Here is a 144179-nt window from a genome sequence, read left to right as displayed (position 1 = left end):
AACTCGTTCCAGGGTAAACTGGATTGATGTAGTGCTTTATGTAAACCGTGAGGCCAAAGAACAGAAAAATATGAAAGATCCCACACTGGGTTAGATCAAATTTCAGGGCAGCCTGAGGTTCCGAATTTGACAGTGGTACCCAGGGACATGTGGTTAAAAAATACATTGGTTGCTGTTAACCTCAAAAGGACAGGGACGAGCCCCGAGCGAACAAACATGCCTATCTTGTGGGCAGATCTTTTATAGATGTTTTGCTCCATCTCTAGAGTGCAGTAAAAACAGCCTAGACTTCAGGATCTGACTTACCCTGTCACACACACAAAAAAAGAGATTTTCACAAGTGACTTGATCTTCTCTGAGAGTCATCTGTAAAATGTACAAAGTAAAACCTACCATGGAGCATGGCTGAGAAAATGTATGTGCAGGACTGAACACAGTGACTAGCATATAGCAGGTGCTTACTAAATTATAGCAAGTAATAGGATGGTGATTCTGTTTAAAAATCTCTTAAGACTCTACATGTTCTCTCAATTCCTGGTGCATTAGTACAGGTGTATAGAAGATTCAAGCCGTCATTATAATTACATTCCTCTAATGAGTGATTTCCCGTCTAACAGAGATACCTGCTTCCTTCCTAGTTAGAAGGGAATATTGATGTTTTGCTAAAAGTGCCCCAACTCCAGACTGCAAAGAAAACCCTACTCTGTTCATTCTTGGTCCCTAGGGTGGTCTTTATAGCTCAGACTTCCTTTCTCAACCCCTTCCTGGCTCCTAAGGGAGTAACCTATTCCCTACCTTCCAGATGCTATGAGTTAACCTTCCCCTTTTATGGGTTTACCTAAACAAACATAACACTCTCTAACATCTGCCATTTAAATAAGAGGAGATGTATTACTTACTGCAATGAAAATGTTACAAGAATCAAGAAGAAATCAAGCTTGTGGTTGCCTGGGCAGTTTGTAGGGATTTGCCAGGCAACTTCTTTTCTTGCCATGGTCGTGGTGTTCACAGACCTGGCATGTAGCTTTAAGAATGCACCTAACTTAACAAATTAGGAGACTGCTCTGATGAGGACAAGGTCTATGGCTCTATTGTTCCTAACCAATAAGCTTCTCTGTTTCTGCCAGTTTTATAGCTGCTGCAGAATTGGAAAGGAGGCCTTTGAGATGGCCATGGGCCATTTACTCGGGGATCAGCCCAAGTCTATGATACAGCTGTTCCTCGATTCACTGGTAATCGCTCATCTGGGATGGGGGTTCCTGCCAACACAAATGTCCTGGCGTCACAGGTAAATATGGAAAACAGGGAGTAAAGACTACAGGGAATAAAATCAGGGCCACAGAAAAACAGTAAGGCCCTGTTGCTTTTATCTGGCCATCCCAGAGTCATTTCTCTCACCACAGAGACCCAGGCTTCCTAGGGAAAAAACTCGGGGAGCTATTTCACTGGAGGTCAGGGGTTCAGTAATGGAGGGGTGCTCATCCCCCTTTCTCCATCTACACTGCACTGATTTGCCCCAAAATTCAAGTGCCTGAACTCCCACAACAGCATTAGGTTTCTATACTGGAAGCCCTTACGAGTATCCCGAGGTATTTGTATACTAGTTAGAGTTTGGAATACAAATGACAGATACAAACGCTGGCTAACTTAAGCAGAAAAGTAATTGACTGCACAAGTATTGGGTACCTTACAGAACTGGCAAGAAGACGTTACAAAGGGGCTTGGCAGGAAACAAGGGAAATCAGCCAAGGTCCTGCCTAGAATGCCACCAGTGACCTTCAGCCACCAGCTTCTCGCTATAATGACACTGGACTTACGACTCTGCTACAGTCTCCATGAATAATTTTTAACAGGCCATGCTCCTTGCATCATTCCCTCAACATTCAAAGTTTAATGCTGGGGAATCTGGTTGGCCACATATGGGTCACCCGATGATGCCCTAGCTACTAGATGGCTGGGCTAGGGATAGAATGGCCTACTCCATTCAGTTTCTGTACAGAGAATAACCTCCCGCCTATTTTAGGACCAAAATACAAAGGACATTTCTAGATTGTGGGCAGCCAAAATGGCTACCATTCTTCATAGTCCACCACTTGGGCTAATATCCCCTCAGATCCTTCTTCTCTTCTTAACATTCCCCAAAATGTTGCTCCTACTATAATGAAACCCTCCCCAGGACAGCCCAAAACTCACCATCTCCCGAATGGGAGACAAAGCAAATTGTCATCTGTTACTGTAGCCAGCTCCAGATATGACATCTATCTTCTTTTCTGATATTTTACTGCTTAAACCAAATGAAAAGTCATCCCCCAACAACAGATGATATGTACATGCATATTAACATGGATTAGAGCAAGATAGCAGAAAATGATAGAAAGTATACACACACACACTACGTCAAGAAAAGAAATATGGTTTGAGGCTATACTTCTCATTTTTGTAACTGAGATGAGACTATAACTGGTGTGTCAGGTTAGATTCTTTGGGAAACGACTCTGAGGAGGCATTTAGCTAGCAGGATATTTATTTAGGCAAGCTCTTGGCATTAACACCTGTGGAAAGGTGGGGAAGGATGCAGAGTAGGCAAAGGGAAGAGTGAAGCTATAATGCTGGCCCACAGCCTTAGTCAGTGCCACAGGGACCTTGAAAGCTAGAATGACCACTCAGAATTTCCCCACCTTGGGCTGAGATGACCAGGTCTTTAAATCCCCACATTGATCTATTATTCAATGTGGGCCACTCCCAGAAGGGGAATGAACTTGGGTGGGGCAGCTATCCACTGCTGAGCCAATCTATGAAGGGTTAGAAAACTTAAGGATCTCTGCAGACAGTCTCTCATCAACTGGGGCAACAATTCTTTCAATGAAAGGTAATCGGGTAATGTATTATAGTGTTCTTTACAGCTGGTATTTATGATTTTCTTCTTCTTCCTGTTCTATATCACCTCTACCTTGAACATACACTTCAGATAATTTGTACTTTTTTACCTATTGATGTAACCCAAACTTTTATTCCTCAGAATGCTAAAGTCCAAACACACACTTTATTCTTTCCTTTCTACAGCCATAGCTGAGACTTCGTAGTAAGATCCACTGTTCCATAAGGACGATTGTTTTGAAGAAGTAAGATACGGCCAGTAAAATACCTAGAGAATCAGTTCATTCTCTAATATTTTTATAATGTGTAAGTTCCTTGATCAGAAGCAATATTGTTGGAAATACCCTAACACTGTATAAGGCATTCATAGGTTTGTAAGTGGTAGCTCTGGCACAATCCAGCCAGGACAAATCATGTTCTGTCTATGAAGGGGGTTCCAATTTAATAGACCTGCCATCAGACTTCGAGTTGGTTGCTGACACCAGCAAATTTGTTAATCAATAGTGATTACCAACTCACCAATGGTAGAGTGGCAGATCATGTCTGTCAAGCCTATGTGTAGAGTCCATCCCCAGCCCTAACCCTAATCCTCAGCCCCAGAGGTATCATAGGCTCTTGTTCATGTGTCAGTAAACAAGCATCAAAACTGATTAGGAAAGAGAATCTCTGGCATCTCGAGTTCTGGAATAAAGGCCGTCTCCATAAAGGAAGACTTACATTGATAATTCACAATGAATACAACTATTTTTAGATACACTATATCAACTTTTAAATTAGCAGCTTTTATTTTTTTACAATGGTTATAGGTTCACAGCAAAATTGAATAGAAAATACAGAGAGTTCTCACATACCCCTCACTGTCTCAATTTTAAGATGTGAAATAATAAATTTCTTCTTTAATCTTTCTAAGAGGCCATATAGTACAAGGGCTAAGAGCTGGCCTTTGATGCCAGACGACCTGGGTTTGAATTCTTGCTTTATTGTTTACTAGCAAATGTGACTTTTGAGCTAGTTACTTATCATTTTGTGCCTCAGACTCTCATCGTTAATGATAGCACCTATCTCGATAATTCTAAGAGACAGTATCAGTTCATGGTCCCTCTAGAAAGAATAAAAATGCTTCCAAATAAATGTGCCATCAATCATAGATAAAATGTGATTTCAGAAGTATTTAAATGTGAAAAAAATGTTATCTAGAATCACTGAGTTTCAGTACATGTTTAGTGCTCTTGTTAACTCCCAAATTTATAGCTGAATATATCAGATAACAATCAATTCATGATGTCACCTGGTATCCCCTACTGAAACTTACAGGCAATTCAAGGGCTTTCCTCAACAGTTACTTGCTCAAGAGGGCATAATTTGTGTTAAAATCCTAGGAATATTCACTGTGTTATTTTTTACAAAGCCTTATCATAATTATAGACTACATTGAATATCTAGAGCTACCTCAGACACTTTGAGCACCACTGAAGCTGGGTTACTTATTCATTCAACAAACATTTATTTGCATGCCCGACTCTGGAGAGTCATTGGTAAACAAGATAGAGATGAAGTCTCTATCACCTTCATGGAGTTCACATTCTAATGCATTGAGTAATAGAGTTGCTTGTCCTATATTCTGGACCAGCTGGAAAGACTTTGCACCCTACATCAACCTGTTAGCCTTTCAAGTCACCTAGCAAATAAAATGGAGCAGCATAACCAGATGCAATGTAGATTTCTTACAAATGCAAGTACCTAGGGATCCCTACATCAGCAGATCCCTATATACTTCAGTACAGTGAAGTAATCCTGTATATTCCTGGGATTTATCACCATCCGCTGACACAGGTAAGTCTCACTAAACACCAGCTACATGGATACCTTCTTCTGCTTCTCAGGTCTTATCAGCATCATGTTCTCAATGTCCCAGACCAGCAAAATGTCTTGATGTGGTCATGGTCCATGCAATCTAAATTATAGCACAGAGACAAAAATTTGATATAATCTTATGATGATTCCTTTGTAAGAAGGCAAACTGCACATGGGACTTTCTGTTTATTGGGATAGAAGGAAAAGCATGATTAGATCAATAGCTTCTTAACAGGTATCAGAAGATATGCTAATTTCCACAATACGGAGACCACATTGTACAAAGCAGTCACCTGAGACACTCTCTTCCCAAGTCATCTTTCTTCAGCATCTGCCAAACTGCAGAAATAAGTGGGAATTTTATAGTAATCGCCACCCCTTTTCATTCTAGTCATTGGCGGTGATACCAATCTCTTCAGTTCCCTTAGGAAGCTATTTCTCTTTTCCATTCCAGTAGAAAGGCTGAATTCCAATATTTTATACTTTAATACCCCTTATTCTGTGAGTCAGAAAGACATTGTGAGGATTTTTCATATGTTTGAAGATATTTATTCCTATTCTGTCAGAAAATTGGTATAACAAAAAAATAAGAAGACATGATAATAGTTCAAAGTCTAGTACTCCACTATAAAATGGTCTTATCAAAGCTCCATTTATCCCCTGACTTGCAAAAGCACCACCCTGGTATTCTGGTTCCCCAAGAATTAGTGTCATGTAGCAGCCAGAATCTTGCATGCCACAAATAATCTAAACACAGAGTGACCTTAGTAAATGATTAAGGACCCTTCAGGGAAAGCTAGAAGGAAAATGCAGATCCTATGTTCTTGGGTTGTTATTTTAGAGTCTACTCTCAGGGTCTCTTCTCCTTCCCTTCCACCAAGGAGCTGTGGGACTCTTAAGGGACTCCAGTGTGGAAATTGGGTGAGAGGCCAGTACTATATTTTAGTAGCTCAAGTTCAGTCTCCATTTAGCAGTTTTTTAACTATCCATAGCAAGTAGGACCTTGGCCAACAGACTCTATGATCAATCAGAGCCCACAAAATGTGACCGTGCCAGTCTTATAGCCTATTTGGGTAACAACAACCTTGCTGAGCGACACTGTTTAGTTTCTGCGACCCCAAAAGTCCCCCATCTGTAGAAAAATTTTTTGTTGTTGTTGTTTGTTTTTGTTTTTGTTTTGTTTGAGACAGAGTCTCGCTCTTTTGCCCGGGCTAGAGTGCCGTGGCGTCAGCCTAGCTCACAGCAACCTCAAACTCCTGGGCTCAAGTGATCCTTCTGCCTCAGCCTCCCGAGTAGCTGGAACTATAGGCATGTGCCACCATGCCCGGCTAATTTTTTATATATATATATATATATATATATTTTTTTTTTTTTTTAGCTGTCCAAATAATTTCTTTCTATTTTTAGTAGAGACGGGGTCTCACTCCTGCTCAGGCTGGTCTCAAACTCCTGACCTCGAGCAATCCTCCCACCTTGGCCTCCCAGAGTGCTAGGATTACAGGCGTGAGCCACTGCGCCTGGCCTTGTAGAAAAATTTGGAAGCTTATTTCCATGCATCTTTATGAAGATGCACATCAGCATTATAATCTTAAAGAGAACACCCACTAGAGAATTTTTAAAGGTGCTCCCACTGCCTTTGCTAATATATATCACAAGTAAAATGCTTTCTGAGTCCTTTGGGAGACCACGATCAGGCAATGGATGGGCAAGTCATACATGACTAATTCATCTCAACCTTTATGTCTCTGAAAGTCTTTGGATTTCATCATCACTACAATGAAATTGGCATTTCCTTTCATGTAGGTCCATATTTCAGTCAACGAAGTAAACAATTAGAACCATTCCCAGTTGTGCAGTCTTGTGCATTTAACCCAAAATAACCAGAAAATGAACAAGTATCAATAAATTTGGCCTGAAATAAATGAGCTTCCATTTTTAATGCAACACTCTCAAAATGCCTTCCTGCACACATCTTAGATTTTTGTCCACATAAATTATTAGTTAAGCTTTGGAATACTTTTGGGTATAAGATTTATCCTCTCAGATATAGGAGCAAACTTCATAAATCTAGAGTCAATGATGTTGGTGCGAAGAGGACAAAAGGCGAATTGACTTTCCCTTGAAAGAGTTAGAGTATTCGTGATAGAATCTTCTAGCAAGGTTGTAATATTTTATTAGAAATGGAACAGCTATTTGAAGTGGCTACAGAAGCTCAATGGGTTTATGAGTTCAGACACTGAATTTCCCACATATCCCTATTCTAATCCATAAAGTCTTATCCTACTTCACTGCCTTAAGTTTAGGAAAAGGCTAATAAAGTGACTCTGAATTCAACTGATATTGTAATTTGGCAAACCACAGAATTAAACTATTTGTTTGTTTTTTGGCTACTTTAGTACTAAGCCTCCAAGAGATAAGATATTCTTTTTCTGTAGTCAGAGAAAATACCTCTCTTTCAGGCTGTTCCTTGAGCCAAGAATGCAAGAATTTGAGTTGGTGGATCTCTTTAAAGCTATCTAGCATCATTAGAAGCAGCCACCCTGTGATGGATAGTTCATTTGCACATCCTGATCTGGACTCTGCTCCTTTCCACCTTGTTCTTTGCCCCAGAAGGCTGACCTCCATGCACTGCATCAACCAGGTGACTTTAACCTTCCAGTTTCATGCTGAGTCCAAACAGTGGGATGTACTAGGAGGAGATGTGAGGGGAAAAGATAAGAAGGAATTTACTTCCTGGCCCCTCCCCGCCAGGCCATGAGTCAGCAGTGGCTGGTTACCAAAGTCCACAGCTCCTACGATAAAACCCTCTTCCAGGGGTTTGTTGGACTGAAAAAAAAAAACCCCACACAATAAAACCCACAAAAACCCTGTTCCGTAGCCACAGCGCCAGCAACAGCTTCCTCTCGGTCCTGGTAACTGCTCCTTCTCTTTGCTCTTTCAGGAACAGAGGGCAGAAAGGGATCTTTTAGTTCAAATCCCTAAAATACTTCACCATCTCTTGTTAATTTTCCTTAACCTTGCCCACAATATTATAAATAGGCTTTTTGTTAAACTCTCCTCAAATACCCCATTTGAATGTATCATCTGTTCCCTGCTGAGACTAACAATACAGGCTTCAACCCATAGTTCTCTAATTCCTGGGACTCTTTATTCAATTCTAAGGCATTAAGCACTCGGGCTACCTAAAACCTTGCCTTTAATGCACATTTCATTCCAGGTTACCACGGATGATAGTTTAAATAGCAGTTCTCAACTATGTACCTTGAACTTCTGGATTCCCATTGCTGAAAGAAGACAAAACATAATCAGAACACAACCAAAACTACCACTGATGCCATTGTCATAGAATACTCACTGTCATCTGTGATGACACCAGTACCACTGAACTTGAACCCCTCTGCCACTGGCTACTCAACTCAACTGCAGTTATCCCAAATAAACTCTAACTTCATGGCAATTTTCTTTCTAGTTCATTGGCCCCAACATTTTCACATCAGTCATAGACCAATTCTGGAATGAGTATCAACATGCAGCTCAGGCTCCTTATTGTTCTTGGACTCAAAACTCTGTTGCTTTTCCTGTCCTTCTTTCCCATCCAATGTCCCCCCTTTTCGGCATTCTAACATAAGACAATTAATTCTGTTCCCTTTCTTTGACAACAGAGTGAAATGTATCTTGATTGGGGGTTTATGAGTCAGATGTTTATAAAAATAAGTTCATTATTCCTGCATAATTTTTAGACTTCTTTCTTAAATCCATGCAATATTCAAATGCCAGGACAAAGGTCTTCTCTTATACAGAAGGCTTGTCCAAACATTTGAGTCACACTAAGGCTTTTAACGTTTTCAATCGTCTGGGACACTGCTATAACAAGTTGCCTAGATGGGAAATATATTATGTTGTTCTTAGTTTTGCTAAGATGTAAAAATCTTAAGGACATATCCTCTCGACTTCTTGATTCCAGGAAGAATTATTTAAAATGTCTCTTTTATATATGTAAAGGTAAGGCACATAGACATTAATTGCAATTATTTGGGGGCATTTGCCAAAAGCTACCCTTCCTGATGTTCTTTGTTGTACCACAAATGTTGTAATTAGATGGGAAAGTTTGCATACAGGTGAAGAAACTGTTGAGTACCTAGTTGGTAGAGGCTGCAACGGCTTCCATTCTGATATTCAACATTAGATCGTCTTTAATAGATTAGAATGGTCAACTTAAATCCACCAAAGGCCTTCAACAGAGGGGGCCACAATGAATAAAGGTTGAACAGGGATGAAAGACCTAGGTTCAAAGCCAAGATCTAATGCTTATAGGAAGGGGACTGATGCATGGCACTGATGTGGAAGTTCTTTCTGGTCATCCAGCCACTGTGGACACTTTGAGAATAAATGTCTTCGCATAGGGGTAAATCAAAAGACTATAAAAATGGAAGGTCACCCATGGAGCACTGTTGGCCCCAGACAACAATGAAGAAGTTCAATTACTCTCCCTTGAAAAATCATTGTAGCAGATGCAGGAATCTGGACCAGTAATGTCATCCTGCTAAAGCAACTTGGGATGCAATCAATTTGAATATCAAAAACATTAAAGATGGAGCTTTATTTGTACCATTAAGCTGGTAAGACAGATCATCTTAGTTAAACAGATCTTATAACCATAAAAGATTTCCATTACAGTGAACTTTTATTCTTTAAAAAGACCCTGTGTAATTCTTGGGAGGAGATTCTTGGTATATGTATGATGGGGTGACACACATTTGGGCTAGTGAATCGGTAAGCCTGCCATTGTGTGGACAGAAAGGTACACCTAAGTTCAAGTTTTGAAGAACAAAGCCATTGAATTTAGTACCTTTTCTATCTTCATTATGCTGCCTAAATCCATGGTATGGACATTATTTGCTATTTAATACAAAGACTGAATTGTCATGTATTCAATAAGTATATTTAAAAGTTTCACCAGTAAGACCTCATGATTAAGTAAAATGAGTGCTAGACTGGGAATGGGTAGACCAAGTTGATTCCTGGACCTATAAAACACTTAATTATCTGTGCAACTATGGACAAACAAGTTACTCTCTTTAAACCTAGTCCTCATCTGTAAAATTCATAAAATGGAAAAAGAAAGGCCATTCTTGACTACAGTGAGGGGCTGTCAATTTGACATCAAATTGGATAATACATGTGACATTGCATTGCAAATTGGATTAAACTGTATAAATATGAGAGATGACCTAATTCATCTTCAAATTTTAACTGGTGAGTTTGGAATTGGCAAGTACTCATTTGAAATAACATTTCTCCGAGGAGTTCAGGGCCTCTCAATCATCAGTTCCCAAAGGCTTTTAAAGAGAGTCACAAGGCTAAACCTCCATTGCCACATTCAGAGTATGAAAAGCCCATTTAGCTGTCATCCCTTGCTCTTGGCAGTCTCTCAGGGAATGCCAGCAAAACGTCTGAAATTGGAACGGCAACCCACCAAGTACATCCAAATCTTTCATCAAACTGTGCCTAGTTTAGAAGCAATATTATGTTAACATTACCCCCAACCATGGATTATTTCTAATGAAACCAATCTGCCAAGGTGAAATGAGAGCATGTGTCACAGAGAGAGGCGTAATTGAGTTGACCTGAAAACTAAGTTTAAAAGTAAATATCCTTTCAATTAAAGATGAGCAAAAAGATTCCAGAAAATGTCAAGACTCTTGATTCCTTTAAATCTGTGGCCTACCCCTTAGACCAAAACATAACCAAATCTTTTAAAAGTTTCTGAATGTAATTAGAATAGAAATTTGTAATTCTGTTTATTGGGTCAGATTCTTCTGATGGATAAACTCTCTTAATTGTAGGCTAGCAAACTTCAAAGGCAGAATCCAGTCTTTCAAGCTACCATGGCACCATCCAGGATGTGGAAGATACCAAAGCAGCCTTTAACTTTGACCTACAAATTGTCACAATTTCCTTTCTTTGCATTATTGCTTCATAATTTTACTTCCACCTCCCTCTGTAGCCACTTCCTGCTAGACTCCAGCTTTTTATGGTCTCTCTATTTTCTAGACACCATATCAGGCTCTGGGAATATAAAGATGAGTAAGAAATGAGCCTTTGCATTGAATATTCTGCTTTTATTACAACCACCTCCTTTGTGCATTCTTTCAGCCTCAGGTCAAATATCTCCTCTGTGGTGCTTATCTTTACTTGCCCAGGAAGACTTAAAATTCCTTCTCTATGATTTAACTACCCTTTGAACATATGTTCATTCTAATATTTATGTTGGGTTGGATTTATTATAATTATTAGCTTACATTTCCTTGAGATCAGTGATCAAGGCTTTTTGTATTCGTACCCTAAAACCCTGCATAGTATCTTGTACAAAATAAGTGTTAAAAATATTTGTTGAATAAATGATTCTCCCATGGAGTTATTCCACAGTCACCAAATACTTTCACTTCTACTCCCATGGGGGTTCTTCTCTCTCAGTCCCTTTCCTACACTACTTTTAGTGCCCAACTTTGGCCCTCCATTGCCTTTTATCATGTCTGTTTCAAATAAGTTTCTCATATACTATTCATAAGCCTCTCAGATCTATTTTCTTCTGTTCCTACCAGAGTTATTGAGAGTATGTTTTGAACTATCTTATTTCTTTCATCAAATATTCTTTCCTAGGTAGATAGTAATTTACCTTCCCAAACCTATTTTTACCATCTCCAGCCAAGTCCCCTAAATCATTTATGCACTTTTGATATCTCTGTGACCTTGCTCGTGTGTTCCTTAAGCTTAGAGGGCCCTTCTACCTACGTCTGTCTGCCTATCGAAAACTTACCTACCTTTAATGTTATAGCATAAAGACCTCACAAAAATCACAAAACACAAAGCACTAATAAGAACCTAGCCTTTCAAATTTTCTGAAGTAACTTGCCACAATCAAATCTAAAGGCAAAGCTAGAACTAAAACCTAAAGCTCCTAATTCTAGATCTTTTTACCTTGGCCCTAATGTTGCATCTATAATAGACAGGATGGCTACATCATGCATGGCCCAAGATAGAATGCTTTTGAGAGTTAAAGAGGTCACTGTTAAGAATTACGCCTGGACAATGTGTAAATCAAGACATCTGGCCAATCTACCAAATTTTATTGCCCTGAAAGCCATTGTAAAATTACATGAGTCCTGTTCAACAAAGAGCTGTACGTCATCTAGGTCTTTTTCTTAATGACAGCCATGGAATAATGAAGATGATTTGAGATTTTAACAAGTTATTTTATATGCTGGTTCCCTATTTTACAAGAACAGCATAATAAACACACAGACCTACAGGTACACACAAAGAGCACTGTAACTAGAGTTCTTTCTCTAATAACTACTTACGTTGTTATAGTACCAGGTATTGCTTGGGTTCTGGAGTCAGAGGCACTTTTGTTAGCAAATCCACCACTTATTATTATCTATGCCTTAGTCTCTTCATCTATAAAACAAGGACATTGGGGCCTCTCTAACAAGACTTTTGACTGATTCATTCAACAAGTATTTGTTGAGTGTTTACCAAATGTGAGATTTTGTACTGAATACTATGGATACACTGCTGGGAAAATCACTGCTCTACATTGCAATCTAGTCAGGGATGCAGATATTAAGCCTAAGTGCATGTGCTATCCCAAACAAGGATGAGTGCTGTGATCCTGTACAACCACACAACAACAGAACCTGACCAACATTGTGAGGCAATGAAATGCTTGAGGATATGATGCTCACCTTAAGGCCTTAAGAATAACTAGGCAGAAGAGGGAAGAAAGCTCATTCTGGGAATAGAAACAGCATGTGCAAAAGCCTGGAGTCCATATGGAGCCTGGTCTAATCAAGAAACACAAAAACAGGCCTTTGTGACAGGAGTTTATAGAGCGAAGGAGAAAATGGTGGAGATTAGGCAGGAGAGGAGGCAGGAACCAGGACAAGAAACAACCCTCTATTTTTTGTTTGTTTGTTTTATTTGTTTGGTTTTTTGTTTTTTGTTGTTTTGGCAAAGAACAATGAAATTTTAAAGACTTTTAAGGAAATGGTTGATGGGAGCAGGAAGCCGGGAGAATATTGGTACCATAATTAGATTTTCATTTGGAAAGACCATTCTTGTTGTAGAACAAAGAGTGGGCTAGAGGAGAACCAGGACAGACACAAGGAGACCAGGTAGAAGGTTCTTAGGTTGGTTCAGGTGAAAAACAAGGGTGGTTTGAACTAGGGTGGAGGAAGGCAAGGAGTGAGAAAGTAAAAGAAAGACTTGAAATTGACACATTGACTGACAGTAGAGTGAAGAGATTATGGCAAAAATGACTCCTAAATTTCTGTCTGGATGGTGGTGCCATTCATTGAAATAGAGAATTTTAAAAGAAAAGTGGTTTATAGGAAGTTTACACAATGTCTTGCATACATGGAAAACCATGCAAGTGGTGGTACTGAGTAGGAACATGGCCATTCAGGTGTGAGGCCCTGTGTCGGATCTGGGCTAGAGCCTGAGTGGGAGGTTAGCCCTGACTAGGTGCCAATGCAGCCATGCACATGAATGGGACTCCTGAGAGAAGACAGAGAGAGGAAAGAAAGGAGAAGAAGATGGTCCAAGACCAACCCTTGAGCACCTTTAATATCTCATGGCAGGTTAAAGAAGAACAATGCTGCAAAGAGACAGGCGCTTCAGCCAAAGACGGAGGAGGAGACCTAAAACAAAGGCTGTCATTGGGGGTGTCTAGTACTGCTGAGAGGTTGAGAAAATGTAAACTAGAAATTTCCCATTGGGTTAGGTGTCATGAAGGTCATTGGTGACCTAAGAGGGCAACGTTTGAGGAACAATAGGGCAGAAGCCAGAAAAAGATGGAATGAGGAGTGGGTGGGAAATGAGGGGATGGAGGCTCCCAGTGTAGAGAGTGCTTTTGAGAAGTTTGGTTGTAAAAATTAGAAAATATTAGGAGGCTGTTGGGAGAAGAATGGTTAGAGGAAGCTGTAAGAGAAAGGTATAATATGAGGGGAACTTTTGCAGATCAAAGAGAGTTAAGTGTGTGTAAGTATTTATGGAAAAATCTGGTTGAGGGGATGCACTGACAGTGTAGGATCCCTGTGAAGACAGAAGAGTGAAGAATCTAAAGCACATGGGGAGGTATTGGCTGTAGGAGGAGGACACCCCAAAAATGCCTCTGGCAGGTAAAGACTTGCTAGTCTGAGTTTGTAGAGGTTTTAATCTTTAATTGTCTCTGAAAGTAGAAGGCCAAAGCTCAGAGCAAAAGGGCCTGAGGCATGGTCAGGGGTTGGGACAGAGTCACAGTGGTCACTGTGGAGGGGGTTGGAGGGCTGACAGGCCATACAGGGGACGTGATCATGAACTTCCTGTTATACCACCATGCCCCATTGGGTGGCTTTCTCCAGCATCACCACATTGCTCAGATACAGACCTAGAAAAGTAGAAAATAAGTTAAGATTTTGCCATGTCAATGTGAGAAAAAGGCAAACAAGAAAAGCTGCAAGGAGAGAAGAGCTGGTCTAAGGACTGCCACCGATGCTCTCTCTTCACACAGAAACGTGACAGGCTACCGCATGGCCTTTTTCCTGGCATCTTAGAATTGCAGCTAAGGCCAAAAGCTGAGGACCAAGTTGCTGTGTACAAGTCACATTCTAAAGGGAGCCTCCAACACTGACTGCCAACCCCTGGGGCCAGACTCTTTCCTCCTTCCCTTCCCCTTCTGCTACCAAGACCTACTGGAAAGAGGTGGGACAGGCCCCACAACCATGGGACTTTTTTCCCAAACCCCTGTCTTGGCCACCAGACATACACAAGCATCTACACACACCCCATCATCATTTTTAAAAAGAAAAAAAACTTGGACAGGAGAGTTGTAGACTTCCTTGAGGATGCAGACATGGCCAGAAAGTTATGATCTTTGCTCAAGAAGTCTGTAAGGAACAGGGAAAAAGGGAAATAGCCATAGTATGTGTCTCAACCTCAATGTGTTGTCTTCATGTTAACACATCAGTTACATTAGCTACACACATGACCTACATATGACTTTATGTGAAGTCAGTGCTCCATAAGAAGCTGTGGGGTTTTTTTGCTGAATGGTCTCGTTCCATTGTTGTTTTCTCCCCTGTTGTGCCTTTGTTTCTCTCTCATGCTTCTGAGTCAATAATGGTGTTTCCTCTCTTCCCAAGCTCAGCAAGTAGAGCAGAGATAAGGACCTGGGGTGGAAAAGTCTGGCAAGATTCTCTCTTACAGCTGCTTTTCTTCTGTAGCTCCTATTTGCCCAGGGTAACCAAGCAACAGATCCTCTCCCTGCTTCACTTTTGCCAACACTGTGGTACAGAAAGCAAGGTTGTCTCCTCTGTGTCCTAAGGGAATTGAGGTTTCACTTCACCGCTACAGCTCCCGGGGCCTTGGAGACACAGGAAGTATTACCACTGGAAGGCTCGGGCTAAATGTTTTCTGACTGCAAGTGCGTCACCCTGCCCCTGGGATCTGGGGGACATGGCACCTCTCCCAGGCTCAGAAAGGAGCAAAGGATTACTGCCAACATTTCAGTTCTGGTAAGATAAGATCTTACCTTAGCACAAATTCATCACTGAGCTCCAAAGCAGTGACTTCCTTTCCCTTTTCCAAAACTAACACTCGACTATTTGATGAGTCATTGGTTCCCTGACATTTGTAGAATACACTTGAAATGTTCCCAGAGGGAGGAAAATTATACTGTAATCAAACCACTCTTTCTCCCCTTTGCCCTCCCCTTTTTCTCCAGCTTCTGAGAGTAAGAACCATACAAGCTTACAAGTGGGCTCCTCTGGAGCAATGGCCCTTTCTCATCTAATTCTGCTGAATGAGCAGCTTCTTGGGATTCCAAAAAAGAAATGAACCCGGTCTCCCTCAGCCTCACATGGGATCAGGATACTCATGTTTATCCTTATAACTGAGAAAGCTAGGGAGAAGTAAGATGGGACCAGTTGCTAGGTTAGCATTGGTTATCTATTTGCTCACGGCAGCACTAGTGGGGTGCTTGTGGCAAGGCCAGAGTCAGCCAAGGGCCCATGGGCATTAACGAGGGAGCACGGCACTAGGAGAGAGCTAGTGAGGGGATTGCAGGGGCCTGGGGGTGGGCAAGTTTGTAACCAAGGCAGGACATAGAGGAGATGAATTAGCAGAGGGGGTTGTGTGGCAAAAAGTTAGAAGCTGAAGCAAGAGAGTTGAAACAGAGCACATGAGGATGGCAGGAATAGAAGCAGTGTATGTGGTTAAGATTGTTTTATGAGTCTTAGATTGATTCGTGCACCTTAACCAGCTCCTATGTGTGTTAGGACTCTTTCAGCTGTGTGTCAAAACCCAGTTCAAACTAATTAAGCAAAAAAGACATTTGTTGGTCTGTGTTATCGAAGCTTAGTGGGGGTACCTAGCTACAGGCTTGGCTTAGGCAGGGAACCCAGGCTCTTTCTCCTTACCTAGCTCTATGTCATGTCCAATGCAGTGACATAGAGCTATCTGGTATATTTTTTCCTCCTGAGTAAAAGAACATCACAGTCTAGTATTACAACCTCCTGGGCTCAAATCTAGTGAGAATGAGCATCTTCCCCTTTCTCGAGGTTCCAGCCAAAGTCCCACTGTGTCTCCTTGGTCCTGATCAGCTGAAATGCCACTGAGACCCACCCACTGTGCCCAGGGAAGACCTGAATATCATGTCCATTGAACTGGAGTGGATCCACATCACTCAAATTGCATGAATTGAGAGAAGGTAAATAAAGATGATCTCTTAAAAGGAAAGTGGAGCGCCACTACCAAAAGGGGGCACACAGTTAACCAGTTCTGAGTGCTTGCATTCCTCCAAAATCCATATGTGGAAATCTAATCCCCAATGCAATAATATCAAGAAGTGGGGCCTTTACCAGGTGATTAGGTCCAGAGGGTGGAGCCCTCATGAATGAGATTAGTGCCCTTATGAAAGAGGTCCCAGGGAGCTTGTTCACCCTTTCCACCACAGGAGGGCGCACCAAGAGGGCACCATCTTTGAAGCAGAGCGTGAGCCCTCACCAGACACCAAATCTGCTGACATCTTGATCTTGTACTTTCCAGCCTCCCGGACTGAAGGCAATAAATTTCTATTGTTTATAAATTATCCAGTCTAAGTTGGTTTATTATAGCAGCTGAATGGACTAAGACATCGGGTCTGGTGATTATTTCTGATAGCTTTAAAGATCAACACAATTAGAGTAAATTAAACAGTCTGATTTGTGTGACAGTGTGCATTTTTCTGCAAACACATTGCTAATTTTTATGCCAAGCACTTACCTGAGTTATTAATATCTTATTTAATTCTCACAATGATCCTATGAGTTAGGTACTTTATTAACCTCATTTTACAGATAGAAAAGTGAAGCTCAGTGAAGTTAAGTGACTATTGCAAGTTTTTATTGCTAATAAGTGGACAAGTCACTATGCACAATCAGGCAGACTTAAATCAGAGATCTTGCTTTAAAGTTTCAAAGAATCATAAAATATGGCCCAGTGTTTTCATATAGAAGTTTAAAAAAAAACCCCAAGGTACAAAATATCTTCCCCATAGTCAGACAGGGAAGATGATTATAACAATCTATGTAATTTGAAGTCACCTAGGAGAGCTATGGTGCTCAGCTCACTTCTAAGAATTCCTTTAATTTATTTTCCTTCAAAGTTAAATACAAGCAAAGTCTTGGTAACAGAGGCAAAATGTCACTAAAGTCTAGAATTCAATCCATCTGACTGGGTTATTTAAGTCTCTCTAAGCAGCCAAGTAGGGAAGAAGAACTACAAAAGGAGTTGATGTTGAGAAGGAAGTGAGAGGAGAGATGGATTTTGAAACACCCAGCCATTGGCAAAGGCCCTGGGCAGCATAAATCCAAAATCAATTTGTATTACATTTGGTTAAATAAAGTAATTCTGTGGCTCTTCCCTTTCCATGAGAAGCATTTACAACACCTTGTCCTTATGAACATCTTGTTCATCCATTCCTCAGACAATTATCAAGTTCTTGTAGACACTGATGCATAACAGAGATTGAGTTAAATAGTTTATAATTCAGCCAGGGAGGAACCAGTGGCAAAGAAGTAATTTAAGAATAAAGAGATAAATGTTATCTCTTACTTGGATAGATTGTAATGGGAACACAAAGATGGGAGTAAATAATTGTGACTTTGGAACAAGCTGTTGGTGAAGGTTACATGAAGAACTCTGCATTGGAATTGAGTAGACCTGTGGTCCCCAATCTCCAGGGCCACACACCAGTGCTGGCCACCGGTCTATGGCCTGTTAGGCCAAGAACAGGAATGAACAATCTTCACCTCCCCAGGAGAAATCTCCATCCCATCCCCCTAAAAAATCTCAAGAAGACTAGAAGAGAAAAAAAAAAAGCCAACATGGAGAAAAAGATGACTTTTTTCTTGACTTAAACAAAATACTGGCTCGTGTTTCCTAGATAGAAATCTTCTCATTTAGAGGTTGGCCATTATTTATTTTAACATGTGAAACATAGTATTATAGCTAAGGCATTAGAAAAAACAGAAACTGTCTTGAGTCCGCCTCGCATGCTGTCTCTGTCAGCTTCTGGTCACCCCAAGTGGAAAGCAACCTTGGGTAAGAGGGTGAGGAATACTGTTGCACCCTAATTTGTGAAAGCCAAGATTTAATAAACTAAAGCAACCGGAATCCAGAAGCTCAACTTACGGAAGGAGGGAGAAATGGAACAAAAGAAATAGTTTCCCATTAACATACTCTAGAACATAGTTTTTAATATTTTAAAAGCAACATGTTGATATGACTGTTGATAAAGATAACAGAAGAAGTAGTGTGAAAGCAAGACTTAAAGACATCTAGAAAATATACTGAGCGGAAGCACCTCTTTAATGGAAGGGTTCTCAATACCAAAGCACAGGCCATAGTCACCCACCTGGTCACACCCCAAGCTCCAGCCCCCAGAAGACTTTGCTTCTTGGGGTCAGAAAAAAAAAAATCCCACCAGCTGTCCACTGCTCCTTGGGATGCTGCAGGTCTGTGGCGCTCTCCCCCGAAGCCACTCCCGTTTGGCCTATCTCAGGTACAACACACAAACGAAAGGGGCATTTCCATTAGGGAATCCCAAATATTACCTACCCATTAAGCAGCTCTATTCATGGGCCGACCTTTTCATTACTGAAAGCTACCTTTTCATTATTATCATCCTTTTTAATAAGAATTGCTTAGGAACAAAAATATTGTTAACTCTCTTCAGAAGGAAGTTCATTTTGCCCTCAAATACTTGTACTTTTGTCATTATGTAGGGATAGGTGCTATGTATACATGTTGTCAAAGCAAAACCAACACTTTTATATCCAGTAGAACCGTTTACATCTCTCTGGATAAAACTTTTGACTTGTAAATTCAAAGAAAAGATGCTTTTTTTATCCAGCTCCAGAGCATCAGAACCCCTTTTTATGTCAACAGACGAATATGCTATAGTTCTGTACAAACCACAGAGAGCTGTCTACGGCAACTTTGACAGGACTGAGCTTATCTTGTGCTTTTACTAAGAATGCAGGAAAAAAAGAAAGCAGACTCCACCTCCACCCTTCCCCTCACTCCCCACTCCTAGTTTAAAATACTTCCCCACCAGGAAAAAAAAATGTTTTCCTTCTGGCATTAAATAAAGGATAGAGGAGATTTTAAACTGCCCTCCTTTTCTTTTCCAATGCCTTACCCCGTCTCCCACACACGAGAAAACTCAGGCTGCTGTGAAACTCAGAGTTCTGCCAACTTCCCACTGGGAGGGAGGCTGTGGAATCGACAGCCCAACTCTCCCACATCCTTCCCAGCCAGAAGAGGGAAGAAAGGGCATCGGGTTCAAATGGGGAACTCCGGATCTGGCCTCATCCAGACGGGGCTTGGGATCACAGCTCTGTCTCAAACATATGATCTTGGGCAAGTGACTTCAACTCTCTAAACTTTCGCTTTCTCACCTATAAAATGGACCCACTAACACACTTCACTTATAGGTTTTATAAGTGAAGTCCCAATTTGCCTTGGACTACCCCAATGTCAAAACCAAAAGTCACGCATCCCAGGAACTCCCTCAGTCCCAGGACAGCAGGTCACCCTATGTTTTGTGAGGGTTAAATACAATAATGCCTATGAAGTGCTCCACAAAGAGTCTAGAACATGTTAAGCTCTCAAAATATTAATATGATTCGTCTATATCTCCGTTGCCAGACCCCTGGGTTTTCTTCTCCCTGAGGGTACCAAACGTGCCTTGGATCAGGTATAGTGCAGTTGCTTTATACTCATGATCTCTAATTTTCACAAACATTCAAAGCGGTAGATATGACCATCCCTATTTTTAAAATGAGCTGACCACAATCTGAGAAACATGCCCAAGAACTAATATGTGGCAGAGCCTGGACTTAAACAACCCATGTCTGATTTCAAAGTCCCAAGGTCTTTCCTTACGTTGCAGATTCAAGCTGTTTAAGTGAAGGGGACAGCAGAGGGACTGGATTCCTTTGCCCAAGTGGACAACTGAGTTTTAGCAGAGTTGGGGGAGCATATAAAAAAGCTTCCAGTCTCTGGCTGGAGTGTTGTCATGGCCCAGAGGGGGTGTCACCAGCACACAGAAGAGAGGCAGTCTCACTTCAGAGTGCCAGGAGTTGTGAGATGGGGACTTCTGGAGCACCATTCTGTCTTCATGCAGAGGTGGGGAACCTGCAGCCTCAAGGCCACACGTGGCACTCCAGATCCCCAAGTGTGGCCCCTTTATTAAAAGGATTTGTTCTGTAAAATTTGGATTCAGTCAAAATTCCAACAGCGTTTTCACCTGTAATGATATTAATCACCTGAAAGTGTGAAGAGAGAGTTAGGTTGATCAGTCACTTAACTACCACTAATGGAAATCAAATGTGTGCCAGGCACTATGCAAAGTTCTCTGAATATAATAATGAACAAGACAAGGTCCATCAGTTTTGAGGTGAGGTAGGCAAATATATTAAAGCATAACACTAATTGGAGTTAATTGCTGAGACAACAAACAAAGCCATAAGGAGGAAAGAGCTGAAAGATTATTAAATTAGTTAATTAAAATGACAGTGCTTTTTCGACAGCAAAGCACTAATAGACATGTACCATAATGTAAATATATGGGTAGGGTGACCCCTCATCCTAGTCACCCAAGCCTTTCCTGGTTTTAGTGCTGAAAATCTTCCAATCCAGGACAATTGGAGATACCTGGTCACCCTATATAATGGTCAAAATCAAATGCCAACATAGGCCAAATAAATTAATGAAGTTGGGTAAGTGTGAGAAAAATAAAAGCACAAACACAATAAAAATTGCAACTTGTATTCCACCTAGGGCAGAAAGGGGAACACTAGGATTGACAGTAATCTATAAGCAGCAATTACAACTATAACACACAGGTAAATCCAGCTGGCCACCTGTGTCAGTCTGGCCAACAAGCTAAGAATTGTTGTAACCTTTTTTAATGGTTGAAAAAAATGTTAAGAAGAACAATATTTCTCGATGCACGAAAATTATATGAAATTCAAATTTCAATGTCCACAAATAAACTCTGTTGGAACATAGCAAAGCCCATTCATTTACATATTGTCTATAGTTGCTTTTGAACTTGAACAGTGGGACTGAGTACTTACAGATGGTATGGCAAAACCTGAAATATTTACTATCCAGCCATTTACAGAAAGCATTTGCCAAACCCTGATCTACAGGGCAGCCAAATAGGCTCCCACCAATTGTTGACAGGAACAATAGCCTACAAGCAATTATTAAGTTAAAAGATTGTTTAACATTTTGAGAAAGTTCAAATATCTATGAAATTCATTGATTTTCAAATATTGGCATCTAATTCGATTTTTAAAATATTATGTGGACACAACAAAGCAATTTGTGGTCTGTATCCAGCTAGCTGGCCACCATTTTACAAAGTCTGAGGCATGTCTTATATTCTATAATAACACCTACCCCATGAGATAATTACATTAGTTCCTTAATTTGAAGGCAAATTTATTACAGCTGACTAATTTCTCCATCAATTGCTTTCCATTTCAAATTTGTTTATAATTCAATTGCTTTATCCATTAGTTTCTTTCAAGAATCTTCAAATCTCCTTCTCAACAGCCTATAAAAGCTTTTTTCAATCCTAAATAAAATCCTCCTTCAACTCTCCCTCCCGCAGTTATTGTCTACTTCTGTTTCCTTCCCAAATTTCTTGAAAGGGCAGTCTCCACTCATTACCTCCAGTGTGGTGTCTCATCCCAGTGGAGTCTGGCTGTTTTCCAGAATGCCTCATTGAATGTGCTTCCAAGAAGATCACTGATGACCACTTCTTTGCAAAATTCAATGGATACTTTCCAATTCCCATCTGACTTAACTTCCTTCTGCTACTTGACGTCACTGACCATTTCCCCCATTTTGAAAGTGTCTCTACCTTTGGATTTTACAATACTCACTATTTCTCGGTTCTCGCCCTACCTTTTAGCTTACTCCTTTTTTTTTTCCTGGCTCAATTTCATTTAGCTAATATTCAATGAATATCTGACACATAGCAAGCATGGTGCTAAACATTTTCCAATGTAGCTGGTATGTATCTCAGGCCACAAGAAATAAAATTGTCTTTATTTCCTTAAAATAAATTAGGAATCTAAGCAGCCAGCTTGTATGGCTTATGTGACGTTTTAATTCAGTCCTTATTGTGGTTCCAATCTCTCCTCCAGAGTCCGCTATAATCTGGTAAACAAAAAATGATGGAAGACGTGCATGAGGCATGCACGTCTTCCCTGTGCATGTTTCTAGATCCTTTGAGGTTTGCCAACCTTGTTTCCAAGCCATGGTAGGACCCCCAGAGCCTAGGGTTCTATCTCCCTAAAAAGATTACAGAGCATATCCTAGAATGAACCACCTGCTCAAATCTACAGACTTCTCCACTTCTGAATCCAGGGAAAGCTCCCTTTCTCTTGTGGCATTCTAAAAACTCTTTCTTTTCACCTCATCAGTAGATTTAGGCTTTCACAAAAGACAGGAAATCCATTAATTTCAGATAGCTTCTCTTCCCTATCTCTCCTCTGCAAAAAGCCCCTAAACTAAGGTGCAAAACATTAGATAGTAAGAAATGCACACCCACTGGCCAAGAGGACCTTAATATTCCTTCCCTTCAGATTTATTTAACTTTAGATAGGCTTTTTCCTGACTCCAGGCCCCTGATCTTTCTTTGCCTAGAGCATTTAATTCAGAAAGTTTGTAATTGTAAATTTTTTTCTTCCCCTTTGAGATGCAAAGCTTTTTAAAAAGCCTCTTAACAGTTTTACAACCGCAAATGCCTTTTCCAAGGACCTGGGGGCCATCCCTGTGAAATGTAATCATCAAGGGACTTAGTGCCCCAAGCTCTCAGTTTGTGTGGGAGAAGAGAAGCCTAACCTCACAGGGAGCCTTGCTCTATGCTCTAAAACTACTTCTTATCATGAAGATATGAGAAAGTTCACTTTTCCTTTGGGTAAAGCCAATTAGAAGCACAGGTGGCCTAAGATTCCCCCACTCCAGCTCTTAAAAACTGCCTTGCCTTTTATTTCAGTGTTGTTGAACTCAAACTGAGTTCTGGCCTCTCTCCCCTCTATCTTGAATAAAGTCTTTCTTGTACGTTAAAAAAAATAATAATAGCAACACATGCTGGAAGACAAGGGAGCAATATATTTGAGGCACTGAAAAAAAAATTGTCCACCTAGAATTCTTTATCCACTGAAAATATCTTTAAAAGTCAAAAGTAAAATAAAGACATTTCAGACATACAAAAGCTGACCTCAGTAAGTGAAAGATACATTTTGTTCATAGGTCAGGGAGCTCAACATTATTTAAAATATCAATTCTAAGTAAATTGATGTGTAGATTCAACAAAATTCTAATCAAAATCTAGTAGTCATTTTTCTAAAACCTGATAAGCTGATTCTAAAATTCATATGGAAATGCAAAGGATCTACAATACACAAAATTACTGAAAAAGAACAAAGTTAAAGGGCCAACAGTACCTGACTTTAAAATTTTTATAAAGTTGTAGTAATTAAAATGGTGGTATGTTGGTGTAAAATAAGGCAAATAGATCAATTGAATATAATTAAGAACCAAAAATAAACCCACACCTACCCACACAACTGATTTAAGACAAAGATGGGGAAAAAATACAGTGGAGAAAGAATGGCCTTTTCTTAAAATGGTGCTGAAAAAAATTAGATATTCTTATGCAAAAACAAAAAAAAAAGAGTTTGCATGTATACCTTGTACCACATACAAAATTAACACAAGATGAATCATAAACCTAAAGGTAAAACCTGAAAGTTTAAGACACCTAGAATAAAACAAAGGAGAGCAATTTTGTGACCTTGAGTTAGGCAAAGATTTCTTAGATACTGCACTGAATTTATAACCTGTAAAAGAACAAATTGGTATATTGGACTTCATCAAAATTGTTTAAAGCTCCAATCTTCAAAAACTACTGTAGAGAATGAAAAGACAAGTCTCAGACTGAAAGAAAATCTTTGCAAAATATCTTCGAGGGACTTGAATCTAGAATGAATATGTAAAGACCTCTTAAGACTCAATCATAAGGAAAAAAATAACTCAATTTTTTTAAGTGAGCAAAGTATTTGAACAGATACTTCATAAATAAAATATATGAGTGCCAAATAATCACAAGAAAAGATGATTAACATCAGTAGTCATTAGGAAAATGCAAATAAACATCACAGTAAGGTACCACTACTCATCTATCAGGATAGCTAAAATTGAGGCTACCATAGCAAGAGTTGACAAAGACCTAAAGGCAGTGGAATGCTCATGTGCCACTGGTGGGGCTGTAAAATACAAAGGCCACTTTGGAAAACAGTTTGGTAGCTACTGAAAAAGTGGAATATATACCTACCTACCATATGATCAGGCCACCCCACACCTAGGTATTTACCAAAGAGAAATGAAAGCATCTGTCCACACAAGAAAGCATATGTACACACATGTTCCTAGCAGCTTTGTGGTTGCAATGGCTAAAAACTGAAAATAACCCAAATATCCCTCAAGAGATAAATAAACAAACATTGGTATATCTATACAAGGTAATACTACCCAGCAATTAAAAAGGAATGAAGAACTGTTGATACATGCAACAATTTGAATGAGTCTCTGCATCATTACGCTGAGTGGAAGAAGCTAGACAAGAATTACATGCTGTAGTATTCCATTAGGATGAAACTCTATAAAATGCCAACTCAATCTACAGTGAAAGAAAGCAGATCGCAGATCATGGCTTGGGGATTAGGGGAGGGGGATGGTAGGGGGTGGGTATGAGAAAGAGGTGACTAAGGGACGTGCGGAGACTTTTGGGTGTAACGGATACGTTCATTATCTTGATTGTGGTGAATTGTGTCACGGGTGTTTATATATGTCAAAATTGATCAAATTGAATACTTTAAGTATGTGCAGTTTATATATGCTAGTTTTACCTCAATAAAGCTGTTTTTTTTAAAAAAGGAAGAAGCAGCAGCAGCCAAGGCTCATCTTTTCCACTTCTATTACATTCCAGCCAGACCTGGACACCCCTGCCAAGAGGGTTCAAGGGCATGCACTTCCTAGAAATGCAGCCCAAACAGGAACCACTACCACCCTAGGTTGGACCTCCAGCGATGCTCTCTTTACCCCAACCTACGAACTTGAACATCTAAACCCTCTTGCTCTTCACTGTCCCACACACTCCCTCTCCTCAAAGCCATGGGAGAATTCCCATTGCCTTTACCACTTCCCACCCACGCGGCAGCCTGGCCCTGACTCAGCAGGGAGACAGTGAGGGACAGCTGAAGCAAGAGGAACACAAACAGGAGAAATCATCTGGACCCATCTGCAGCCACCCTCTTCCCAGCCACCACAAGGAATCATGTGCACAGGAAGCTGGGAGCTGAGACCTTTGGGCAGAGTTACTCAAACCCAGTTGGCACCAAACACCGCTTTTGTTCAAAGATTTAAAAAAAAAAAATCAACCCTCTTATAAACAATTCAGAATTTTTTCACCCTTGGGAAACTGTGTGGCTGCTTTCCTGGTTTACCCCATTACAATGAGTTCATTTTGGAGAGGCAGTTTCTGAATCAATCCACTGGAACAGGACCACCGTGCTAGCAAGTGGTTTGCAACTTGCTCAATGAAAGCATGAATGGACCAAGGTCTCAATAAAAAAAAAATATATGTATATATATCCAGACTTAAAATAGTCTGCTAGACCTCATTTTAATAGAGTCCCTGTCCATTCAGGGACTTTTATAAATCACCCCACAACTAATGACATGTGTTTGTCGGCAAAGCCACTCACCTGAAGTTGATGTTCTCATCAAATTCATACACAGTGGTTGATGTTCTCTCTGGACATGGAGTTTATTTATAAGAAAGAAAGACTTGAGCTGAGTATAAAAATAGAGCACCAGTACTCAACTAAATTTGCAACTGGTCTCCGCAGGAGCCTTGGGTATACCTATTTGGAGAAGAGTTCAATCTGAGGTGATATAGAAATCTAGCAAGGAGCTTGCAACTACATTTTTTTAAAAAATAGCTTTAACCTTTCTCCCTTGTAATGCGACTGACTATTGGGAGACAATTATAGCACTTAGCAAACAGACCCTCTCTTATCAGATGTACTTTTATGTGGCATTATATCCACAGCATAGTGTGTAATTATTATATATCCAGGTAAATATACTGAAATCTTAAATCAGATCCTGTCACATCCCTGCTTGCAACTTCTCAACTATTTCCCATTGCACTTAGAATGGAATCGAAATGCCTCAGTGGGGCCTATTGGACCTCAATGGGACCTGACCTGGTCCCTACCTGCCTCACCACTGGGTCCAGGAACACCTGTATTCTTTCAGATCTTCACATATCCTAAAATCTTTTCTACCCCCAGTCCTTGGCCATGCAGGACTTCTTGTCCCTATTCCTCTCAGGGCCATCTCTTCTCATTCCCCAGGTCTTTACTGTAATGTCACCTATGAGGCCTTTCCCTCCCTCTTCCCCCTTGTCACTCTCCACCTGTTTAATGCTTTCACAGCACATATCATAACTGAGCTTTGGAGGTGTTTAAAAGGTTCTCTTTCTCTTCTTAAAGTGCAAATTCTATGACATCAGAAACTATGTTTATGTTATACACTGTTTTACCCTCAATGGCAAGTAGAGATTGAGTATCCCTTGCCCAAAATCCTTGGGACCAGAAGTGTTTCAGATTTCAGATTTTTTTCAATTTTGGAATATTTGTATTATACCTAGGTTGAACATTCCAAACCTAAAAATCTGCAATCTGAAATGCTCCAATGAGCATTTCCTTTGAGCATCATGTCTGTGCTCAAAAAGTTTTCGATTTTGGAGCAATTCAGATTTCAGATTTACAAATTTGGGATGCTTAACCTGTAAAGTACTGGCATTGAGTAGATGCTCAATAAATTATTATTGTATTTTAAATGAATAATGAGCCATTTTCTAATTCATTTATATCATACTTACACTCTACCCCAAATTCCCAATCCAAATTCAAACATTATTAAAAATGATTTTTGCAGGGTCTTCTGGTGTGGAGCAGTCATACTCGGAAGCAAATATCTGAATTATCGTCTCCTTCAAGTAAATAACTAGTGAATGCTAATACATGCCAAGTACCTTGTTGGGGCTGGGGCTTTAAAACCATGGTTTCCTAACTTGTGAGAGATACACAGTTGAATACAAAGTAATGACTCCCATACAAGAGACAAGTGTTCAGATAAAGCAGGTGTTTCTCAACCTTTGTTTTCATTATCACCACCCTAATGAGCATTTTTAGATATCTTTTTCCTAATCTCCCCCACACTAACATTTAATGTACTGTTTGTCTGTTTATGTGTTGTATGTATATCTGTGTTTTATAAATAAAAAGAATATTTTTTGTTAAAAAAAAAATTCAAGCATTCTTTCCCATTGATATCTCCATCTTCCCCCTTCCATAAAACCTTTCCTGGGCTTCCCAATTTTCAGCATTCAGACAAACCATATGAAGTGCCAGAGACATGCCTAGAACATAATAACGGCTCAATAAATGCAACTACCACTAGTATTATTCTGATCACTTTTTCAATGTATTCCTATAGCTGTATTTCCCAAACATCAGTTTTTCTCTTACCACCTTCATGATTTTTCATATATCCCTGGTACCATCTGTTCTACTTTTGATGTAAAGTATTTTTTATTTGACACAATATATTCCTTCTTAAATGAATGCATTTTAAAAGGAAAATTTATAGAAATTAAAAACCCATTTTACTGACTATAAAAGGAAATAACTGTAAAAGTTAGGATGAAAATAATATAATATGCTATTATCTTCTGTTTTCTCCTCCCCCTGCTTCCTGGGGAGGGGAGTGGCGGGATTAGCAACTGTTGGAGATACGACAACATTAATGTTAGTCTTTCTCCATGACATAACCAGGAGTGAAAATTTTTTAATGACTTCCTTACTCTATGCATCATTAGTATTTAAAGCCATAACTATGTCCATCTGTAATCACCCCACACACCATTAAGACCTTTCTGTCATATAGTATTATTAGTAAAACTTTTCAGTTGGCATTTATTATCCTTTTTTTTTTCAGCTTTTTGTCTATTCTTTTTCCTTTTTTTATTTTTTATTTTTTTTTATCTCAGCATATTACAGGGGTACAAATGTTTAGTTTATATATATTGCCTTTGACCCACCCGAGTCAGAGCTGCAAGTGTGTCCATCTATATCCTCTTATGTCTGTATCTCATCTCACTGTCTTATTTCTCTTTATATCCTCCACGGTTCTTAGATTGATACCTTGTACAGAATATATATGCTTAATGCACTTAAAGTTTAATTGAAGACTTAGAGTTTTGAAGCAACTTGATCAAGAGACTATTCTTCCAAACTTAAAAATATTTTTAAAACAGATGTGTTGGGAGAGTGCATTCTGGTCCTGCTTTCCCTTTGCCTTTTTTCCCACAGATATGTCCCTAAAACAGCTCGTCTAGGCCACTGGAGTTAAGTAGCATGAAAGCAACTAGCAAGAGGGCTCAGTACAAAAAAAAAAAAGGGGAGGGGTTCCTTACATGCATGAATACACCTGAAGCAAACCCTCTAATTTATAAGTGAAATAAAAGCCAAATAAAACCAGAAAAAAACTGAATGTGTGATTTATTATGTTTAAGATTGGTTTATAAGGCTTAAATATGTCTGTCATAGTTAACAGCAAATGAATGCAACTTTACAAAATCAGTGTTTCGATACAGTACAGGACTAAATGTGGCAACTGTGCATTGGAAAATTAATATTTCCTCAATGCAAATATCAAATCTGCAGCACCATTTAGAAGCTTCCACTAAAAACTCAAGCTGCAGTATTTATTACAAGCACTACTCAGAACATAAGACTACCTAAATCAAGCATTAGAGAAAAACAGTGGAGTCATTCAGGCATAATATGTCAGATTTGGTACAGGATTAAAATACTAACATTTTTTAATGTCCTGGTTTAATAAATACAAAAACAATATAAAAATATACACCAGTTGATAAGACTGAACTGAAGATGATCGGAAAGTTAAATCTCGCTCTCGTATGTATGCAGGTATGTCTTGAGTGTCAGAATTTCTGGATAGCTGCGGCTGGTCTTTCTGAAGAAATCCAGGCTGGTGAGATGTTCAATGTCCCGCACCCGAGCTGTGTGCATCTTCATGAGTTCTTCTACCCATTTCGACTCATCCTCGGAGCTCTGCAATGGAAATAGAACACAATCAGAGTCAGAATTTTCCAGAGGAGGTTCTCCAAATGATCAGTTTGCTCTAAGTCCACAAATGACTTCTACGCACTCCTGCACACAGAGCCAACGCATGTTGTTCCTTCCTGGCCTTTCTGCCTCTCTGCCGCATTCCTGTCGGTAATGCGCCACAAATACCTGGCCTTGGCTGTAAACATTTTCAACAGCAATTAGCTGTACCAAATAAACGAGACATGTGGTATGAGAGTGCATTTGACTCAATAGGTTCTCAGAACATAAATCAAAATTAGGAAAACCAAAGGCCCTGGAGAATTCAGTAATTTTTTTCTTTTCCCGGCTGTCAAATTGCAATGTTGAGCACAGAGCACAAGTAATTTGGAATACTCTTCTGCCTCCCAAAGAAAGTGAAGAACTTATGCCTGAGGCACAAAATTATGTGTGTGCATTCCTAGTTTTTGTTGTTGTTTTTTTTTTATATAACCCACTACATCATCTCTTAGAATGCAATGAATTGATATTTGAATAATGTGTTTAACTTAAAGCAGCCGAGCTGGTACACCTGGCAACTTGGAGCCCAAGATGCCCAAGATGCCTGAGCTGGAAATGTGGATCTAGTGTTTTTTGGCCGTGAGACCTTGATCAAACTACTTGACTTCTCGAGGCCTCAGTTTCTTCATTGGTTCACAAGGATAATAATGCTAATTTCTGCCATTCCCTGGGAGGAAGGAAGAAGGAGAAGGAAGGAAGAAAATGGAAAAAAGGGAAAGTAAGGAAACATCATGGAAGAAAGGAAGGAAATCTCTTTCTGTCTTAGCTGCTTGCCAAAAACTGCCTCATTGGCACAAGGTCCAGATGAAAGACCTTCGGATGTTCCACATCAAACAACTTATTTCATGTCTAACTTAAAACTAAAAGATAATTCAGGTGGAGCAGTTCTTTGCATCTCAAAAATATCTTCTTTCATTTTTCAGGGAAAGAATAAGTTCTGAGAGCCGTGAATTATGGAGAAGTGCCTACCTTCACTAGCACACACAGAGCAGGAAGGCCTTTGCAAATAATTTCATTCACGAATGTCCCAAGAATTGCAATGGCTCCCAAGAGCCTTTCTACAAGCTGAAGGGTGGGTGCATGTCCCAGGGCTGAGAATGTTCAGACAGGCCCTCACCCAATTCTTTACCACTAGTGGTCTCAGTGAACTAGCCACCAAAGCCCAATAATCTGCAATAGGTTTTCTCGGAAAGCTCCAACCCACGCAGACCTGGACAGGGGGATATAGCAGCTTGTGCCAGTGCTAAATATGTCCCACGAGGGTGTTGGTTCAGGAAACTGATTTCTGGCCTTCCAAGGCAAAATGAAGAAACGGGAAGAAATTGCTTTTCAGTCCAGGGAAGTAAGGATTTTAACCTTCCGTGCCCCACCCTCCTAACCCAACCTAACCAAGATCTCTGTGATTCACAGGAAAGACCTAAATATAACTCTACCCACAACGGTGCTGACCAGTCCTCAGTGTGACCATATAATTAACGAAGTAGGAGGTCTCCAGTCAGGTCAGGACCCCCTCAGAGTAAGCAGGGTAAGCATGAGGCTGTATTTTGGGAGAATTTTTATATTCAGCTCATTTGTTTGATTTTTCAATGGTCAGTCAGTCCAATTTTTCCTTTGCAAATGCAATCATCTGAATGTGTGGACAAGGGTAAAAAGGTTTTTCCTAATTTAAATAATGGTCAGCTGGGATTAGAAGAATTCTGAAAAAAAAAAAAATCTGTCTTTTGCTATTTCTTTCCTTGGGAAGTGATTTGCCAATTTCATTGGAGGGGCGTTCCCTTCTGGTTCTCACATGCTCAAATCTGGTCTCCAGTTCATAATTAGGACGTACTAGCTATTTTGTGTGAAGAAAATATCTTCTGCCTGGATGTAAGCTGGCAATCCGCACAAGTATTTGCTGATGAAGACTGCAGTGCAAGACACAAAACTAATAATTTTTTTAAAATTCATGTACACCAAGGTAGGAAGGAAAGGAAAAACTTTAAAAATAACTAACTTAGAATATTAATTCATGCAAACAAAAGCACACTCCGTGAACTCACTTATTATTGTTTTTCTTGCTATGGACATTTATTTTTCACCCGCCTTTTCTCCCTGACTTTCCCCCAAGCAGGGTCATGAATTCAAACCCCAACAGTTTTAAGGTAAACTTTCAAGCAAAGACAGGTAATTATGTGAACAGGGGCTTCTTCAATAAGAAGTATGCTGGCCATGAACTCTACAAGAAATACCTCCAAACTCTGTGCACGGTCAGAAACCAGCAGGGAGAGGTGAGAAAGACTTGTGGAGATGTCGGTAGATTTCCTTTTTCAGATGTCAAATTTGGGTTGGCAAGAGAACCTCTTTTGCACTGAGTTTGGAAGAGTGTTTTTCAAACTCTCCCATCACCAAATTCCGCTAATGACAGAACTTGAACACGTATTCCCCAGGAATCTAGGTGTACTTTAAATGGCCTACGATACATACAAAATGTCTTTGCAGTCTTTGCTTTATCTTAAAAGCGCATGGCAATTTTTAATTTCACTCCATAATATATGTGTTTAATTTTTTGCAAAAATTTTACCTCCCCACACAGAGAAAGTATTTCATATAATACAGGCAATATATGCCCCTGATACTCCATTAGCTACTTTTATGGTTATGAACGACCAAAATTGAGAAGGCCAAGCCAGTAAGTTAGTTGATGACAGCTCGTTTCTCACTTGCAGTTTCCTCACTGCTCCACCTCCCATTCAATCATTTATAAAACCCTACTGATCCTTTGGGCATAATATTGCTGCCTTCCATCCTCCTTTTCAAATTTCCAGGACCATAACATTAGTTCAAGTTCTTTCACCCTGACTCCTGTAAATCTTGCCAAAGGCATTTTGAGCACCACGCTCAGCCTCCTCCAATTCAAATTTTTGTCTCCCAAAAGCGGAGCCTAAAATGTTGCTCTTATTCTTCTCTGGGCTAGAATGTGCAGTGGCATGATCGCAACCTCAAACTGCTGGGCTCAAGTGTTCATCTAGGATCAGCCTCCTGAGTAGCTGGGACTACAGGTGTGTGCCATCACACCCGGGTGATTAGTTTGTGTAGAAAGGGGGTCTCGCTATTGCCAAGGCTGATCTTGAACTCCTTCTCACCTCAGCCTCCCAAAGTGCTAGGATGACTGGCGTGAGCCACGTACCCAGCCTAAAATGTTGCTTTTCTGATTAAACATTTCCTTGGCTAGCTAATGCCTGAGCAGTAAGAAAAGTTCCTAAAGTCCCAAGGTTCTATTATGGAAATCTGGTAAATTGGAAAGGAGACAGGATTTTGGAGTCAGAGGCCTTAAATCTAGAACTCTGCTCTCCTACTGACTAACCAAGTAACCATGCAATATACTTTCCCTTTATGAGCTATAGGTTTCTCAACAGTTAATAAAAGGGCCGGGGAGAGATCATATATATACATACCTGCCTCGTAGAGTGATTATACCATTAGAAATAACTTAAGTAAAAGGTTTGTACAGTGTCTGGATCAGAGCATGTACTCAATAAATGATAACAGCTATACTACTGCTACTATGACTCCTGTTACTACTACTGTTATTACCATTACTACTACTATGCTTTTAAATATTTGATTCCAAGCAACGCTGAAAATCTTATCTCCCATTACTGCTCTCATTTCCAATATTCTGGCCAAACTTAATAAGCTTTCTAGGCCATATTTCAAATTTCTAAATTTTTTTCTGCATCCTTTATTTTGCTTTGAATATTCATAGCCACAATCCTTACCCTTGATTGAAGCTGTCGGCCAAAAGCTACCCTGCCTGTGAAGCTGATTTTCTCCATTGAAGCTATTCTTACGGCCCTTAGCCTTTCAGTGCAGCAATTTCTATACCAATTTTATTCACTATCCCACCCTGTAGGCTGCCTAGAAGTAGTGACTATGTCTAACACACTATTGTTTCTCCTAGACTACCTTATACAATTTAGGAATTTGAGTAACACTTGTTGACTAAAAATTTTCTTCTGTAGACTATATTCCTTCACCTTCTTCTATAAAAAACAAAAGCACAGAGACTATTACTTCTAAAATCAACCTGAGAGCATACCCAATTCCATCACATTAAAAAGACTTGAAGATTTTATGTGATTTGTCCCTGAGTACCAAATTAGTACAGGGCCAGGAACATATATCAGGGCTCCTGTCTTCCTACCTAGGGGCTTTTCTATCACCCCATCCTGCCCTCCAGTTGTCTCCATGAAGAAATAGTGAATCACGAGTCATCTGTGCTATTTTAGAAAAGAGTGACTGTTATATCTCCCTTATAACTAGTAGCAAAAGAAAACTTGATTAGTAAAGTGTATATTCCTCTCTTGCTCACTCTCGTTCTCTGTGTGTGTATGTCTGTGTGCATTTAAAAGGCTTTTTTTTTTTTTTTTTTTTTTGAGACAGAGTCTCACTCTGTTGCCCAGGCTAGAGTGAGTGCCGTGGCGTCAGTCTAGCTCACAGCAACCTCAAACTCCTGGGCTTAAGCGATCCTACTGCCTCAGCCTCCCGAGTAGCTGGGACTACAGGCATGCACCACCATGCCCGGCTAATTTTTTGTATATATATATTTTAGTTGTCCATATAATTTCTTTCTATTTTTAGTAGAGACGGGGTCTCACTCTTGCTCAGGCTGGTCTCGAACTCCTGACCTTGAGCGATCCACCCGCCTCGGCCTCCCAGAGTGCTAGGATTACAGGCGTGAGCCACCACGCCCGGCCTAAAAGGCTTTTATTGTGGAAATTTTCAAACATCCATTTAAGAGAAGAAAATAATCTAATGAACTCCCATGACCTCTTACCTAGTTTCAACAATTATCAAAATTTTGCTATTTTCCTCTTTCTTTTTACAAAATATGTGTGCCTTTTGCAAAACTAAAAACATTCGGTAGTTCTACTTTTAGCTCTTGAGGTATCTCCCTATTACCTTCCACAGACACTGTACTAGTCTGCAGTCCCACCAGCAGTGTATGCGTGTTCCTGTCTCTCCGCATCCATACCAACATTTATTGTTTTGGGACTTTTTGATAAAAGCCATTCTCACTGCAGTTAAGTGATACCTCACTGTGGTTTTGATTTGCATTTCCTTGATGACTAGAGATGTTGAGCATTTTTTCATATGTTTTTTGGCCATTAGTCTGTCTTCTTTTGAAAAGTTTCTGTTCATATCCTTTGCCCACTTTTTAATGGGGTTGTTTGAATTTTTTCTTGCTGATTTTCCTGAGTTCTATGATCCAGAAATCCCCTTACTACCCAAAGGAAGACATTCTATAAAAAAGACATATGCACTAGGATGTTTATAGCAGCACAATTCACAATTGCAAAGATGTGGAAATAACCTAAATGCCCATCAATATATGAGTGGATTAATAAAATGTGGTATATGTATATCATGGAGTTCTACTTAGCCAGAAAAAAACAATGGTGATATAGCACCTCTTGTATTCTCCTAGATAGAGCTGGAGCCCATTCTACTAAGTATCACAAGAATGGAAAAACAAGCACCACATGTATTCACCATCAAATTGGTATTAACTGATCAACACTTATGTGCACATACAGTAATAGCATTCATCGGGTGTCAGGCAGGTGGGAGGGGAAGGAGGAGATGGGTATATTCACACCTAATGGGTGTGGTGCGTAACATCTGGGGGATGGACATGCTTGAATCTCTGACTCGGGTGGGGCAAAGGCAATATATGTAACCTAAACATTTGTACCCCCATAATAAGCTGAAATTAAAAAAAAGTCAAAACAGAAAAAATAAAATAAATAAATAAATAAAAACATTCAGGCACTTTTATCATTTGTCAAACCTGAACACATAAAATCATATCAAATGCACACACACATTGTAAAACAAAAAGTCATTAGAGGCCGGGTGAGGTGGCTCACGCCTGTAATCCTAGCACTCTGGGAGGCCGAAGCGGGTGGATCGCTCAAGGTCAGGAGTTCAAGACCAGCCTGAGCAAGAGCGAGACCCCGTCTCTACTAAAAATAGAAAGAAATTATCTGGCCAACTAAAATATATATAGAAAAAATTAGCCAGGTATGGTGGCGCATGCCTGTAGTCCCAGCTACGTGGGAGGCTGAGGCAGGAGGATCGCTTGAGCCCAGGAGTTTGAGGTTGCTGTGAGCTAGGCAGATGCCACGGCACTCACTCTAGCCAGGGCAACAAAGTGACACTCTGTCTCAAAAAAAAAAACAAAAAAAAAGTCATTAGAATACCAAGTTCCTACTTGTTAGGCAAAGTTCTGTTTAGGTCCTCTCTTCTTTCTACTTTGCTGTACAGTACACCGCTTTATAATAAGTGTATTCCACCTCCACGATGGAAATATAAATTAAGAAACACAGGTTAACTATGAAAGGAAATCCTAAAGGACTCTCTCCGTGAACTCACATTGCAGCTCTCGTCATTGTCGGGCCGGTGAGGGAGGATGAGGGAGGACACAGAGAGAGGGCCGTCACACTTGTCAGCAGGCTGAGTGAAATCCAGGCAGCTGGTGATGATGCTGTAATAGTGTGTCGGAACGGGAATGGAGCTGCCCTCTACGTACCTGAAACAGGAAGGTAAAATAAAGTCACAATTGATGTAGAATCATTCTCTTTTAAATGATGACCAATCAATATTGCTAATGTCACTGAAATTAATTCCCATTCATTTGAGTCATTTGCCCCCTTTGAACATGATGTTTTTCTCTGCCTGGAATCTCCTCACTCCCTCAAACCTGGCAGAGTGAGAAAGATATTCCAGGCAAAAAAAAAAAATCACTTGGTCCAAGACTTGGAGGCAGGTAATGATGAATAGATCAATGTAGTAGAAATGATAGGCTGGAAGAGTCAATAAAAGCCAAATTATGGTGGGTTCTGAGTGCCAGGGTGTGGTGTTTGGGCATTATTGTTTAGGCAGTAATGCTCCATATTGAAGATTCTTGTGTGTCATTCATTATTATATCTACATTGCAGGAAGATAACTTTCATAGAGTTGTCTAAAATGGACCAGAGGCAGAAGACACTGGAGCTAGGAGAATTACAGCCTTTTCAAGCTATAATGAAATATTAAACTTGGTACAAAGAACTCATTTACCAAAAGAAGTACTAAGGCCTGAGTGCTAGTTAGGAGTCTAGAGGCATAAAAAATATTTTCCAATACAGCAATGTACAGAAATTCACAATTCCTTACCTGGTTTTCTATGATCTTAATTTTAACCATTTTCCAAATATTAAAATTATGATTAAGCTAATAACTTAATGTTAGCTAAAAAACTATAACAATGATCGGCAATAAAATAAATGTACAATTAAGATAAAATTTCTCTTATAAATGACTAGAAAAGCAGTAATATAGCTTCTATTTTATACATCTGTATTTTTAAAATAGCATTTTATTCTCTAAGTATCTGTAAATCACAACCAAACCCTCTCTAATATTCTGTTGCTCTCTTATTGTTTCATGCATGTATAAAATTAAATGACAACCGATTCTGAATTTGTTGGTGTGAGTATCTTCTCTTCTCCTCCACTAGACTGTGAGTTTCTCACAAGCCCAGAAAATCCCTCATTCTTTCACATGCCCAATAGCACCACGGAGAGAGACAGAGGCAACCAGATTCAGCCAAAATCTATATGCAATTTCCTGTTGAGAGGTACTAACTCAGAAAATCTCAGGGATTCCCAAAGTTCTCCCCACCCCCCAAAAGTAATGGAGCTGAGTGGAAATGATCATCTTTCCACTGAAGAGTTGTTGAACACATTTTAAAATCTTCGATATGTATTCTTTCAGGGAACAGAAAAGTGCATTTATTTACCACAAACCCCAAAATTCCATTCCAACCACCAATGTCACATTTAATCATAGGAACTGAAAAATTCAAAAGGAGATTCAAAGAGAAAAACATTTAAGGCGTATCAGCTTTTCTCTAGTACATGAATATTTGAAAAACAGCCTTGAGCGAGATCTTGGAATTTAAGAAATCACATGTTGAGTAGAAGTGAAACGCTTACTGCTTTATTTTGTCCTCTGTGTCATGTAAGCCATCGTAGTCATAGTCAAAAATTGGTCCACTTATCACATTAACTCCATTTCTTTCTGAGGCATATTTCTTCACCAATACCCTTTGGAAATAATTCCACACCCCTGTGCAAAGACAAAAATCAATTCTTCGCGAACAAAATTCATTGCTTTGGCCAAATGCTGTCCAGGGTGCATTCTACAAGCCAAATGTTATAAGCCAAGAGACAATAGAACTGTTGTGATTCATGAGAAGAATTCATCGTAAAGCATTATCAGTGTGTGTATTATTTACAAACCAGCAAAGGGAAATATATGGAAAATGAAACAATGATAGGGGAGTTTAACCTAGTATAAGAAGTGTGGGAAGGATTCCCAGACAAAGTGGTTACCAAGGGATGGATAAGTAGGGGGCATTTCCCAGATAAAGAAGTGGAGGCCAGGCAAGGGAACAGTATGTGCAAAAGAGGACATATGGCATTTCTGAGTAATCGAAAATAAGGCCTTACTCTACCTTCCCTTCCTTCATGATCTCATTAATATGCTAGTTCCCAAGTTTATGTCTCTAGCCCTGACCTTCCCACAGAGTTCCAGACATATCCACTGGAATACCTAATAGTCACAGCAAGCAAAATATTATCCAAACTCAATTTTGATGTTCCTTCCCAATCCTGCCCCAACTTTCACCTACTCGATCATGTCAATGCCCTGACACTTCTTAGACGTTCAGGCCAAAATCCCGAGAGTCATCCTTGCCTTTTCTCCTTACTTCATACACATGTGAATAAGTCCTGTCAGTGCTGTCACCAAAATACACCCCAACAACCCCAAATCTGACCACCTCTTACCTTTTTCACTGCATCTACCCTGGTCTAAGTTATTATCCTCTCTGAAGTGAACTGCCACAAAAGACTACTTCCTGAGCTCCTTGTGAGAAATGGACTTCCCTGGTAGCCCATTCTCCATATAGTAGCCGGATGGATCCTTCTACACCATAAATCAGATCATATCTCCCACAAGCCCCCCAACACCACCCATTTCTAACACTCCAGATAGTTTCCAAGTCCCCACCATGGCCTCTGCCTCCCTCCATGACTTCACTTCCTCCCCTTTCCCCCTCAGCTGCAAGGCTTTCCTTCTGTCCCCCAGCCTTGCCAAACTTGCTCCAGGCTAAGCAGTTGCATTTGCTCTTCTCCTTGCCTGAAAATCTCCTCTCCTGATCTGTGCTTATCTGGTTTCTCCTCTATTACTCATTTCTCACTTTAAATGTCACCCCCTGCAGAGGATTTCCTTGTCCACCCTGGCTGTAATGTCCATGATGACCAACCAAGGAGGCATGAGGGGCGCGGAATGGAGAAGGAGAAAGGCAAAAGAAAAGAATGACAGAAGAAGACACGAAGACAAGCAATGAGTTGGTTCTGAAACATTCTCTCCAACTCGCCTTGCTCTCTTCTACATAAGGGTTGTGAGGTTCCAGCTTTTATCTCTTCTTCCCTCCCCTTACTAAAAAGTACATGGCCATCTTTCTCAAAGCATGTCAACTGTCCTCTATCCCTTCTGATACTCTACTCTGGGTGAGATGACAGAGCAGCCTGCCAGAACCGAAATAAATACCTTAAATAATTATTTGCAGTAAAGAAAGAAGCTGGACAGTGAGAGAGAAGTTCAAATGTTAACTTGAGCAATCAAAAAAAAAAAAAAAAAAAAAAAAGGAGAGGGAGAGAGGAAAAGAAACAACAATGAGAACAGTCAAAAGGCCAAACCCGCAGAAATGTGGCATGTGAAAAAACCATTCCCCTAGTGAAGAAGAACAGCCAGCTCTCTGTGAAAGGCCCTTTCCATACCAGCCTCAGGGTGGTACCGTGTGTTTCCTTTATTACCATCTGGTCAAAAAACACATCAATAAAGAAATCCAGGAAACCCTGATTCGTGGAAATTAAATGAAGCTGCATTCCGTGTAATATTGTGACAAATGTATCTATGTGAGTTTCTGAAATGTTTCTCAGTTGGGTCTCAGAACAAACCAGGAAACCTTCTTTTAAAAGCAGACTTTAACTTTTCACTCATAAGCAATGGATTCTGCCTTTGAATAAACCTTCATTTACTAACTAGGACATCAAATAAACATTTTTTTCTCTAAACTGTGTGGGCCATTTCGCCAGTGTTAAGCTGGGGAGGGCTGCCACTGTAGATGACACTCCACAATCACTTGTTCCTATCTTGAGATTCTATTTCAGCCTTGAGATACTGTAACACAACCCAATTCCCCTCTGCCACATTGAATCAGGTACAGGTGTATCCTTTTCCTACTTTCCCATAAGCATTTAGGTCTGTTCACTGTAAAGGAACTAACAGGAAGTAAAAGCTACCCATTATGTTTTCTCTATCTTTGAATGCGTGGGTGGATGAAAGGATGAATGGATGGATGGATGGATGGAGAGATGAAAGAATTAATTCTTTGTTATCAGAAACAAAAAACGAATTGTTTTGGCCATTGGACAATTAAGTCGTAAATCCAAACGAGTCTTAGAGGTCATGCAATCAAATCTCTTAACTTCACAAATGAGAGGTTAAATGGCATTTCTATGATCACACAGCCAGTGGGCTCTCTGCGGGAACAAGAACTTGGTTTTGGGGGCCAAGCTTATTGTGCCTATACAATTCATAATTTCACTATCATCCACAAATATTTACGTCATGTACAAAGAAATTGTAAGTGTTCAAAGAAACTAAAACAATAATTTGCACAGTCCTAAAACCATCTGAAATTAATGCTCTGATGATTCAGAAGACACTTCAGGCTCTTACTGGGTTTCAGGGTCAACAATCAAAATATATCATAACTCCAAAGGAGACAGGTGCTAGTGGCTTTTATTGTAATGTTCAATAAATAAATATAGGTGCTGCTAAAGGTCAAGAAGCCTCAAAAATAAAACAAAGACCCTTTTAACCATCAATCTAATGAGCACTGAAATAAAAATAGCACCAGATTAAAAGAAAAACAGAAACTTGGTTTAGCTTCTACCATTCATGAGCTGGGCCACTTTTTGTGATGTCCATTTCTTAATTATAAACAAGGGATAAACTGCCAACCTCCCTCACAGATTCAAATTTTGGATCAACAATAGGGAATTTACATGAAAGATCCTCAAAAAATATACAGGCTATATACATATATATTATTAAAATTAATATATAGGTAGAAAAAGAAAGTGGTAAATTTAGAAATATTTGTATTCATAAATAACAGTGTATTAGGCAAATATTGGACTCACGTTTGAAAGCAGGATACATTGGAACCATATTGGTTACAAGGAATGCATCATATTTAGCCTCTGGCGAAGAGCTCAGATCTAAGCATTAGGGAAACAAATAGTGCACATTGCTTATCAAAATCTACATTAATCAAAAAAGCAATTTTCTAAAATGGTCCAAATAGCATGAAGTGAATGGATATACTCTTTTATTCCTACTCACTAACTCCTTTATACATTTCCTACTCTCCCACCCCCTACTCAGCCTCTCTTTTTCACTCACTAGCTCTCTCTCAAAAATCGTTTACAATGCTATTTTTTTTCCTACCTAGTTCTTGAGTCTACCAATCATTATGTAAAAGAATTCCTTGATTTCATTAGTGCAATTTAGACTTTAAAAAACTGTCATCAAGATAATAAGAGATAATTAAAGGGCTTCATGTATTCTAAAGAGAGCCCCTCTATAGTATTATTTAAAGGACTAATGTCTTAATTATTTACTATTTTGTTTTCAGATTCTCATTTAATGATGTGAGGGGGAATACAGAAGAGTCCCTGCACTTTAGAATTCTCCTGGAGAATGGGATTTTCAAAAGCTGGTCATTTTTTGGCCGATTTTGGGAGGATCCCATAGAAGTTTATCTCTACAATCTGTAGAGTGCTCCTCTTGAAGAAAACCCGTGCCACTGAAATCCTAAATACCAAGTTTCACACTCTAGAATGCACAGAATAACATCCCTCTTGAGGCTTCAGATCTTGAGACTCTACAACTTACAAGGAGGAAAGAGGAATCCGTAGGACATCTGTTTATCATTTTTGTAGGCCAAACAGTTCTGACTGAAACTCGGGGAAACACGGACGTCAGGCCGGACACAATTGGTCAGATGCTCGGGGATGCCAGAGACCTCAGCCTGCACGAGGAGTCAGGGACACTCAGTGACGCCATCACAGTGACAATGACAAACCGACAGGAAAATACTGACGCCAGGTTGCTCTGCTACAAACAGCCAAGATCGAAACCGCCCTACCTTTTACTATAGTTCATACCCTGATATTCTGACTCTTTTAAACAAAAGTCCCTACAATTACATACCATAAAAGTCAATAATTTTCAAACTCTTATTTTTTTTTTTTTTTTTTTTTTTTTTTTTTTTTTTTTTGAGACAGAGTCTCACTCTGTTGCCCAGGCTAGAGTGAGTGCCGTGGCGTCAGCCTAGCTCACAGCAACCTCAAACTCCTGAGCTCAAGCGATCCTCCTGTCTCAGCCTCCCGAGTAGCTAGGACTACAGGCATGCGCCACCATGCCCGGCTAATTTTTTCTATATATATTTTTAGCTGTCCATATAATTTCTTTCTATTTTTTTAGTAGAGGTGGGGTCTCGCTCTTGCTCAGGCTGGTCTCGAACTCCTGAGCTCAAAGGATCCGCCCACCTCGGCCTCCCAGAGTGCTAGGATTACAGGCGTGAGCCACCGCGCCCGGCCTCAAACTCTTATTTTTTAGCAGCAGAATTCTCTTACCGAAGTCTTCAGTAAAACACCAATATAAAGCAGAAATCCCACTGTTTAAATAATGAATAGGATTCATGAAAGATAACTTAAAAAATAACACTCTAAGAAATAATATAGATATATCTCCTAAAAAAAAAAAAAAGAACACACACACACACATAGTATGTACAGGAGCACACATATATGCACATAGTACAAATTAAAAGGAAGCTGTGTTTTGGGTAATAGGCGTGTTCTCTTCCTATGTATTCAGAAATGTAAAACAAAACTCAACTGCCAAATAAAATTTTCTTACTCCTGATATATACCTACCTATGTCATCTTCATCAAAACTGAAACCCCAATATAAAACTTTATTAAAAACAAACCGAATACTGACGGAGGGGGAGGCTGTGAGTGGGGGGAGGGGCAGAAGGTATATGGGAACTCTCCACTCTCCACTTGGTCTTGCTGGGAACTGAAAACTGCTCTAAAAAATAAAGTCTATTAAAACAAACAAACCAACTTTAGTGGCTTCTGTAACTAGTGGGCAATGACTTAAGTGAAGTACAACAAACTAAAAGAATTAGTATGCTCCCTTCAATGCTTCACATGGTGCCATGGAATTATTAGAACATTAAATTATGACTAGTTCAAAATATCTTGCAGTAGATCCAACAGAGAATTTCTTTCATCAGGAAAAATTAAAATATTTTCCAAGACAAGATTCTATTAAGCAAGCATTCATTGTATTCATGCAAGGAATGTAATAAAGTGAAGAACATAAAATCCAATTTTCTCAACAACCTGTTTGGAAACAGTATATGATGTCCAGAGGGGCATTAGGAATATTTCACTATAACCACTTTCAAAGTCAGTATGATATAAAATATCATATCTGGTCCGATAAAGCACTGCAGGTCGTCCATAGAGGAGGTGTCTCTCTAGGAAAGAAAAAAATAAAACTGTGTTAAACACATATCAAACTTTACCTCATTTAAAAAAATATTGGAAGAGAGTCGGATTGTCTAAAAATTTGCTTACTAATAACATAGCACCTTCTTCTTAATTTAATCAAGTTAGTTTTCCTAACACTTCTGTGGTTTATCTGATCAACTAAGCATGGGTCAAGGTTTGGAGATATCAAAACTATAATGTAAATGCCATATTTATGTTAATGCTTTCTTCAGTTGTAAAGAATTTACAATCTGAATAGGAAGGAAACTTTATATAGTAAATTTTGAAATTATTTGGCCGAAAAGAACACCAATAGGATTGGAATTTTGTAGAATTAATTTGACCCCTGAAGAGGCTTATCAGGTTAACCGATGATTTAATTAAGAGGAAGGCTCTCTTTGATCATTATTTGCAAACTGCAACTCAAATATGCATTTTCTTAGCATAAAAAGTGAGTAGTAATGAGCATTTAAAATAAGCAGCTTTGTCACATGGAAGAAAACTCTTCGGGTAAGTACTTAAAGGAACATGTATAGATAAAATAAGTGGGCATTCAAGAGGGTCCTTTAAATACATCAGTTATGGAAGAACTCGGCTAAGGCACCAGAATGCAGATTCAGACCCTTAGGGAAAGCGCTCCTGTTAGGGAGAAAAGGTCTGAAACTTTACTTTTCGAAGACGACATGGGAGTTCAGTATGCCAACCTTCACTCCACCCTCACTATAAATGCCTGGAGCTTAATCTGCCCACTTTGGATAGGCTAAAGTCAAAATTTCCGTAGATTCTTAGAAATTGAGGTCCCTACAGACCAAAAGATTTAGAGATTGAGGCTTAGACATTTTACCATTCCATAAGTGATAATTTAAAAAAAAAAAATTTACTTTTATTTTTATTAGAGAAAATAAGTTCTGGCAATCACTTATTAAATTATGTATACATGTTACTTTAAATAAAGTGTTACCATTCTATGCAAGTAATGGAGAAAACCCTTTGTAGAATACTTTGCAAGACCCTCCCAAGTAGAACTGCTGATTTGAGGCAAAGCGGCCCACGCTATTACAACACAAGCCTGTTCTGGGTAGTTTGGCTTCTTCAGCACTGCAGTAAATGCAGAAGCCTTGGTTAAGCTGCCAAATTTGGGGACCCACCCCGAAGAATTAGAACATAATATGACACTATTAAATAAATGAAATATAATAAACAAATAAAAAGCCAGCAAATCATAACAGTAGTACTTGAGGGCTGTTAACCAACTCAGACTTTCCTTCAAAACTCAAACCAAACCTTTTCTAGGTTCAAAATATCCATTAATGTTTTCCTTGTTTTCATTTTTGCTGCCTCTGAACTTCCTGGTTTCAGCTGGAAGCAGAAGTATCAAAATTCTTTGAGAAGCTATTCTCTTTTTATCATTCAAGTTTTAATGCATACCAAACACATTCCTCCAAACTCAAATTCAAGCTTAGGATCCAATCTATTGCATTAGGGGGCGGGCAGCAAAATACAGCATCCATGTTTTTACATGTAATACCCTTCCTCAGAGCAGCCACCAAACAAGAGACTTGGACAATCTGTAGTGTCCACCCACTCTGGTTCTTCCCTCAGTCCTGCTCATTTCTTCACATTCTCCCCACCCCCCCACCCTAATGCTCCATCCCGCAAAGGCAGATTTATTTGCAACACTGCTCGTGATCATTGTGAGCAACTCTATCAGACATGTTATTACATTTCCTTTCTCTGTACCAGGAATAACCTCCAGTCTTCTTCACCAGTGCTGTCACCTATCTTTTTCCAAATGTTTCTGTTAATGTATTCCCCATCATCAGACTCTGGGCACTTCCTTTGTGCCAGGCCCTGGGCTGTGGAATGGAGATGCTGGGTGGAGACGATTAACACAGAGCTCTCACCCTCAGAGAGCTCACAGTTCAGTGGGAGAGACAAACATGGCACGAATAACTGAGAGGCAATGTGCTCTGCACTGCATCAAAGACAGCTGCAGAGTGTGATGGGAACGCAGAGGACGAGGACTGCTTCCAACAGGGTCGAGGTGCGAGGTGGCATCTGTAAAGTCCTTGACAGAGCACAAGAAGTTAAACCAAGGTGACCCCATGTCCCAACTGATGCCTTCTGGCCTGGTGTAATTGTTAACAGTATCCCTTATCATACTCAAAAGTGCATGACAAATAATATGGTTACCTAGTTCAGCTCATGGAAGAGACATGAGGGGGCAAGGGAGAGGAAGTCCAAGAGGGGAAGAGACACTTTCTTAGATTCACTTTCTCCCGATAAGGTTTCCCAATTAAGCTTCTCCATCTCTATTCACTCTTCTGCTCTGCACAGAGAGACTCAACTTGCTTCAGAAATTTGGGCTTCATAGCTTGCAAGCTATTGTCACACACAGCTAAATACAGTTTTGGCACACAGCTAGAGCACAAATATATCATTATCTGACTGACTTTTTCTCAATTGTTACCGAGCATAAATGGCATAAAGAAAAAATATATATAGTGGCTTTGACAAAACCCAACCAACGTCCCCAATGACCCAAAAAAATCTACTTGAGTCTTCCTGTTTAATAGTTTCATCTAAAAAAGAAGTAAAATAATCTTTGCAGTAAGAATTTTAAGGTTCAGAATAAAAATTTAGATTTTATTTTATTTTTTTAGTTTTTCAAAGTACCAAAGAATCACAGGTTCTTGGTCATAGCCTGACTCAGCTAGTCTTTAGGACATCTTGGGTGAGCCACTCGTTGCTTTTCTGTTTAGAAGAAAGTCCCTATTCAGGCCACAAAACGTACTTGAACCTTGGTGTTTACACGTTAGGATCTTTATCTCAAGATCGACAACCATGGAGACTCGCCTGCAAGCCTCTGCTTTTGCAGCGTATGCCGGGGATTTCTTGATGTGGATCTAGCATAGCCCGTGTCTTCCCAGGCTGGGTTCTTGTCGTAGAATTCCCAGCAGAGCCTTCCTTCCCAGGCTGGGAATGCCTGCCGTTGAACTCCAGACAGAGCCGGCATTCCACACCCCAGGTCCCTGTTTACAATAGTGTCTCTGGCATTTTTGGTACATGCCAAGGTTCTCCCTCCAGATACCACATTTGGCAAAATATTGTGAGGCAAACCTTTTAAGTGGTGCGGACTTCCCCAGCACTCATTCTTTTTGTCTTCCAAAATTTGGTCATACAGACATGAGTTTGTGTTTCTTTTCCCTCCTCAGCTTCCTGATTCATATTCCCACAGATTAGCTGGCTGACTTGAGAACCACATGAAAATCTCTCCTTTTTTTTTAAATCTTTCACTCCCACAATAACGTGCTCTTAAATTTTACCACAAAATCCTACCCAAGGTCTTTCCTTTTACTGCGTCTCTTCTCCTCCTTTGCCTTACAAGTGCTTACTATCATTTGCTGCCATTTCAACCTCCTCTGAGATTTGATTCGAGTACCTCTTGGTGCTCTGTTCTTTGTTAACTCAACCCTTAAAACATTATGCTATAATTAATTCATCAACTGGCTAAATCTTGCAACAAAACAATAACTTTATGAGGACAGAGACTTTATCTGTTTCATGGTTGGAGACTGTATGCTCCATCTCCAACAATGCTAATCACATAATATCTACTTTGTAAATACTTAATGATAAATTCATGGTTTTTTTTTAAATATTGGCTTTCTACATAGGACCTGCCTAATATAATCCTGAGAGATGGACTGAGTAGATCAGCATGATCTCCATTGTACTGATGAAGGAACTGGAAGTTTAGGATTTGTACAAAATAATTCAGCTGCGTAGCAGCACCCAGAATCTAGATGTTCATCTTCCTGCTCCATCATTCTTCTCCTTAGCCTTTGGGGTGGTCTCCAGTTGGATGCTGACTGCTGGGTTATTCCAATGGAGGGAAAACTAGAATGAAGGTCCAAGTACTCCTGGGCATGAGCTCTGCACGAGTAATGCCTAGTGAGAAGCTAAGGAGGACAGCAGTTTGTATCACAGCATCTAGTATTTCAGAAATAACTTTCAAACACTAATATACATCAAAATTCTCTCTTGACATATTCTCTTTGTTCCAACTCTTAGAATAAGAAGCATTTTTAGAAGAAAGATACATAGGCTTTAACGTCATATGAAACAGGAGTCAAATCTCATTTTAGCTCTTTATAGCTCCGTAACTCTGTGACTTAACCTTTCAAAGCTTTATATCTCACTGGAATGCTGCACTGTTTAGGGACAAAATATGTAAAGCATCTAGTTCAGTCTTGACCCGAAGTAGTTGTAGTTGGAGTGTTTAGTAAAGGGTTTGTGCTCTACTTCAATATCAGCAAAGAATACTGGTAGGTAAAGGTTAATATTAATAAAATTCAATGTATCATCAGATTCACCTTGAATTCTACTATAAATCATAAACAAATATACTATGTATTGATTTCTTCCAGGTCTTTCACAAAACACAGACATATACACGCAGACACAAACACAAAGAAACATGAGTGTATCTCCTTCTTTCTTTAGTACAACCAGTATCTCCAAAGAAAAAACAAAAATGAGAAACATTTCAGAATTGTAAAGATCTTCAGAGGAGATTCCCTCTCTAGCCATACTCAGGACTCTGCTTTAAGGTTAACATGAATTACTAGTGTGTAAGTCATTTTTCTATCCAAACCAGCTTCTCATTGTGTATGATAAGAGGCCAAACACACATAGGTGTTAAAATTATTTTAAATTCCTTTTTCACAAAAATGATAGTGAGTGCTAACCTAAGGAAATATAAAACATTTTTATTTCAATGTAAATAGAGAAAACACTAAAGTTAAAATAAATGGTGCAATTATTATTACAGTGAAAATTATACTTGGCTATGTGCCAGCATTGCTTGCTATGAAAGATTTGAATTTTTTCTTTTCTTTCATTCATTCACTATTAATCTGAAGTCACAAGGAAATGAGTTTCCATTGCATGGCAAGTCTGCCAAGATGTAAGGTACATGTGATCCAGAAATAACAACAATCATGCAATCAAGATCCAGAATCTACCACATATCTAAAAATATTAAAGCTTTAGCAAGTAGTTTAGATCACTGCTTTTCAAGATTATATTTTTCTTCCTCTTCATTTTAATAAAGGGCATGATTCTATAACAGTTTAAATATTTATAGAAAAATATTGTCCAATATTAATTTAATATAGTTCTCCCTTTTTTAACCTGGTTGTTTCACCAGGGGATGAAACGTGTTTTATGTAGCTTTTATACATGTATTTTGTATAGATGTATGATTGATTTTATAGCGTATGACACTAAAACAGCATATGAATGTTACAAGTGAAGTGTGTATAGCATAAGACATGCTAAAAAATATCAACTACTTACATCTGTGCTTAAAAAAACTAATAATAAATGTAGTAAAACTTCAAAATTGTATAGAACTTTAGGTTTACAAACTGTTTTAAAAGCCTCACTATGTATTTAAAAGGATCCAGAAAGGTTATATAATTACTCTGAACGTAACACACAAAGTGATCCACATTCACAAGGTTCTACTCGAGTGAAGCAGACATTAAATATTTTAAATGGGAGACTGAATTTATGATGCAAGAAATATCATAAAGCCCTGGAAGAACTCCAACCAAGAAAACATTGCTTTGCGGCTAATGAAACCACTGAAATAGAGCCCATAAGACAGAGACAAAGAGACAAAGAGACAGGGGGAGAGGGGCAGGAGAGAAAGTATTAGGTTGATACATATTCCAGAATCTAAACAAGGAAATGCTCTGTACATAGTAAGATGATGATAAATAATTATTTTTATTTCATGTTATACTTTTCAATTCTCTCTTGTATCATTAAAAGCTGGTCCCACTGGGCCACGGGCAGACCAAGGGCATGTACTACTATGATTCTCCCCTCATATTTTATGCCACCAGTTTGGAGCCATGGGTTCAGGTGCCAACAGTGGCACAGTTGTCTCAGACAAAACAGTGCCGGGCCAGGGTAAGTGCTTAACAAATGCTTGCTGAATAAATCCATGAGGATCCATTTCCATGAAAACACACAGACTTTAAGCTTCAGTGTTGTAAAAAGACACTTCAGTGATATGAATAAGACACTTACATTCAGCTCTGAGCTCCAGAGATGTGACATCACTTAACTAGCCTCCCAGCCTTCAGAGTTAGTGATTCACCAAGAAGATACCTCTTACTCTTACGTTTGGAGGTTTAAGATTACCACTTATGCTGAGTTTGTGGGACTGGTTTTGTCACATGAGCACTCGGCCACCAACAAACCAAACGTAGGAATTTTTTTTTTTCTCAGTCAGAAATGTGTTAGTACCATGAACAGCCAAAGTTTGAATCAATGAAAACATGGGAGTCCAGTGACAGCTAAAGTTATCATAATTAACAACTTCATGACCTTGAGAAGTGAAGCATCTGATTAATTTTCCTCTGCCTTGGTTATGGATTATTTGAAAAACTTAAATCATGAGATTCTGCACCCCTTGACTCCGGCAACATTTCAATTTTTCTAATTATAGTGACACTATAGTCCGCTGGAGGTTAGGTGTTGAACATTCGAAAACACTTGTAGAGTTTGTGAAGGATTTGTGTACCTTCCACCAATAAAGGCCTATCTTCAAAGCTAGGTTCCTCCAATGACATGCCTACAAGTCTGTGTGTTCTATGATCAAAGGGAGAAGGCGGTGGTGGTGATGTGGAAGAGGAAGAAGGAGGCAGATGAAGATCTTTATAAACAGGAAAAATAAATCAAGCATATAAAATGTCCTACTGGTTTCCTCAACTCTACTTAATCAGATTGGAAACAGTACATATGATAAACAGAACCATATGTAAGCTAATAACTCGGGTGACGCTCTCAGAAGAATTTGGCTGTGTGCATCTTTACTGCATGACTCGAGGATGCTGTGCTTGGGTTCTATCACTTTTTAAATATACTTTCAATGATTTCCTTGCTGTTGAACATGCTATCCCATCTACCACAGTAACCTGTCTAGGAACTTTTCTCTCCCCTTCTATTTTCTTCTGATTTTCTGGATTTTCAAAATCAGAAGCAAGAGCTTATGTGGGAGATTGTATTATTGTGTTTACTGGCCCTGCTCATTGCCATTTGACTTGCAAGATAGAGTCCTTGTGGAAAAAATAGACTTCCCCGCACCATTGTAGGAGGTGTCATGTGCACAGCTTGGGCCAGTGAACTGTGAGTGGAAGTGGCCTCATAAAAGCAGAAACATTGAGAGCCAGTACAAAGTTCTGTGGTTCCTCTGCTCCCTCTGCCATGAGCAGGGCATGTCCCCAACAGGGGTTCCTCCTTCAGCCTGGATTCCACAATAATGAGAGAGTGGAATGATAGACAAAAGACACTTGGAAAGATAAGCAGTGGGAAGAGAGTGGGTATGAGAAATTATTCAATGGGTACAAAGTATATAATTTGGATGATGATATCCTGAAAGCTGTGACTTGACCACTATGGTACCTACACATGTAAAATAATTGCCCTTGTACCCCATAAATTTATGCAAATTTTTAAAAAAGAGTACACATGGGGCAGAGCCTCCTTGGCCTTCAGTCAGCACACTAAAATGTGAGCAAGAAATGCATCTCTCTTGATGCCAATCATTGAGATTCTTTTTTTTTTTTTTTTGAAAACTTGCAAAAGTTCACTAATACATGCTTATTGTCATTGTACATAAAATAAGAGTTAGGGCTCAAGATGATCCTTTATGTGAAGATGGAGTTCTGATTTGATTCCCTCTGAGTATCTCCCCCCACCACAATATACACATGGACTTTCCAGGAAGGTGAGCTTCATGTAGGTACCAGCTGCTATTACTTATAACTGTGACTACCCTTTAGAAGAGGGCCCATAGCTCCTTAACTTATGACCTACCAAGTGCACAATGGATTGTCCATTTCTCAGAGGGCTTTAAAGCTATTGAAGAAAAAAAAAAGCTAATGGAATGTTTCTATTACACAACTGACATCTAGTACACATAGAATAAACCAATATCCTTTGCCAGATAGATGTAAAAATCATGTTGCAATACAAATTTGAATTTAAAAAAATATTGGGCTTACACTATAAAGTAAATAAGAATTCTCTTCAATTTTTGAAAACTAGAAAAAATTTATCTGATTGTTTTTTCCATAAACCTCTTACCTTCTGTAGACCCTTTTGTATGAAGGCGTTTGTTGAGTTCATCCAATTTGTTCTTCATTTGTGAAAACCAGTAAAGGAAAAAAGAAACCAAATCAGAAATGCTCTTTCTTTCCTGTACCCTTTTCTCTACTTAGCACCCTGCTAAATTCAAAAGAGGATCCTAAAATCTATCAGTAGCATAAATTCTTTTGAGGAATTACTATTGTATCTCAAATTGACATTCTAGGCTCCACTTGCTGGTAGTTCTTTCTCTATAAGCACCTTCTTTAATCTCTCCTTAACTCTGTTTCCTTCCCTTAAAACTGTGGAACTAACTTACCATGTTGGTAATGACGATTATTTGGGCACATATATGTAAATAATTAGAATAGTGCCTCAATATTTCATGTTAATCCCTAGGTACACTAAAGTGATTCTCAAACCAATTTATGAAATCACTTTTTCCAAAGCTAAAAAGCAAGGACTCAGCAATTCGGAAAAGTAATGGCTCAGCAACTCCACCCTTCACTACATATCCTAGAGACACTCTAGCATATGCGCACAAGAAGACATTTGCAGTGACATCTGCTGCAGCATTGTTTGTAAGTGCAACATTTGGAAGTTACCCAATGTTCTCAAATAGGAAAATGAATAAAATCATTATGGTATATTTATACAATTAAATATCATTACTATATTAGCAGTAAAAGTGAGTGAGCTAAAACTTCATGTATTAATATGCATAAACCTCAATAACATGAACAGGATAATTGTAGGATACATATAGTATAATAGCATTTACATAAAAATTTATAATATGCAAAACTATACTATAGGTTATTTTAGGAAACCAAACTAAAGATTACTTAATATATTATTTAAGGGATACATACATATGGAGTATAAAAGTACAGAGACGTTTATGCACACTATATTTAGGATAATAGTTACCTCTGGTAGGAAGCAAATAGGATGGAGTTGGATACAGGAAGCTTCCACTGAATCTGTAATGTTTTCTTTCCTATGATGTATGTACTGAGGTATTCATTTTTATTATTCTGTATACATTTTTAGTATGTCTGGAATTTTTTTTTAATAAAAGGAAGGCAGTCTTTTGGAGAAACCCATAGAAAAAATAAAGACAATCCAGAATTTCTCTAAAATGATTTAAGACAAGATATCCAAAAGATTTCTTGTTCTTCTGAAGAAAAGTAATTCAGAAAACAAGATACAGTACAACAAATGGATTCCTCTAAAATTATATTTGGGATCTACTTCCCAAGACTACTGCCTGTTGACTTTGGCAACTCAATTCCCCCAGCTAAGGTCTGAGCATTACTTGCCCTATGTTTATTAGTCTCCTCAGTTCTTTTTAGGAGCAAAAGCAGGAAGGAGAAAAAAATAGGGGAGAGGGGAAGAAGAGCAATCTGAACTCCTCCAGTGGCAAACCTCCCAAACTGTGGCTCCTAGGCCCCTAGGAATTCTGGAAGGTAACAAATTGTAGAGGAAGGAGATAAGGCAGTAGAAGAATGATGTTCCATTTTTCTGAGGCCTAATAGAAAAATCACAGATTTACCCATAATAAAACAACACATGCAAAAATACCACATTTCCTTGTGTTGGGCTGGCATCACATCAACTCAGTGTGGTAACTCTAGTTAATTCCTCCTATAGAAACACTGGTTGGCAGCTATAAAGGTCTTTGATCAATATAAAATTAAATAAGTAAATTATTGCTTAATACTTGTAGTTTGTTTGTTATTCAAAAACTGTCCAAACATGGTGTATGGGACCACCACCACATTCATGTTGGGCCCTGCTCTACCCTGCTTTGTGTCCTTGGAGGCTGACCTCTAGGGACCACATCCAACAGTAAACTTGCCCTGTGGCTTCCTGATAGGTTCTACCAATGAGTGACATCTGCAAGGGAGTAGAGGGGAGAGAGCTGAGGGATAACTCCCCTAGCTCTTTTCCTGCTGGGTTGCGGTGGATGAGCTGCACTCATCTACCAAATACAGTAATTCCTTCCTCCTGAGCTCTCTCTCCATGCTCTGGCAACTTGCTCCCTTCCCTCCCCCTACAGGCCTTGTAGGGTACCCTGCTAATCCCAGGGTACTTCATCATTCCTTACTGACTTCCATTCATCCTTCCTAGTCTTTGTAAATAGTGCTCTCATTAAGCATGACTGGAACAATTTCTTTAAACTCTCTTTCAAAACCTCTTCTTCATGGCTCACCTGTTTCCTGTTGGGACCATGACTGATATACATATGATCCACAGTTGAAAAAAACAGAAAAAGGTTTTGGTTGGGAACTGTGACTCCACAGAATAGCATCATGAATTTACTTTTTCCCCTTCCTTCTCTATACCTGAGCTGTCCAATATGGTAATCACAAGCCACACATGGCTCTTTACATTTAAAGTAATTAAATTAAAATTTTACTTCCTCAGTCACACCAGCCACTGGCTACCATTTTGGACAGCACCACTATCGACCATTTCTACCATCACGGAAAGTTCTATTGGACAGTCCTGTTACACACCCACCACGGTCCTCCATGATAAACATAAAGATTATTTCTACCTTTGGCTCTACCTTATCATCACAGGTGCAGCCCAGGTCAAAATCAGACTGAAGGTACATAATCCCTGGATAATTGGGTCTGGCAACTTCCTCTGGCATGGTTGGCCTGAAAGTATTAGTACGCAAGAGATGATTCAAACTTCCATGGGTCCCATTATTAGGAGCTGGTTTCAATCCCAGGAGATCTGATGAAAAGAATGAAAAAGAGGCAGGTGCTTCTTAAATGCTTTTTGATGATATATGGTAAGAATCAAAACCTTTCACCTTCTAAGAGTCTGAAAACTCTGAACATAAATCAGAATTGGATAAAACCAAATTTAGCTGGCAGGCACCCCCTTCTTACCTCCTGAACCATTCTGGCCTGACCATGTCTTGCCACAGCTTTCTGAAATAGCCATGTTCATTGCTCCACCATGAATAGAGAGAGACATTCTCACAAAGAAAGAGTGAAGGAATAGGGTCTAAGCTAGCCATTGTCTGTGTCTATGATAGTTACAACCCAAGGACTATCAGTGTCAGTATCACTATCTTTCTGCACTTCTCTGGGACTTTTTAATCTCAAATTTTGAAACGAGACACATAATCAATGAATAACCATGTCTGCCCTCTAAGGCACTCCACAGAAGTGTGGGGACAAGAGGAGGCTTTGGCCGTGTGCCCTGAAGTGCCACTGTGAGATGAACAGGCTGATTTCATAGCAAGTGAATGGTTGCCAAGTGGGCACACAGTGCCTTGCCTAAGCTCAGAGGCAGGACACGGGAGAGCTAGCAGCCAAGATGGGAAAAGAACCCAGGAGACCCGACTTGCAGACTCCCCCTCTAACCACCAGACTGGCACTCCCTCACTAAATAGGAAAAGTTGTCCTCATTCAGCAACTAGAAGCTCAAAGAAGAAAAATAATTAGGTGCACATAAATAGCTGGCCAGGATGCAAGCTGGCAAAATTTTAACTGGGCTGCAATGCAAGAGATGGAGGTGGGAGAGGGCTCTGTGTAGAACTCTTGCTCCAGCAGGTCTCTGACCAATGGTGTCAAGCTGTAATGCTATATTGGATCAGCCAGAGGCTGCCAACAGCAACACTATGAAAATTCCCCATTAGCCAACTGTTGAAGGAAGACAAAGACGCCTTAGAAGGGTTTGATACTCTGCCTTTGGAACCCATGGCAAGTTACAACATTTTTCTTGTGGGGAGAAAAGGTGGTCCCAGAAGATGGACACCTCACTTCTTTCTCTGACATGGAAGAAGTTCACATATTAACTAAACATTGTTTCGTTGGTTTTGATTACACAAGTGACTTACCACACATAACATTGTAAAGTTCAATGTTTTCAAATGGAGGTACTTTAGTCTTGTACTTAAATGTTGGGCCATAACCTACAAAAACAGTCTTTCAAAAGGAAGAAAACAAACAAAAGCAATTAAACATTGTTTGGTAGCACCCCCCCTCTATTTATGAATCCTGTACAACTTCATGCACACCACCGTTCCCCACCCCTTCTAAGAATCACTAAAACACAATTTCAATTCCCTGTTCTGCTATCATACCTGCATGCTGTTGACCTTGTTATCAAATCCATGGTCTCCCTGGAAAAAACATTTTCCTGATGGTTTCTTGTAAACATCCAAAGGTTTCCTACATTGAAATGATTTTATGATCAGTCAGGATTTCTCACAAATTCACTCTGATAAAATGCTAATTTCAGGGTACAAAGAATCTCTAAGAAGAGGCTTTCGAAAGCCTGTCTCTAATTGCATCATTCCTATGGTGATGAAAGATGATACTGTTCATTTCTCCAAGTGCCTTTGCTTTGTTAATCACCCAGGATAAATCAGGGTCTGTGAACAGAAGTCGTGGTGGCCTCATCAAACCCATGCTTACACCAAGCAGGGCACTTGTCACAGGCAGTGCTCTGCCTGTGTGCTTCACTAGCTCTGAGACTGTAAGAATCTCAACTCTAGGACCATGTGTGTCCGGTTCACTTCTATAGACCCCTCCCTAGGTTCAAGGCCTAGGGAGGCACTTTTTTCAATATGTTCTGTTTCATCAATGAATGGAAATCTCTATTCTATAAAAATGTTTGCATGCAAATTTACCCATCATTGTCATACAACTAGAGTATAACTGAGTGGTCAACTTAACAGTAATAGGCATCTATTAAAAAAAAAAAAACCCTGACATCACCTAGACAAGATCTCTATTTAGAAACAGAAAATGGGAACATTGCTGTCTAGACATCAAGACCATTTGACCTTTCTTTTCGCGACAGGAAGATAACTTTTGCTAAGTATGACATGGCCCTTTTCCAAAAAAATCTTTTGTGTTTATTTAATACAAATATTTCCTAAATACTTACAAGGTACATAGCACTGAAGTAAAGTGCTTAGGGAGAACAAAGAAATCTAACACAGGGGTCTCCACTCTTAGGAAAAGTACCTAGGGCTTGGGAAAATAAGATATTTGCATATAATACCTTGATAACACAAGAGTTAAAATCAAAAGATTTACTGCTTAATCAACATGCCTGGCTTTGGTCCACACTAATTTGATCAACTGTCTTCGTCTTTCACTTAACTTCTGCTCAACTCTCCTGTTTCCTTCCTATGAACCCACAAACTTTTCCAAGCTGCCCCACACATAAAAGGTGCTGCAGAGAACATACTCAGCCAATTAATTGGATCTCTATAGTTTTTCCATGAGGATTCCCCATATCTATTCTAAATGATTCCAATAATTTCTGTTCTTCATACATCTCTCTTCATAATCCCACATATTTAACTCTACCCACTTATAAAATCAGGGTATATTTATGTATTTTCATGTGTTCTATATCGATACAAGTTCCTAGAGAACCAACATTTTTCTGGTTATTTTCTCTGCCTTGTAAACTAAGAATACCTAGCAGAATGCATGTAGCAGTTGTTCAATTATTGCTACAGACTGATTCACAAAACTTTTCTTAAGGAGAAAATTGGAGGAAGAGAGAGTGGGAAAGGGCTACTTCAAGGTCTGTATGAAAATGGATAAACCTTTAATAATTAACTGTTTGGAAGTGGTTCAAGTTTCTGGACATGTCCTACATCCGATTAAAAAGGAAGGGACAGTCTCTTCAATATTGGGGAGTCTTTTGTAGTTCAAAAGAAGGCAAACATCAGAAATATTTAAAGTGACATAAAACATGTTCACAGTAACAGAGGTTTTAAGGTGGACAACATTTTCTGAAGTCTTCTATAAACACTGGTACAGGCGAAGTCTCATCAACTGAGACCAAATTAGCCCAGCATGCTAGGGCAAGGTCCCAGTTACACTTTTGATTTACTCAAGTAATAACAATAGAGGTTAGAATATAAATTCAAAAAATGAAAGTGATAAACACACACACACACACACACACACACACACACACAGATGCACTGAGAGACTACAAAGAGACATTTAGATACTAAGACCCAGAACACAGAGATATATTGTCTCAGCACTAATTGTTTATCTAGCCCACAAAAATCTTTGGAAACAGCAAGATTTCCAACTGAGATTTTTTTAAATGATAACTAAGGACCTTAAAGCATTTCCAGTTGTCAAAGGAGTGGTTGTGAAGATGAGGAACAGGGACAGCCCATCCCCTAGTTACCTTGCAACATGCCACCTGCGGTCCACCAATAAATGGATATCCTCGATTCTTCTGTTGTTGGCATAGTGCAAGCGTTTGGGAAGGTGCTGTTTCATGTAAGGTTTAAAGTGCTGATCTGCTTTTTTACACTGAAACAGAAATGGAAATTAAGATTTTAGATGGAATGTCTTCTAGAAAAAGTCTTAGATAGTCTATCTCTTGTAAGTTGAAGGAGGTTTTAAGCCAAGCAAAAGGTTGGCTAGTGAATAAATGGAATTTGTTGCTCCCTATCAAATACATGCTTCAAACAATTAAGTTCAAAGGGGATTAGATAACTTTGGAGATGAAATGCCAGGCCATCAGAGGAGAGTTAGGAATTTTAAGATACATTCCTAACTTAATGAGACCATCACTAAGAGCAAGTCAAACTTCAAGGGCTTTCTCTACTGCTTCTAGTGAAGGGTGGGGGTGGGAAGGTAGGAAGGAGCACACAGGTTCAGACCTTTCTGATTATATGCTTTTGTGCTTTTAAGGTCTCTACCCTGCATCCAGGAACAATGGAACAGGGTGGTAGGCAGATCTGGTTCAGAGAAAGCAAAGATTTGTTTAATCATGAATGAATACTTTTCAGTTCTAATGGGAGGATCAAATATTCTCAGTTTGTATCACTGCCAAGACCATTAGGGAGCCTGCAGCTCACCACAGGCCAGAAGTTTTGAAAGCTCTTAAGGAAACAAACACACACGGGATGGCAGGGCAGTGAGGAAAATGTTCCTGCTGCCCCACAGGGGAGGCAGACCCAGGAGGGGGGCCCAGAGGCCTGGTGGGGGCAGAGGCCTGGTGACTTGCAACACTTACCGTGAGATTAGCAATAATGACTTTAGGGTCATCTGTTCAAAGAGAGAAGGAGAAAGATTTCAAAAGAGAGAACAATAATCACTGAGAGAAATCATTTTTGCAGCAAGATACTCAATTCTTTCTTTCACCACTCCTCACCACCCCCCAGAAGGACTATCACTGTAGTGTTTTGTTTGTAATTGTGTGCAGGTATTTAGCATTTCAGTAATTGAAATGCAGTTAAACAAGTGGAACAAATCCTGTATTAAACTTCCCCACTAGATTCAGGTCTTGTCTTCCGAAGGGAATGTTTCCTTCCATAGCACCAGGATACTGCTAGGTTAACTGCTTCTTCAAGTTCCCCCTAATGGTTCCTCTGGAGACTTAGTTTATTTGCAATTTAACCTCAGGAGCTAAACTGGGCATTTGGGGCTTTTAATGTAACTTCCTATTTATCTGCAGGTCTTTGAAACAGGTCATCATCCACTTTAAGACGAATCTTCTAATCCATTGAGTTATTTTTTTAAACGGAGTTCTGTTTCCTTAGTAATATCATGGGTCTAATTATATAGGTAGCCACTCCTCTCCAGCCATAAACACACAGGTGTGTAGACCTCTTTTATTTTCATGAGCAGCGTTAAAGGATATTTTCGTCAAGACTCTGAACTAGCTGAAAGCAAAACTATGTAAATGATGGCTGTGCATAAACTGTGGACAGGATTATATTATCTGAGGGTCCCCTTTTAGGGGAGTGTAGGGAGAAAGAGGAGATTGTAGGTTGTTTGGATTTTGTTTTGTTTTCAAAAAAATGTGCTTCAGTATGTCATTACAGAATCAGTAGAAAAGGAGAGCAGTGTTCAGAAGAGATACCATCTGTCATGACGCAGTCCTTCCCGGAATATGGACGCCGGCGGAGCAGGCCCTGTGGCTGTCGTGCAGCTGTATCCCTGGGGCCTGGTGCATCGTAGGCCCTCAGTACACATTTGTTAATAACATGTTAACAAATATTTGTTCATATTTGTTAAAAATGCATGAATAAGAGTGCCTCTTAGGGTATGAATAGACACACTCCAAAGACTATTTTCAGAATCTTGGTTCTAAAGCTTGATCTCCAAAGCTAAAATGGGGATTCCATTGGGCTTAAATTTTAATTACACCTTTTACTGGAAAGTGAATGAGTAATAATGGTAACAGTGATGGTTAACCCAAATTGAATCCCTACCATGCACCTGTCTCCCTGTAAGAGTTTGGCAGGCACTTTCTCTCTGGTTATTCACAACCCTGGGAGGTAAATGCTGTCGGAATCCTCACCAAACCGGTGGTGTTCGGAAGGTGGAGTAGCTGGCACACTGGGACCAAACTGATTGAGTGAGCCATGCCTTGAGCCTCTACACTCTGTGGCCTCCTAAACCATAGCCCTCTGAGGAACCAAAGTTCACGTTCTTTGATAATGAAGAGAAATAAATGGCATGTACTCAGATAAATTCCAGAGGATTATAAAATAGCAAATGCCCGAGTCCTTTTTTTGGACACCAGCTCTTCAGTTCTGAAGAACTTTCATGCTAACAGTCCCCACTTGGTGTGAGGAAAGGGGTGTGGTTCAGAATCAGCAAATCTGGTTTCAAATCCCAGCTCTGCCACTTACTGTCATCCTCTAAGCCAATTCCTTTACCCCTCTTTGAGCCTTGATTTTTACTGTCTACAAAGTGGATAATAATAGTTATCACACATGGCTATTAAAAGTATTAGATAAGATTGCATGTGTGTACATATAAATATATATATATTACTGAAATAGTGATGTGACCAAGACACCATCATAGCTAGTATTTATATAGCTTTGACTTTGTGCTAATATTGATCTAAGTTATATCTACACAAGCTCTCATTTAGTCTTCCCAACAATCCTTATTTTACAGGTGAGGAAGCTGAAATACAGAGTGTTTAAGTAGCTTATCCAACATCACACAGGGAGTCCCTGGCAGAGCTGGGATTTAAACCCAGACACCTGTGGCCCTCACCACCCCACTCTATTGTCTCCCACAAAATGAAATCACATTGCAAAGTGTTTTGCAAAGTACAAAACATTTCGTTACTGGTAGTTATTATTTCATGGGCCTTAGGAAAGTTTTTCTTCCCCTTAAAAGAATCTCCCTATTACATTTACTGATGTCATAAATACCTTTCAAAATAGACAAAATCTTTCTTGTATACCCCTAAAATGCAAACACTACATTTGAGAGGTGCCATGATAACTGCATCCAGTCTATGGTGAGGGCCGGCCTATCTCAAGTGGGCAGGGAAAGAGGACACAGGGGATAGGAAAGGCATAGAGAAGAGAAAGCAGAAACACCCACATTCTGTTTATTTCACAACGTTGCCTGGAGCTGACCTTGGAACAGTTCCCATTTGTGTTGACTCAGGAACATAACTTGGGAAAAACTTAATTTTCCAAAGCTTTGAGGTTAGTGTCAATGGTTTCTTATTCCCAAGGCTAAAAACTCTAAAGAACTTTTTTTTTTTCAAAATACAGCATGTCCCCTATAAAACTATAGACTTCTCAAAAGCTAGGTGGGGAGCCCCTAAAATCCTTAGTCCACAAATTAAAGTTCTTATCAGTGGCATACCATAACCCGTACATGTAAAATGCAAGTGAAAAGATTATTCCTGTTTATTTTATTTCTGATCTTTCAGAACAGCTGCCACTTCCCAAGGGCTGAATATTTTTTCCTCCCAGGTTCTGCTAATCACTTTTACAAAGGGGAAGACCCTCCTCCCACAAGGTTCCTAGGAACCCCCAGGGTCCAAATGTGGTTCTGCCAACCTTGTCATAGACCCTCCCGTTTCAGCTAAAGCACCAGCCTGAACTTCTTGTTGATAAATTCTTCTCTTATAAACAGAAGTTTATGGTTATAAACATGCTTAAAATTAAGTGCAATTTCCACAAGATAAAAACAAGAGCAAATATTTATATAGTGCTACTATGTGCCAGGATCCACTCTGAGCAATATATGTAGATTGATTTCCACAGCAGCCCTATGAGAGAGCTACTGTTAGTTATCATCCCCATTCTTCAGGTGAAAAAAACTAAGGCTTAGCATTTAAATGACTAAGCAGTAGCAGACCTAGAATTTTTACCCAAATATTTCAGCTTTAGAAAACAAGCCCTTGCCAACTCCACTGTATTATCACTCTAATAACTCAATATTTTAAGAATCAACTTACATTTAGCATTATTGCTAAATTTGGACCGAATTCTTCCTAGAGTTCCAGGCACTAAAGTAATATCATCCACATTAGTCAGGTAATTGCTCAAGAACTCAGTTCTATCACATGTGACATCTTCCATTCCTATGAGAAGGGGGAAAAAAAGTATTAATATTTGCATTATTAAATATAAAATTAAAATATATAATTTTAATAGGCAATATCAAAATTAAAATCTTAACACAGATGCTAAAGATAACATGCAGACATCTCTTTCATTAGTTTTTAACAATTTAATGGGGCAAGAGCCTGAATAGCCAAAGCAATCTTTGGCCAAAAAGAACAAATCTTGAGGCATCACATTACCAGACTTCAAATTATACTACAAGGCTATAGTAACCAAAACAGCATGGTACTGGTATAAAAGTAGGAATGGACCAATGGAACAGAATAGAGAACCCAGAAATAAAACCATCTACCTACAACTAACTGATCTTCAACAATACCATACACTGGGAAAAGGAAGCCCTATTCAATAAATGGTGCTGGGAAAACTGGAGAGCCACATGCAGAAGAATGAAACAGGACCCCTATCTCCCAACATATACAAAAATTAATTCAAGATGAATAGAATATTTAAATGTAAGACATGAAACCATAAAAATTCTAGAAGAAAATGTAGGAAAAACTCTTCTAGAAATCAGGAGGAAACCTCACTTTTGAGATTTTTAAACTTCAGTTAAAATTATTTAATGCTTCCTTATATATAATCTTTTTGCTAGACTATGATTTAGCTATATCATCTTCCAAGCACTAGAAGGCTGAAAATGTATCATCTCAATTATCGTTTTAAGTCTTTCAGCCAGAACAGCAAGACAAAGAATGTAATTATGATTTAAAAAAAATACTATTTACACAGTCCTTATGAAAAAGATATATTCTTTTAAAAGAAAAAAAAATCCTAGATTGCTTCAAACTCTTCCCATCTGGGGGTGGTATAAATAAGTGAAATATACAGTTTTATGTCTCTTTTACAAAATGTCATTGTCCAACTCTAATATATCTCCTGTCTTGAGCACATAATCACCAGCCCTCACTCTGTCTCCACTGGTGGCCTTGGATGTTACTGACAAAACAATACTGGCAACAAGAGATGAGAAAGAAAAATTTCAATCTCAATGACCACCCAGACTGAAAAACAACAGTGAAAATAAGTTGTAAACAATGTAGTTAGTCAGAACTGAAAGCTAGCAACTGAAAGCACAGAAATGTCTAGGTAGAAAATATTTTTTAACCAACATTCCTCCCCCACCCTAAGATTTGTTTCCTTCCCCCCATCAAGTAAAATTTTTTGATCAATGTTTAAAAGTATTTTTTTTTAATTCAAATCTTAGAATCATAGACTATGGAGGCTAGTAGAGATGTTTATTGTCAATTTTGGAATTTATGAGATGACATAAAACTCTGAAGGTTTAATATATTTATTGCTTTGCACAATCCAGCATACAAATATTCTCTAAGAGGGCAAATAAGTGATCCTGTAAAGGATGCCCTAAGATTTTGGAATAAAGAAATATAACCCAGAGTGACTCAGATCTGGTAAAAGTCAAATTGTCACCTCCTGGGATCACAGATCCAGATGACTCACCCCTACCCCATCCCCAGCTCTTAATACAAATCGGAATGAAGAGAGACAAAACATAACCCAACATAATACAAGGGTTATACATCTTGCCTTTTAACATTTAATCCCTTAGGAAGAAAAATAAAAGCAACAAACAGCTACTATGTTGTAGCACAATGCTAGATGCCCGGTAAGGGAAAGTCTCCAAATACATATTAATGGAAAACTAGAAGGATCTTCTATTTGTTACATTTTTAGGAAGTCACTTATGCCACCCCAATGGTGAGCAATCTTCCTTGCTTTCAAAGACCGTCAGGCACTGTGCTAAGTGCTTCTCACGCATCAGCACCCTTCATCTTCCAGACTAACTTTGTGTAGTGCTCTCATTCAACAGATGAGGAAACTGAGACTTGGAGAGGCCACATGAGGTGTACAGTGTCATACAGTACTTGAGTGGCACAGTGCAATTTGAACTCCACTAAAACTCATTCTGCCCCCAAAGCCCTGAAACACTAGGCCATACTACCTTTTAAGAAAGAGATGCTGTAGCTTTCTGAAACCAAATGGATCTACTCATCTGAGAAGCCTGCACACTGAGAAGATAAGGCTTTAATCTATCCATGACCTTTTAGATGCTTCAGCATGTGACTTATTGGAACCCATCTACTTCTTACAAGTCTGGCTGCAGCATGGGAGCAAAGGTTCTTGACACCTCTGGGAAACTTAAATTAAAACAGCTTTGACACATGTTCCAAATCTTCTGTCCTGTCTGTAGCTCTCTACCACGCCAAACTCATGGAACATGAGAGGGTTACATTTAATCCCCTAGGAGAAGACAGTCCCCAGAGCTTTTTTTCCCCCCCAGTTTCTCATAGATTCTAGAACATTCTAGAAAGAACTTCAGGCCCAGAGCAGAGCTTTGACAAGGGAGATTTGCCTGCCATTCTTAACAAAACTGCCAAAGAGTCAACCAATTTTCATCTTTCAAGCTCTACTAGAAGGGAACCACCCCGAATTCCACAGTCAGCATTTCAATTTCATAGCTCTGGAATGCAGAATGCACTCCTTAGAACTCAGTCTGTATGTCTCCAAGCTGCCCCTTCCCTCCAGCATCCAGGTCTGTAACCAATAATGTTTATGATGTTCTTGATCACCTCTAAGAAGTGGTCACGAATTTTTTTACTTTATAAAGTGATTTAGAAAAACGCTTCCTAAACTACTTCTTCCTCTCTTTAACAGTCTTCTGTATTGCAGCAGGGCCCTCTGGATTTGGTCTCAGTGAATTCAGGGAAATGATTTGACTTTTACACATAAACTCTATGGGCTCCTTTTGAGGATGCGGCTGGAAAGGATGAGGGATTATCACCCGATACGTCACATTCACAGAAGAAGCTATTAATATCATCAGAAAATTGTCAGCAACACTTTAATAAGAGACAGATTTTTGTAGAAAGGCCTTTTCCTTCAAAGAATAGAAAAATATAGGAAGTTCCTGCTTTTGATCAAAACGAACCCAGGGTCATCTCAGGTCATCTCATACTTTTGAATCATGGCTTGATTTCTTCCCCCATCTTAAAGAAAGGAGGAAGGAAGTTAAGAATAGAATCTTGGATTCTAAGGACAAGGGCTCCTTTCCTCAATGCTATTAGAAACTATTTATCCTGTTAGCAAAGGAAAAATAAAGCTTTACCATGGTCTCCAACGAAGATGACATTGACACATCGATGCAGCTTTAGTTGTTTCAGTCCATCCATTAATTGCCCCACAGTTTTGTCAATTTCCCTCAGAGGATTTGTCATCTGGAAAAAGGAGCAAGTTAGCCCTGCAGGGATTTTCCCCCACATTCAGTTGCTCATAGATCTTCTACCCCTAGAACATTTTGGAAGGAAAATTTCAGGCCTAGAGGCAGAGCTTTGTATGGGGAGATTTGCCTGTCAATCTTAAAGGAAATATGGTCTAAGCACTTTATATCTTTATTCTTTCAAGAGAATTGAAACCTCTCCTCATCCAATCCCTTTAAAGATTCTTTGATATAAAAATATCAAAGATATTTATTAAGGGAGACTCTTTTTTTCAGAGATAAAATGGCCTTTCTAAAATGCAACAATGTCCTTTAAATCCAAGAGTTTTGAGAGTGAGCAGAAAGTCAGATGGACCGTTCCCTGAGTGAAATCACACTAGGTTTGAGGCATGGCAAGAAGACAAGGGCGAAGTGAACCAAAAAGCAGTTCTGAGGTTAAAATCATAACCTTCCACTGGATAATAAATTAGAATATCATTAACACAATGAGCTTCATCTCATTCCAAATAATTTAATTGCCAATTTTTGAGAGACTAGATTCTTAACAGAAGAATCTATTCTAAGAAGTAAGCTACTGCGTCTCCATTTGGTTCCTTTCAAGCTGATTTTGGGGGAAATAAGAATCTACAAGAGTCCTAACTTAAACAGACGTGAATCTCTGAGTTTTTTCTAGGTTTCTTATTTAGTCTAGCAAAATAGGAAAACGCAGTTCTCTGAAAGCCTAAGAAACATAATCTATCTCTCATTTTCTTGCTTCAAATGGGAGTTTCTAACAACATGAAAGCTCTCACTTCCTAGAGGCCTTCCCACTTCCTCTCACCTTTAACTGTGCAATGGAAATATGTTTAAGAAACTTCTCATCAGAAAAAGAATAGAAAGATACAGGAAGTATCTTTAGAGGAATGTTACAGCTTAGCTAACAATCACATATATACACCCAAAATGACTAACATAAGAACAGATGGGATCTGAATATCATTTTTACTCAGACACATAATATTATCTTCCATTAGCATCTTCTCAGATAAATCAAGACCTTTCCTCATATCATTTCATCAGTGAAATCAGGCGTAAACTTTTTTTTCTTCATGGCAGGAGTATTTCAAATCCTGTCCCAAGGAGTATGTCACAATTGAAAGTTTCAGAAATAAGTGTGCAGTATAATCTGAAGAGACTAACAGATGTAGGGCTAAGTGGCATTTGCTTCTGAGAAAATCATGCTCTCCTCTAAGATCTTTGTCTAGACAAAAAAAAAAAAAATAGCCAATGTACAACATATGTTGATCCTTGGCAATGACTTATTTTTGTTTACTCAACAGTATAACTCAGGTAAAATCCAGAACCTACTTCTTACTGAGCAGCTCAGACAATCAGAAATAAGATACTGCCTCAGGAGTATTTGAAGATTTCAGCAAAAGTAACAACCCATAGGCGCTTCTGAATGTACTGGAAAGAGTAGGTATTACTCATATCACCATAAGACTTACACAACTCGAACTGCCCATTGTTTTTCTTTCTATCTCAGCTATTTCCTTATTTATAGCCTAAGACCTTTTCTGACCTCTGAAGGTACAGACCACTAATCTAAGCCAACTTTCCACTGAGTTCTAATCTACGCTGTCTTTGAGGACTTCCCCTTTTACAACTTGCAGGGCCGTTCTTAAGAACCAGGGCCACAAACTATTGTGACTGATTCTGTGAATATGTACAAGCAAAACCAATAGCCTTCTCAACGTTCACGTAACCCTAAATGTTAATACCAGTTTTAGGGCAACTAACTTTAAGAAAAGTAAAAAGCTTCTTCTTTTTTTGTTTTTTTCTGTCATGCTGAAAGTTCAAGAAGTCTTCACATAAGTGTTAACCTCTGAAGTACCAGATTCTTCTGGACTCAAAGCTAAGGACGATGCACCAGAGTTTTTCAAAAACTTAATTCAGCTGGTTTTCAAACCAAGGCACTGAAGGAAACCTTCCATTCAGACCTGCCCGCCACACAGCTTTGGAACAACAGATAAACTTACTTTGTCCTGACGAGTTTCCGCAGCGTACTGATCCATCCTATGTAATTTTCTTCTTCTTTTCTTTGGAGGAGCAACTGGTCTTTCCTGTCTCCTCTTAGGGGGAACTTTCCTCTTAGGTCTCTTAGCCGGAGTAAGAGGGGAGCCATAACTACTCTCCTGTACTGGCGGAGAGAGATGGCTGGACTCAGAAGTCGTCTGTCCCTCTGGGTCAGGTAGTAAAGCTCACACTTTCCCAGCTGGGGTCAGCAGAGTCTTAGTTAGGAAAACTAAGCCTCCTTAAGTGAGAAAAAAATTGGAATGATGATTCAGGGAACTCTATAGAGAGAAGCCTCCCAAACTGCTCCTGATGCTGCTGACACAGCCTCTTCACTGAGAACGAGAATACAATTTAAGAGAATTCTTTTGGCTGAGGAGCCCACGTGTGGATATATCTGAAGGTGACATTAGACAATCTCTGCATTCCATAACTCCTGCGTTAGGGCAAGACCGGTCCTTGGTTATGAAAAGCTCTCCATTTCTAAAGTACTAGCTTAAAACTAAACAAAATACTAGTCACTTGGTCAAATCAAGATGATAACGAGGTTCGAGAAAGTGGTTCCAATCTAGAATCTGATGAGTATCTGGTCACACCACCAAATATAGCAAAGCAACTGTCACCTTCACTGAAAAGGATCAGGCAAAAAATGTAAAAAACAAGGATGGAAGGAAACATAAATAATAAGCAATCCTCCTTAGTACATAAATGTACTTCCACAAATCAGGTCTTTCAGCAGGAGAGAGAACGGCTCACTAACAATTGAGGTTTCCGTTATAGAGGAACTCTAAGCCAAATTCTTTTTTTAAAATTACATAAAATGTAAAAAGTCATCAAGATCTCTTCATCTTGGCATACAGATCAAGAAAGAGTCTACTTACACTCTTGCTATCAGAAACCCCCTTTTGTGGGGGGAGTTGCAGTGATATGCATTTTGTTTTGAAAATCCAGAGGTTGACAGACAAAACTGAAGATAACCTTTTGGGATTTCCAAATGCTGGAGAAAAACAGGCCCCTGATTTGCTGATGGTGCAAAGGTGAATTAAAGCAGCCAGCCCTGCTGTCTACCTGACTTCTCTCCTCAGTAGGACTGTTCCAAGAGCCATTCAGATGCGGGAAGGGGCAGGAGGAGGAACAATGTTAGTGTATCTGAGAAGGAGAACATCTGCCATGCGATTTCACTGTTTCCAGGGCAAGCGACGGCAAAGGCACTTCTACTTCTGTCTCATCCTGTCTCTCCAGCAGAGCGATCAAAAGACACAGCCCCCAAAGACTTTGGTTTTGTTTGTTGGGATTTTTTTTTTTTTAATGCTTCTAGTTTTAGGCAAATGTCCATGAGAAGAGCAGCAAAAGGAAAAGAGGATTTTCCATTTCATGGTCACCGAATACATTCTGCTAGCTCTCAAGTCTGCCCATCAAACACTAGGCCATTTGCAAGAGATCTCAACATTCCGAAGACTCCAAAGGCGAACCCTTCCGTTTGCAGCAGGTTAGAGGAGTAGTAGGAGAGTAGGGTTTAGTCAAACCAGGTTTTCATCCAGTGATTATATTGCATGTATTTCCTTCTTCAAATGTTAGAGGTAGATGAAAGCTAAGTTTTCACTGACCAGCCATACTTCAGCCTGAATTTAGAAGTTTTAGCCTGAGGTTATTAAAAGGGTGGGAGGGAGAGGGGCAAATTTCCCTGCTTTTCAGAAGGATACTTTGCCATCTGAAGGTAGGGAATAGCCAGCCAAAGCTCTGCCTCTAGGCCTGGAAGAGCAGCCACACAAGGAGTCACAGAGAAAGCATAGACGGTCAAAGAGAAAAAGATTGCGCCAATAATCAAAAGCAAGCATATTTTTGAACATTCACCATTACACTACGAAACCAGGAGCAATACCCCATTTCTAGAAGCAATTAGCTGAATGTTTGGTCATCTCAATTAACAGCTTTGGAGAATCATCCTGAAAAGAAGTGTACTCAAGTATTAAGTAAATAAAGCATAAATTTCAACTGAATTCATCTCCTTGTAGCATACAGCATTTTGCTAGTTAGAATCATTTCAACTGAATTTCAAATGCAAGTTATTTTCTCATTATATGTAAAAGATAGCATGTTACAGAGTTTTAAATAATCTTTGAGCTAGTATGTATAATCTTTTTTTGCATAAGAAAGGCATATGATGATATATAGGTAGATAAAGGACATAAAGGTATATAAACCAATTATTCTATGATTTAAAAGAGGTTTTGCTGATTTACTGACTTGCTTTGGTCTAGTGTTTTAAAAATATAAACTATTTTTTTTTATTTTCAGTTAAAGTAAGATTCTGAGAACCAGATGAGAAATAGTTGAAATCTGAAAATACCCCTCACCTTATGAGAAGAAAGTGAGCAGATAATCAGGTTACAATTATTGAAGTATACTCCGAGGTGTCCAATTAAGAGTGTCACCCAGTATATACATGAGAATACCCCAGTTTCAAGAAGTAATAATAGTAAAAAGAACATAACATGAACACCTCCAGCTCTTAATTCAAAATTACTGTAAGAAAAATCTGTTTATATATTTATAAGCAACCTTAGGCATAGAAAAATTATTATAGTAAATTAAATTACCCTGAATCATGTTTCATGTATTCATTGCTCAATATTAAAAAAAAAGAAAAACTTGTTGCTTTTTACTTAAAACACATATACATACATTTTCAAGTAAGTAATTGTAACTAAACCACATGTATTAGAAAACCACAGATGTTCATGGATAAAGAACGCTTATGGTTAAGCCACATAATTTTTAAGGTATGAGATGAGCTATACCTCATCTGTATTGTTAAAAGCCAACTTCTGTCATAAAGAAAATGTTCTGGATGATTTGAATATAGTTATTAACTGACCACTTTGCTTACCCCCTGGACTGAAGGAGGGTTAAATGGTTCCATGGGGAAAAAACGTGGTCTGAGAGTCAGAAGTTCTGAGGTTCTATCTTCAAGTTCTCCCATTCTAGCCAAGCAAAAGTACTAGCCTTTTACTTTTAAAAGAATGTCTATATCAATCCCTGTTTTGCCTATCCCACAGAGTCTTTTAAGAAATATCATTATCCAGGACAAGGCAAATTTTCAAGTAGGGCACATGGAACTGCTTAGGTGCTTTGTTTTAACATTTTAATAAAATGTTGTTCCTTTTGTTCACTTTAAATTAATCTCAAAGAAGTCATCCTAAAGATAAAACAGCCACTCTTGCTTTGGTTTTTTTTCCTGACAAAATAAGATTTGTGTTTCACGTATGCAGATGTTTATCTCATTTTATCATTTGTGTTTCATGATCATGCAACACTGGTTAAATATCAAAGGGATAGAGAAAGAGCATCAGATTTATATGACTTCAATGACTTAAGACAAACGAAGAATGGTTTCAGACAGCCATTAGTTTCTAGTGCTTAAAAATCAGCACTCAATTGATGTCAGAGCATCCAGAAATCCTTGTGACTCTTTGGTATTTACTGCCTTTGTTTAGACATGCTGAAATTTGTTCAAAAATACTTAAACCAAGATACAGTTATCTGAATCTCCAAGTCATCCTTATGCTGAACACAGTGAACTTAATTATAGTCAACAGTGTTGTCAAAGGCTATTAGAGAGAGGAGGCAATTTTCACCAACAAAGAGTTTTTAAAATAATTTCTCAGCCAAAATCAAGTTTTATTTTAGTAATGGAGATCTCACCATCCTCTTAAGAAAGGGAGATGGAAAGCATTTACAATATTTAAAAGTTTAGATTTGCAAACTCCATCATATTTTAAAACGATTTATGCTGAAATGTTCGAACGATTCCATCCTAGATGAAAGAGGAACATAACAAAACACAACCATCCCTTTCCCACCTTCTGAATTTGCAGTTATACTGGATACTACCTTACAAACAGATTGTCTTCCACTGTGAGGGCTGAGTGATAAAAATGTGTCACACTGCTCTGCTAACCAGATTCACTCAGCAGTATGTTTTCCTCTCGGTTAAGAATGCACTTCATTTTTCAGGGTGATGAATATGTTCACATCCTTGAGTGTGGTGATGGTCTCACAGTATATATACCTATGCCAAAATTTGTTAAATAAAAAAGTGTCCAATAATATAACATATGCCAGATTGATTACACCTGTCAAGGCTATCGGAGCCGCTTAGCTCATCTACCCTTTCTGAACACCACAGTCATTTTAAGAATGCTGAAATTCAGTTGCAATGTTTTATCTTGTAGGTTTCATCTCAAGATTCCTTTCCACTCCTATTGCAATGATGACAAACGCCAACCTTTCCTGTTCCTTCACCTCCTGCCTGATGCCCGCAGGGCTGAAACACACCCCATTTCCTGTTAACACCAAGTTAGGGTATATTTAAATATCAAAGCAATCTGAAATGAAGTTCCTGTAAGAGAAACAGGTATGTTTAAGATTTTTTTTGAAGTTTTTAGACTTGTAGTTCATTTGATTATGCATAAACCTTGTAGATATGGAACACCCCCAAAGACGTTTTACAAATCCTGAAACCAGGTCAGTAGATCAGGTAGCCCAGGGATACAGGTTCTTCTCAGGCAGATGACAAGCTACTAACCTCAGGCCCAAAAGGACCATATTTGTGTCCAGAGAAATCAGGTTGTTCAGAATAGAAGGCATAGACCGAAGGCCTACGGGAAAATTGGAAGATTCAGGATCTCCCCCAAACGACACATAACAAGAAGTATCAAATATCCCCACACTTAACAAAAAAAAAAAATCTCCCAAATTTAATTACTCTCTCAACCACTGTTAGTATTAGCATGCAAAACTTCTTTTTTCTATTGCTTCTATGTCCACTGTCCCCTAGACCACCCCCGCTGTGGTAACTGCCTGGTACCACCTTCAGGAATCAAAAGTCTACCCCCAAAAAATTTGAACATGTACTCAGGTCTTTTTTTTTTTTTTTTTTTTTTTTTTCAGAATATTACAGGGGTACCAATGTTTAGGTTACATATATTGCCTTTGCCCTGCCCAAGTCAGAGCTTCAAGCGTGTCCATCCCCCAGACGGTGCACATCGCACCCATTAGGTGTGAATATACCCATCCCCTCCTCCCCACTCCCACCTGCCCGACACCTGATGAATGTTACTACTACATAGGCACATAAGTGTTGATCTTTGATCCCCAAGATAATACAGCCCATTGATGATCACATGCATCACGCATTCTACAGCCTGAAAGAACAACTAACTCCATTAAAGAGTCAATCTTAATGCTTCCGCAGTCCTTGGAACGCTGCTAGTTTATCAAAGCCAGAAACTCCCTTCAGCTCTGCTGCAGTGGCCAGGATTAACACCTGTAGTAATACAGGTAATTAAATGGTCCCCAATAACCAAAGTCCATTGTGTCCTTCTTAGGGGAGTAATGCTTAAGGCTAAGCACCACAAAACTATTAATACCAAACCTTGGCTGCATTTTTATTTCATAGTCTATCTAGTGCTTTGCCCAGTTCTAACCTGAGATAGAAATGTACTGAAAAAAGAAGAAAGAGGAAAACAAATACCTCTCGTTATCTGGCAGGCTGAGCCACTGCAATATGGTTAATATTCTCCGCTCGTGAGGGATGACACTGTAGGGTAATAACAAACAAAGCATGTTGTTAAGTTGCATTTCCATAAATCCAAGCCTGATGAGTGCTCGGTCTTGCACCCAGGCCAAAGGCTCTCTATTTACCACCATCTGTTTTCACTCCATTGTAATAAAAGGCCCTCTTTCGAATTAGCGTTTAAACTTTCATTTCCATTTGCAACATATTACATTGCTCAACCTCTTCCATGGAAGATTAGACTGGAAAGTCTGATTCACAGTCAAAATGAAGAACCTGTCTTGCTAATCAGAAACTCTCCTACAAGCAGAAAGGACCCTGGCTTCAGAATCATTACCATTTATTGGATTGAACCATTAGCTGTGGTCATAAAGCGACCAGTACTTAAATCCCCAATCTGCCTCTTGCTGGGGGTGACCGCTAGGCCTCTTAACCTCTCTCAGCCTCAGTTTACTCATCAGTAAACTCATAAGTGCACAGCTTGGTTGTAAGGATGAAATGAAACAACTCAAAGAAAGTGCATATTATACAGTGCCTAGAACATAGTAAGTTCTAAAAATCCTTTTTATTAATGATCATAATTAGTCATCATTCTGCCCCTAAATACCTATGTGACTTTAGCAACATTATCTGATTTGAAACTTTAAGTGCCTCCTCTATAAAATAATGGTTTAGGGAAGGTTTTCTTGAAATTCTCTTCCAGCTGTATAAAAATCTATCAAGAATAAGCACATATAATTATGAGACTGACAAAAAGGGTATAATCTTCATCCACAATGACTTTTGTGTTTAAGTCTCATTCTTCTGTTGCAATATAATTACCCCAAGCCTGGCACAAGTATTAAGATCTTTAGGAGCTTTCAGCTAACATGATAGGACTGTATCCTGGGCTACATTAAGATACTCGCAAGCTGAGCGGTGTCTTTACTCAGGGGAAATTCACCTGTGCTTTCCAAACAAGGAGCACAAAATGCCTTTTTCCTTCCCCATCCAAGACCAGGCATTAGAGGCATGTTGCTGATGAATTCAAACTAAAGCACAGGTTTAACTGTGGTTAGGAAACATTATTGTGGGATACTGGTGAGCCATCTAAACTTTTACTGTTGGTGGACATGAGCAATGAGAGAGCTAAGGGAAGGACATGGTTAATGGCTAGAGCTGGCAGGGGCTCTAATCAAGTGGCCTCTCCCTCTCTTCACCCGTCTCTTGGGGATCTGTCTTTCCCCTGGCATCCTCTCTGTCTAGAACTATCATACAAGACTTGAAAATCATATGTACCATAAAATGAGTCCTAATTTAAACATATTCCAACACTAGCGAATAAATGTGACCCTGTTTATTATATCTTATAATTGAATTTGAAATAAGCAGAGCAAAGCCAGGTTAATCACTTAAGGAATTTAATTCTCCAGCCTTAGAAATCCCTTGTATCTGAACAAAATAATTTCATACTTTAAATTCTTTCCTAACATTAAAAAAGGCAAATGCCAGAGACTTTTCATTTTATCTAATTTCACTACCTGCCTAAAAGCTGCTTTATTTGATGTAATTGGTGTTAAGCTACATGAATGTACCCTGGTGAACTCATTTTTAATGCTAATGGAAAAATACAAGCTAACAGAATTGGTGTCCAGCTCAGAATGCTCACCCTTTAATGCCCTCATTGGATGGGATACTCGAACAGTAGTAGACAGGGAATTAAAAACACCAGCTGCGAGGTCAGAATGTTTGGCTTTGAATCCTGACTCCAACAAATGCTGGTGATAAGACTTGGCAATTACATAACCTCTGGTAAATGAGGACAATAATAGCACCTATTTCATAAGGTTGTCGTAAGGATTAAAAGAGATAACATATGTAAAGCACTTAGAATAGTGTTGGGCACATAGAAAGGGTTTAGAAAAATGTTACGTTTTATTATTTATATGTCCACATCTTTGTGGATCTATTAGGTCCATAGAGATGATACATTCATTCATGAAATATTTACTAAAGGTCTATTACGTTCAAGGCATTTGTGTAAACATAAATAAAAATACAAGATACTCCTACCAAAAAGATTATTAGGGAGAAGTCACCACCCTTTTGGGGGGAAAGATAAGCAGGTGATTATCATTTTCTGGACAGGGGTTGATTGAGTGCTGGTGTTAAGGGCATAAGAGGAAGACTCTGGAGGTCTGAGTATCCATCCAAAGTGTGACCTTTGGTGTAATATTTTACCACTGTAGGGCTTAGTGTTCTAATTTCTTAAATGAGGAATTGGACAAGGTGGTCTCTAAAGTTTCCTAGGAGTTCTAGATTACCTCTATGAAATAACCTCAGAGACCAAGAAGCCATGGACCATGAATGTTTTGAATACAATGCTGAGACATCATAAATAAATTTGACCAAGGAAAAGTATACATTCAAGCAGAAAGAGGAATGGGGCACACGTTGCTGTCTTCACCATCAGGGATCCATGGAGAATTTGTCATGAGACCAAATTCATGAGATGTGGTCAGAAAAAGAAAAAAAAAGGAAAAAAGGAAAATAAAAACTAGATGAAGTATTTACTGACCAAGGGAATTAAATTACCTTAGGATATATATATGGCCATTATCTAGTCAATGTTGAAAGAGATAATGTGAATAGGAAAACAAATACCATTAATCAGATGTTCTGTATGTACCAAGTACACTAATAAGCACTTTAAATATATTAACTCATTCCATCTCCACAAGACCCCATGATGAAGGTACTATAATTTTCATTTAAAGATGAGGACATTGATTTGTTGAGAGATTACATCACTTGTCCAAGGTCAACAATCTAATAAGCAGCAGAGCTGGGATTAGAATCAATCTAAACACTCATACATAATGGGAATTACTGCGTTTGAACATGAATCGGCATAAAAGAATAGTGCATCAGCCAGGGATGATTTTGGAATGAAATACTATCATTTAAAAAACAAGAATAATTCTAGGTTGCAGTACAGAACCATGTTAAAAAGATGGCCTTCAAAGTCCAAGTCCATGGAAGGAATCTGGTTTTAAATTTTAAAATTTTCAGAATGTACTATGTATAGATTTTCTTGACATATATTCCTTTGAATAACTGATTTTTTAAGTTACAAAAAGCTTCAAAAAAAAAAAAAAAGAAAAGAGAAAGTGAAAAATGAATCCAAGTCACTTCTAGGATATAGAGATAAAAGAAGAATAATCTGAGGAGTAAAGCAAAACTACAGACATCTCAGGAGCACAAAAGCCACCTTCTTGTAAGTGGTTTCAAATGGGTGGAGAAAATTGCCATTCAAAACCAGAACACTGGGCCTTTTCAATGAAGCTTTGCAGCTGTTTCAGGGGGCAAAGGTGGGGACTGAGTATTAATTATGTTGTTGGCCCCTCTCCACCCTGCCAGGCAAATATGTTGTGGAGCACAAGAAGTCACTTCTAGAAGCATCTATGCCAGTCAAGTGTTAAAAAAAAAAAAAAAAAAACTGCAATGCGTAAGATAAAATTGGTAAATCAACGTGCCATTTATGTTAAGCGGTATCATTTCTCTCATGCCCACACTTATTTCTCAACTCAGAAACCTCTTTTAAAAAGAAAAAACTTTTAAAGGGACGCTCTGTCTTAGCTTCAAATCACCAAACTCAATTTCAGGTTAGCCCTTCAAATCTGAAAAGGCTACTTTTATTCCTGATTTTGGAGAATATAGACGGTACCGTTCTGGATTAATTTGAATCTGTGATTGCCCTGCACACACTGCTATTATAGAATAGTCAGATGTTTGTTAAGCATAAGAGGCAAATATGGAAACAGCTTTAGGTGGTTTACAAAAAAAAAAAATACGGAAAGAACATCTCAGTGGGAACAAAATCCCCATGAAAGTTGAAACAGATTCCTTTTCTTACTAAGGAGCCTTAAAAATAATCAACATGTTGACACTTTTATTAGGTAAGTTTCATCTTAAGGCTTGTAAACATTAACTACTTATCCCCCCATCACCTCTGCAGGGGTGAGAAGTAGCCCCATTTTCTTATTGGGAAAATCGTGGAGCTCAGTGGGGAAATGAGGTATAAACAGAGGCTTCCCCTTGGTCTCCCGTCTGGAACTTCCAATCTCTAGATCACTCCATCAGCTCCCCAGATGCCTGAGAGCACACTAGATTTTTTAAAAGCTGTGAACCAAAATAAATATAGTATGTTGTCATATATTTATAGAAAATGATAATGCAAATCGTGGCAATAAAAAGTCTAAGAGAAATATACATTTCCCACGTGTCAAGTTACCAAAACCTACAAACAGGGATAGAAAAATCTACAGAATGTCTGGAAGAAGAAGAGAAAATCTTCTTCCTTCCTTCCATTCTGTTAAGAGAGGATGGAAAGAAGGAGAGAGAGGTGAGTAAGAGAAGATGGGAAGAAGCATAGAGGAAGGACCTCAGGGAAAAAAAATACCTGGAAGGTTATTTTAGATCAGCACAGATTCAGAAGTTCAACACTTTTACATTTAACCGAAATTAAACCAAAATTGAATTTTATAAATATTAACAAAATAAAGGTAACTTACACAGACCAAAAGAATGTTCCAGCTTTCACCCCTTGCTTGGTGGCTGTAATCCATAGCTAGTGAGGAAAATATAAGAGGCTTATAATATGTTCTGAGTTTTTGGTCAAAGAAGAAAAAGTTTTTTTAGAAAAAACACATTAGATCAGATATCTTAGACTCTACTCACACCCCAACATAAATTTCACATTATTTGCAGCCCTTTATTTTCACATCTGGAAGTCAGGATCAGTATTTCCATAAATGTTATTCAATACATTCTCTGCAAAAACTCTCAAAAGCTCTGCTATGATTCTAATGGCATTAAAAAAAAAAAAACTTATTTCATTTCAAGGCTTCCCTCTTCTTCTGTATCTGTCTTTTCTGATAACTGTTTTGAATATTTCATTTATGTGGCAGAATTCTGTTCATCAAAGGACCCAGGAGTAGACCATATGTTTTCTTTACTATTGAAAGCCTTACAGAGGAGCGCCCCAATTTGGCACCCAGATGTCAGAATCTTGGGACTTCACTTGACTTGTTTTATTTTAAACTAGATGAATGGGGAGGGGAGGCTAAGTTTTAATGTGGATTTTCCCTCTATCTTTTACCTAGCTTTTTAGTAAATGTTATTTTAGGGAAAAGTTCCTGGGATAAGTTAGGTGAATCAAGCATTTCATTCAGGCTTTAAAATATTCTTTACAAGACAAGCTATTGGGCAGCAGAAGATTATAGGAGTTCAGAACCTGGGCTCTGCAACCAGACAGCCTAGATTCTAAGCCTTGCTTCTGTCATTTAGCAGCCATGTGGCCCTTCAGTGAGTTACTTAACATTTCTGTGCTTCAGTTTCCTTCTAATATTATGTAGATAACATGATCTAGCACATAGGATTATTCTAAGTTTTAATGAGCTAATACATTTAAAAATCCTTAAACCCGTGTCATAACATTTGATAAACACACAATTTCAGTCTTGACTATTATGCAGTAATGGAAATAAATGTAATTTAGTTATTCTAGGAACATTTAAAACAGCTTGGCCGGGCACGGTGGCTCACGCCTGTAATCCTAGCACTCTGGGAGGCCGAGGTGGGCGGATCGTTTGAGCTCAGGAGTTCGAGACCAGCCTGAGCAAGAGCGAGACCCCACCTCTACTAAAAATAGAAAGAAATTATATGGACAGCTAAAAATATATATAGAAAAAATTAGCCGGGCATGGTGGCGCATGCCTGTAGTCCCAGCTACTCGGGAGGCTGAGACAGGAGGATCGCTTGAGCTCAGGAGTTTGAGGTTGCTGTGAGCTAGGCTGACGCCACGGCACTCACTCTAGCCTGGGCAACAGAGTGAGACTCTGTCTCAAAAAAAAAAAAAAAAAAAAACAGCTTAAGTTGGCAAGCGTCCCATAGAACAGAAGTCTGTGAGAAGAAAGACAAGAGAATGGAGGCAAACAGGAGGGAGAACTGCGGTTTGTCTAAGACCAAAGCAAAAATTATCCAGGAATTGTAGCCAGCCCCTTTTCTGTTTTCATTATATCCAGACTTTGGAGCGTGTCCTTTGAGAGTGAACACCTTTATTTTTTGAGGAAATGGGTGATTGGGCGGTGTACGGCATCCAGGAGCTTTGCCGTGGGTTCCCAAGGGTCTGGGATGCCTGCCCTGGGAATGCTCTAAAAGGATTCAGGCCCCTTGGGGCATCTAGAAATCCCCAGCCCCCCCAAATCACAGCTACTGAAGCTGGCAGGTGAGGGACAGGGCAGGAGAGCATACAACGTGCTTGCAGATCCAGGGAGTTCTGACCTGCCGATGAATTTCATCAGCGTGGCAGGTGGGGTCCTCATCCCATGCACTTGCTCTGGGGAACTAGACCTGATTGGCAGGACCTATGGTTCCCTGAGATAGTTCAGAGAGATTAGAATCTCAGATGGCTCTGAGCACCCTCAACCCCCTGGTCCAGAGCTCCTTCTGCTTTATGGGCAAGCTATGGTGTATGCCCCAGTATCTGCAGCTCAACCAGGTGCAAAATGTGTCTTGTGTTTTCATTCATTCTTGTTCAGTGCCTCCACCAGCAAGAAGATGAGCTTAAACTAACTGTTGGACATTCTGTGGGTGCCTCAAAACCATGCCAGTTCCAAGAGAGACTAGTTTCTTATAATAATCTATTTTCACACTTATTTTAATTTCATAGACATGAGCTTAGCACAGTCATATCCAAACAACCTCCTGGAAAATCTAGTGCCTTGCTATTCCGAAGGGCATGGTACCAGGCTATATTTGGCATATATAAAATATAGATCAATCTGGGATTTTCTAAAGGAAAAATTTTTTTAAATACAATTTGTGTTGAATACATGTTGATGTTGGCATTATCTGGGTAACTGGAAGCCCTATGAGTAACTTAGCCCAGTAACCCATCAGAAAAAAGATCACCAGAAGGGGTCTTCACAGTGTTAAAAGGAAGGAGCTTTCACGGTGAAGATGACAAAGTGTGTTAAAATTATTCTGATGGGAAAATTAGGATCATCTGTTCTTTATACTTTTCTGTACTTGTCACCATTTTTGCAGTGACAATTAACATATTTGTAATCAGGAAAAAAAAAATTGACCAGGTTTAAAAAACAATGTGAACTATGAAGATAATTTACAAGTTAAGAAAAAAAAGAAGCAGAAAAATTCTTCCTTTTTTTTGGTAAAAGTCACGTTGACCATATTTTCTAAAAGAAAATTGGGGAGCATCGTCAGAAAAGTACAAAAAGTGAACAAGTAGAGAATATTTGAAATAAAAATCACATTAAAAATCTGAAACAAAAGAATGCTAGCACTAATTAGACAGATCTATCAAGGTTCAGCAAACAGTGCAAGACTGAAACATAAAAAATGTTCTTAAATCATATCATGAGCTGCCATAACACTTCCTTCACAGGCCATATGTATATATTATATTTCAGGGCCCAGAAGTTAACTCTAGTAATTACCAACAACAACAACAACAACAACAAAATGGCATTAAAATGTTGGTCTGGAAAAAGAAAAATGAAAATAAGCCTTTAATGGACTGGGCACAGTGGCTCACACCTGTAATCCCAGCACTTTGGGAGGCTGAGGAGGGGGGATCGCTTGAGGCCAGGAGTTCCGACTAGCCTGGACAACATAGCAAGACCCCCATTTCTACAAAAAATGAAAAATAAAATAAAAAGAAAGGAAATAAACATCTAGGGCTATAAGAGAGAGAGAGAGAGAGAGAGAGGCTTCCTGGTTCCTTGTTAACTCAAAGAAATGAGAGTTATGATTTCTCTGAATTTGAATGCAACATAAATTTCCTCAGAGGTTGGTTAAAAAAAAACAGCTAAAAAAAATAAGCCAAGAAGACACTTGGTTTAGGCTTCCAGCCGTTAATCCCAATACTTCCTTCACTGCTTCACTTTATCTGGAGCTCCAGCTATCAACATTAGGGTCCTAGATGCTACACTGTGAAAAAGACACAAATGGGGATAAGATTATATCTCCTTGATATGTTATTAGAAATCAAAAAACTTCTGCACTGGAACCAGGAGGGGTTAAATATGAAATTCAACACTTTCTCAAAGTAAGTATGTAGCTATGGAGAAGAGGTATGGAAAAGAAAATAAGCCAAAAACATTTTTAAAAACATAAACTACTATTGTAGTCTTCTAGGAGTTCTTTAAAGAAAAATTATTCCTTTGCATTCAAAAGCACAGAGGCTAAATAGAATTTTGGGAGACCAGACAGTTGGTGGGGCTCTTCCTTTGGCAGAGGTAGATCAATTGCTGAGAATCAGAACAAACTAAGGATGGCAGTGTTGGGAAAGGCAGCAGAATAGACTGAGTGGGGACCGGTGTGGCTACTTTCCACATGGTTAAGGTCAGAAGGAGGTGCGTGATGAAGCTGTTGACATGTGGCCATGGAGCTGTCGAGACCAAGAAAATAGAATTCTGTCCTTAAGGACGGTCTACCCTAGGGGAAGCACAGGCAAACAGGCCTCAGAAAGAAGCACAGAACACTTCAACCCAAAACACAGTAGCCGAGCACCTAAATATGCCAGGCTCTGGAGTAGGTCTTCTGAATGGAGAGACAAAGAAACCAAGTCCCTACCCTTGGGACACACAGTCTAAATAACCAATTTCAAAAGGAGGTGGTCAAATTTATGATAGAAAAAAATATGAAAGCCCAAAGGAGGGTCACTTGGCTTAGGTGGGGCTGGAAGAGCTTAGGGAAGGCCTCCTGGGGACAGAACCTTCATCTGAAATTTGGAAGATAAATAAGAGGCTAGTAGGTGAGTAGAACCCATCCTAAGTAAGTATATGAAGATACAGTACAAAGGGAAAAACTACAGCTCTGCAGTACTATATGGAAAAGAAACAACAGAATAAAGAAAAGGTAAAAAGAAGTAAAGCATCCCCCTCGCAGGATAATAAAATAGACAAAAACAGAGCTAAGCAATGACTTGTATTTTCCATCAAGCCAATGCCTTTGTACTACAAAGTCATCCCTATTCCAATGTTATTCTTCTCCTTGCTGTCTCTTTCTTGAACATGCCATCTTTCTAGTTTTACACTATAGTCATTCACTAGGATGGTCTCTGTACCAACTCACTGCACCACCAATACTGGCAGAAAGCAATTCTAGGGCGAGCACCTTAAGAAGTGTTAAGAATACATCCGGTCCTCGCAGAAATGCCTTACTCCAGAAACTGATTTCAGAGGACTTGGATCATGATGGGGCGTTGGACTTGTTTCTCAAATCTTCACATCTAATCAGCCCCTAAGAGTCCCATTCATTCTCCACATTGCTGAGTCCAAGTTTAAAACAAACAGGGAACAACCCCAGGGAGGTATCTTTGTAGCAGAAATTGCAGGACTATCCAGAGAGGATTTTCAAAGAAACAAACACACTTAAGGAACTCCATTAACATATGTATGAAAAACGTAGGGTCCTACAGCAAATGACAGCTTCTAATAGTGCATTCTGAGGATTAACAAATTAAAAACAGACTAGACTTCGCTAAAGTGGCTATACCAGGGTTTTAAAAAAGATTAAATTATAAGAATTATTTTTGGAAGCCTAACAGTGCGATTCAAATTTTCAGATGGACACTGTACAAATGCTCCATCCCGTCTACTAGATTTAAAGCTTGGATAAGAAGTGGTTCTTATTCACCATTCAATCTGGCTCCTATATTATTTAGCTAAATGACTTGCATAGTTTAATCCCTCAGTAAAAATAAGTTGAGTTTAATTACCAATCCAAGATTTTCACAAATATTTTCTCTAAAAATTTATAAAAATTTATAAGATCTTTATGAATATTTTTTCAGATACTATAATAATATATAAGGCTCTGAGAGCATTGTATAAATGCTTGAGGTATATTTGTTAATTTTTTCTTATAGTACTTTTCATTTCTTATATTATCATACTTTGACTAAAGTTTCTTTTTTATTAATTTTTATTTATAATTGACACATAATAACTGCACATATTTATGGGATACAGTTTCAATGCATGTGTACATTATATAATGATCAAATCAGTGTAATTACCGTATCCATCACTTTAAACATGTATTACTTCTTTGAGGTGACAACAGTCAAAATAGCTATCTTGAACTATATACTATATTGTCATTTGCTATGGTCACCCTACTGTGTAATAGAACAGACCTATGGTTTCTGTCTATCTGCTCTTCCTATATGCCAAATTTCAATAAAATGTGTTTCTAAATTGCAGCTACGATGCTCCTTGGAATATTTATGGTGGCCATTCCTATCCAACATGACAGAAACACAAATCAGTCTCAGCAAAAATCTTGTTCAACATGAAGAGAGTACTAAACTTGGTCAAATACGTCAACTTTGAGAGTTAGCGAGGATATAGGCAGAGCTGAAACAGAGACTTCACTTCCTGGAGCAGGTTAACAGCATTCTCTCTGCTCTGTTTCTGCAGAAGTTAATGAATATGTGGACTCTTCTTCTTCTGAGTCATGCTAACCCAGAGGAAACCTAATGTCAACACTTGGTGTAAGGTGATCCAAGTTGATAAAATTACTATTTATCTCTATATCCTTTGAGTTCCTCAGGTAAGTTTGCTTCCATGACAAAATTAATATAAAAGACCAACTAGAGACAGCTTGATAGAACTCTAATTTCAATCATTTTATTTATTCATACAATATTCCCCTATCATAAACTTTGTTTGTGAAATCCACCCTGTCAACAAATTTCACTATGATCACAACCTAGGTCATCATAGCCTTCTGGGAGTCCTGCCTGAACAAAGACAGCAGAATCAGAACATCTATTAGGAAGAAACTTTTCTGCACTCATACAAGAAGTCTTCCAATGTTTATTTTTTAAATAAAAAAAGTTCATATTTATCCTTGCATACTGATTTATCCATTATGCAGTACAAATATTTTGATCACCTCTTCTCAAAGAGCAATGCCTTAAGAAAAAATTCCTATTTCTAGCTCCCTTTTGCCCGTGGACTGCAGTAAACATTTCCAGGTTCAGGAGCACTGAGGCACAGTGGACACAGGGATGTGTGCACTGCCCACCTCTCATGCCATGGCAGACTGCGCACGGGTCTCCCAGCCCTCTTCCTTAACCAGCACTCCAGGGAGCCGCTACCTCCAATCAGAGCTAGCATGGGATGGAACCATTGCCATCCTTCTTCTAGATGTTTCTGATTGACTGTGTGCACTGAGGTATGTTCCTGTGGGGATGTGGATCCTTCTGGCCAGCAGCTTGAACACTTGAGCCCAACTCTGCATATTCAGCAGCCATGGCTCTATGCTGCTTTGCTCATGTCCGACCAAAGCAAGTTGCCTAATCACACACAGTCACAGGAAAAACATTAGGTAGAAAGCCACCCACATCCCTTGTTATTTTCTGCCCAGCCATTTGATCTGAAGTAAACAGGGTGATTTCTTTCAAAGTATTATTTTGCTACTTCAATATCAAGGTAGCATTCTACTTATTATGTTTAATTTCCATGATTTTTTAAAAAATGGATTAAATAAAAGAATTCATGAATTTTCAGTGAGTTCTTTTTTTCCAGCAAGTTTCTCTGTTGCTGTTGATTATGGTGCCAGGGCCAAAATATTGGGGAAGTCGTAATCATTCACTCTTCTTTTTCATTGTCCCCCAAATCTGATAAATCAGTAAGATCTGACTGTTTTTTCTTCAAAATCATTCCAAAATTCACCTGTTGGCATCATTTTCACCATTATCATTCTAGTGAAGACATTTACCATCTCATACTTTTGTAATCATAGCCTCACATACATGTACACAAATATATACACACATAGGCACATACCCAAATGTACATATACATGTATATTATTTATGCACACATGTACATACATTTACACAGACATATATAAATATGTGATATATACAATATATACAGATATATCTACACATATATTACATATACACATATATACATATATTATGCTTGCATACACATTTATTTTTTTGTGTGTATATATATAAAAAATATAAAAACACAGAAACATTGCCAAGTATGAGGAGATTATATGTATTTTTCCCACAAGTAGCAAATTTTGAGAAGAAATTTCTCGATGTACAGACTCGCACACACACACACACACACACACACACTCTCACACAAAATAAATGCAAAACTTACCGGTTGACCTCCCCACCATCTATGATTAAATTTCTCTCGCCCTCGCAGATGGAAAGTGGCATCAAATACAGGATCATACATTGAATTGCCAACAATTCCATGTGATTCTGGATACAGTCCCTTTGTGTAAAAGCAAATTTATTGTTAAAGTAACAATATAATAATCCACATGTGTTAGTTCTATTGTAAATTTTCATATCACAGAGGTTTTATAGCAATATTTAATTTCCAAAATTACCTAAGATACATATAACCTTTACTGTGTGTCTGTCTGAGCAAACATGAATAATATCTATGGAACTAATTATAAGCCATCTGAAAAACTTAACATGATTATAAGAAACAATATTTGGAGATGTTAGCTATTTTAATTTAATAAAATGACAATTTTTATTACAATAAATTAATCTTAATTTAAAATTTATGCACGTGCTTCCAAATAAGCTTCTATTTCTAAATACACCTTCCCTTCTTTCTAAGTTCTTTTCTTCCCCAAAACAACAATAAAAAGAGCAATAATAATAAATAAATTATGTTTTAAAGAAGAAAGCAAGGTAGAATTTGGAGTACCTGAAAATTAAGACATACTAGCTCTGAAGTCAATATTTTTATTTGCAAATTCAGAAAATAAACAATAGATCCTTTGATATTTGAGAGAAGGTTAATATATGTGTTCAGACAGAACTGCACCTGAGAAAAGGTTTCAGTTTTAAAGTTGCAATGAAGTTCAGCCACCCATGAAGTTGGAAAAGGCATTTGCTGTGAACAAGTGATGCAGATAAGATGGAAAACAGAAAGATTTTCTTTGAACACTAAAGAACATGTTTTAAAAGTCCCCACTTTAAGTCATTTCCTGGTAAATCAGCCCTTTGAATGTATACCATTTGAAAAAATACTTACAGTGGCCAAAGTGTATAAGTTAGGAAAGGTTTTTGTTGGGTACACAGGCCTCATGTAGGGAGAATGTGTGCCACAAGACCCTGGAAATAGAATTTCAGATGTTAGAACAGGAGAACCGAAAGGAATCACTTCATGTGTAAAAATCCATTTTATAAATGATCAAAAAAATATTACCTTCACTTTTGTATTTCAAATAACAAAATATGTTTAAAAGAATGCACCCATAGATCTCAAAGCCCATAGCAGACTGGTTACTGTAAGATTCTGGATTACAGATAAGAACACAGAGTATGGAAATTGCTTACTTAGTTTTTCAATGTTAGGCATGACCTTGCTGCCTTTCTTCATGTACGACGCACGGAAGCCATCCACAGAGAAGATGATTAATGGAGGGCGAACAAACCTTAAACAGGAACACATTAAGCTTAGAGAAATTATTGCCACAGAGTTTCCATTACACCTAGTCATTCTCAATAACAGGAACCAATAATTTCCAAGAAGCAACTTCAAAGGAGGATATCTGGATAAGCCTGGACTTCCAGCTACACAACTTTTGAAGTGCCTGAAGTCCAGAGTTAAATGACCAAGGCCACAAAATGGCCAGGGAAGGGACTTGACTCCAAATTGCCCCTAAGGTATTTCCTCTACTGCTGCCTCTCACATTGCAAACAAGGTTATACAGATTATAAAAAATGGTTGTATTTGCCCAGAATATATATTTTCCCATTTGCTACGTGGCAAACTCCTATTCAATCATTAAAACCCAGTTCAAAGTTTCCTCTTCTATAATGTTAGTTGCTCCCACTTCTGAATTCCTTTAAGATATTATTCATACTTCTTTCATCATTCATGCATACATCATTTTACATCATATTAGAATGATCTGTTAACACATTTCTCTTCCTCACTAGTTTCAAAGCACAGTTTGTGTCCTATTCATCTTTCCATTTTGTGGACCCACAGTAGGGCTTCAATAAATATTTGTTAAGTATATTAATGAATAAATATGAAATTAAAATCAGTAGCATTCCTACCACTAGATCTAAGCACTTATAAAAACATTCATTTGTGTTTAATTATAAAATAATTCAAAAAATAATTTAAACTTCTAAAGATCTCTAAAAAGTATATCAGTAAAGGACTAGACTACCCATCTACCCAGGGCAGGATCTGATGAAATGGTCTTTTATTGTATCCTGAAGATATAATTGTTCGATCAAACTTGAGAATATTAAATATGTACAAAATTATTTCTAAAAGTTTGAAGCTAATTGAGCAAGCATAGGTTTGAGATCATTTGAAATCATATAACAAGACATATTTAAAATGAGTCATATATAATGTGCTTAGAACAACATTATATGAGGGCTCACTATTATCATTACTATTATCATTTAACAGGGCTTCCACCGCGCAGACTGCATTTTTCTAAAAAAAAAAAAAAAAAAAAACTCAACACATGTCAAGCAGACAGAAACTATTGCCATCTCATTCTACAATCCCAAAGATGTTCAAATGGCTCACTAAGGTTAAACAGGAGGAAAAAATAAAGACATCTAAATACTTAGACTTTTGTGTCCCAGCCTGTGCTACCTAAAACAAAAATACATTGAAAGAACAAATACATTGATGAAAACACATTTGTTGAAAAATGTATTTTCTGCCAAGCATTTAAGGGTTTATGAATTTTCAACAGTTTCCTGGAAGGCGTAATAAGTGCCTTATGCTGGTCACACTTGAGCTGTGGGGTGTCACTCAAGTTTGGCTGTACCCCAGCCAAGCAGTGTCCCAGTGGTTCATCAAGTTTCTGCAGCATCTGGTAGGAGTTACCATCTTGGATGATATTTTTCAGAAGTTCTATAGTTCCCCCTTTACTCCCCCAGCCCCCACAAAAAAGGCAAAAGCAGAACTCCAGAAAAAAAAATACTGAGAAAAAAAGTCACTGCCAGAAATGTTTCCTTCCTCAGTGGTTTTCAGATGCACTCTACAGTCTTCAGCAAAGGTAGAATATAGGGGATATTCAGACTCCCAAATGTGTGGAGGTGATAGGAGAAAATGGAGAAAAAAAAATATTGCTTCTTCAAGATGTACTTTCTAGATTTTGACTGTGAATTACTTGCAAGTACTCATAGGTTTTCTAGTATAAGTAGATTTCACCCTTAACATTGTTTCTAACCATTTCCCCATCCATTTCCTATGATATTTTATCAGCTAATGTATAAAACTTCATAATATTCACAAAATAAACTTACCCTGCAGGGCATTCTGGGGCCTTTATTTCCTCACAGTCATCATCTACCCAATGTGACTCTCCTATAGGGAAAAACAGGTAAGTTTACTGTTGAATCTGATTGTAAATGGCATCCAGCACCTTGAAGCACACAATTCCATGACCTGTGTCCAGTTTGATACTTGTTTATGAGACATCATCTAAAACGAAATTCTGAATTAAAGTCTAGTGTCTAGTTTGGCTTAAAAAGTACACCCATACATGGTGGGAAAGCTAAGATTTAATAACCACAAGTGGTGTGGTGTTTATTTGAGCCTTCCGAGTCTAAATGGTTTGTAGATTAAAAAAACCAGTGGCGTCAGTGAACAAAATTTCATGTTTGTATCCCTCCAGAAATAAACTGTTTGGTCATTAGACGGAACATTCTTTTCTCCACCACTGAAGATCTCAAAGCCATAGAAAGCAAGGCACAACTTCCCTCTAGATGCTGGAAAAGGCTGGGGATATACAGAGATGATAGATGGAAGATTCCAAAAGAGAGATTATTTGCCAATGGATCTTTGAACAGCCCTTGAATTTAGAAATAAAAACCAATGCTACCTTTCCCTTTTATCTTCCACTAAGATCTCAGAACATAAACCTAAGTCTTTCCTGAGTTACCACTATCAAGAAGAGAGACCAGAAAAGGGCTCAGATAGAAAATAAGGTGTCCTTTGAAGAAAATGAAAATTATCGAAAAGCATTTGCTTTATATTGTCCTAAGACAAACGAATAGCACATGTCTTGAACAGAAGTAAAAGTTGCCACCAACACTATGGAGAAACTGCTTCCACGTGAAAAGCATTGGAAATCCCTTCTGGCTAATGAGAATCTGACTACGTGAGAGCTGCAGAAGTAAAACTATGCTCCTTAAAATAGGGAAGATCTGCCACACACGTAGTAACCCAGGGCATACACGTGGGCCCTCACAACAGTACTGGAACTAGGATTTTAAACCAGTAAAACCCAAGGTTTAATGAATTCAACGACCGGTGATATTAAGACTTTTCTTCTTTTTCTTTATCTTTTCTTCTAATAGCCTTTGTGGCTTATCAGTACACTTAGTACACAAGATAATTAAAAAGGAAAGGGAAATAAATTCTCAATTAATTTTACGCTTTAAAATAAAAGCATAATTGTTTGGGTAGAGGAAATTTACCATACGATAATTGTCTGGGTAGGGGAAATTTTCCAAATTCATTAATATAATACTCTCTTGCCACAACTGAACAGCTCACATATTTCAGAACTGACTGGCTTTTTCCTTGAAATCCTTTAACAGAAACTCTTCTTGAATGTTCCATGTCAGAGATAGGGAAGAATACTGAATTTAGAAACTAAAAAGTGACTTGGAAACTCTAAATAAAGATTCTTGGGCCTTTCCATTAACTTCTATAAGTAGGTGGCATGGCAACTTAAACTCCTTACAGATAGGAACTGCATCTTTTATATTTTCTGTAGTCCATTGCTAGTGTTAATTAAGAGAATAAAAGCATCATGTTCCATAATCAACCATACAAAGTCAACACATGTATGTATATTTTGGGGGTATAACAGGGGGCTGTTGGTGCCCTGATCCCTTTTACCAGCAAGTACCCCTATCTCCAGGCTGCTGCCAGTGTCTTGGTGAACAGCTTATACCCGGTGGATGCAAAAGCCGTGCCCCCTTGCCTCCATAGTAACTCCGAGATTTACTTTTCAGAGCAAGCAACAGAGCAGGCCAAGGTGAGACTATACCTGAGACCACATCCGTGCTTGCATCTCCGGACCCCTTCTTCCCTATCCTGCTTCCCTTTCTCCCTGTCGTGGCTTCCCTGAAGAACATTCCCTCAATAAACTACTTGTCCCAAATTCCTGTCTCAGGCTCTGCTTCTAAAAAATCTGACCTAAAAACCAAGACAGAAAGTTTAGAAATATCTTCACTATGTTTCTATCTAATTATGGAATTTTGGTTTATTTCCTTGTTATTTCAGATCAATGAAATGCAGGGTAGCAAAACTGAGAAAGAAGCATAAGAAATTAAAAAGCCCAACTCATTCCCTCCTCCCAAACCCATATCCAAGGTGTTACATGCCTAAGATCCTGGATCTCTTGGAACATCTCCAGTTCTTGGGCTTTTAAAGCTCAAGGTAATCGAAAGAAAATATGTACCTTTGCAAATCACTTGGTAATTAGTACAGCAGTCTCCCCTGGCCAAGCAGTCCTCCGAGCAGTGACAGGCATTTTCTTCATTTCTTACTTCTCCACATCTGTCCTTCGTACACTCCCAGCCACGAGCTAAAATCATCACAATAAAACATTTTCACTGCTGCACACAAACCAAATCAAAGAGGCCACAATTGCTTACAGGGTTTCCAACAAAAAGAGCTAACGTCTCACGTCATTTACTCTGCTTGTGAAATTTGAATTGGCCTGAGGCCTAGATGATATTTGAAGAACTTACAGATAGGATGAATTCCTAATTTTTCAAATCAGTGAACACAGTTAAAATGCAATTGGGTTCCTTTGAGAAAACGGAACCCTAAAAGGCGAGCAAGAATCCCTACCATTCTCCAATTGTCCTAAAGGACTTAACAAAATGTACACTATCGAAGGTTTGTGATAGGGGTATCTATCATTGTAGGAATAGCCTTGATGGCTTGGCTCTTTTATTTTCTGAAGTAGCTTTGCTTAACTTTAATCAGCTCGTTTTAAATACAAATGACAGTGCAACTACATGATCACTATCTGCTATGAAATGCACCTGCAGGTTAAAGTCCTAAACAGATATGAAGAGTATAAAGGGGCGTTAAACCATTCTAACCATTGACCAAAATGTGGTCCTACCTCCAACAACAGGTCAGAGTCCCTACTTCCAAGGAGGTCAGCAAATAGGTTACAGATTTCCCTCCAAGCATACTTGATTGAGAGCTCATGGCTCAACTCTTCCAAGAAGATACCTTCAGAAAAGTAATCTTTTCATTTTAAAGAGGGTGTTGTATTTTTTGTTTGATGTTTTTATCTGCTAATGTGTAAAATCCATGGCAGGAAAAATCACATCTCTCTTTCACCATTATATAATATTTCCAGTGGCAGACTGTAAGACTGTGAGATCGTGGCTGGCACATGCTAAGTTTTCAATGAGTATTTATTAAATCTCATTGGAAATAACCATGGAAATAAAATATGACTCTTTAACTTTGGGACTGGCATATTAAGAACATTCATAGTTAATTCATTTATTCAATAAATCTTTATACCATGTCTTCTATGTTCTAGGTGCTGGGGAACAAGAGAGACCAAGGTCCCTGTCTGCATGGAGCTAACATTCCAATTGGAAAAGACAAACCATAAGCAATAAGCAAGATTATTTCAGCTTGTGCTAAGTGTTGTGAAGGAAATAACTGACGGTATTAACAGAGACTGACAGGGTGGGATGGAGGGGTGCTCCCACGGGTAGATTGGTCAAGAAAGGTGTCACTGAGCTGAAGGACATATGGACACTTCTGGTCTTCATCTCTTAAAATATGTCTTAAGTGGAAAGTAATGATTTTGAAAGCAATGCTACTTCTTAGTAATATTCTACTAAGAGAAACTAGTGTTAGGTAAATAAATGGATAAAGAGATATTAGTTGCCATACATAGGTGCCACCTCTGCCCCTTTGGGCAGGCCATTTGCCAGAAAACCATGCAACAGATATTTAATTGTTCTTTTAGAATTATCTTTGCATCCTGATCCCATTCTCTGACTTTTTAATATTCACTATTTGCACTCCCTTCTCTTCCCGGGCAAAATAAGTGTTTAGAATTTCTTAACCCATAATCTGCTACTCCTAGTGGTTAGCAATTTTCTAAGGTTGCTTTGACTGATAGAGATTGTGGGGTTTTTTTCCAATTCAAGGATGATCCTACTCACCAATATAATTTTATTCTTCCCCTAATTGCATAAGAACATCCCTTTACTTACAGAAGAACATCACTATTAAAAAGCTACATTTATTGAGGAACTACTGACTTTGTGTAAGGATGGAATAAAAAAGGAATTCGGGGTTCAAAGTGAACTAGAAGCAAACCAAAAGTCAGTCAGATGTGTAATTTTCAAAGCAAACATGGGAATAAACATGAACAATATTTAACTTTATTGGAAAATGAGAAGCCACCTATCTTGAGAAAAAACAGATTTTTAAAAATTAGTGTAGTCAATGCTGAAGAGGAAGTGGGGAAGGCTCTTGCACCTTTTGGTAAAAAGCTTTCAGAAGTATAATTTTGTAATATATATTAATATTTAAACTTTAAAAACACATATACACTTTGATCCCCAAATCCCACTCCTAGGAATTTAAGGAAAATAGACAAAAGTATGAATGTGTATGAACAGTATTCATTGATACATCCATCATCCATAATAGCAAAACATGGGGAAATATAAATGTTGACTAAATACTCAATGAATTAGGTTGCAAAATTTGATGGGATACTATGTAGCCATTCGAAAGGATGATGTATATTAAGGTTCATTAATACAGACACTCTCCCACACATGCATACACACAAACACACACACTTGTATAAATATACATACTAAACACACACACGCAGGAAGTAATCAGAGTTTACACTGAAGAATTGTGGTTGTTTCTAAAGAATGCTCTGTCAGCATAGTAGAAGCTCTAGAGACTTATTTTTTTCCTTCAACTTTTAATTTATATTTGGTATTTGATTCTTTCACATTCAGCATATGCTATCTCTGTACACAGGGAAATAAACTACTTTATAAAATGTTATTATATTCCGTCTTTAAGAAACCTAGGAAGAAAAGCATTAACTATATTCAGAGAGAGATAAGCTAGATTCAGGAGACTTATTAAATTTTGCAAAGAAGTCTAAGACCAGGAATGTGGAAAGTTGAGATGACATGTCAGGGACAACATACTCTAGGTAAAGAGGAAACATAAAACATTAGTAAATTCCTTGGTGCCAAGCAAACACAAACTGCTGGCTTGAAATAATGTTTTAGAAGCAAAGAACTCTGCTGAAACATCTGTTCCATCCATATATTCAGTTTACAATGGTCTCAGCAATTAAGTTAGCAGACCCACAACTAAAGGAACCTGGGAGAAGTTCCAAATGAAAGCAACAACAAAAAAAAGGGGGCTAAATGTTTGGTAAATGTATCATGCAAAAACCAGCATAACGAAGCTCTTCTTATTTGGAGGTGGGGAGCAAGCAAATCAGAACTAATAAGGGAGTTGGTATCAAATTTCATATTAATCAAGGGCTATTGCTTAAGCAAAAGAAAATAATGTCTCTTTCTAACAATGTCAATAGAAAGATCAAACTAACAGCAATGATAACATAAGTTAGGTTTTTGAAATGCATAGAAGTCTAAAAACAAGTAATAATTTGTCAAGGGAGCTGTGGAATCTGCTTCTAATGATGTTAGGAACAAGGCTGAGTGTTACCTTTCTAGATAGTCTGAATGTGGTTTTGCATGAAGGCATAGTGCGTAGCCTATAAGATATCTCAAAAGTCCTGTCTGAAATGCTGACCTTTGAAAACAGACTAGGTGGGATGGCAACAGTCCACAAAGGTGATTTTCTTAAGTCATGTGCATCCATCTCTGTATATTCTAATAACTGTTCTGGTACAGAAGAAGTGTAAAGAAAGTCAAGAAGACTTTAAAAGAAGATTTTAGAGCTAGCCATAGCATGAGACTTCAAAAAGAATTCCATAACAATTTTCCACTTGTAGAGAGAATGAGAAATGACATCAGGATAGACCAACAGTCACTGTATGATAAGATGAAGTATTAATAAAACAAATGCTAGAAAATTGGAAAGCAAGACAAAAAAAATTTCTTTCTTAAAAAATATACACAATTTTAGCCCACATGCCCTAGCAGTGAACGTGGAAATTGAAAGCAAGGGACAGAAATAATGAAGATGAAAAAAGAAAACAAACAAAAAAAAAAACCCGCTTCCAACACCAGCACATAATGCCTGCATCTGCAAAGAACCTTCTTTGCCAAGCTGGGTGGCAACTCCAGGGTGTACAGCACTAGGGAGTCTTTAAGCCATCTACTTGCAACTAGAGAGGACTCAAAAGTTACATACCTGTCTTCAAACAGAGCTCATCAAAGTCATGGCAGCAACTGATGTAACTCTTACACAAGTTGTCACACCGACAATCAGGAGGTCCAACCTCTTGAAGTTCAAAGCATCTGCCTTTGCAAGATCCCGAGGTGTTGGTCCAGGGGGAGTCTGATAACACTGCAAGGAGCAAGAGGCAAAGACAACAGATTGGAGAGTGGGTCGTGTCACCATGGAAGAGTGACATGGGGAAGCCATACAGTGTAGTGCTGCAATCAGACCCTGGAGGAAATACATGGCTCCCTCAGCTGCTACCTATGTACCTTGGGCAGGTTGCTGAACTTCCTTGTGCTGCAGTCTCCTCATCTGTAAAGTGGGGGAACTCATAAAAATGAATCTATGTTGAAATAAGAATTAAATGAAATGATCCATATAAAACACTTAACATGATGTCAGATATAACAGAAAGAGGAACAAATATTGGCTCTTGCTCTGATTATTTATAATTATTATTACTACAAATCTGTGATAGTTAGTGCCCCTGTCAATGTTAACGGAGCCACCAGAAAACAGTACTTTGAACTATACATTTATAAAGAAGAGCTCACTTCTATATTTAAAAAATCTGTAGCTTTCTGTAAGGAAAATTGATACTCAATGTTCTAAGAACAGACTGAATATATGTGACTGAAATAGAAGAATTTTACAATCCCAGATAGTGTTATACAAACACAAACTCCACAATCTCAGCTTGTCAAAAATGAATCTTCTATCATTATTTTTATGTGACAATTGTATTTCTATAAAGCTCAAGAATCAACTAAAATTTTGAAAACAAAAGAATTCAGTGAGTTGAAAATTCCACAAATTTTTAATAGACAAGAAATATAGGTTCAAAAATTAAATGGAAGTTCTGTTCAATGTTTTACCTAAAAGGTAAAAATATCTAAGTATAAGTTTAATAATATTTGTGTAGAACCCACATGAAGAATATATTAAAAACTCTATAAAAATTCAAAAGATCTAATAAAATGGAAATATATACCATCTTAAAGGTAACAATATCAAGATTATAAAAACATTAATTCCTCCTAAATAAACCTAAAGATTCAATGCAATCATAACAAAAAAAATCTAGAGTTCTTGAAACTCGAAATGATATTATAAGTTTATTTAAAAATAAATATATAAAAATAGGAAAACACTGAAAAGGAAAAGTAATTTGGTGCAGACTAGATAGCAAAGTACAGTCTGAAGATAAATAACTAATATAGTTTGGAAGTGGGTTTCACCCCAGTGATGCAAGGATGGTTCAACATATGCAAATCAATAAATGTGATTCACCACATAAACAGAAGCAAAAACAAAGACCATATAATCATCTCAGTAGATACAGAAAAAGCATTTGATCAAATCCAGCACCCTTTCATGATAAAAACCCTCAACAAACTAGGCATATAAGGAACATGCCTCAAAATTAAAAAGCCATACATAACAAACCCACAGCAAACATCATATCAAATGGGGAAAAGTTGAAAACATTCCGCCTAAGAACTGAAACAAGACAAGGGTGCCCACTGTCACCACTTCTATTCAATATAGTATTGGAAGTCTTAGCCAGAGCAATCAGGCAAGACAAAGAAATAATGGATCTCTAAATCAGAAAAGAGGAAAACAAACCATTCCTGTTTGATGATGATATGATCTTGTATCAAGAAAACCCTAAAGACTCCACTGAAAGACTCCTGGAATTGATAAATACATTCAGCAAAGTCTCAGGGTACAAAATCAAGGTACACATAGCAGTAGAATTTCTAGATATAACAGTCAAGCTGGGAGTCAAATCAAGGACTCAATACCATTCACAATAGCTACAAAGAAAATAAAATACCTAGGAATACACTTAACTAAGGAGGTGAAAGATCTCTACAAGGAGAAATATAAAACACTGATGAAAGAAATTGCAGGTGACACAAATAAATGGAAAAACTCCCCTGGTTCATGAATTGGCAGAATCAACATAATTAAAATGTCCATACTGCCCAAAGTGATATACATATTCAATGCAATATCCATCAAAATGCCAATGTCTAATTTCACAGAACTAGAAAAAACAATCCTAAACTTCATTTGGAACCAAAAAAGACCCCAAATAGCCAAAACAATCCTAGGCAAAAAGAACAAATCTGGAGCCATCACATTACCTGACTTCAAATTATACTACAAAGCTACAGTAACCAAAGCAGTATGGTACTGATATAAAAGTAGTGACACAGACCAATGGAACAGAATAGAGAACCAATAAATAAAACCATATAGCTATGACCAACTGATCTTTGACAAAATAGACAACAACATACACTGGAGAAAGGAAGCCCTATTCAATAAATGGTGATGGGAAAATTGGATAACGACATGCAGAAGAATGAAATAGGACCCCAATCTCTCACCATAAATAAAAATTAATTCAAGATGGATAAAAGAATTAAATGTAAGGCATGAAACCACAAAAATTTTAGAGTAAAAAATAGGAAAATCTCTTTTAGACTTTGGCCTAGGCAAAGAATTTATGACTAAGACTCCAAAGGCAAACACAACAACAACAAAAATAAATGAATGGGACTTAATTAAATTAAAAATCTGTGCAGCAAAGGAAATAATCAACAGAGCAAATAGACAACCTACAAAATGGGCAAAAATATACAAAAGACGAATATCCAAAATCTACAAAGAATTCAAACAAATCAGCAGAAAAAAAAAAAAAACAAACAATTCCATCAAAAAGTAGGCAAGACATGAACAGAAGTTTTTCAAAATAAGCTAAAGAAATGGCCTACAAACTTATGAAAATGTGCCCAACAATCACTAATCATCAGGGAAATGCAAATTAAAACTACACTGTGATACCACCTTACCCCATCAGAATGACCATTATTAAAAAGTCAAAAAACAATAGATACTGGTATGGATGCAGAGATATAGGAGTGCTTATACACTTTTGGTGGGACTGTAAATTAGTACAACCTCTATGGAAAACAGTAGGGAGATTCCTCAAAGAAACAAATGTAGACCTAACATTTGATCCAGCAATCCCACCACTGGGTACATACCCAAAGGAAAAGAAGTCATTTTTTCAAAAAGACTCCTACATCCAAATGTTTATTGCAGCACAATTCACAATTACAAAGATGTGGAATCAACCCAAGTGTCCATCAATTCATCAGTGGATAAAGACAATGTTATATACAAGGGCTGTCCGGAAAGTATCCAGCCATTTAATATGTTCTCGTTACATTAACAATAGCTGGATACTTTTCCAAACAGTCTTCATATAACACACACACACACACACACACACATATACACACACATACACACGCACACATACACACACACACTGTGGAGTACTATTCAGCCATAAAAATGAATGAAATAATGTCATTTGCAGCAAATTGGATGAACTGGAGACCATTATCTTAAGTGAAGTATCTCAGGAATGGAAATCCAAACACCATATGTTCTCACTAATAAGTGGGAGCTAAACAATGGGTACACACTGGCACAAAGAGATATAAAGGACATTGGAAACCAAGAAGGGGGGAGGGTGGGAGGGAAGATGTGGGATAAAAACTTACCCGTTGGGTACAATGAACACTATTCTAGTGACAGGCACACCAAAAGCCCTGACTTAAGCATTATACAAGGTATGTATGTTACAAAAACATTTGTACCCCCTTAATATTTTGTAATAAAAAAGTAGTTTGGTACTAGAAAATAAGTAGATCAGTATTGTGAATGGAACCTATAAATAGGACCAAATACAGATAATTTATTTTACAATAAAAGTAACATTTCAAATCAGCAGAAAAAAGAAGGGTTAATCAGTGACTGGAAAAAATTAAACTGAATCCTCATCCCAGTGTACAAAATAATTTCTGGCAGATGCAAAATATAAACAGTGTCATATCTATTCTAGGAATGCAAATTTTTATAAAATAGAATACAATTTAAAAATATCTATCAACATTTTTAAATGCTCATAAATCTTTTGCCCAGAAATTCCATGACTAGCAATTTATCGCTTACATATATTTTGCAAAAGTTTGCCAATATATATGTACAATAAATGTCTATTGCTCACTACAGTCTTTTTGTAATGGGATGGGAGAGGGTCTGAAATCAACCAAAGTTGTTTTCTCCATCAAGAAAGAAAGAATCACTATATTCATAAGTAGAATACTGCCCACTCCTTAAAAATGATGAGTCAGATCTGTGTAGGCTAATACGGAAAGATCTACAAAATATGTAAATAATTTTTTTTAAAGAGCAAAGCACAGTTTTAGTATTAAATATTATATATTAGATTTTGTGTTAAAAAAATAGAGATAAAGAGAGCAATTAAGGATAGAAATGAAGATCGAAATAAAAACAGAGCCAGAGCTGGGGAGGAGTGAGAGAGAGGAGCACAGGGATGGAGAAATGTCCAGGTGGACACCACTTTTTAAAAGGGAAAGTGTGAATAAACCTTTTCCCTCTGTTGGAAACCATTTATAGAAATTACAGATGGGGAAAATAAAGCGAGAGGAAGAGACTTCTTACCTTTCTGTAGTTTGAAATTTCTGACATTTTACAAATTCAAAGATAGTTGTTTGGTGTTTTTGTTCACTTGCACGTGCTCTCTCTCAGATATGTAAATATATATACACCTATATGTGTATATATGTATACATGTGTATAAAATATTTATGATATATGTAAATATCCTAAAAATATTATTTATGACATGCTAGCTATAATTTTATTTCCTGATTTGCATGTTTGTGCATTTTTATTTTTCATATATTCATATATATTATTTTAAAATCAAGAAAAAACACAAAGCAGGAGGAGAACAGATGTCAAATGACATTTCTAGGTTCACCCAAGCCATTTATCTGAACATCCTGTTTACCCCTTAGTCCTTTGTCCTCTTTAAAGTCCAAGTCACTCAATCCTGGCCTTTATGGCATCAGATCAGTTCAACTAAAGCAAACAGATTCACTAGACCATGAGATGTGAAACGTTTTTGCATGATTGATTCTGGGATGTTGAAATGCATATAAACCATACCAGTTCAGTTTAGGAAATAACGTCCGTTTCCAATGCAATGCCTTACCTCTGGTCCATAAACCACATTTTTCTGTTGACTTTGGCCAACATGTCAACAGTGCATGCTGAACCATAAGAAACTAAGAGGAGAGGTGAAGTTTAGAAACGTAAAAAAGAAAATAATAGACAAAAGTCCTACAAGATAATAAAAATAAAGATAAGGAAAGGACTTATAATTGAATAGTCCTTTTTTCAGGATATTGCTTAGCTAGGGTCATTCCAACAGCCATCTAATACATTCTGAGTAGCATTTACTCCCTGAACTGCATACACAAATATGCTTACTATGTGGGTAGCTGAGATACTGAGGAGAGACCTAAGGGCACATTGCTGACAGGTGTATCGTGTCCCCAAATGCCTTTCACATTTTCCTGCATCCATGCCCTTTGCTTTCCCCTCATCGTAATCTCCCTCCTATGTCTTTCTTTACTTTCAAATTATCTATTTAAATTTGTAGTCATTTTAATATTTCTTCAACCATTCCATCACTGTGGTTTTTACTATTTTCTGACAACATTAATCATTCTTTAAATTTGTCCCTCACTTTGTTTTTTAAAGTATTTGAATCTCACTCAGTAGTTGGCCCCTATCTTTGCCAAGCCTTACACCGAAGACAGCTTTGTTAGAAAGAGTTGCCCTTGCACTCATAATACAAAGATATATCTTGTAAAAAATACTGTACTCAAGATTAGGTTATTGAGAGCTTCAAATTAGAGTAAATTCTTGGTCCTGGGTGCATTAGGGGATACCTATGTCAAAATTCATTCTTGGTTGACTTGAATTTAGCTGAAAATGACAGAAAGAAAAATGGGAAGATAAGTTTGAGCCATGTAGGACCCGTTCTAGTCCAATAACCCTAAGAAATTTGAGCTGCCATCCCCTTTTAAATAAAATGGAATGAATGTATGATGACACCTCTGTAATGCTGCCGACTTCTGTGCACAGTGGAGAAGCCAACCTTGGACAGCTGAGTGTGCAAAAAAAAAAAAATTAAGTTAATAAATAAACAGAGCAATAGAATATTTACTTAGCTTTTCCAGGGCCTATTTCATCCCAGCCATCCTTTTTAATGACAAGATCTAGTCCCTATTCCTTTCCTAGGAGTTCTACGATTTATCCTCCATGTTCTGACTTTTACAGAAATTTTGTTATAAAATTTTCTTTTACAGAAATTTTGTTATGAATGCATAATATATGTATCCATATACATATTGGTACATATGGGGTACATGGGATAATTTAATACATTCCCATAATTTTTTTCTTAAGACAGAGTCTCACTCTGTTGCCCAGGCTAGAGTGAGTGCCGTGGCGTCAGCCTAGCTCACAGCAACCTCAAACTCCTGGGCTCAAGCAATCCTCCTGACTCAGCCTCCCGAGTAGCTGGGACTACAGGCATGCGCCACCATGCCCGACTAATTTTTCTATGTATATTTTTAGCTGTCCATATAATTTCTTTCTATTTTTTAATAGAGACAGGGTCTCGCTCTTGCTCAGGCTGGTCTCGAACTCCTGAGCTCAAACAATCCGCCTGCCTCAGCCTCCCAGAGTGCTAGGATTACAGGCATGAGCCACCACGTCCAGCCTCATTCTCATAATTTTTAAAGTTCAAATCAGTGTGTTTGGGATACCCATGTTCACTGTTCTTCTCCCTACACTCAGCCTAGGGAGAGATTTTTAGGACTTCTCTCTTTATTGTACCTGATTCAATGTCAAATATGGAAAGATTCCCTGATTTATTATAAGTCTGAGTTTTAAAATCTGTTAATAAGTCTTCCTTTACTTGATCTAAATCAAGAGAACATTGTTGTGAGCACTTGAGGTCTATAATTCATTGAGAGATGTGATGAAAACTGAAGGATCAATGAACTTGTAGTATTCCAAAATTTTCATCATTACTGAGATCGCCATAAAAGCTCAGAACTAATAAGGAAGACAAAAAATAAAAAATAAACAAAACGTACTCAGAAGTATCAAGTCAGAAATATGTGCTAAGTATGATGAAGGCTTGGAATTTCTTATGAGGCATTTGCCAATACTTTTATGAGATTCACAGTCTATTGCTGCCTTTTTAATTAGATCTTCAAATGATGCTATTTTATTTCAAAGATATGTTAGTTCCAGAATCTTGAAAAACAAATATTACATGTCTATAATAAGAACTTCAAATTTTAAAATGTATGTATATATACATATATGATGTACATAACAACGTTATGCATCCCTTATTTTTCATAGCTGTATAATTTAATGATTTAAAGAAAAATCAATGTAAAACATGATTTATTTCAATTCAAATTTGTACTTATGATAGAAACAGGTGCAATTATTTTTGCTTAGTGAAGTAAGACTTTATTTCTAAAATAGTCCACTCTATTGGGTTGTAGAATGCTGGTGCCATTTATTCCATGACATACAGAAAAATTATTATAATCTAATTAGACTATTGGAAAGAGGCTAATTGATGACAAGAATTGCAACCAAAACATTACTTTCTCCTGGGTTCCCAATCATATTTCCCTCTGAATCCCCCTGCGGAATGAAAATGTTTAAATCTGGATGATGGCCAAGAAGTTTGAAAACATTTAGCTCAGCCTAAAGCTAGAAGGAGCTTTCTTCTACATTTTGTCTGGTCCAGTTTCCAGGGTCTGGGATACTGCTCTCCATCTGTCCCTCCCACTCTCTGTGGTTCTCAGCCCAGGTGTTTCCTGAAAGATTAAAGCCTTGAAACAGGTCACAGGCTGTGGTTATGCCACCTCCTTTTCTCAAGAGCATTAAAACAGGATAGGTTCCCTGTGTCTACTTTCCTGTTTGAAGTATAACCCACAGGGCAAGCTGGAGGATGCATGGATAGCACTCCCAATTCTAGAATTTGATACCGTATTGTACCTCTTCTAGAGAATATGGTTCATTCTTTCTGATCATACTTTCTTGTATTGGAGTTGCCATTTTTTCTTGATGTTTCTGACCTCATCTCTTAACAAACAGCACTTATGTAAAGCCTGTGTGTCAGTATCTCTGCTTCCTAAATACGTTGCTTTCTATAAATTCCCATTATTACAGCATCACTGTTATCTCCTTCTCTCCATAGCTGCTGGGACAGATTTCATAGTTTTTTTTTTTTTTTAATAAATAGGTCCACCTGGGAAGTTTTTAAGCACCTGTATTTCACAGCATTTATAAATACAATGTTCTCATGTAGAAAGAACTCACAAATTACAAGAAAACAGATTTAATGTGATTTAAAACATAAAATGTTTAATATCTAAACCACTCAAATAGCATTTAATTGTAGTCATTAGTATAAATCTGAATGATTTGCCAATCTGCTACCAAACAACGAAACATCATTTAAGATCACAGGTATTGCTAACACAATGCAATATAAATTTAGACACTGGCCCTCATACATAATTGAAGGTAAATTAAGTGTATCATCATATACTTAACACCTTATAACTCTCATCAGCCTTATTACGGCATTTTCAAAAACTTTTTCAGATAAATAAAGGCAATTTTATTCCCATTTACCTTGTTGGAAAATCAGATTTCTAGGCCTCATTTCAGCTAGCAAAGGCCTAGATAAAATTTTTTTTTTTTTTTTTTTTTTTTTTTTTTTTTTTTTTTTGAGACAGAGTCTCACTCTGTTGCCCAGGCTAGAGTGAGTGCCGTGGCGTCAGCCTAGCTCACAGCAACCTCAAACTCCTGAGCTCAAGCGATCCTCCTGTCTCAGCCTCCCGAGTAGCTGGGACTACAGGCATGCGCCACCATGCCCGGCTAATTTTTTCTATATATATTTTTAACTGTCCATATAACTTCTTTCTATTTTTAGTAGAGATGGGGTCTCACTCTTGCTCAGGCTGGTCTCGAACTCCTGAGCTCAAACGATCCGCCCACCTCGGCCTCCCAGAGTGCTAGGATTACAGGCGTGAGCCACCGCGCCCGGCCTAGATAAAATTTTATATCATCTCACTATATCCACGGTATTTTTTCATTAACAAAGAATTTTAAAAATTTTGTACATTGGTTTCAAAGTTTAGAAATTCTCTTCCAAATATAATTTTGGAAGATGTATTGATTCAAAAATCTGTGTGGTACTCCATTGAAGACTGAGATTCCAGGGTTTTAAGTTTTAAGATATAGTTTTAAGATTAATGAAAGATCACTACACCATTTAACAAAGATCTGAAAAATCTGTGCCTCCTTAGCTTTTATTTCAGAAAATCTTGTTCCATTGACTTAAACTCCCTAATTTCTGCATTAAATTTAACATAAAGTCACATGACATGGTATTACCCACAAGATAGTTTTGCTCCCAGAGTAATGGCTGATAATATCTGCCAGACTTACAGTTTCCTACATCTTATTATGCCAACATTTAAATAGCTTTTCATTGTAGAATGAGATTCCTGAAGTTATCAAATGAACATGAACCTTCTCGTCCCTAGTGCCATTTTCTAATTTCCCTATGATTCTCAAAATAAAAGCTTTACTCGTAAAGTTGTTAGCAACCCTCTTCATTTTATATTTACCTATGAATTTCATTCACATACTTTTTAACTTTCCTGCCAAGCCACTGAAAATGATGATTAAATGGACTGAACTTTTAAGTCTCTTTTATCCAGCTGTTCACAAGCTCACAAATTTCCCTTTGTCTTTCAAGAGTGAAATTACTTATATTTCAAAGAGGATATTCCATTTCCACCTCGAGACTGAAACAGTATATAAATCACAAGGTTCAATAAAATGGACTCCTTCATAAGATCACAAACATAAACATATTCATGTATACATGAGCACAGAAACACCTGTTTTGACATAAATTCTCTTGCAGTCTTAAAGGCAAATCAAGTGGACCACATCAGATATATGAGACAAAGCTATCAAACTAAATTTCATTTGTTGTTTACATCTTCTCTTAAAACTTATTCCAGGTATCTCATTTACCTACGTGCCCATTGTATTTACCCAACAGAATTATAATTAGCTCTTCTCATATCTCCTAATAAATCTACATAAATCTTCTATGATCTGGTACTAGAAATCCTATTCTACCATTACTTCCAATAGATCACTAGGTCCTAACAATAAATCCAGCTAAAAGTGTGCTAGTTAATTAATTATAACTGTTTGCACTGCCACAACCTTGAAACTAACACCCCAGTCCATAGTACAGCAGCGAGGGTATGCATGTGTGCAGAACATTCTCAGCTACTATTGAGAATCTGAGGAGCTACAGTTACTAAAGAAGAAGCTGCATGCCTTAGAATGGTGAGTCTCACTCTGATCAGTTTGAAGCTAGCCATGTATCAACACTCTTTATATTCCTTCTATTTTTTTAAACACTTTTGAAGCACCGAGTATCCCAGCATTTCTTTGGAGCCTAAAAGTGTTGTTGGAAATAGGCATGACTGCTTCCCTTCCTGGCGTCTTGTTCCTGGAGACATATAAATTCACCCAGTGTTTTCTGATGGGAAGGCTTTGCTAAGAGTCAGAATAATCAATCACATGTATTATTTGAGAAAGATCCTTTTCTAGGCATATGTAGCATTTAAAAAGATAAAAATACTTAAACTCTCCGCAGTCTGCTTTCACCCAGTTTCCTAAGTACAACTTTGTTCCTGAATAAAGATTCAGGAGAAATCAACCATAGTGCCTAAACAGCAGGTAAACTACACTAAAAAAGAAATAAAAAATAAAAAGTGTGCAGGCATATACAAACCCTAAAACTCAGATTTAAATTGCTTTGTATCCTAAGACTGAGATTCATATAGGTAGAAGTTTAACTAGTAAATTATTTTTGATAACATCATTTAGATCTACAGATTATAATATAAACTATATTATTTTTTCAGAAGTAGCATTGATTCATTAGTTCTACAAGCTGTTTCTTATAATATATGGAAATAATTTATTGTATACAAAATATTTTCAAGGATTAATAAATCCAATCTATACTTTTTAAGTTTTCCAGTAGACAGCACATGAATTCAAGAGGCAATGAAACAGAGTAGATCATGGACATTTTTTTTAATCTAGAAGGAAAATTAGAAATCATCTAGGTCTTCTGATTATACAGCTAAGGGAACAGACTTGACAAGTCACTTGCCTAAGACCACACAGCAAGTTACACAAATCCAGGGTGCCAGTCTAGGACTTTTATGACTATTTTCCCAAAAAAGTCAACTTTGAAAATAACGAGTGATTAAATTTCACATTCATTAAGGAAATAGCATTTAATTCTCTCAATACTAGTTTTATAGCAAGATGATACTAACTGATCCATCTTAATAAAGTAATATATCAAGATGAAACAAAAAAGTTTCTTTTAGGGTGCATTGGAAAGAACCAGCAGTTGACTCTCAAGTTGCTAGCTTACCCACATGACCACACTAAGGATCTGATCTCCCTGTCTGTTCAGTCACAGTGTTAGTGGGAGTGAAAAAGTGTTCTTTGAAAAGAGTGTGTTCTACTAATAAAAACATCATTCTCTAATCTAGCCATCTACTTTCTTCTGCCTCCTCAATAGAAGACAAGCACTTTGTCCATTTGGCTCCCTGGGGCTGCAATTTTTATGATCTATTTTCTCACTCTTCACCCCAACCACACCCACTTCAACTCACTAACCCACTCCTAATATTCTTTCAACTTTCTGGCATGACTCTAAAGTAACTTACTCGATGTGAGGAAGATTTGTTATTCCATCAATGTATGTATCATAACTTTGCTAATGATAAAAGTCTGTCATGGCTAAACAGAGACAGGTGATGGTCTTTTATAATAATCAGATCAAGAAATACAAACACACAATTCACAGGAAGACAGACAAACCTGCTGTGATGTCAGGGAAAGTCAAGAAAATATTGTTCCCTAGAGTATCCATTACTTAAAATGTAATTTTTATTTCTAAAACCATCAGCAGCTCCAATTTCCAGGAAATTAACCAACTCACTGCTTAAGACCTGGTCAGTTAAGCCCCCTCTGTCTGCACAAGGAGTGCCTTTATAAGAACTCCCACACTGCTCATGGTGCAGTGTATTGTAAAAAGAAACTCTTTCACTTTGGTTCTGTTAAGTCAAAGTACACTATTAAAACTTACCTTTCCTTATGCCAAAAGAAAACACAATGAATACAAATCAATCCTGTAAACTCATTAAGTACCTCCTCCCTTTTATGCTTTTCCAAGTTTAGGTAAATCTTAATCTTAAAGTCCTAACTTTCTGAAGTTTTATAAGGACAATTCACTATCTTTTTTCCTTCCATTTCTCTTTTTCCTAGGTCATAACTTTCTGGTGGCAAATACTATATCCTATATCATATGACAGCAAATCATATTTGTGTATCTCCGATATTAAACCAACACCTGTCCTCATCACTTCTGCTTTAGCTTTATCTATAGACAAGTGTTTAACTATATCTTCACATTTATAAATTTCACAGTACAAAGATTTAAATAGCCAGTTATCATGAAACAAATGCTTTTTAATTAAAACCACACTCTCTCATCTGAATTATACATATAGGTGGTTTTATCCCAGGGAAATTCAGGTCTAACTTAGTTATACTGCAAAATTCTCTTAAAGAGAAATTTCTTAATGAGCTTGTGATTACCTGGTATATAGTATTTGTAAAAAATTGAAAATGCATACAGTTGCTACCCTTACCTGTAGGAGGACCTTCATCCCATTCTTCTGCCCTCTTAATTCGATGCGCAGTGAATCCTAAGCAGATATTGACTCCAATGGCAAAAGTGAACAGGGATATTATCTAAGGGAATGAGGAATCAAGTTGTCAAATACAGCTAGACAGGACTAAATCACATTACATGATGGCAATTCAAATGACTTCAACATCACCACCCACTCCTACAACTTCCAAAGTGCATCCTAAGGTGCTGTCTTAATGTGAACAACAAAAATAAAAATTCAAATCAGCAACTGATCCTGAACACCAAGCATTTCCCCTGTCATTCCATCATTCTCCCACCTGGTACGACTGGAACGAGCTTCTCCTTGCCATGTCAGAGGATTCTTGGAAAGCCTTTTGCAGCGTGTTCTCTTTGCCTACACTGAAAGCACTGCTTTTGAGGCTCCGAGTTTAGTCTATTAACTACAAGCAATCCCACCTGGGAGGTTGACAGGCTCATCTGATTTGTCCAGAGCTTGATTTCATCACAGTTTGTTCACAAATCGCAGCTCTCAGCATAAGAGGCTTAAGATATCATCTTCCTTTTCCCCACCCCCTTATCGGCTCCTCCCCTAAGCCACAGACACTTTCATGTGGTATCCTCTGGCAACGGGAGGCTTTCTTATGTTGCTGTGGCCAATAACAGTGCATGTTCATTTTCCTTCCCTCACAAAAACATGGTTTGTCAAAAAGAAACCAAATGTATTTTATCCGATAAAAATGAAACAGAGCTGTACAAGGGTTTCTACCAGCTTTAAGCTTTTAAGGTTTACAAAGTAGTTATTCAATGTCGTCAACCTCACAACTTTATTTTTTTTAAACAAGGAAAGTTTTATAATTTATAAACCTAATAACTTTCCTGTCTTTCCCATTTATTTATTTTGCTGGCAGTTTGAATGACCCTTTCCCTATTACCACATTCTCAGCTACTTCTGACTCCTCAAATGTTTCTCACGATGAAATCTCCCAAAAATTGTAACTAACATAAAAGATAGCATTATTTTCCCCACGTTGTTCAAGTTTAGAGAAGTAACTTTTATCAAAATACTGGAAATGCCAGCTAAGCAGCATGAAGTCCTTCTGCCCCATGAAGAAAGACAAAATAACCTCAGTCTCTGTCTCTTCTTCCAGGAAAAAACTCTCAGCTTTTTGGGGTTTTGGGGGGTAGGGGATGGGATAGAAAAGCTTTATTAGCAATTGAATTTAGGAAGGAAATCTCAATGGCAGCAACAATTGAGATTTAAAGAATTGTCTCCCTAGTTATTTCCCAGTTAAATTACCATCTAGCCACCAGACGCTGTGTCCTTTGAGGCTATTGTGAGTGCCAGAGTTTCTTTACTAAGCAATTTGGCAACTAGGACACTCTCAAAAGAAGAAATCAAGACCTCTAAAATCTGAGGGTTGTTTAAATATTATATGCCTGTAGGATTGAAATGAGGGAAGGTTTGTTTTTGGCTTTTCCCTCACCAGGCCCCAGGTCCGGTAACCGTCATTCTTGCGCAGCGCATGTGTTCGTACACAAACAAATACGAGACTTACCATGCAACAAATTACTAGCGGAGTAGTGGCTCTACTCAAATAAAACATGATAGCACAAAAGCAAGAACTTGTTTATAGTGGATTGTATAGCAGGCCTGGGTTTCATTATAGATTTTAGAATTTAGTAACAGCTAATTGAAAAAAAAAAGAAAATATACTGCCAAACTTTAAGTTGCTTTTCTAAAATCCTTTTAGTTTTGCACTCTTGCAGAGATGGCAGGCTTATAAATTTTTCTATGTAAGTTTCTTGCTTTAGTCTATACACCATACTGAACTGATTTGGACTTGAGTATTTAGCAAGGCTTATAAAAGATGTTAACCCCGTATAAGATTTTTCTGCTATTTATGTTAAATTTCAAAATGCAAACCTGCCATTATAGAGAAAAACTATAAACCCAAAAGGAAAATATCATGGCAATCCTGTTATTTCATTGTATGCCACAGTGCCCCAAATGTTCTAAAACACCAGCCTCCTCTTCTCTGCAACCTCCCTAGGCCTTGCCAGAGTCCAGCAACTTTCGACTTTGTCTGACATTTGATTGTATAAACCCAGCTTGAGGACAAGGAAACTTTCCCCTAAAAAAAAACTTAGAGCTCAGGAGCTGAACACCATCCATTAATTTTTTCTTTGACATGCAGATTAGCGGTGCAGGGGGGAAAAGCTGTAAGAGTAATAACCAACTTGATCCATAATTGGCTTCTGTACAACACTTGTTACCCATTACCCAAAAAGGTTGAGCTCAGCCACTATTTCTGTTAACCGTTCTGCCAAAGAACTTTATCTTTACCAACTTGTGCATAAGGAACTTATTAACACACTCACACAAGCGTGCATGTGCACCCACACAACATCCAGCCATAGTTAAACAGGATTTTACTACAAAATGATTACTATCAATTAACCATCAGAAGGATGACCAAAATCCCTACCTCAGGCATCAAATCAACTGCAAAATACCCCTCATTAGCTAAAGCCGAGAAAAACAAAAAGCCTGATAATGAGTAAAGTAGGTTGAGAGATTCAACTAAACACTGGAACATAGTCCAAAACCTTCTATAAAAAAAACTAAATTAAGAAAGTTCACTTGTTATGGTGTTTAAGATTTTGGTATAAGGTCACACGTGGCTGGCTCAGTAAATAAGAAAGTGCATGTGAAAGACTGAAAAATTAACTTCCTGCCTGGGTTATTAACCCAGCCATATTTCAGAGAACACTGCCCCCTGGCAGAAGAAAACCTGGAACTATAAACAAATCTCTCAACAGTCTCAGCCCCTGGAAATCATTCTGTGGTCCTCAAACTTTATTGGGCATGAGAATCACCCTGGGAGCTTGTTTAAAACACTGACGTTTATGATGTTTATGCCTAATGTTTAGTCCCCAAGATTTTGATTCATTAGGTCATGGCAAGGGTTGGGGAGAAGAAAGAGGAGTTTAGGGGCCAGACAAGAACTGGCACAATAGGATATTTTGATGCAAGTCATATAAGGACCCCATTTAGAAAAATGGAGCATTAGAATAAATTATTTTGAATTAATTTGTTTATGACCTGCATGTTGAATTGTTTGGCTTACTTCATAATGGAGTTTTAACATATTATTAATAGCATTCACTATTAATTGGACATTAAAGTTTAGATGTCTGAATGACAAACTATGGCTGTTCCTCCAGGGGAATCATCTGCAAACTGCAAGCAGCAGAGCAGTATTTTCTTTACTTTGCTGGTGGCACAAAGCAGCAGTGTATGTATTGCTTAATTGCAATATAGTAGTTGCATTTATACAAATGCACAGTCTATCTTTTCATGAAATGCTTCTATGAATCCTTGTTCCAAGCCCTGATTAGATAAGACGGCTTGGGGTGAACAGTGAAATTTGAAAGATATGTAATTAAGTGTTGTCACTCTTGCTGCCTGCAGTAATTTTGAAATTGTCATGAACTGGTTGAAACTTTACCTACATCAAGTTTCTCATTATGCAGAATTGCCATGACTTGACTTACCATTACTCCCAGAATAAGTCTAAGATGATGTATGATGTTAGATAATTATTGACCACGTGATTTTCAGTAGTATCATTTAGTAGTAACTACAACACATACACTACAGAAGTGAAAAAACAGTGCCCACGTATATTCTTTCCATTCTATGTTAAAAACTCTTTAAGTCTTGTTTTAAAATTGTGCTGTGGTTGAGGACTATGAGAAAATTTAGAATAAATGCTGGATAAGAATCTTTGCTAAAGAGACTTACCAATCTAAATTGAGTAGAAATTTTTGACAGCTGATAGAGGAGCAAGCTGGCTCAATTGCTTCCACAATCCAGGGCTGCAGATGTGTATAAAGTAGATACCACTTAAGATTCTAAACCACAGAAGCCAAGTTTTATGGGTAACCTATAGTCTCACGGGGTTCTCCAGCACAGGAATAACAATGTAAACAGGACGTGTGCCATTAGTTATCACACAATTGAAAGCTGAAATCAAAACTGTCCCATCTTTCAAAGATTTTAACTCATGTCATAAACTTTTATGAATTGTGTTTACTCCCAATGGAATCTAAGCATAAGCCCCAACACCAGAACAATCTCTGCCCTTTATGAATATTGCACAAATATTCAGAACAGTACGAAGCACTGTTCTGAGTACTAGTACTACACAGGGAGCTGAGCCATACATGGTCCTTGCCGTCTCTATCAATCAAACAGACACAGAAATAAATGTAAAACTGCAACTGTGGGAAACGCAGAAGTGAAGAGGTAAATAGTGCTGTGAGAACAATGAATTCAGTTTACCTATGTAGGGGGATCACAGAAGAATGTGTGGAGTAAATGTCAATTGAGCTGTGATTTGAAGAGTGGGTGAGAGTGAGGCACTAGATTAAGGGAGGAGGAAAGAATTCTAGACAGAGGGGACAGAATGTGCAAAGGTTCTGTGTAGGATGGAGGCATGGCACATCCACAAGACAGAGAGGAGCCATTTTGACCAGTGTAGGGAAAGCAAAAGTGAGTATGGAGGGAAGTGAGACTGGGAGGTTAGTAGAGGCTGGTCACATGGGGCCTCACTGGTCATGTTAGGGGGTCTTGTCTTTACCCTGAAAGCAACGGAAGGGCCTTACCAAGGCTTAAGCAGGTGGAGGTTTAATCAGATTTTGAAGCATTAATCTCTGTACAGTGTGGATATTAATTGGAGTGACTCAAGAATGGATACAGCAGATAAGTTTGGAAATATTGGCAGGAATCCAGACAGAAGACAGCGATAGCTTGCAACAAGGAGGCTCTGATGGCAATGGGAAAGGAGGGAAGCAAGAGAGTTAGAAAAAATACTTGTTAATGAACTGGGTATGGGAGCCAAAGGGCAAGAAGGTATTAAGCTATCATTCCTGAATTAATAAATACTTAACAATTATGATCATCAAATACATACTTAGTAAAATCACTTCTTAAATTTTGATTGGCTTATAAGAAAGATAGAGATATGTATCCATCTGCTAACACCCTAGAATTAAACAGTTAAAATAAGGGACATGGCTAATAGCTTTAAAACATTTGTCAATAGTTTTTAAAATCATTGAAGGCAATTGATTTAGAGTAATGTTATATTGGACTTTAAATACTAACAATATATTTATTCATAATTGAGTTTTTTAAAGCATTACCCCAGGAAATAACTCAGTTTTATTCCTAACTCTAGCTTATGACATGTTAAAACTCAAAACTCAATTTAACTATTTCTTTCAGCTACTCTGAAACCTGCATGCTCAATGTTCAGGCAAATGGAGAAGTCGGTAACGATTTGGAGAGATGAGTCACCGGCACATGTTGAGCCTCACAAAGCTTCTCATCTTTGAGTCGACTTTGTAAAGTTACTGTGCAATACATGAGCACTAATGGTGGTAAATGACTGAAGAGAAACTGTTTTACCAAAAGCTTTACTATGGGGTTGAGGACTCCCATCCTTTACCCTGCTGTCTCACAGAGGCTATTTTCAACTCCACATGCAGATGAAGAAAAGATGGTCCAAAGAGTATGTGAGTCTCCAAAATGGTAGAATAAGTGACTGAGCCAGGACTCCTGAGCCAGCTGAGTCCTCTTTCCACTACAGCATGTTGTGTCTATTACACCACGTGAGGGTTTCCACTCAACACGGCCAAAACGCATCTACCTGAACAACCAGTACACCATCCCAACTTCATTTCTTTTCAGGAGAATCTGAAAACTACTTCTTGTTCTACTACAATCTTTCATTTCTTGTTTCTCATCAGACACCAAGCCTATAGATTCTAGTTAATAATTACAACTATTGCCAACATTTATCAGAGCTTGCTGAGTACTATTAGGACCTAAATTATCTTCCTATGTGATAATGTTTAGGTTCATCCCTCAACTTTATTCTTCTGGACCCACACTAGAAAGTCCTCTCCTAACTGCTCTTTCTGTTGGCACTCCATCCACCTCCAAATACCATTCATTGAATTCTCTTGTTTTCAACCTACAATTCATTCCCATTTATTACCCAAAGATCCCTAAACAAGATGCAAATCTGATGGTTTTCCTCCCAAGCTTAAAACCTTTCAGTGGCTCCCTATCACATCAGTTCTCAAAGTATAATCCCTGGACCAGCAGGGTTAGAGTCACCTGGAAACTTGTTAGAAGTACACATCCTCAGAGCCTACCTAACACCTACTGAATCAGAAGCTCTGAGGCTGAAGCCCAGAATCTGTGTTTTGACAACCTGATGGGGTGATTCTGATGCAAGTTTGAGAACCACTGACCTAGAGGATAAAATCCAAACTGCTTGGCCAGGCACATAGGACCCTAAGTACAAAATAAGCTCCCTGAATTCAAATCCCAGCTCTACCATTGTTTAACTGTGAGACCTTATATGACCCTCAGGCAAATTACTTCTCTATCCTAAAACTCAGTTTTCTCATCCATATCCATCTCATAGGATTCTTGAGAGTATTACGTGAAAGAATCCATGTAAATCACCTAGCACAATGCCTGGAACAGAATAATGCTTAATAAATGTTAAGTTTTCTTAATTAGAGAAGTATTTGCTGCTCCTTGATTAAGTTGTGCTCTTTCACACCTCCATTCCTTAATATAGGTAGTTGTTTGGCCTTGAATGCCCTTCTCCACCTAATCGCCCTGACAAAACTCAACACATCTGTGGAAATTTAAGTCAGACATCACTCTGCTGTGAAGCCTCCCCAGTTTTGCCCTCCTCTCCATGTAGAACATCGGGCTTCCTTTGCTGCGTTACCAGATTGTCTGTAACCACTTTTTAGGCAGCTCTATCCCTGTGATCTGAGTGCAGGGACGAGGCACCCTTGCAACTCACAGAGCTTTGCAGCCTGCCTGGAATATAATGGGCAGACAATGCAATGTTACTCAGCACCAAGAAAGTTGAATTGTGGTCCTTGCTTTCTTACTAACTAGCTATGCCACTGCAAGTCCACGCTTCTTCATCTGTAAAGCAGGGCTATTGGGCTAACTTGGTGGGGTTTAGCCCTTTTTATCAACATTAAAACTTTGTTTTCAAATAAAATTAAAATGAATACCAACATCTACATTTTGAGCTGCCATACTTCAAGTGGGAGTGAGGAACCAGGATCCCACCTAACCAACCACCTCCTTTTCCCCTATGGCACCTTCTCAGGAACCTAGAAATTCAAGGAATGCAATTATTTGTGAAAGAAAAAAAAATCAATAGCTAAAAATCAAGATGAAACAATATTGACAATTAATTTAATAAGCATGCATTGTGCATTTTCTTTGAGGCAGAAACTGTGTTAGGAACTAGAAGTAAAGATGAATTATACAAAGCCCTTCTTTAGGAAACTCTGGAGAATTACATTACCTAATGGAGGGTTTATATACAGAATATAATAAGGTAAAATAAAGAAATACTTCTTTCTAATATAGCATTGAGAAATATCATTCTTTAATACATATAATAATATTTTTTCATTACCCTGCTATTCTGTACCTTCCTGCAAGTTGATATTAAAATTTGTAATGATCTTTCTTCCTTGGTCGTGTATCAAATATTCATTTTCACTAAGACAAAAGCATTTTAGATATTTCTTACAGTTTTAATCTGGTTATGAATTTGTTCCAACATTCCTTTTTTGTGGCATCTTCTAGAATCTTAACCCAGTTTCTCATTGTGTTTGATGTAGTCATTGTCAAGTGCATTTGATTTGCCAATGCAAATAAGACTGAGGTGAGCCCACTGAATATGTAAAATATTGTTTTCCAATGTCTTTGACCAATTAAGGAATAAAACACAGTGGTGCTATTTTGTTTCCTTAGAGACTTCAGAATACATCATAAGTTTAAAAAAAATAAAATAAATAAATAAATACTGTTCTAAATCCAATCCTTTCATTGTAATATTCAGATACATTCACACACACCAAAATCTGACCTCTTAGGCCAAATCTTTCATTGATGAGTGACAGAAGCTCTCACTCCAGGCAAGCCCTTCCTACAAGAAGTCCAGGCTCATTTCTGCATCCACACTTCTGCTTATACTGTTTCCCAGTCCTCAAGGTCTGCGCTTTCCATTGTTCTTGTCCAAATCTTGGCCAATCCATAGCCTTCTCCAAGTCTCAGCAACGTCAAGAGAAACCCCCTCACAACTGCAGCACCCACTGCATCACCCTCATTTCAAGAACCTAGAGATTCTACCCAAGACACTTATCTCTTATCTCTCTAAGTTTCCCTGTTATTTTGAGTATTTTTTGTCTCAGCAATAAGACCCTAAGTTTCCAGAGAACAGGAGAAAAAAACAACATGGTACAGAGGCCAAGAGTGTGGATTCTGGAGTCCAACAGACTTCAGTCTGGCACTTTCAAGCATGAGACCTTGCTTAACTTCTCTAAAATACGGGCTTCTTTAAAAGAAATAATAATGGTTCTTATAACCCAGGGTTGATATGAAGACCAAATGACATAATGTATGTTAAGCAAGTAGCTCAGTGCTGAAAAATAAAAAAACACACAAATATTAGCCATTACTGTATACCAGAGGATAAAGTCTGCATCATCTGCTGTCATATTCTCAGCATCTTCCAAAGTGCTGGGTATGTATATAATAGGTGCTTAGTAGTGATGTAGGCTCTAGGAAAATTCCTTTACTTATGGAGAGATTATATGTAGATTAAAGTCAATAATGTTACCTTTTTCACATTCTCTCTAACCTCATGAGAAAATGGGCAGCCCTTATTTGGCAAAGAGTAGGGTGATTCTGGAAACAGCTTTGAAGGATGGGTTTTAATCATGCAAAAACCCTTTATTTCAATTGGAAAGTCCCAAGAAGTTGCGCTTCAAGTCAACAAATGTTTTTGAACTCAAACCTAAAAGGAAGTTTATGCTTTCTATTGGAATGGTATCATCACATGCTTACCAGCACAATGGTACTCTCTCAGGGAGGAAGCAAAATTGCCGTTTCTGTGATTCCCCTTGCAATCAAACAACTGCTAGCGATAGTCAACAAACTAGGAATAGAAGGCAACTTCCTCTGCCTGATAAAGGCTTCTACAAAAAAACCCATAGCTTACATTATCATACTTAATGGTGAATGACTGAATGCTTTTCTCCTAAGATCAGGAGTAAGACGAGAATGTCTTCTCTTGCCACTTTTATTCAACATTGTACTTCTAGTCAGAGTAATTAGGGAAATAAATAAATAATAAACAAATAAATGCCATCCAAATTTGAAAGGAAGAAATAAAACTATCTCCATTTACAGATGACATGATTTTGTATATAGAAAATCCTAATGCATTCACAAAAAAGTATGGAAACTAATTAATGAGTTAAGGAAGGTTGTTTGCCACAAGAAAAATATGTAAAAAAAAAAAAGTTGTATTTTTATACCTTAACAATGAATAATCTAAAATGACATTAAGAAAAAAATTGCATTTATCATATTATCAAAAAGTCTAACATAATTAGGAATCAGTTTAACAAAAGAAATGAGATTTATACACTAATACTTAGAGAGAATCACTGAAATACATTAAAGAAGACCTAAATAAATGGGAAGACCTCGGTGTTCACGGATCGGAAGACATTGTTGTCAACAAGGCAAGAAAGTGGAAAGACCTACAGAATGGGAGAAAATATTTGCAAATCATATATATGATAAGGGTTGAGTATCCAACAATAAAAAGACAGATAACCCAATTTTTTGGAATGCTCAAAGGATTGGAATAGACACTTTTCCAAAGAAGATATACAAATGGACAATAAGCACAAGAAAGTTTGCTCAATTAACATCATTAGTCATTAGGAACATGCAAATCAAAACCAGGAGATACCACTTCATACCCACTAGGATGGCTAAAATTAAAAAGACAGCCCATAACAAGTGTTAGAATGGATGTGGAAAAATGGATTGTACGCCCAAGGCAATCACAGCAGCAACAAAAATTAATGAATGGGACATGATTAAATTAAAAAGCTTCTGCACAGCCAAAGAAACAGTCCAGAGAATAAACAGACCACCTACAGAATGGGAAAAAATTTTTGCATACTACACATCAGATAAAGGACTGATAACAAGAATCTATTTAGAACTCAGAAAAATCAGCAAGAAAAAATCAAGTAACCCTATCAAAAAGTGGGCAAATGACATGAACAGAAACTTCTCGAAAGAAGATATAAGAATGGCTAACAAACATATGAAAAAATGCTCAACATCCCTAATCATCAGAGAAATGCAAATCAAAACCACAATGAGATATCACTTAACCCCAGTGAGAATGGCCTTTATCAAAAAAACCCAAAACAACACATGTTGGCGTGGGTGCGGAGAGACAGGAACACTCATACACTGCTGGTGGGACTGCAAACTAGTGCAACCCCTGTGGAAAGCATTATGGAGGTATCTTAAACAGATTCAAGTAGACCTGCCATTTGACCCAACAATCCCATTATTGGGCATATACCCAAAGGAAAAAAGGTCATTCTGCAACAAAGACACATGTACCCGAATGTTTATAGCAGCACAATTCACAATAGCAAAGATGTGGAAGCAACCCAAATGCCCATCAATACATGATTGGATTAGCAAACTGTGGTATATGTATACCATGGAATATTACTCAGCTATAAGGAATGATGAAGATACGACATCTCTATGGTTCTCCTGGAGAGAATTGGAACCCATTATATTAAGTGAAGTATCCCAAGAATGGAAAAACAAGAATCACATGTACTCACCAGAAAATTGGTTTCCCTGAATATCACCTAAATACACATCTGGGAACGACACCAATTGGATATCAGACTGAGGTGGGGGGTGGGGGAGGGGATGGGGGTATGCCTACACAATGAGTGCATTGTGCACCGTTTGGGGAGTGGTAACACTTGAAGGTGCTGACTCGGGAAGGGGGGGTGGGGAAGGGAGGGATATATACCTACATGATGGGTGCAATGCGCACGACCTGGGGAACAGACACGTCTGGAGCTCTGGCTTGGGGGGAAAGGCGGAACAGGAGCAACGTATGTAACCTGAAATTCTGTATCCCCCATAACAAGATGAAAAAAAAAAAAAAAAAAAAAGAAAAATGGATTGTAAAATGGTGCAGCCATTTTGAAAAGAAGTTTGGCAGTTGCTTAAAGTGTTAAATATAGGGTTACCCATATGACCTAGAAATTCCACACTTGTGTATATACCCAAGAGAAATTAAACATACTTCCATATGAAATTTGAATGCAAATGTTCACAGCAGCCTTATCAACTGAAGAATGGATAAACAAAATGAGGTATATACATACGATGGAATATTACCCAGCAATAAAAAGAATGACATCCAGATACATGCTATCACATTATGAACTTTGTAAACATCATGCTAGGTGAGAGAAGCCAGCCACAAAAGCTACATATCATATGATTCCATTTAAATGAAAAATCTAGAATAGGCAAACTCATAGATAAGGAAAGTAGATTCATGGTTGTCAGGTGACAGAAGAGTGACACTATTGAGCATGAGTTTTTGTTTCTGAATGACAAAATGTTCTAAAATTACATAATGGAGATGTTTATACATTTCAATGAATATAATAAAAACCACTGATGTGTGCAGGTTAAAAGAGTGAATTTTATGATATATATATTATGTCTCAAAATTGTATCTCAAAAATAGTTGCTACTTAAAAGAAGAGCTATCGAGATTAGGCCTGTAGAGAAGCAAATGTCAAAGCATCTGGGTCCACAGAAAAGGAACGTTAACCTGGACTTTCAGTTCTCAGGTTTGTGTATTCAAAGTTGTTTTCAGAGTCACCCAAGGCATCCTCTGAACTTGACAATGAGCAGGAGGACTGAAGTGTTTGAGTCATGGTGTGGACCTCTCTTAAACAGCCCCTATGTGATGAAACCCTCTGCATCCCTGAATATAGGAAGGGCTCCTGGGACTTTGTCAGAGCAATTCAGCCCTCTCCCATATCTCTTCCATCACATTTTCTGTTTCATTTTACTTTGAAATAAAACAGTCTAAAAGAGAACCTGGTTCTTGCCTACAGATCTCCAGGGTCTTGAATCTTAATGGCAGAAAACTGTAAACAGAGTTTGTAAGATAGTTGTGGGAATTTAAGAACAATAAAGACTTACATTTGAAGAACACTTCTTTAAAGAAAAAAAAAAGCAACCCTATGAATTAGAGAAATCAAGGCTCACTCATTCTTCTGACTTTGCAATCAAGTAAACCAAAAGTCTGTCCATAAGTAGGATCACAGAGCTAAAGGACCTCTGAATGGGAGATCAGGATAGCTCAAATGGCAGACAGGCATTTGATACATTGTTGAATTATAGGTAGAGTTTTTATTTATTTATTTATTTATTTTTTGAGTAGATAAAGAGGGGAAGGACATTGCAGACAGAGGAAATTCCAGGAGCAAAGACTCAAAAATTTCAAAACAGGTGAAGAGAAAGAGAAAAGCAAGTATGTACACGTGGTACCCTACCTGGCATGGAGCAGACACTCTGTCAAGTGGTAGCAGGTATGTAGTAAATGCTCGCACTTTGCCAGGCAACATACTAGACACATTTACATATATTGCCTCATTTAATAGTCATAAAATCTTTATGGTATTATCAGTGTCAATATATGAGAAAACAACCTCAAATATACCAAACCACTTGCCCAAGTTCAAGTACCTGAGTGGGGGAGTCATCTTTTCTCTGTGTTTCCCAATTACTATTTCAAAACTGGGAAGATCTGAAAGGAATGGGAATTTCAACTCTGCTGGAAGAAACCTGAGTCTATTAAAAGCAGAGGATCTGATAAATGTTTAATGTGTCTTGATATCTGATAATGTTTCTTAATGAGAAGGTAATAGAAGCCACAGATTAACCTCTATCCTAGGCCAACCTTGTTGTGACATAAAAAGAGAATAAGTTGGAAATGAGAAAGTTACCAGAACCTTGGTCATCATAGCCATGACATTTCAAAGTTCCTAAGAGTTCAGAGAGAATGCCGGTCATTATCAGATAATCACCCTAAGCTTTGGAAAACCAGAGTTAAAGAAATTCATGTTATCATAACAGTGATTCAACACAGATTTAGTAAGCACTCACTGCAATATTAGCTAATGCTTACTGAAAGTTTCCCCTTATGCCAAATACTACTTGATATCAGGGACAGTGAGATAAAAGGCATGTTTTAACTGGGAGATGGGGAAGTGTCTTAGTCCACTCAGGCTGCTATAACAAAATATCATAAACTGGGTGGCTAGTATATAACAGAAATTTGTTTCTCACAATTTAGGAGGCTGGGAAGTCCACAATCAAGGCTCCAGCAAGTTTAGTGTCTGGTGAAGGTCCCACTTTCTGGGAGAAATCTGTCTTCTCATTGTAACCTAACATTAAGAAAGGGGCCAGGGTTTCTGTGAGGCCTTTTTTTTTTTTTAGACAGAATCTCACTCTCTTGCCTGGGCTAGAGTGCTGTGGCATCAGCCTAGCTCACAGCAACCTCAAACTCCTGGGCTCAAGCGATCCTCCTGCCTCAGCCTCCCGGGTAGCTGGGACTACAGGCACGTGCCACCATGCATGGCTAATTTTTTCTATTTTTAGTTGTTTGGCTAATTTTCTTTCTATTTATAGTAGAGGCAGGGTCTTGCTCTTGCTCAGGCTGGTCTCGAACTCCTGAGCTCAAGCAATCCTCCCACCTCAGCCTCCCAGAGCTCTAGGATTACAGGCGTGAGCCACTGCGCCCATTCTGTGAGGTCTCTTTTATAATGATACTGAACCATTCATGAAGGCTCCACCCTTATGACCTAATCACCTCTCGCTGGCCCCACTTCCTAATATCATCACCTTGGGAGCTGGAATTTCAATGTATAAATTTGGGGAGGACATAAACATTCAGACCATAGCAGGAAATCAATAGTTTGTTAAAACACATTATCATAGAGTTACGCAGTGGGGGTGGGGGATTACTAAGAATTGCCTCCCTAGATCTCTAGCTCAACCCACTTCCAGCCATTCTTCCTGTCCTGCAGATTTTTTGTAGGATTGATTATAGACACAGTTTATAGACTCTTGCCAACCATCCTCCTGAGAATGTCATTAGAGAGGAATGAGATTTGGACAGCAGAAATCGAGATCCATCTTCCTATCCCTTTTAACTGTTTGTGCAAACAAGATCATAGAAATGATAGGTTTTCCTCAACATCATTTCATATCTATTCTCCAGATTTCTAAGTATCAGGAGACACCTGTGGAGGTGACAGACATGGTACCTTCCTGATTACTGAACTCAGTATTTCAGTGACAGCTAGCTGCCATATACTATATTCCATGACTATAGCAATGAATCAAAGTTCAATCATATCCTGACAGGTTGAAATTAAGAGTTAAAAAAAAGATTTTAGAGAGAGATCAAGATCAATCCATCTGGGATAACTTTCTTGACATAAAATACAAAATTCAGTTATACAACTTCACTAGGAGAGACCAGCATTAATAACAATTCTTGTTAAAGAAAACTGGGAGTTTTTATTACCTGCAAGCATAGAAGCCCATGTTTAACTTCAGTTCTAAATAATCTCATTTTATCATAGGCTCGTTTAATAAATGAGTACTGCCCAGATCAAGGAGAGAAAAGTTTCAGCTGAGCCAACTCCATCTGGATTGCGTTCACCTCCAGATATCTCATTTTAGGAAGTCATTGAGAAACCAGACAGCGCCGAGAGAGGCATGACCAGGATAATGAAGGATTGAATTATCACCCAATCCATTCATTAGTTCACTCATTCATTTGTTCATTTATTCAACTTTCTTTGAGTATCTAGTATCAGGCGCTGGGATGAGGCCTTTGTTCCATGGACCCCACATTTTAGTGGGAAAAGAAATATAATGTCAAATAGCTGATAAATGATAAGGAAAATAGAGCAGAGCAAGAGAACAAAGGAGTAATGGGAGGAACTATTTTCAATTCAGCAGCAACAAAGGTCTCTCCAAAGGGGTGGTGTTTGAACAGAAACCTGGAGGAAATGGAGAAAGAGCCAGGTGTCTTGGAAAAAATAGCAAGTGCAAAGGCCCTGAGGTAGGAGCAGCCCAGTGTGTTCAGGGAAGCCAGTGTAGCTTCAGTGGAGTGAGAGATGAGAGAGCAGTAAGAGATGATGTCAAAGAAGCAATTCGGTGCTGGTTCATGTAGGACCTCACAGGCCATAGTGGAGGCTTCACGTTTCATGTTGGATGCAACGAGAAGCCATTGGAGGGATCTGAGTCAGGCAGTGACATGATACCATTTATATTTCAAAAGGCTCACTCTGACTGCTGTTCAAGGAATGGATATCTAATGAGTACCCCTGTGACTGTGCAGCCTGGACATTTTGCACAGGTGAGGGGAGAAGTTTGGTGTGATTGACTGCCTTAAATATTAGCAGGGCAATGCAAGATGGATGAGTGTTATTTTGCATGCTTCCTCAGGCAAAACTAGACGTTAGAGAGAAGAATGTTTTATCTCATAATAAGAGAGGTAAGGAAATGAATTCTGTTATAAAAAATGAACTCACCGTCACTATTTAAGCAAAGGCTGGGTGATGTTAGTCAGGAATTCTTGTAAAGTAACTAAATGCAGAGGAACCTTGGCTATTCAACGTCTAAGCTCCTTTCCAACTCTAGCCATCTACTATTTTTCTTTCTTCTTTAGAGTCTCTTGGGGAGCTGAGTTCTCTCTGTGTAATGACCAGAGCTGCTCAAATTAAATCAAATAATCAGAATTTTCTGGATAAACCAAAATGAAAGGTAAGGATACTTATACATGCATTGTTCTCACTATTTCATCTCCTGAAGGAAAGAGAGAGAGAGAATTGGCATGCACAATTTAATTTATGCCAATTACAGGGAACGTTTGTCAAGGATAAGCTAAGAAACGAAAACCTTTCACAAAATCCTTTGGTAGATTTAAGCAAAATGAGACGAAGCTATGTACTTCTGGGTTGATCAAGAAGACAGGCATGACTTAAGCTGACCTTACATCACCTCTGCAACACTTACAGGTCTCTCGTAATCCTTTGTAAACAGAGTCACTGCATATTTGAAATCCAATTACCTCATATTGCCACCAGAGTATTATGCAAGAGAATGCAGAAGTTCTGGACCTTACATTGTCCCGCTAAGCTTCTGTTGCTCTTATGAGAGATGTTATACAACTTACTAATTACTATTAATAAAATCCTGGACGTCTGGGCTTGGTTAGAAGCATGACTTGGACACACACTAGCTCTATGGTCTTGACTGAGTTAGAAGTCCTCTCTGGACTTCCATTTCCAGAATGGAAGTGTAAGTAAGAATAATTATAGTACTTCCAGTGTAAGTAAGAATAATTATAGTACCTTCCTCACAGGGTTGCTGTGGGGATTAAATAAAATAATCCATGTAGTATTCATTGTTAATCATAACAGCCACCATACATTGAGCACTTAGAATGTGGCACATATTGCACAGAAATTATCTGCCTGAATTCTCTCCATGATCTTGCAAACTATACATTGGTTTCTCTTTTTTACAGAGGCTCACAGAAGTCTAAGTAACCGATCCAAGTTTACACACCCACAAGGGACAGAGCTATCATTCAAACTCAGTCCTACATAACTAGAGTCTAGCTTCTAGGTATTTCTCGCCATAGTACACTATACTGTGATACATTTAGTTTTATTAGTTTTAAAAGAAACCCTGCCAATCTCTCATTTGAAGGGAAGTTGAGAGGTTTTCTCTAGTTCCTTTAACAATTCAGAAGCAGAACAGATTCTGCAAAGGACAGTTTCTCATTTTGCACCGGCTGCAGGTTGGTGCCATCATACAGATTCTCTTTGTGTCATCTGACTGATGCAGCTGATTTTGTGTCTAAGTTTGGGGCTGAGTAAATCTCGGTCACAGACTTACAGCCTATAGCCTCATGTGACAAAATATTTTGCGAAAGATGATGTTTTACTTCTTTTCCCAGTCTTTCCTCCCTTTCTGCAGCTGTTTCCCTTTCTTCCTGAGAATTGATAAAAATTCTGAAACCATTATTTTTGCAATTAATCTCATGTGACCTTACTATTGACAATGACCCAGTTGTTTCGCCCAGCTACAACACAGTTGATGAAATGCCAGTGCTAAGAACAAGGATCGCCAATTGAGAGAGCCGGGAGCGATCTCCCTGTGTTGGTTCCTCTCATGGCAATCGTCATATTCTAATCATAAAGACACTAAGCACATGAACAACTATGATGTGCCGGAACCTTACCTCTTATAGAACATTTAACATAGGATTTAGCATTCATTCATTTACTTGTTCACTCATTTATGTAGCAAATATTTTATTGAGGACATACTATGTTCCAGGCACTTTTCTAGGCACAAAAGAGTCCAGCAACTAACGAAAGAACCCAAATACCTGCTCACAGAGATTATGTTTTATTGGATGGAAAAAGACACAAATTATATAAATATCAGTTGCTGATAAGAGCTGATAAGGTGAGAATGACGAGGGACTACAATTAGTTCTTGAATCACACAAATAAGGCAGTTGGAATTATCCTATTTTACAGACGAAGAATTTGGATAATTGGCCCAAAGTCACCCCATCAGTGATAAAACAGAAATTTGCTGTATTCTGATATTAAGAATAGTAAATACCACAACGATGATTATAATAGTTACCATCTATTAAGGTAGTTGTAGACTTGCATGTAGTTATATAACCTCATTTCATGAGTGAAGAAATCAAGAGTCAGAAAGATGGAATAATTTGATCAAGGTCAGCAGTAGAGTAAGGATTTAAACCCAGTCTGAATGGTTCAAAGTCCATGATTTTCCCACCACACCATGCCTCCTCTGCTGACTGTTATACTGGAAATTCTTTTTACTAAACTGAAAATTCCTCCAGGACAGGGATTGCATCTCCATCATTTCCTGAAAGTTCTACAGCATCTGGCATAGAGAGTGTTGAACTTCCAGTGTCTGCACCAGCCCTATCCCCCAGGCAGACAGAAATCTAAATATGCAAGAAGATAGCTGCCGATTTGAATTTTCAGATCTTCTCGCCCTCCCTTGGCGTGGGTTGCGACATGTCATTAGCACTGCAGTCAATACTACTCTTAAATACTAGAGTGCCCAGTGGCTTTCAGAGTTCAGGATGCAATGGCAACTTGCTAGCATCAGCCTAACCTCTCCAAAATATCCACATTCCCAACCCAACTTGTGACCTGGACAGACTTGTTTGCCTCTTTATTAGACTCGTGTTTGTCTAGGAATGAAAGGAATCAACAAGTGGGATGTACATGCCCTGCATGTCAATGAGAGCCATACTCCTATGGAGTGAAGGGGGCATTGTGACGAATTTGAAGAGCCTGCTGGACTCTTGCAGCACTACCCCAGCTCCAGTCTAACAATGCTTTTGTCAACATTCCTCAGCATCGGTGCTCACAGCTGCACAATAGGATATGGCATCGTGCATTGACATACACATCGGGGCTAACCCATAGTAAATGATCAGAATGCGTGAAAGAATAAGTGATTCTTTGTCTTATTGTTGTTGAAGTTGCTTTATGGGGACACAACACATTTAACTATAAATGTTTTGAGAGCAAGTTTAATTTTATTTTAGGATTTAGTGAGAAGTAGACAGTTCTTAGAGTCAGGCAAACCTAGGTTCGAGCTTCACTATGCCACTTTACCACTGGTGGACTAAGTCTGGAAATGTAACACCTCAGACGTCTCTGCCCTGCTTTCACCCGGCCCCCAGTTCTCAGCTCAGAGAGAGGCCTTCCCTGACCACCTGGGCCCCCTCCCTCCCAGCCTCCCTCTCTCTCCCTAAGCCTATGCCCTGCAGCACTTACTCAGCTGCCAACATCTGTGCCTCCCCCACTGGACTGCAAGCTCCCTGTCTACATCCCTTCTCCTAAGTCCCCTGAGCCTAGCACTGTGCCTGACACACAGGGATGTTCAACTAACATTGGATGGATAAATTAATGAAGGAAGAGTATGCTGAAGAAAGAGGAAGGAAAATGTGCCCAGAGTGTGGAGGGGTGAGGCAGCTTTACTGTCCAGGGTGGCAGCAGGGCTGCTGAGGCCCTCCTCTCTCCATCCCTCCCCTGCCTGGGCCCCCAAGAATTTTCTAGATTCTAGAAGAGTGCTAAGCCCCAATCCTAAAAAAAAAAAAAAGAAAAAGAAAAAAATTCCATTTTCTCATTCTTGTTCTTAGGCACCCAAAACATGCTGGGAAAAGTGCAAAGCCCTGTGGGTGACATCCACACACATTTTTGCCACTTCATTCAGCAAAGCCTGCAGGCATCCTGGCCGTGACTTTGATTAGTTCATCTTGACTCTCCGATGAATGGTTCATGGACAATGTCTAAAGCCTTCCATTCCCATCCCTCTCGGGGGGACAACTTTATCTCTTAATCTCCTCAAAAGATCAAGGCCATTCTAATACACTTAATAGACACTACATACCGATTTTATTCCTAGTGACGCTATATAGAAAATATGCTTTGGAGGGTGAGGAATAATGGTAAAAACTGATGATTTTTCTTGTTTTTGCCTGAGGAGCAAATCACACATGGAGGTGTTTCTGAGGAAAATTTCTTGTCTAGTATTATTTACGAAGGTCATTTTCTGGCGTCCCTGACTACATTTTTAGTCAGTCTAGAGCCCCTGGGAGTGGATTTGGGGACTATAAACATCAAGTATAACAGTAACAAGAGGCTCGGGGTCCAGCAAGCCCTGGAGGAACATCTTGTAACGTCTCACACCAGGCCTTTCCAAGGCAAACGTGGTCAGGCCAAAGTCGTCTGTGGTAAGAAGCTGGAAAGGCTCCTTTCCTAGCAGTCGTGTCACGAGGAGGGTCACTGTGCTCTGGAAGCTTCCTGGTTGAGGTGTCCTGACAGCCGCCACGGGAGATGCTTTGGTTTGCAACCTTGCCACGCTCTTTCTTTTCACTCCCACAGACTCCGTATTTTGAAAAACATAGTTATTTGAATTAAAAAATAACAAATGTCTTATGGACCACTTGTACTTTCTTTGTAGACATGATTTCATTTAAACCTGGCAACAATCACACAAATAGGTACTATTATTATCTGTAATTTATGGAGGTAGAAACAGAGGAATTAAGTGGAAGACCTGGAACATGAAGCAGTGCGGCTCCAGAGATTGAATACTTAACCGCTGTGCCGTAGCAGGTGCCTTGACTTTGAGTTGGACAGCATTTAATAAGAAATCTCATATTGGTTTCCCCATTGTTCAGTCCATTCAGGGCATATGTAATTAACAATCAGCCTCTTGGATCAGCTGTAGTATGAGCAGAAGCTTTGGACTTCAGCAGACCTTGGTTTGAATTCTAAGTGTTGTGAGACCTTTCTCAAATTACTTAACGTCTTTGGGCCTCCACTTGTTTCATTCTAAAACTGGGAATAACAGCAACTTATTCAAAGGGTAGTTTAGAAAAGATGTAGGCAAAGTTTCTGTAAATGGCCAGAAAATACATATTCTAGGTCTTTGGGGCCATACAGCAATCTGTTACAACTCAACTTGTTGTTGCAGTGTGAAAGTAGCCACAAACAATACGGAAACAAATGGGGCTGGCTCTGCTCCAATAAATTGTATTCACAAAAACAGGTGTGGCAGCTGCACAACAAAGGAAACAATCAACAGAGTACAGAGACAACCTATGGAAATATTCACAGAAAACATTTGCGAACCGTACACCTGATGAGAAGCTAATATCCAAAATATACAAGGAACTCAAACTCAATAAATAGCAAGAAAACAACCTGATTAAAAAATGGACGAAGGAACTGAATACACATTTCTCAAAAGAAGACATACAAAAGGCCAACAGGTGTATGAAAATATGCTCAACATCACTAATCATCAGGGAAGTACAAATTAAAACCACAATGAGATACCACCTCCCACCTGTTAGAATGGCTACTGTCAAAAAGATGAAAGATAACAAGTGCTGGTGAGGATGTAGAAAAAAGGAAACCCTTGTATACTATCAGTAAGAACATAAATAGTTTCAGCCATTAAGGAGGGGGGTTCCAAAAAATTAAAAATGCAACTACCATATGATCTAGCAATCCCACTACTGGGTATATATCCAAAGGGAATGAATTCAGTATGTTGAAGAGAGATCTGCGCTCCTATGTAAATTGCAGCCTTATTCACAATAGCCAAGATATGGAATCAATTTAAGTGTTCATCAAGAGATGAATGGATAAAGAAAATGTGGCATATATATGCAATGGAATACTATTTGGCCCTAAAAAGGGAGATTCTGTCATTTGCAATAACATGAATGAACCTGGAGGACATTATGCTTAGAGAAATAAGCCAGGCACAGAAAGACAAATAGTGCATGATCTTATTTATACATGGAATCTTAAAACAATTGAAATCCTAGAAGCAGAGAGTAGAATAGTGGTTACAGAGGCTGAGAGTATGGGGAATTGGGAGATGATGGTCAAAGAATATGAAATTTTAGTTATACAGGAGGAATAAGTTCTGGAGATCTATTGTAGAGCAGGGTGACTAGTTCACAATAACATATTGTATACTTGAAACTTGCTAAGCGAATGGATTTCAAATGTTCTCATCACCAAAGATAAAGATGTGAGGTGATGGATAGGTTAACTAGCTTATTTTAATCATTCCACAATGTATACACATGTCAAAATATCATGTCATACCTCATAAATATATACAATTTTTCATTTGTCAATTAAATAAATAAATAATATAATAAATGCATAGATAGATAAACAATTTATTTAATGTCTAGACCAGTGTATCTCAAAGTGTGATCCCCAAACCAGCGACAGCGGCATCACCTGGGAACTAGTTAGAAATGCAAATCATCAGCCCACACCAGACCTACTGAATCAGAAGGTGGGGCTGGAGGTGGGGCCCAGCATCAGGTGTTTAAACAAGCCTTCCAGGTGATTCTGATGCAGCTAAAGCTTGTGATTTATGGATCTAGACATTTATTTCTATTTCTAAAGGAGCCCTTTCCTGAATTTGTTTTTTGAACTAGCTTTTCTTTTTTGCTGTCTTTTGTTTGGCAAGTGTAAAATAAAACTTTGACACATGCTTGAAGGGAAAAAAAAAAAAAACAAGTGGGACAACGTTTAGCCTGCAGGCCATAGTTTGCCAACCCCTGGTTTTGAGGATTGCATGAGATAATCCGCTGTGTGTGATCCCTAGAAGACAAGTCATCGAAAATGGTAGTATAATTGTTACAGTTCCAGCATGAGATGACCAGTGCTTTTAAGTTGGGTCAAAAAAACTTCAACCAAAATCATGGAAATTTAACATTGTCAATAATCTCTGAAGCCTTACTTTGGTAATTGCATAATTTTCATAGACTTTTCAAATATTGAAAAATTTTCGACACTCCACCACCAATATTACCTTATAGATAGAGTTGCCAGATATAATACTTTTTTAGTATTTCAACATTGAAAATGTATTAATACTAAAAAAGTATTCATTGTTTATCTAAAATTGAAATTTAACTGGGGCCTCCTAGTGTTTTGTTGTTTTTGTTGTCTATTTTGTTTTTGCTAAATCTGACAACCGTACCTATAGATTTCTATGGTTCCACCATTTGGTAACCACTTGGTTTAATTGCATAACAAGGATAACCCAACACAAGCAACATTTTGTTCTTTCAGGGAGGAAATGAATTGCATTCTTATGGAATTATCCCCAAGGTTAAAAACTAATAACTCCCCTGGGTAGAAGCCACTGAAACACTCTGAGACAACTCATCATGGGTGCCAAGAACAAGCTTAGGTCACCCAAGGAAAAAGTGCAATAATCTTGCATTTGTTCCTGCTGATTAAAGTCAAGCAGATTCCAGGAAAATGTTAGGCACCCCTCATGTCACTATGTTGAATTAATATCTGAATAGTATTAATGATGGAAAAACTCAATTATATCCAAAATGTCCAAAGATTTGCAGTTGGATTTGTCAGCAATCAAACTGTGTACTGGGAAAGCCTGTTTCAGCAGTAAACAAAGCTTCTGAGTGGAGAAGAAATATTCTGTGCACATAAACACAGGGGCCTAAATCAAGGATTCCTGGTAAATATTTGATAATGAAGACATGGGCTGAGTAGACGCCTTCAGGCTTCAGATACATTCCAACAAATGGGCTTATAAAATCATTCTCAAGGAAGTTATAAAAAAGGGGAAATGTGTCTCAGTATGCTACAGTCCACGTCTTTTCAAACTTTAAAGAAGGAAGATGATATTTGATGTGTTCATGAAGATGAAAGGCATTGTGTTTTCATTAAAAGAGCACAGTAGTTATTGTCAGAAGACCCATGTTTGAGTTTTAGCTCTACAACTTACAAGCTATGCAAACTCGAATAATTCGCTTAGTCTCTCTGAACTTCTGTTTCATATCTCTAAAACAGAGATGATTATAATTCCCATGTCAAACACTGTGGTTAGGGTCAAAGGAATAATGGATGCGAAAATGCTTTGCAAACTGTGAAACTGCAAAAAACACTGTCCCTTGTAGTTCCTATGAGCAACAGCAGACTCTCTAGTAACTGGGAAGTGAAATAAAGTTGTATTGAAGGTTACCAGCTGAAACCATGTGAAGGGCATTATGCTCTCAAGCAATGTGGATTAGTTGACCCTACCCGTCATAACAAAGAACCAGGTGGCTTAAACAACAGAAATGTATTGGTTCACATTCTGGAGACTGGAAGTCCAAGATCAAGGTGTCAGTCAGCAGGGTTGATTTCTTCCAAACCCTCTATCGTTGGCTTGTAGAGGGGTTATGTTTTCCCTGTGACTCTTCACATCATCTTTCCTCCAGGTGTGCCCCTGTGTCTAAATTTCTCCTTTGTATAAGGACACCAGTCATATTGGATTAGGACCCATCTTCAGGACCTACTGTGTGAATACCCTCCTGGAGACTCTACCTCCAACTAAGGTCACATTCTGAGATATTAGGGGTCATGACTTCAACATTTTCATTTGGAGGGAATACAATTCAACCCATAACAGTATCTTTCATTTACTCTATTGAAAAGTGACCAAATGGGTTTGCAGTGTTTCCCAATGAAGGCCTGCTTCTCCCTAAATGTTATAAAAAACATTCCACTCTACAGTGAAGACTTTCCTGCTTGTTGGGTCTCTAAGAGGGTAAGTTATTTACTTTAGAATAAAGATTCGGGTCCATGGCCTCATATCTTCTCCAAATACCAAAAGGCCAGGCAATGTTCCTCTTTTCAGAGAATTATCTTTACTCTGTAACAAGCATGTCATCACTTTCCCTTACATTTAGCTTATGAAAAGCAATTTATCGCACATTGATACTCACAGAGTCACTGAAGGTTTTGAATTTCAAACTCAATTCTTTGTTCAAGAAATGTACTTATCAGTTATCAATCAGCTTACAGACTGTTAACACATTTCCAAATCAGACAAGGCAACTTCATTAAATTATAGGACTAGTAAGTCTGTACATACATATAAAATCTTATATATAATAGATATATGTAACATAGTTTAGAAATGATGTTCTTAAAAATAAAATTAGCCTTTTATTAAGCTCATGCTTTCTTAGCAACTCAATATCCTTCTTTCAGTCAATAATTGTCTTGCCATTTTAGAAAATATAAATGTCCCAGAGAGAATGGATGCATGAGGGGTCCATGATCATAGTACTTTTAGTAACATCAAAAAAGTGGAAATAACCTGATGTCCAGGAGGATTTTGCTAAACCAATCATGAGGCAACGATAGATGGGATGCAATGCACCCACTGAAGATCATGTTTTTGAAAAATATATAATGGCATGCGATGATATTCTTGGTACGTTGTTAAATGAAAAGTAGGGTGCAGAAGGGTATGATGATTCCAATTTTAAGACTACATGTACAAAAAGAATATAGAAGTGATATTCACCAAAGTGTTAATATGCTTAAATCTAGATAATGAGACTCTAAACAACTCTTTTGGTTTCTTCTTTGTACTTTCCTTTATTTAATTTTTTCCTACAAAATGCATGTATCACTTATATTATAAAAATATGACTTTTTAAATAAATGAACATTTCCTTCTGAAAGTTTATTGTATTAGACAAAGTACCATTCATTCCACTGTGTTACTGTATTTTTTACAGATCTTAGTACAGGACTTCTGAGAGATGATAACTTAAAAAGGGTTCAGATAAGCATAAAAATAATTATGTACTCAGCAATATAATGTAATCTATCTATAATCTATGTTATGAAAAAGTACTTAATTTAAAAACAAGAAAAAAGGCTTGATGAAGGACTCAGTGTTAGACCTAGGTTAGGACTTGATGAAAAGGTATATTTTCTGTGAGGTATATAGAATGTGGAAAGGAGGGGGATTCCTGACGTAGGAAGTAGCATAAGTAAACAAACTTACAGCGAAATGCCGGCTCTACTCTGAGAGTAACAAATAGTTTAGTATAAGAAGTTCACGGGGCTTCTAAAAGGATGCCAGGGGTTCAGGCAGGAATATCAAGTCAGTGGGTGAATGATCATAATATTTATTGTTCAATCTAAGACCCTCACAAGCATGAAAGCGAGTGCTCTTCCTAGCTACTAGGAAACAGGAGGCATATCCTAGGACCAGACCAGGACCAGGACATATGGCCTCTTGACAAAGAGCTGGATCACAGTAGGCCTTAAATGCCAGGCTCAAATATTTGAACTTCATACACAGAATCTTGGAATCCTGGGGCTGAAAGGAAATCTCAAAGCCCTCCAGCTTTGCCAACGCTATTCCTGCCTCTCTGACTTTTCCAAGAATAGTCATCAAGCCTTTGTTTAAATTTCTCTGTGACAAAGAACTCATTGCCTTGGGACAGCTGTTAGAAAATTCTTCATTGTATTGAGTGGAAATTTATCTTTTTGTATCTCCCATTCAGTTGGCCCAGTCCCGACATCTCAGAGACAAGCACAATGCTGATCTCCCTTCCACGTTAAAGATAGACAGAGAGATACCATGGCCCTCAAAGTCTTTTCTTTTGCAGGTTAAATGTCCTGCACCCATCCGTCCTACAGCATTCCTATAGTTTGTCACCATTCTCTTTATATCTCCTAATTAGCTTTTGAATTAATCAGTTTTTGTCATCTTCCCTGCTACCATCTTGGTTGGGGCCGCCATCTTTCCTTGCTGATGTTACCACAGCACCTCATAAGTGGTCTCTTTCTCATCAACCATTCCTCTAACCCATTGCTCATCCTACAGCCACAGTGATCTTTATAAGACCCAAAACTGACTGTGACTCCTCACTGCTTTACAACCTTCACTGGCTCCTGATTCTCCTAAGGATCAACTACAGCTTCGTGAAGGACAGCTACCTGCAGTTCCAGCCTCAGCCTCCACTCCAGTTTCATTTCTCTCATCCCTTCCCCTCCCCCTTGTGATCCTTCTTTCAGTTCCTTGAACAGCCCTCTTGCCCTCAGTCTTTTGAAGGTATTGACACTTCTGCTTGGAACCCTCTTCCCTCCATCACTTTCACCTTGCTCATCCCTACTTAGCCTTTGGGTCTCAATTTAGACATCACTTCCTATAGGATGTTTATTCTGATCCCAGTAAGTCTGGATTAAATATCCCATCTTTGGTGGTCTCACAGGGACCTAAACTTTCCCTACTAAAGCAAGTATAACATTGAATTAAAATCACCTGGCTTCTCGTCCAACTCCTCTGCTCCATCGTAAACTTCATGAGATCAGGTCTTTTTCAGCACTGTTTTCTTCAACATCTAGCACAGTGGTTGGCACATAGTAAGTGCTCAAGTAATAATAAGAAGAAGAATTGCTAATATATTAACATGTAGCACCCAGAACTAGATACAATTGTTTTAAATGTGGTCTGAATAATTAGGGAATTCAATGACTATCACCTTCTATGTTCTATACTCTAGACCTCTTTTAATAAAACCTAACTTTATTTTAAAAGAAACGTATCACAATTGATTTTAGTGTCAGTTTAAATGCCTAAACCCCCATATGAAGCCACCACTTCTCTGTTTAATCTCCTTCTCCTTCTTCTTCTCCCTCTTTGTCTTCCGCTTCCTCTCTTTCCCATTCCCCTCTCTCATACACACACACACCCCCCAATAATTTGCAATTGACGTTTAGGATCCATGCATAAAACATTTTTTTTGAGACAGTGTCTTTCTGGTGCCCAGGCTAGAGTGCAGTGGCACCATCATAGCTCACTGCAACCTCAAACTCCTGGGCTCAAGCGATCCTCCCTCCTCAGCCTCCTGAGTAGCTGGGACTACAGGCATGCACCACCATGCCTGGCTGATTTTTCTATTTCTTGTAGAAGTGGGGTCTTGCTATGTTGCTCAGGCTACTGTCAATCTCCTGGCCTCAAAAGGTCTTCCTGCCTTGGCCTCCCAAAGTGCTAGGATTACAGGCATGAGCCACTGCACCCAGCCTGACATTTTATATCTGTCTCTGCATATACATACTCAAAAAATAAATATTCAAAATAGACAACAACTTACTGATAATTTTCGAACTCTAATTCTTATGCCTTTTCTCTGAGCAAATGGGATCCTTATGTTATGCCTTCATGCACATCAATGATGTTAAAGAAACAGGAATGAGGACAGAGCACAGTAGCATAACACTAAAGGCATTCATATGTTAATCCATCAATTAATCAGCTCTCTTCCTAAGTGCATTCAACCGAGTCATTAACCCAGCCCATTGCACCCTTCTAATCCACAAGAATATGGCCTTCCTAAAATCAAAGTTTTGAAATGATTGATGTTTATTGAGTATAACTATGTTCCAGGTGCTTTCACACACTTTATTTTAGTTACAACTTCCAATACCTATTATCCTTTTTTTATAGATAATAAAACCATTAGGCAGAAAGTCACACAAGTAGTGATTGCCAGAGCAGGGACATGAACTTAGTTAGGTCCCACAACTCCAAGTTCATGGTCATTAGCACACATTATACTGGGATCCACTCAAAAAAGAAACCATGCATAATTTGATTTGTGCTGGCTTCTACTAATCACCACCTACTCTCCTCTCCCAAATATCCATTGAATTAATTAGTCCTTTGATTATAGATTCCTAACTAGAGGATCATAACAAATCAAAGGAGTTCAAGAGTTGACTTGTATGAACCCCCAAAAGTCTAAACAAAATGCTGTATGTTGTGTATCAAGCATTTTTTCAGAGAAGAGTAGTATGCAACTGAATCTGAAAAGGATCATGGTCTCAAACAGTTTAAGAATAATTTAAAGTTTAAATAACTCCTGATAAAACTCAATCATCATTCACCTCTCTGTCTGGAATTTCAGAATATACACATTTCTTTCTTTAGAAAATCAAAACTTCATTTTTTTAATCTCTAGCATCCCAAAGTCTCCATTGCTCTCTAGAGAGCCCTTACAGCTGCAAGCCCAACCTCCTGGTCCTTGGACCTGTACCAGCTGGTGGCCTGCTGGGCTCCACAACCTGCAGGCCCTCACGTCTGCATCTACGGCCACTCCCCATCTCTCACATCACCACCTGAGCTCCGCCTCCTGTCAGATCAGTGGCAGCTTTAGATTCTCATAGGAGATGGAAACCTGCAGTGAACTGCGCATGTAAAGGATCTGGGTTGCGGGCTCCTTGTGAGAATCTAATGCCTGATGATCTGGGGTGGAGCTGAGGCTGTGATGCTGGTGCTGGGGAGTGGCTGCAAATGTAATAAATGTGGTGCACTTGAATCACTCTGAGGCCATCCGCTGGCCGCCTCCCCATTCTGTGGAAGGATTGTCTTCCATGAAGCTGGTGCCTGGTACCAAAAATGTTGGGGAGAGGTGCCTTATAGACCTCAACCACTGGTCCATTCTGAGCCTCTAGATGTCTTCTCTGGGGCCAGCTTATCAAAAGACTGTCAGAAGCCCACCTACCCAGGCCTTTTCTATACTTGTCCCATGCCAGGTTCTAGCCTGAAGAGGATTCCTTTGCCTTCACAAAGTCAACAGAGGCAAAATTGCAAAAGGCCTTTCTTGCAGCTTTTCCTGGCCTTGGGTAAGATTAGGATAAATGGAAGCAATAGGAGAAGCCCACCATTTGAGATGTGGATTAGAGAGGAAACTGGTAGACCTAGAGACTTGGAGCACTATCGCAAACACCCAGAAAGTCTAAACCTTCCCTTTGTTAAATAAGTAGAAGATTGTATCTGTCCTGATAATCATGGTTGATCTTTATTCTTTACCATATTATATTATAGATGATAATTTCCTGATAGCTTTTATATCTCTGTCATCTAATTCAATGCTTGAATATAATAGTCATTCATAAGAATTGCACAAGAATTCATTGAGCATGGCATCTGGGTCTCTAGAGCATTAGGCTCTAAAGATATTAAGACAAAAAGAGTTGATCCCTACAGACCAATGGGGACAGACAGGTAAAGAGATAGTTAAAACAAAGAATGGTAAGTGCTCTGATAGCAGGAATAAAGGAAGCTCTGGGAGAATATGGGAGGGCCACCTAATCCACTCTGGAGGATGCGGAGCAGATGGTCTGGGTACTTTCCAAGAGGAAGGGGCTTTCAGCTGAGACTTTAAAGAAAAATAGAGGTTAAACACAGACCTAGTAGAAGTATAGGAGCAAAGTTATGTCTAGTAAATACTTTAACATGCCTAAATTTGTATAGAATATGCACAGAATGTGTATAAAATATACAAAAATGGTGCATAAAATGAGGAGAGAGAGTAAGTAGTAAGGTACAAGATCAAAGGGGAAGATGAAATGCAAATTGGGGATAATCTATAAACACCAATATTATTCTTGAAAAATAAAAACAAATCAACTGAAGACTTCTCAAAAAGATCTGCTTGATCATATTTCATTTCAGAAAGACCATTGGACACAGCGTGGAGACAAGATGAGGGCCTGGGGTGGGCAGGACTGGCCCCAGATGAGACTAATGGGAAGTTGTGACCAGAATGGAATTTGAGGGAGTACTGGTCTAAACCACAATAGTGGCAGGGGAAGTAGAGACACAGGTGTGCATAATTGTACTCAGCAGAGAAAGTAGGCAGGGCTTGGTGACTGTCATGGATGAAAGGGAAGAAATCACCTAGGGGATTCTGTTGTGTCTGGCTTGGACAACTGGGGAATGCCATTTAAGCAGTAGAAAAGAGAAGAGGAAAAGCAGGCCTGGGAGAGGGAGGGAGAAGACAAATTTGGTTTTGAACATTTTGGTTTTAGGATGCTCTGTGGGACATCAAAGTGGAGATATTCCATAGAAAAAGCTGATAGAGCCATAGAAAAATTTTTCTACAATTTTTCAAGATGAGAGTAGATGTTGGAGACACCATATGTATGTAGTGGTTGAAGCCATTGGAGTGGATGAGATTATCTAGGGAGATTGCAGGATGTCAAGGAACAAGAGCCAAGGAAGGTAGCAGTGCACACTAACACTATGAATGGAGCCCTGTATGGCATTAAATAGTAACTGAAAAGATCAGAAAGGACCGGGAGATGTGCGGTATCACAGAATCCAGGACAGTCAAAAAAAAAAAGAGAGAGAGAGAGAGGGAAGGACCAACAGTTCAAAATGACACAGAGAAGACTGGCGGAAAAGTTTAAAAAGGCTCTGTGGTTTCACTACAAAGAGGTCTTTGGTGACCTTGACAAAGGTTGGCCTTCAGAGGTGAGGGCAGACGCCGGCTGACAGGGCGTGAAGGAGCAAACGGGTGGTGAAGACCAGGAGGCAGAGAATACCACCCAGTCTTTCAAGGAGTTTGGTGGGACAGTGGAGAATACCGAGGCTGCCTCCGGAGGGGAGAGAGGAAGGTCCACAAATACCTGATGAACGGAAGTGTGGAAAACTTCCTCTGCTCGGTGGAACTGGGTATGTGGTGAATACAAAAACAAATACCAGAACCAGGTTCTCTCTCCGCCCTGCTGAGCACTAGAAAGACTTTTGTTTCCATGCCCTTTATCAGTGAGAACGGCTCTGTGCTTAACCTGTTAAAATGAAACCAGAGCGTGGAAGCCCAGCGATAGCCCAAACCCTTTGACCTGCCGCTGGCCACCCGAACACCAGCCGGCTCGCCACCCCGGCAGACGCTCCCCACCTGCTCTGTTTGCCCTTGGAGATTTCCAAGTCCAGATCAAAAGCACCTATCATGCTCCCTCTATTCTTATCCAAAATTAGCCAGATCCACTTGAAAGGCTTGCTCCAATAGAAAAAGCACAAAGGGCCAGAGACCGGCTGCCGAGGATCGTGCACGTCAATCAACGTCTTCCCTTTGTGGAGCCCGAGAGGGGATCGGCTGTAGAGAAAGGGCTCCCTCCTCCAGGGAGGTGACTCTGTCTCCCGGAGGCAAGTGTAGGAGCCCAGAGAGCATTGCCAAAACAGACGGCTTTAAAACTCCGCATCCCTCTTGCCAAGCCCTTGTCCAACAGGTAATAAACAAGAAGCCAGCCGAGCCGTCTGCCCCCAGGAGGGCAGAGCTCACAGCACCCCGCGCTGGTTACAGCGAAGAGTGTCGTCCACAGCCCCTCTCTGCAAGTTCTACAGGCTGGTTTTCCAGAAACCAGATACAAACTCGATATTTACAAACCCAAACATTCCCTGGCAAAGGAAACTGGAAATTAGTTAAGCTCCGCTCTTGCGCGCCTGGAAACGGCTCCAGCTGAGTGCACGGGAACTCAGCCCAACAGGGACCGTTTTCCGGCAAATCTGGAGGCCTTCTGCAAGGTTTCTCTGCTTGACAGAACAGCAGCTGTGACCCGGGAGCACACGCAATGGAGGACGGAGAGAGAGAGGAGCCTACCGTACCCGATCGGCTTGGCGGGTCATGCTGCGAACTCCTGGGTGCCTGCTCCTGCCCGGGCGCTGCGGACGCGGCCTCGCCTGCGGGCCGGGGACCTGGGAGCTGTGCCCGGGACGGCTGCTGCGGACTGCTCTTGTTTGCACTGGGCTTTTGGGATTTCTCCAATGCAGATGTAGTCAGGGGGCCGCTGTCCCGGGGGACAATGATTCCATTGGAAGCTGGCCTTTGACAAGACACACACATGACCTTTGACTAAAATGGCTTTGGGGAAGGAAAGTGTCCGGAGGCTGAAGACGCGGCGTCCAGGGCAGCCATCGCCTTCCCACCCCCAACAGTGCCTAGTTAATTTTTCATCTTTCAAGGAGAGTCTCTGTGAGGTTTGGTTTGCCATTTCTCCTTCATTCTGTAGGATTCAGTCCCTGTTTCCTAAAGGGTTTTGCTGCAGAAGTTTCCTGCTGTGGTGTTAATGCATTCCCGGAGCAAGCATTTCCAAGTTTAACAGGAGCAGCGGTATATTGTTTAAGTTCCTCCCAACACTCACGGGAATATTACCACCATTTCTTTTTTCTAGAACATGCTACAGTTTACAAAGGGCTTTTCACAATCAAGCTGTCATTTGGCCTCCCAAACAATGCCAGGGAGGCTCTCCTCTTCCTGCAATTTTACACATAAAGAATTAGAAGCTGGAGAAAAATATTTGCCCAATCACCCAACCAGAAAGTGAAATCTAGGTCCTCTTAACCGTCAGCCAGTTCATATCCACTAATCCACGCACCTGGGTGATCTGCATTAAAACAATGAAAACATCATTAATATAAAGCAACAGTAGCTATAGTTATTTTAATATTTTTAATCACAAAAGTGAGTGTTAGTATTTTAATATCATTGATGTTTTCGTCATTGACATCCACAGATATCTTGAATTTTTTGGCTACATTTTTTAAATTGTCTACATTTTTCTCTTTACCAGCTACTAAAAGGATGCCATGGGAGCCAGACTGGCTCAGAGGCACAAGCCAGGTGTTCCTGGGGCTGCTTACCACACTCCATCACTAACCACTATCAGCACCTTTTTGTCTCCTTTTTCTGGGTCCTTCCAGATGGTGAGACACTAAACCAAAGGGGAAGAGGCTGTGGGCTGGTGAAAGGAGCACCGGACAAGCAGTCAGCATCCAGCATCGTAGAATTTTAGTGTGACCAGGGGAGCCGTGGTGGAGGTCTGCAGAGATGCTGTAGACCCGTCTGGGGTGAAAGGTAGAATCACTCTCATTTTTTTCAGCTTAGAAAAGGGGGAAAGGAGTTGGCTTCACTCAGTTTTGAAGGACTTGGAAGAGTCAGCCAGGAGGAGAAGAGGCAGAACATCACCTATCCAGACAACACTATGCACAAAGCTGTCGTGGTGCATTCAGTGAACTGAAAATAGTTGTGGCCGACAGGAGCAGAGGGTGTGAGAGGATATGTCTAGAGAGGAGGGTGTTTGGACTCTGACCAGCCTCCTATGTCACTCTAGGGAATGTGGGCTTCATGCTGCAGTGCTGAATGGGTCAATTTAACTGACCCTAGGTTATCAGCTCACAGGGAAAGGATGAAGAATCACTCATTGTTTTACAACAAAAAAAAAAAACAGACATGTCAGCATAGCTTGGTGGCATTAGCTTCATCAGACAGATGCAGTTTCTTCTTCCTCCTAGCTACAAAAACGTGAGCAATATATTTCACCTCACTAAGCCTCAGTTTTCTCATCAGGAAAATGGGGATTGTCATATATGCTATGAAGATTAAATGAAATTATGTATTAATGGTAAAACTCTTAGCCCTTCTTCAGGCATAGTCATACTCAATAAAAGGCACCCATTGTTATACTTCAAAGTATTTTAATGTGTGCAGTGCCTACCATGGCATAACAAGGAACTCTCTTTTCTTCCAGTTATCTCATTCCCTTCTTCCCACTATACTTCTGTCTTTGGATTCATTAGAGGTTTGTCCCTTGTTCCTTCCACTTCTTATTTTTCAGCTCCTTCACGAAAATACTTTCTTTATGTCCCAATCTAGTCTTTAATATCAATTTCAGTCTTTCTCTCCTTCTGCCTCAGTTTGTTCATTTCTTCGTCTGACCACTGGCATGCTTGTCTACGAAAGCCCCACCCAAGATGTAGGTATCTGCTAGAGCTAGGTAGACATTGTTTCCCAACCACGTCCATTGGCACCACCATTGGTGGGTGGTCTGCGGCCCTGGCTGGGTGCTCAGCACCACTGCAATCCTTACAAATGCCCCTGGCCAGCCGCCTGCTTAATTAGGAAAAGTCACTCTTCCCACCTTTCCAGAACCCTGAACCTACTCCCACCTGGCTTGCTTCCAGCAAATAGTAGTGTCTCCCCCAACAAAGAATTTGTTCGCTATCAGGAGGGAACTCCATTTCCTGTCCCTGCCTGCACTAGAAAAACTTATCTCCATTTTCAGCTCCTCCCCTCCTACCTCTCAGGTGCCTGCTCTTCTGTGTATTGTGGATGCCCTTTCTTCCCATTTCCTCTGGAACATTCCTTCATCAGCCATCCCCCTTCCTTTCAGTTTCCTCTCTACTGATTCCATTAGTTTATTTATTCAGTAGACTTTTATAAAACAACTATTATAAAACAACTATTATATGCCAGTCAACATCCTCAAATCTGGGCATATAAGGGTAAATAAAACACCACAGCCTGTAAACACATTCAAGTCCCTCCCATACAATGAACTCCATTTTTTCTAATTTGGTTGGAATATGTGCCTATTCCTTGCAACAACAACAACAAAACACATACATACACACACACACACACACACACACACACACAAACAGACATTTGTTCAGTGCTATGAACATTCTTCCCGTGGGTCTTCCAAGGCTGGTTCCTACTCATGGCTTAATGCCACCTTCTCAAAGAGACCTTCCCTGACAAGCCAGTCCAAGAGCCATCCTTCCCTTTGTTATTGGCTATCCGTTAACCTTCTTTGTTTCCTTCATGTCATTTGTCTCATGTTGTAATGAGTGACTCCTCTGTCTGCCTACTTGCTTATTTTCTGTTGCTTCCACTAGTCTGAACCTTCATGAGGACTGGGACTCTTATCTTTTATTCAGTGCTGTATTTCCAGTACCCAGGGCATGCCTGTTAGGCTCTCAGAAAACATTTGTTAATTGTACACTCCTAGGTGCCAGGACCGTCTTTGCTTTAATCTTTAATTGTTTTTCATCTTCATCATACAGTCTTCTGGTTTTCGACACTGAATGCAATTAGAATCTCCCAAGGAGCTTTGAAAACTCCTGATGTTCAAAGCACATGCAGGCTGGGTGTGGTGGCTCACACCTGTAATCCTAGCACTCTGGGAGGCCGAGGAGGGCAGATCGTTTGAGCTCAAGAGTTCGAGACCAGCCTGAGCAAGAGCGAGACCCCCCCCTACTAAAAACAATAGAAAGAAATTAGCTGGACAACTAAAAACATATATAAAAAATTAGCCAGGCATGGTGGTGCATGCCTGTACTCCCAGCTACTGGGGAGGCTGAGGCAGGAGGATTGCTTGAGCCCAGGAGTTTGAGGTTGTTGTGAGCTAGGCTGACGCCTTGGCACTCTAGTCCGGGCAACAAAGTGAGACTCCATTTCAAAAAAAAAAAAAAACAAAGCACATGCAGACCAGTTACTTCTGAGGTAAGATCCAGGTAATTCGAAAAGCCACACGTGAGGACCACTGACCTAGCCTCTGCATGCCACACAGGTGATGCTCAGTAAAGAAGCAGATGGATGAACGAATGATTCAAGGAATGGAGTCATTTAGCTTCTGTTTATCTTAAATCCTCCTCTCCTTGGGCCCTCCCTACATGATCTGTTATCCAGGCATGCAAACTGCCAAACAAGACTTGTCTTCTTTTTCAAAGCTTTAATATGCTGCTAGCTCCACCTAAAATACCCATACCCCATCCTGGCTACCTAAGGCACTTCCCTGCTGGACTCCCTGGTAGAATCTGGGTTCGGACTCAACACAGCTTCCTCTGCCAGGCCCTGGGCCTGTTCTTTGCTTGTACATGTCATGCTATTAGTGCAGTCAGGGCTGCTTCCTGCTGCTGTGTCATGATTGCTCTTGACCGAGAGCTCTTTTCTCCTTGTGTCCCCACGTGCAGCAGAGACAGCCTGGCCAGGAAAGGCATGCTACAGATATTGTGGAATGAATTAATAAATTAATGGAGTAACACATTGAATGAATTTTTAAAGAGATGCTCTACTTTCATTTTCGGGTGTTTCTGTTTCTTTAACAGCTTTATTAAGATATAGTCACATAACATACAATTCACCAATTTAATTTATACAATTCAGTGTTTTTTTAGGATATTCACAGAGGTTTATAACCATCACCACAATCAGTTTTGAGAACACTTCATCCCTCCAAATCCTAAAAGAAACCCCATACTCACTAACAGCCATTCCCTATGTCCCCTTAGCCTCCCAGCTCTAAGTAACCACCAATGAGACGGTATTCTGTCTCTAGAATTTTGCCTATTCTGGTCATTTCATATGAACGGAATCATACAACACCTGGTCTTCTGTGATTGGCATCAACTTCCAGTTTTGAAGACCCACTTGGCCATAAGCATCCCTTTCATCCCTTTGAGTGTACGTGACAAAATATGGACTCTGGTTGAGAATTTGGACGATGCACTAGGGCAGGGTTTCTTACACAGCAGCCTGGTAAATCATCCAAACTCCTCAGCTCCAAGAGGAGACACAGTAGAAGGAAGAAGGAGGATAAAGAAAGAAGAGATGGATTCCAAGATAGCTCAGCTCTGCCTCACCAGCCCGTCCCAGCTGGGCCATTTGAACAGGACCTCCAGTGCCACCAGGACCCCACATCGAGGGCAAACTTCCTGGGTCAGACTCTAGCCTTGCCACATATTAGCTGTAATTCTTCATGTCCTGCTTCCTCTTCTCTAAAAATGGAAAACAAGTAACTCCTACTTCATAGGCTCCACAGCACAGAATTGCTGCGGAGGGTAGGTGACAGGATGCACAGACAAGTGCACAGCACAGCACCGGGGACGTTGCAAATGCCTGGTGCATGTCTATGCTTGTCGTTATTGTTAGACCACAGTTGTTTATATATTGTTCTTCTAAGTAAAATTGAATGTGAAAAAGGGGTTCTGGTGCTTAAAAAAAATAATGCAAACTGTCACTCTAGGAAAACACGCACCATACAGCTACCTATTACCAGATCGTCATCTGTGTTCTGCTTGCTGTAAGCTGGGACGATGGCAAGATTTAGCTGAAACTGAAGAGTAATTAAT

The 144179-nt window shown here is 38.8% G+C and overlaps 1 protein-coding gene and 1 non-coding gene across 6 annotated transcripts; one reads left to right on the top strand and one right to left on the bottom strand.

Annotated features, from left to right (window-relative positions):
- Positions 1 to 28950: 28950 nt before the first annotated feature.
- On the bottom strand, positions 28951 to 138979 carry ENPP2 (ectonucleotide pyrophosphatase/phosphodiesterase 2). Of its 5 annotated transcripts, none has more exons than XM_069466045.1 (26): positions 107323 to 107415; positions 107001 to 107103; positions 94213 to 94368; positions 90272 to 90397; positions 88104 to 88164; positions 86157 to 86254; positions 85852 to 85931; positions 84952 to 85071; positions 77308 to 77363; positions 72713 to 72778; positions 71765 to 71837; positions 67143 to 67298; positions 65014 to 65122; positions 61718 to 61843; positions 58514 to 58545; positions 57677 to 57804; positions 55593 to 55680; positions 55347 to 55434; positions 54048 to 54232; positions 51485 to 51536; positions 43172 to 43308; positions 41652 to 41787; positions 40898 to 40975; positions 37616 to 37748; positions 36012 to 36168; positions 28951 to 29543 (listed from the first exon to the last, which is right to left on the bottom strand). In XM_069466045.1, the coding sequence occupies exons 1-26, from the start codon at positions 107353 to 107355 to the stop codon at positions 29373 to 29375; spliced, it is 2748 nt and encodes a 915-aa protein (XP_069322146.1). In that variant the 5' UTR covers positions 107356 to 107415; the 3' UTR covers positions 28951 to 29372. The 5 variants fall into 5 exon arrangements, with proteins under 5 accessions (XP_069322146.1, XP_069322148.1, XP_069322149.1 ...); XM_069466047.1 differs by lacking the exon at positions 67143 to 67298 and adding an exon at positions 44606 to 44680; XM_069466049.1 differs by lacking the exons at positions 67143 to 67298; positions 107323 to 107415 and adding exons at positions 44606 to 44680; positions 138873 to 138979 and having other exon boundaries at positions 29004 to 29543.
- LOC138382275 (small nucleolar RNA SNORD55/SNORD39) lies at positions 100239 to 100314 on the top strand. Its single transcript, XR_011233364.1, has one exon. It is a non-coding gene; the product is annotated as a small nucleolar RNA SNORD55/SNORD39 (small nucleolar RNA).
- Positions 138980 to 144179: the final 5200 nt, after the last annotated feature.

This window comes from Eulemur rufifrons, chromosome 3 (genome assembly GCF_041146395.1).
Source record: "Eulemur rufifrons isolate Redbay chromosome 3, OSU_ERuf_1, whole genome shotgun sequence".
Lineage (NCBI taxonomy): Eukaryota > Metazoa > Chordata > Mammalia > Primates > Lemuridae > Eulemur > Eulemur rufifrons.
The sequence above is the reverse complement of the archived record's forward strand: the minus strand, read 5'-3'. Positions and strand labels throughout refer to the sequence as shown.

Bases quoted from the DNA above. Each gene is read 5' to 3' on its own strand.
- ENPP2 (XM_069466045.1), bottom strand. From the start codon at position 107,355: ATGGCAAGGAGAAGCTCGTTCCAGTCGTACCAG. The intron at 107,104-107,322 runs GTGGGAGAATGA...TCATTCCCTTAG, and splicing joins GCTCGTTCCAGTCGTACCAG to ATAATATCCCTGTTCACTTT. The intron at 29,544-36,011 runs GTGAGTTCACGG...TTTCCATTGCAG, and splicing joins ACAATGACGAGAGCTGCAAT to AGCTCCGAGGATGAGTCGAA.